Source organism: Seriola dumerili, unplaced genomic scaffold, assembly GCF_002260705.1.
Source record: "Seriola dumerili isolate Sdu_G_001 unplaced genomic scaffold, Sdu_1.0 BDQW01000153.1, whole genome shotgun sequence".
Taxonomy (NCBI): Eukaryota; Metazoa; Chordata; class Actinopteri; order Carangiformes; family Carangidae; genus Seriola; species Seriola dumerili.
In genome coordinates, this window is record NW_019174408.1 from 915991 (window position 1) to 1060169 (window position 144179).

Below are 144179 nucleotides of genomic sequence, written 5' to 3' on the forward strand. Positions count from 1 at the left end.
TATCAAAGATTAGCCCAAACCTAAGCCATAATCTGTGCCTAACCTTAGCCATACATACCTGCTGTATGTGTAGATATTGTAGAAAATGAGAATTTGAAAAACCATTTCATTTGTGGATTAGCTGGGAGTTAGGGGGCAGAGTCAGACACTGCCAAGATGACGACGGTAGAGCAGCTCACTCTGAGCTTCAGAAAACTGGGTGACGTCAAAGAGGCAACATCCATCCTTATTTACAGTCTATGTTTTTTGTTTTTAAATAGTAAAAATAAATATATACATCTAATAAATACCCCACTCTCTCCAGTGTTCTGTCAACAAATCACAGATCGTTCCTTTTAACATAACTTTTGGGTTTTAACGTGAAATGAAATCTAATGTTCTGCATCGAGATCAAATAAGATTCAGCTTATTACAGACTAGATGAAAGCTTCGTTAGGAGTACAGTCATGGAAACAATAACCTGAAGATCTATGGAGACAGAGAACAAATCTTCAAACAACCTCAGTGCCATTTCTCAGACGCCACGCTCTCCATTGCTGCACTCGTTTCTGGTTTGTATGACATGTGATTTATAAATTATAAAAACCACTACACGGTGCTGTCTGATAGAATCCAAAAGAAGCACTTAACAGCAGAGCATCCACTTGAGAACAAATCAGTAAACACTGAAATTAAAAGTCAAGGTGAGGCAAATTTTTTGAGAGGAATGTGGAGACAGCGGGACGAGCACATCGGCAACACGGGGCACCGCTTCCTCTCGCACAGCGCTCTTATTAGATCATGAGTTATGCTGATGGCTCGGTCCTGGTTCATGTCAGCACCTCTTTCTCTATCTCTGTCTCAGCTGTTGATGCAGTTCAAGGGAGGCTCTTCGTGGAGAGCTACCACTCAAATCAACAAATCATCAGGCAGCTATCTTGAAATGCTGAGCTATAACTTGCCTGATAATAGCGATCAGACATTCATTTAGCTGTCAGGGCACGGTTTCGCTCGGCGACGTTATTCTCTGACCTGATTTGCTGAAAGGGCCAAAGCAGCTACAAATCTCCCTCAACTACAAATCATGAACACTCTTCCTTTGCTGAGCATTTTCAAATAAACGCTGCACAGTTTTTGATGTTCACTGCAGTCACATGGCAGAAAAACCCATCGTCAAGCCTCTTGAAACCCGTCCAGGTTGTGTAATCCATCGCAGTAAACATCGAGTCTGCGTTCGCTTTTGTCAGATTTATTGTTAAATTTCAAGATAATACATTCACAGAAACAAATGGATACCAGTGGCTGCCTGGAATACCAGACAGAGTTCATCCAAGAATCTAAAACACACAAACTGGTTAGCTGTAACAGAAAACTATGTGATTTGCAGTAAATAGGATAAAACGTGCAAAAAACCACTGGTATGGAAACCCCTGTCTGCTGGAAATTATGTTCATATACTGCTAAGACAGCGAGGGGAAATATAACTTCTGCCTGGATTATCTTCACTCGCATTTTTTCTACGTTGACTCTCATACCGCACATAAGTCAAAGGGAGATGGTCAGGGTGGATGGTGCGTGTACAAAGTGCAGGAATTTAATACCGGAGACCGGGGTTCGCATCCCGAGTCTCGCATGTGGGTCGGTGCAGGAACAAGAATGCTCTGGTGAGGGAAGGACTGTGGTTTTGGTTAAATGTTAATAAGTGATACACATCCTGTGTCTCACGCTGCAAATGTTTTTTTTATGTTAATTTAAGTGGAATTATATTTCTCTTACAGTGTGTTTGCTGTAGCATATTTGCGGTATATAAACATAAATTCTAGGGCATGGATCACTCAAATGAAACATTCTGTGTTAATGAATATAACATGACTAACTATGTGTACAATTACAAAATAAACTTAAGGTTCACATAATTCATTTATTTGGACTTTAACAAGCACTGACAACTTCACACAAAGGTCATATTTTAAAAGTAGCTTTTACATATTATAAATATAGTGGGAGCAGAAATAAAATTCATACACAGGCCTGTTTAAGCTTCAGCTTTTACATGGATGACAGAGCACAGGTGGACCAGTCATATCTGTTCAAAACACAAAACAGTTTGTTACTACCTAAAACTGTGATTCCCAACCTGTGGGTCGGGGCCCACTGGTGGGTCGTGAAGGTGTTCAAAGTGGGCTGACAAATCAAGATGTAATTATGAAAAAAAAATATAAATCATTTTAAAGATGAAATGATCTTTTTAAAAACATTAAAAATGTTCATGTTTTTTCATTGTCTAATGAGAGGAACTTTATGTTGTTACCACCGGACCACATCATGTACTTGTTTGTTATCTCAGGCTGATCGTGCGCTAAAAAATGACATCCATGGCATGTATAGCTGGTTAGCAACATAAGGGATTAAAAGGAAAGAGAGTCAAGAGACAGACAAGCAAACTAAAAAGAAAGACTGAGCTTTCCCTGCTTTCAATTCAGTCCTGAATGTTTGATCATTATAATTAAAATAAAATGTGTATTGTTATGGGGTTGGATGTGGGCCATCAGCATTTTCAAGTGTGCCATGAGTTGGAAAAGGTTGGGAACCACCGACCTAAAAGATTGATGATATAGGTATTAAAACACATCAAACTGTGCCTTTATATGACATAGTAATTTTCCGATGTTAAAATGTTCTATCCAAAACAACAACTACAGTTTAAAAGTCAGATACTTGGACATTAAAGGCAAAGAAAGACAAGTTTACACCAGAGATCCCTGACTTCAGTTTAATAGTCCAGTTTTTTGGTCAAAGCATTAATAGTACTTTAAAAGGGCAGGGCAGGCATATTGAAATTTATGTTATCTAACTTTCCACATAAAACTCCAGTCACTCTCATTATAAAGAAGCCAACTTTAAGCCCCTTATGGAGCACAAGTTAACCAAGTGTCTCCAGTGAGAGAACTCGGGCTCACAGTCCATCTGGAAGTCATTGAGGGGGAGATCTGGCCATTCCTCTCTCCCCTGCATCGCACTGCCCTTCCTTACTGTCGTCCCATAATCCCATCTAACAGCCGCCCGGGCTTGGCTGGCCCATTCCGACACACTGAGGGGCTTAACTTGGCCATCTTGTAAAAAAGAAAAAGGCCTGCTTTTTCGGCAAGCCGCTCCAAAAAGACACTTTAAATATCTGAGGGGGATTTAATATCAAGTCCATTAGGGCTTTTCTCGAGCCCTGTAAATAGTCAATTAGCGGATAATTCTGATTTGATCCACATGCAGAGAGATCTGCCACGGAAAGGACAAGGGGGGGGGGTTACCATCCATGTGCCACAAGTACAGGGTGACACAGAGGAAAATGCACAAGCTAAGGTGTTTCAAGTCTTGATTGATTGTGTACAGGAGCCCAGAGGAACACAACACAGCTCAGGGGAGGCGGATGCCTGAGGACGGGGCCAGAGGGACATACGGTCTGGGTTCAAAGCTCTGGTGGAGGGACATTAAACTGTGTTTGTGTCCTCTGATCAAACATGCAGCTGGTTGGCAGCAGAATAAACCAGAGCTAAATCTTGTTGTATAAAACAGGATTCCTGCTTTTCAAAGTGGCTTCGGATAAAAGCATCTGTAAAAACTAATAATCATTACAATAAATTCCTGGATTAGACATTTAGAGAAGGAAACAAAAGGGGGGGGGGGGGATTATTTACTTTTTACACTGGACAAAAACATTTCACATCAGAAAAACTCACATTCCTCTGTGGTGATGTAGAAAGTCAGAGCAGCAGAGGCACAAACATCCAGTAAAGAGTATTGTCTCTGGACTTCAATGTTTAAAACCCAAACTTTTATCAAAATCTATACCAAACTAAGCATGATGATACTGTGCACTACTGTGGAGAAACACAGCAACAAACATACACTGCAAAACACCCTGCATCAACTGAGCTGGGTCATAAATTAGCAGCAGCTTTGGAGACAAAATATTCTCAATTGGTTCATAAAACGATTGTGAAATCAAAAATAAAAAGGAAATTTCTCTTCCTGTCTCTTTCTTGCATTTCACTTTACCTGCCAATAATAGTCAAGCTTGGCTGTGAGCATCTGCCACAGCATTTTATGACTGAGCTGTTGTTAGAAAACTGAGGGATGTGCAGTGTATTTATGAGGCTCATTCACATCTGTAATGACATCTACAAAAACCTGTATTTATGAGGCTCATTCACATCTGTAGGGTGAGAATCATAAAACTAACAAATTAAATCATTATGACAAAAGAAGCTGGGAGGATTCAGCTGCTCTCTACAGCGATATTTCTTTGTACGTCTGACAAGCTCTTCGCAAGGTTTTTCCTGCATAGAGAATTGGAAGGTGTGCCGCCTCCGCCTACCGACAAAAGGCCTACTTGTTTTCTCGGTACTCGGTGGATTTGACATTTGTAACTGCAATTGCAGCTGTACGCCACTACGGCAATGTAGTGGCGCTCTATCGTAATCCGTGCATCAGGCAGAGCCATCCGAATTTGCCAAAGAAGAAGAATATGAACGCGCTGGATTTTCTGCCTGTGGAAGGAGGCGGCGACCTGATTTTGCGGCTCTTCAAACAGGTGAATAGGGTTGCCAACCGTCCAATATAATACGGGATCGTCCTGTATTTGAAAATAAAATGATTCTAGTACTTGTTTTCTCTGGAGTCGGTGGATTTGAATCAATACAGGACGCAATTTGTCTCGTATATTCGTTCATGTTATGTCCTCAAAGTGCTGTGAATAATGTAATGTCAAGTAAAACCAAACCAGTTGCCACCTTTTTTCACATAAAAGGTGGCAACCCTCCAGATGAAAATTATCCCTTTTACATCCAAGCACACCCATATAATTCCCCTGTTTACATTTTATTAAGGACTAAAGTTATGGAGAATTGAAGGCGTGGCCACTTTGAGCGACAGGTGGGTAAGCGTATGCTTGCCACAAACCAGCATGCACCGAAGTCTCAACTCCACACACTCTGTTTATTTTTGGATTAGCTGGAGGTTAGGGGCGGAGTCAGGCACTGCCAAGATGGCAACAGTGGAGCAGCTCACCCTGAGCTTCAAAAACCGCTCTTCAGAAACTTGCAGGTGACATAACAGAGGCTACGTCGAGGCTTACAGTCCTTGATTCCTACTAAACAAAAGTCTGACCTTTGACCCAAGTTGGTCCAGATTATATTCAGTCTAATCTGATCCAGGTCAGGTCCCAGGTGTTTCAGTGTGTTTGTTACTAAAGTGGATCCAAGCAGGCTCACCATTAGCTCTCATCATTTGTTGTGAAATAATCATCACTCGACACAATGAATTTAATAAAAAAAAAAAATACAGAAAAATATATTTGTATTCATCATAATTCATAATTTATCTGATCTAACTTTCTTTAAAAGGAACAGTTTGATATTTCGGGGAATGCACTTCAGAAGAGATGGTTGAGATGAGATAAGGTGTTATTTGGCTTTGTGTGACTGTAGAGTCATGTAAACATGTAAATAAATATGTGTAATAAAATATATGCAGATTGAGACAAATCTGTCTGTCACACTGATGACTCATAATTAATTATAGTGCCTCCTCTGCTTGTGTTATAGATGTAACAGCACCTTTGACCGTGACCTACTTGTGGAGTAATCGTTGAAGCTACTGATCCATGCACTGGAAACACCAGTGAAATAGTTACGGGTAAAATCCCTTAACATAGTGTTTCCCCTTAAGTAGCTTTAATGATGTTAAAATAAATTATTTTCACACTGTACAGATCAGCTTGTTCAAACTCTTCAATGAAGATACATGGTATTGGAAATATTCAAGTTTTCTGTGGCTGCGCTATTCATTAAAATATACATTTTAGACATATCTTACACATCATTTTATACACTATACGATAAAATTGTGAGAAACTGGAATGATGTTTGGCTGCGAAGAGTTGTAACAGCATGCTAAGTGGTGCATCAGTCATTATCTAAAGTATCTTTGTAACCAGTAACTGTTGTCACCAGTTTAACAGCTGTTCAACACATAAAACTGAACAACTAAGTTCGAGACCTGTCTACTATCTGGCTGAGCTTCTTCTTTGGCTGCTCTTTTTATGTACTTGAGGAAACATAGTTAACTTAACAGATCCTGTTATTTACTGTTTGGCCTGTTACAGGCTGTTACTTCTCTTGTGCAATCAACAGCTCCTTTGGAGGTCAAAGAGCAATAAAAGAGTAAATGCCTCACAACAATGATGCTTTCCTCTTGTATTATCTGTAATAAAAAGGTAACCGTTCTAAAAACAGCCTCATGAATGACTGTTCTATTAAACAAATAGTCCTCCAAGTTCCATTATCGCACCATCGTCTAATGCTGTAGCTATGAGTTTATAAAAAAGCAGTGACAAATGAAGCTGTAGTCTACACACTGAGTTTTCCTTTTAGCTTGTCCATAACATTATTAGCTTAACGTTAGCTCGCTGCACTAGTGTAAAACAACCCGCGGTGGGTGGAGAAGTTGAAAATGTGTCTTTTCGGGGCGTCGAGTGGCGCGGTGGGTTGAGCAGGCGCCCCATATGTGGGGGCTGGGGTCCTCACTGCAGTCGGCCCCGGTTCGGGTCCCGCATCAGACGGCCCTTTGCTGCATGTCATTCCCCCTCTCTCTGCCTCCCCGTTTCCTGTCTCTCTGTACTGTGCTATCAATAAAGGCATAAAAAGCCCCCCAAAAAATATACAAAAAACAAAAAAAAAAAAGAAAATGTGTCTTTTCTACATGTTTCAATTTTGTTGGACAGGTTAATTTGGCTCAGGTGCTGCACCTTGAAAACCCTGTAACTGCATGGTGGCGTGTGTAAATAAATTTACCTTTTCTAATTCATCATGTTTCAGTCAGTCTTTTGTGTTGTTTTGTGTGATGTTTAGTGTACATGTTCATATCATGATGATGATGAAAATACAATTTATTGGTCAGCACTTATTATGTGACTTGTTAAGTTACACTCTGCTATTTTCAAATAACAGGCTTGAATAGAAAACCTGTATCAGAAAATAAAGAATGCATTTCTTCTACAGCAGCTATTACTTTTGTATTGTATTGGCTGGTTTCTTTAATGTCATGTTTTTTTAAACGACAGCTGAAAACCTTTTTATTTAACGTGACTTTTAATTAATTCTCTCATTTATATTTTATCACCTACCATCTTTGTATTGTGTATTTTCATTGTCCTTCAATCTGCCCTCTTTTTATTGTACTATTTGTTTTTTTACTGTAAAGCACTTTGAGCTACATCTCTTGTACGAAAAGTGCTCTATAAATAAAGTTTATTATCAATATTATTATGATCATTATCATCATATAGTAATTCATGATTTGGAGCTCTTGTTGGCTAAGCATACTCTGATACAGTCAACAAGACTTAAATTAGCCAACTGACGGACTCTGCTTCCTTCTGGTCTGCCTTCATGCTACAAGCTAATGATGGAAATCTTCAACAAAACAAAAAAACACTTCACTTGTGATGAGGCAGATAATTAGCCATGAGAAAAATGTTTCTCAATAACACGCCTGCCTCGTCATCAGCTGAGCCAGCTCTGAGACGCACCCTTTGGATCCCTAATTATTTCCTTTAACCAGCTCAGCCCTTTTCACCTCTGGCTGGAGACTATTTGATGTCTGGCTTTCTAGGCAAGCACCATGAGACAAAGACCCAGCCCCCCTCCACCCCCCACCTCCACCAGATTCATCGCGGCTTAGTGGGTTTATACAAAGTGCATGCCTCTAGTTAACAACTCCCTCAGACTCACACGAGTCCTGAAAGATTTCTAAATTTGCTTTTGAAGATCTTGTGTTGTCACAGTTACAAGTAGGAGATGGTTCTTTAACCTGCAGCCTCACACCAGCTGATGAACAGAGGGTGAAAAAAATGGACTGGTGTACAGAGTGTGGCAGTGACTCACGCTGTGCTCCTGGGAAGAAGAAGCATGACATCAGTGCAGACACTGTACAAACAGGCAGTGGAGACGTGGAATAAGAAGCTATTGGTATACAATGAGACAATGAGGCCTGGAAGCAGGAGAAGATCCTGTTGGAGCACCTACGCCCTCTACTGGATGAAATGTGTAACATCAAAGAGGGATGAGCTTCAGTCCTCTCAAATATCAGAGGAGGAGCATCTGCATTTGTCTTAGTGTGTCAGAATTCTCAATGTGCATCTTTATAAAACATCATTTACAAAACAACCTGCTTTTTTGTGCAACCTGTTAATATGTGGGCTGCATTGCCTTAAAATGCATGGCTAAATAAATAAATAATAATAAATAATCTAAAAAAAAATTAGCAACATATAAAGCTCACAGATCATTTTCCATTAATTTAAGGGGTCAGTTTACTCACAAACCTTTATTTTATTTGATTACTCAGTATTCACACTAGTTGTATCTGTCCGTGTATGTATTTGGTTTTATTTGATCTATTTCGTATTAAATACTGCACTCAGTAGACCACACACCAAAGACTGACAATTCACCATATGCAATAATTTAACTCACCATCTGTACAATATTACTTATCTGCTGTTATTTTATTTAAGTACTTGATTGTACATATTATATTATTATATTATTTATCTTTTTAAATATTTTTATCGTCATATTGCAGTTTTCTTTCTTTGTACTGTCACTTTGCTGCTGTAGTACTGCAAATTTCCCCACTGTGGGACTAATAAAGGAATATCTCATCTTATCTTATTTATGTCTCAGAGATTTCTGACATCAACTCATTACAATTAAGGAATAAATAAGCCATTATTATACTAATGAAAAGCTTCATTTTAATATTCTTTTCTCTGTCTTTTGAGAAAAATATTTTAAACACATCTATCCCAGCTTTTCCCGGAAAGAAGAGCTTAGGAAGAGGCAGTTTGGCCACTGATCTGTCAGGCCAAGTAAAGGTGGGCTTCACAGAGCAGGGTGGTCACATATATCCCCTTAAGATGTTTGTCCTCCACTAAGTCTGTAATCACTGGCTCCTTAGAGCTTCATCTTTAGCTGTCGGCCTGGTCCGGATCAAGTATTTAGTTTGATAAGTACGGTTTACCAGGGATCACATGCTGCTGACGGGCAGGTTAGCCGAAGGAGGAACAATCCTCCTGAAGGTGATTAAGTACCTAAAGAAAGGCTGGGTGAGAGGCACAAGACAGCTAAGTTTGTCATTTTGCACGCTCGCAGGTAGAGCCCATGATTGGATCAAACAAAACACAACAAGGCACCTCATTGACTCCTGAGATCCTACGAAGTACAGTACATCACCTACACATGTCCACAGTCATAACCTTGATCTGGTTCTAGAATTAGGTCTGCTTATTCAAAGTCTTCATATTAGTGGCATTACTTTATCAGGTCACTGGCCCAGTGTCTTTACACCCATACTCCCCTGGCCTACTCCTGAACTGTCTCTGCCCACCACATCACTCCCTCCACCTCCAAGCTGCTCAGTGCTCACTGGTTTCACAAAGACAGACTTTGACTGTGGCTTAATTGAATCTGAATTCATCTGTTGCACATAGCACATTAGTTCTTGACTATCTTAATGAATTCTGGGTAAATTAAGACTTTAAAAAAAAAAAAGCACATCCAATCGCTCAGCTCTGTTGACCCTCAGCAGAAAATGTTTGTCTACTGGAAGAATTCAACAGTTACAAGGACGTTTTGCTTAAAGAGTGACACAAAAAAATCTGAAGTGGTCTCTAAAAACGCTTACCCTTCTCATTGCTCAAATTATGCACCATGTGTCATTGATTGTTACCATGGTAACATTGGTCTTAGGCTTAAGTTAGACTGGGGGTAAGGTGTCTGATTTTTTTTTTTTGGGGGCGGGGGGTTAAAATTAGTCAGTCTTGTCACCCTGATTAAGAATGTAATATAAAGTAAATAAAATGTTGAAGCTTCCCCCTCCACAAACACACAATCAAGGTTTTCAGCTGAGGCTACTAACTGTTGGAAACACCTGTAGCTTCTACAGGATTTACCCTGACAGGATACAGCCTATTATCACAACCTGAAGGACAGTAACACCTGTAGATATAGTCTATCATACAGGATTTACACTACGTGATAGCAGCAATACTGTCCTGAGCCAGCAGCAACAACATCTACACATTAGCCTACACACACAACCACATACTGCCCCACCTCCACCAATACACACACACAGCGATCGACAAATACTACTCTTTGTAGATAAACCTATATATAAATAATAATATATATATAACCTGTATCATACAGGATTTCCACTATATCACACATCCTCTCACATAGACAATGATACAACAAGGTATTGTACAAAAACAACCACCATCAGTGTCTCACTGCATTAACACAATACCCTGGAGACAAGAGTGTAAATGAGGACAGTCCTACCTCATATAACGGTCTTCTTCCTGGCTTTTCTCCTGGAAAACTTCACCACATCATTAATGTGCAGGTTTCCGACGAAATTCCGACTCTATTGCCACTGCTGATGAAGAGTTCAGCCGTTGTTGACTAGTCCTTGTTCTCGGTGAATTTTTTATTCACCCGTTTGCAGGTGTTCACCAGCAAACATCCTCAAGGCTACACACACGTTACTGAAGGTCAAGTTCCAACACGGTGTCCAGTATCTTTGATGGCGACTTGTCTTGATCCCAGATGTAGGATCTGAGCGGTAGAAGCTAGCTAGTTAACGGTAGAAGCTAGCTAGTTAGCAAACGACGATACGTTAGCATCGTCCTCTCCCGACTCTTCGCTAATGCTAGCGAGCCGACATTTTGAAAACAGTCGACATAGTTTGTTTTTCCGAAGTTAAAGTTTCTCTGATGTGATTTTGTATTCCCGCCTTTCGTTTTTGCTACTCCAACATCTGTTTGTTTTTACAATGTTTTCGGAAGCTCCTTCCTCAAACAACCGGTCAACTTTGCCGCTGAATTCCCACACGGTCACCTGACCTGACCTCCTGACCTGATACGTCATCACACGATACAGACGTAGCCAAACAGAACCAATCAGAATATTTTTCTTATTTCAAAATAAAATAACTCTGCATTTATCGGTTCGTATTTCAAAACAGACACTCAATTGATTTTTTTTATTTCATAAAAACAAAACAAAAAAAAACCCGGATGAGGCCACAGTTGGTGGGAGTTTGGAGACCCCCTAGCGGCGGGAGGCCCAAATGGGCAAAATCCGTGCTCGATTAGGCTTAAGCTTAAAACCGACAAATGATGCATTGCTTTACAATTTTTAGCTGTATAAAATTCCATTAAATAACCATTGCATTATTTAATCGAATTTAAACATCTGCCTGTCTTGTTTTATAATGATAATAATAATAATAATAATAATAATAATAATAATAATAATAATAATAATAATAATAATGTTTCTCGTGCTTCACACAAGGCACCAACTTCAAAACAAGTAGATGATAAAAATATTTCAGACTAATAAGAAAATATAACAAATAATAGTAATAACAGTGCTACAAGCAGAAGAACATTGGACAAAAAATAAATATGCAATAAATAAAGGACAAATTATTAAAAAAAATCAATCAATACAAATCAAGTAAAAGCAGGTCAGTTTAAGAATAGATTTAACAGAGATGTTAACCTGATTTCTTCACGCAGCTTTTAATTCATGACCCGTTTTTTGTGTTTTTAAATGTGCTCTATAAAAATTTGACTTGACTTGATGACCACACTTTCTCCAACCTGTTTCTTCCGTTCTCACAGTGCACAGGCATAACACTGGTACATGCAGAATATAGTCAGTCAAATAAAATGTAAATACATTCCCAGTGAGACTGAATTTATGTCTTCTGTTTCTTTTTAATTTAATGTAGCTGTTCCCAGAGCAGCCAGTCGAAGGAAAAAATAAAGCAGACAACAAGACAGTGAACAGGCCAGACTGTATTCTGATGAAATAACTGACAAATAACTACTGATTCCTACTGGTACATCCTACTCTGCTGGGTCTACTGTGGTCTTAATAAACTCAATACACAACAATAAATGTTAGTGTGGAAGAAGAGGTAATGACTGCCTCACTACAGCTCGTGTTAATTAATGTTAATTGATCAAGACGTTTTAGTGCTGGATTTTGTGCCTGAATGAAAGACCACGAAAAATGAATAATAATGGAAAATTCAACTAAACTTTGCAGCAATATTGTCCAAGTAAAATCTTTTTGAAAGATAAGAATTGAAATATTAGCTTGGCCTCTCAAAATATCTTGTACAGTAAATTGTCACCAGAAGCTCCAGAAAGAGGTGTTCCCTCTCCTTGAGTCCAGAATCAGCTCAGAGTGGATCAGATATGGTTGATGCGCGTCGTAGGGGTTGTGTTGTGTATTGTGAGTCTCGTTGTGAGTATGAACGATATGGATGTGTATTGATGTATCTGTTGTTATTGAAGTATTGTTTATGAATTTAAGGGGACCCCAGGAAGAGGAGCCATTGTTATAACACAATGGCTGATGGGGATCTAACTAAATAAATTCCAAATATACAGAATACCAAGTTGCCACATCTTCACCTGGACCATGAAATTGTGAATGATGATACCTGCCAATATAAGACAAATATCTTAATTTCCTAATGATGAATAACAATTAAAAACCTCTGCTCTCAGGTCATGTAGCTGAGGTGTAAAAGCAGGTCTTACATCTAATGTCAGTTAATCTGGACACCAGGTGTCCTTACAGCAGGTGTTGGATTACCAGCTGGCCTTTCCAGGACACAGTCCTGGAAAGGCCGGCTGCCCTGCAAAGTGAGCATACAGTAAGAGGACTAAGCACAGGTAAGAAAAGGTAAACTTGGGGATTTAGGACCTTAGCTCCGACTCCAAAGAGTCTTAGCAGGTGATTTGTGGCTCATCCCCTCTGGGCTTAGGCTGTGACGATCTGTTGAAGCTCCACTATCAAATCAGGTGTCTACTTAACGCAGTGCGGCCAGGTTGATCAGGGAGATGGCTGAAGAACAGGTCACACATCCTGTTAGTGTAGCTGTTTGAAAGGGTATTTAAAGGGTGATCCCATTACACTGGATTGAAAACTGCATAATGTGTTCCAAAACAGGTCCAGGAAGGATTCTGACAGCAGCTTTTGGCAGGAAACAATTAGAGGACATATGCTAACATGTGTCAGGCTTGTTTGTGTCATGCAGGAGGGAGCGAGCTGCAGTTGTGTCGGTCTGATTAACAGATGTCACTGAAGCTAACAGCAGACTGCAGGACTCCCCAGGCTGCTGACCTGAGGATGCACAAACAAGTCATGTGATCTCAAACGAGGTGTACAGGTTACAAGATTATTCCACGTCTGGAGCAAAGGATCATGGTACACAACAAAAAAAAGACTTTGTTGTTGTTTGTCCAGCTTCGTAGTAATGAGGTATGACAGAGGAAGACTGTTTGTAATTTTGGCGGGTCACTGCCTCCGTCCTCGCCCAGTTGCCTGGTGTCCGTTCATCGGATTCTGTTCATCTCCGGTCTCAAACCAAATTACACTCTCCTCGTCCACGAGGGCACAAGGATCCACATGACCTGTACTGCTTCATCCGCCCATGTCCACAAAGGTCTGAGCAGGTCGTCAGTGTGCAGCCCAAAAAACACTGACCATGAAGACCATGTATGAACACGTCCATGTACACGTCTGGACGACATCAGACCCTTCAGATTCAAAGTCCCAGGATCCTTCAAATGAGGTCGTATCACATGTTGTCCAAACACGACTTTACTTGAGTATTACTACACTGATAGACCAAGACTCACAGCCGACTCCTCCACTGTCGGCCATGTTTGAACTGTCAGCGTCCTAACGATGGTGACGTTAGATAAAGATGAGGCAGAAGATTCCTCACAGGTCTGATCTGAGGTCTGTGTTTGAAGGTTAGGGTTAGACCCTTAGGGAAACCCTTAGAAATAAAGAAAGATTCATTTAGTTTGAAATATTTGCTGAGTTTACCACGACCCAACTTCATCACTGAAGGAAATATGAAAACGACAATGACTCCTGTTGTTGATTCAATCGTGTTTTTACATCTGTGTCTTCAGTCTTTGTACCATATCCTACAGTCTTTTAATTCTCCAGGTTCTACAGTCAGTCAGTCAGTCAGTCAGTCAGTCAGTCAGTTGTTTCAGAGTCATTAGGTTCTGTAAATGTGGAACAATACAACAATGAATTGAGATAGAAAATGAACGTTTGAGAACTTCAGAGTTTTTAAAATCAAGTCTTCCAACCCTCTGAGGTCTGAGGCCATGTTCTCCATCTCTACATTATTTCTTAAATTCACCTTTTAAAGGGAACCTGCATATAAGATAATACTCAGGTATTTTATATCACAATGTTGAGAGCAATCTCAGCTCTTTGTTCAATGAGGCTCCTCACTGTGCAAAATGATCATTTTGCACAGTGAGGAGCTGAAAAACTGAATGTTTTTGAAATCCTTCAAATCTCTTGTGAAAACAAACCTTTCCTGATGTGGATGAATTGTTTTGGTGCTTGAAGTGTGTTCACCAAAGTCTCTAGGTTCATAGAAATAGTGCAATACATGAGTAAAATAGAAGATCAGAGGGTTAACTCAAGTAAAAATCTGACTGAACAACTTTCCCTTGTGTTGGAGGATCAGGAGGATCTTCACTGTGACTCCACATCTGGCTCTTCCACATGTAAGTCCATCTTGTTTTTGGCTCAACCATGTTTGAAATCTGTCGTAACATTCGTGACAGTTCATAACGAGGTCAAGACACGACACTTCTGTGCTGAGTCGAGGCTTCTTGTCTCTTTTGACTGGGACAGGAAAAAGAACTGGACTCCGTGAACATCTCTGCGGTAGAAACCCTACGCTGCAGATTAAACAGGATTATTTGTGTGTTGTATGATTGCCAGAAAAATTAAATGAAGAGAGGATTCAGGGTCCTGCAGGAAAAAGCATCAAGTCTCCAGTGTATCAGTGTTTTTAGAGCATGACTAGTCTCACTTGTGTAAACGGGCCGTCTGTCCTTTATCACCTCAAGTGTTTGTTTAGTGTCTTGTCATGTAGCTCTTGGCTCCTATCATGAGGCAGCAAAGGCAAAACAAGCTGAGTGATTATCATCACCAGGGGCAGGAAGGGTGGGCAGCGGCAGCACAGCTTATCTCATCTATCTTCCCCCTTTTTTTTTTCGCTGCGACCTAAACTCATTTGCACCTCCTCTCCTCCTCATGTCTCATGTGAGAGGACGACACCTCCCCTTCTATCGCCTTCTTCCTACGGGGCCCACTCTTCGTCAAATGAACTCTAAACAAGCACAATTACAGCTAATGGGCTGGATAGGATCTCTGCTCCTCTGTCTGCCCTGGAAAAACATCCGCTCAGCCTGCGAACACACCTTCTCCTGAGGTTTGTGCAAAGATGTAAGAGATCCTTTAACTCTTCGGACTCCCAGCGACGTCTCGGTCATTCAGAACACGGAGCTGGATGAAAGGGCGTGTTGTGTGAGGAAGTCAAAGTGTAGGAACTGCTCTCTGTCCGATGGCTCAGATAGCACAAGCATGGAGCCGGGGTTCGCTATCTGTGGCACTCATCTGACAGAAACACAGACAGCCCAAACAATGACTCGCAACATCTCTGATAGCGCAAACAACATCCTGATATAATTACACAATCAGGAAATTAACAAGACAGTGTGTCTGCAGCAGGCACATGTGCCCTGCACTGGATGTGAGAGAGGGAGGAAGACAGAGCGAGGGCTGATGGGAGAGGGAGGGGTTAAATCATGGAAGACGGTCTGAGCAGCAGTTCAGTCCAGACCTGGATTTTCCACAACAACTTCTTATATTGCTGTGAAATCTTGTCCCAAGAGGAAGTTTCCTTATATTCTAGGTGACCACATGACCAGGCTGAGACTTACACTCGTACACAAGATGCATGAAACTGGATTTTTCAGGCTGATTCTGATCTGATATCAATATTCGAGAGTTTTAGATAAATTATATTGGCCGATATTGATTCTTTTAGATAAACATCTTTGATAACAAACCCTTAAATTCGTTTTTGTTTTAAAGAATAGTGAAGAATAATCTGGTCAGGACTTTCTGGTTTACAAACTCCTTCTTATGAACATCATCAAACACACAGTTCATCAGTCAGATCTGGATTATCAGCCGACCCGAACGCCATGGGGCTGATGGATGTCTCTTTCCACCACATGAACTTTCCTCTTGTTTCATCTTGTGCCACCATCAGACTAAAATATCATGTTATCATCTATGAAGCAGATTATCATGGAATTTAACGAACACGTTCATGATCTCAAGGGAATAAACTGTTATAATTGAGTGTCTTTTAACAACTTTCTCACATTTATTGTCACCAGGAAACTCCGTTTAGAAAATACTGTGAAAGAAACAACCTCAGAATTATCTTTTATTTTGTTTCCTACTAAAAATATTCCTGCACACATGAAGTCGTTAATTCATTCTGCAAACTCTTTTATTGAACTCTGCATCATCTGTCATTTTTCTGGCTGATATATGTTGTAAACGTGCAGCTACAGCGCCCTCTGGTGGCTGTAGTTAGTGTAATGGGAAAAAGGAGACAGTCAGGTGATGTAATAAAGGAAGTTCTGAGTGGGGAGGAAGTCCGGGTGAATGGATGGCTCAACAAAATAAAAGATATTAAAGGAGCTATTTGTAAGTTTTGCTATTGCTACATAGCCAAGGTTAGCATTAGCAGCTGTTTACAATAACCAAGTCATTGTGGTTATAACAAGTCCTCTGAGCAGCTTCTTCCTCAGGGCAGACTGGACGCGCAGTGACTCGGTATCGGAAAGTGTCGAGACGGGCTGACCAAGGCTGGAGCTAGCATGTTAGCATGCTAACTTCAGTAGTAGAAAAGAAGAGATAGAAATAGAAGCAAAACATTGGTGTTGCTTTCCACTACTGGAGACAATGGTTTGATGCTGCTAAGCAAACAACTGCTAATGCTAATGTTAGCTATGTAGCAATAGCTAAACTTCCCAATTAACTCAAACAACAGTCGTTGTTTTCTTTAACACCAAGTAGACAATCATTCCCAAACTGTAACCATATGTTTATTATTGTAACCATGACAACAAAGGCCCCTAACGTTAACATAGCATTCATTTTAACCCAAACATGATATTTCTCCAAACTGAAGTGAGTCGTTTTCTGGTCTTAACCTTAATCAACCACTAACCACAACTTTATAACATGATAAAACAGATTTATTCTTCTACTGTGATTTGTAAAAGTTCATTCTGCCAATAAAGGCATCAGATTAGCTTCTGTGTGTTGCTATAAATTATGTATAAATGATCAGTTTGGAGGACTTATTGATTTGGAGCTGTATTACAAAGAAGTGAAAACATAGGGATTCATAATGATTGAACATTATCAAACTCCACTGTAACAACTCAGATGAATTAGTGTCTCGTTTAAGTCTTCATTAATCTCTGTTACATTTATGTGAAGTTAAGTATTGACAGTCAGTGAATGCAAAGAACCTGACTGCTAATTAATGTGTTGTGTCAGATTTTAACGCCCATTTTTCCATCAGCACTCGGGCTAATACTGAACGAGGCTTTAGCTGAGAGACGGCTGTCAAACAGACTAAGAGAGCAAACATCACACTTTTATCCAGACCAGTGCAAACACACACACAGACACACACACACACAGACACACACACACACACACACACACACAGCTCTAAAGGTGAGAGGTAGAGCCCTCGCTGGCGCCCACAGAGCAGTTTGAAAGGTTGGCGCTCCACTCCCTTGTTTTCTCTGCACGTGTTTGCGTCGGAGTGTGAACTCACCAGGTGAGAGTGAGCCAGGTTGTTTTTGTTCGGTGACAGGAGTGTGTTGGTTTTGGCTGAATCCCTGTGTTTGGTTTGTGTGTGTCAGGAGTTGACACCCTCAGTGACATTAACAGTCACAAGCGCCGCGTCAATCAAAACTCAACGTGTTCGACTGGGAGCGTGAACCAGTTTGTTTTTGATTCATGTTCAGAGTGTTAATGAGTCATTAATGGATCCTGACTTCAGAGGCGCACCATCAGGAGGGGCAAATCTGCCAAATGCTCGGGGCCCCCAAGGGCAAAGGGGCCCCCGATGGCCCCTCATAATGGCATGTTTTGCAGTGACAATTACAAACCTCCTTAAACCTCCCATAAAGACACTACACAGTTCACCGCTGTTGCACTACAACCCCTAAGTGGGTACAGTATTCACATGAATGGACGATACACCGTAAGAGTTGATGCCTGTTTCTTTAACAGATGTTTTTTTTGCAGTTGCACGTCTTTGTAGTTCGGACCCAGTGACTCACACTAATGGGGATCATGGTGCACAAAGGCTTCGAAGGTGGTGCACTCAGACGTACCAGCAAAAAGTGACAGAAAGAGTTTTGTGAAAAATGGAAAACAGCTTAGGAGAGAAGTTCAAACTCTTAAATAACTTGATGCATAAAGTGGCTGTAGAGGTCTCTTTAGTAAAGTTACAACAATGATCGAACGCAACCTCCTCAGATAGATAGATAGATAGATAGATAGATAGATAGATAGATAGATAGATAGATAGATGAATAGATAGATAGATTCTAGATTTTATTCATATATTATAGCATAAGTACATATTTATATATTTCATGATTGTATTTTATCATTATCTTTTTAATCTACGTCTTATTCTCTTTTCTTTTCTGAGGGACGTAAATGTAAACCTTGTTTCCCCCTGGGATCAATAAAGGTCCTGATTCAGCTTCAGCAGAGTAATGAAGAGAACACAGCCGGCACATTAAATATCCTGGTCATTCAGAGGCGATAGTTTTCTGTCTGTAACAGCTTCAACAAACGAAGACGCTGGCGACTCAGTGAATATAAAACAGATAAATTACATACATTGTCAAACTGTGTGTGGCTGTGAGTCCTCACCCAGGCCTTTCGTCAGCTGAGCAAACAGCCGCGAGGCCCGGAGCCTGGAAATCAAAGCCGAGCAAGCGCGACCCGGGAGTCCGGAGGAGCTGCGGTGATGTCACCTCTGTTAGCATTTTTCAGAATAAATGACTCAGGGCTTCTCCTCTCTCTCGGTGGCACCGTGAACAAAACACACTCGTCTGGGCCACAGTCCGTCTCCGAATGTTTACGTGGCGCACTGAAGCGATGCCATAATAGTAAATGGTTTCAGAAGGAGCCCAGGCTCAGCCGGAGCAGAGGTTTAACTGCTGCTGTCACTGGTTCGTCCGCAGGGTGCTTCAGCCTCCACTCGTGTCCTTATATTGAATTTCTATACATGAAATATATGTACCTATACAATTACAAAACATATATGTAAAAATCACAGACAGACACTGGAACAATTTCATATATCGACATATATATCTAGCCTATATAAATATATACATTTAAGTATGTATGTTTATATCGTACGTTACATAAATACATATCCATCAAAGCCTGTTAGAATATGTTGATATAATAAACAGTAGAGTCCGAAATGTCTGAGACACTTTCCCAGACATGTTTAAGATTAATGAGAAATTAATAAGAAAACATATAAACATACAGAATTGTTATATGTTTGATGTTTTAATAAACCTGAGCCTAAATTAAACATATATTGTTAACCCCCTGGAGTCCATTTTAATGAAGGAACCCAAGATATATAAAATATATAACAGGCACCTGAAAACGTTCATAGCTTTAGTCATAATCAATCAATAATATTATTATAGAAAAGCTCGAAGTTGTTTTTAGGCATTTATCTACTATTTCACTCATGTATTGCACTGTTGTTCTGAACCTCTGGACTTTGATAAACACATTTCAAGCACCAAAACAAATTCATCCACATCAGGAAAGGTTTGAAGCATCATTATAAACACTTGAGTATGATGTTATATACAAGTTCCCTTTAAAAGCTGAATTTCAGAAATCATGTAGAGATGGAGGAAATGCCCTCAGACCTCAGAGGATTCATCTCAGTCACAGTAAATCTGTTTGGACAGATTGGCAAAACAAAAGTGACACGATGAAGTGAGGGACGGGGGAGCCTCGTTGTCTCCGGGTCTAAGCCGGGCACTTTGCCGCAAATGAGCAGAATTAGCTTCAGAAACAGATGTCTCTTTATTGCTGCTGACACAACAGACACGAGGGTAAACACCCAGCAAACACTCCGCACACTGCCGGACTCAGAGAAGGGAAACAGTGCCCCGGTCTGTCCGCGGCGAGGAAGACAAACGACTCTCTGCAGGGCAGCGTGTCAAGGGTAACAAGGCTTAAAGACTCACGCAGGAGGTGGGCGAAGGCAAAGACAGCACGTCTGCAACACCTTCATGTCACAGAACCGGGATTATTAGGTTACCCCGTGATCAGTGTACAAAGATGCACGCACACAAAAATACAGACTGCCCTATTAACTGGAGACAGAGCTATTACAAGCACAACAGGGGTCCGAGGGTCTTTACCTCCCTCCCCCCAAAAAAAAGAAAAACTGGGTCATCACTGAAAACCACAAAAGAGAGAATAAAGGAAACTGCAAACACATTGGTGCTGGGGGGTGGGTCCTGTCACCTGCCCACCCTCTTCACACACGGCTGTGTTTGGCTGAAGTTTCACACAGCTGGGATGAGACTCCCTTAAACCTCCCTTTGTGTTTCTGTCAATAATGCTGTTTGCTCTCTCCTGAGCCCGTGGCTTTAGCTCTGCTCAGATATTTGCTGCTGCGCCTCCACCACCTACACCACTGACTGGGACACGGGGATTACAGTTAGCAGTTTCTGACATGTTTTCTTTTCATCGCCGCCTTTTCATCTGCTCGCTCTCTCCAACCTCCCAGTTCTGCAGCGAGTGAGCAAACAGCGAGAAACAGGATAACACAAAAACAATGTGAAGGGGAAATGATAAAAAAGAAAATGCTTGGAAGTTCAGGTTAGGATAAATACTGACAACATGAAAACTTCTGACTGCAAATGTCAGTATTTATCACTTAGACCTAAGATCTGATTTCCATGTGTGTATAGATGTGTGTACTTGTACTACAATAAATATGGTATTACTATACTGTCACTCACTCACATGTACGCACTGTGTGGTTGGGGCTATAAAGTCAAAAAGTTTCATTGACATTAACTGACAAAATAAAGTATAAAAATAAAAATAAAAAGATCCGTTTTCCATCTCATCTTTATTTTCTATATTTGTTTTTCACATTATAAATTAACATTTTAATATCAGAACATTTCTGTCTCATACAGGAGAATTACAGATGTTTATGTTCGCTGTAGTTCACAGAAACATCTACGGTATCGTATCTGTGGGCAACAGAACGTGATGCTGCAGTTCGATTTCTGATCTCTATTTAAAGATCAATAACAATCTGATTTTGGTCATTAATACACCGAGGACACCTGGTTTGGTGGCTAACATTATATTGTTGATGTGGATGTTATTAGCAGCTCAGGTGTCAGCGCTGTCGTAAGGTAAGGTAAAGGTAAAGTGGAGAGAGGTTTCACTGTGACTGTGAATCGTCATGGTTACAGTCAGATATGTTGAACTCCTACAGGCAGGAGTGAGATGAAATAGAATAATGTCTCGAACAGTCTGTCGTGTTTCTGTCAAGTTATTGCAAAATATTAAATAATAATAGTATTTTTAAATGTTTTAAATGAAATGATCTTTAAAAACATTATGTGAAATGTTGAAAAACTCCTTTCACTGTGATAAGACAGTGACAGGAACCTTTATTTGCCACCAGACTGACCACATCGTGCTAATCAAGGCTAGCTGGTTAGCAACAGGAAGTTAAAAAGAAGGAGTCAAACAAGAAAGAGAAACGGAGCTTCGTCTGTTTTCAGTTCAGTCCTGAATTTGATCTTTATCATTAAAATAAAAAGCTCTGAGACATTACTTGGCCTCCGTATCGTTACAGGGTCGGACGTGAGCCGCCAACAGTTTTGAGATTTTTTAAGTGGGTCACGAGTTGGAAAATGTTGGGAGCCACTGATCTATTTCATCCGTGTAACACTTTGTGTTTTTATCTTGCACCAAAAATATATTTTTACACTTTCAGTCTTTGTACAAAATACAAAATACACCACGTCTACAGCCTCCTGGCAGCGACCTCTTGTGGTCGTGGGAAGAAGTGACTGTCTCCTTTTATTTCATTATCATCATTATTATTTTATTTATTAAATACATTTATTTATTCATTTCTTTTCTTTTTATTGTATACGTATGTACATGTGTGTATGTATTTGTATATGGGCACTGACACAATAAAATCGTGACATCAGTGGTTCTCTGACCTTTAACCTTCTCCTTCACTCTAAGTTGAATTTGCCTGAACTCCAGTGTAACCTCCACTAAGCAGATTTCAGGAAGCGTCTGATTGGTCCGTTGGGATGCAGAGAAAACAGATTTTCCATTTAGTTGTGAAAGTTTGTTTTGTTGTGACACGCAACAAATGTCCTGGACTGAATTCAGATCGTGATATTTTCAATCGCTGTCTCAGCCTGTCAGGACTGGTGTCCACGGCAACACCCACCAAATACTTCAAATACCTAAACTGAAGTCAGAATGTGAAAGTCTTTAGCTCTGCTGAGATATATGAAACACGACAACAGCAACGTTCACGGTTTGATTCCTCCAGGAGACCTTCGTTCATCATTCCCCCTCTCTTGCTGCCCCCACCCAGGTAACACAATCAAACCTCTGGCCCAACATGTACCCGGGTCCTCGGCCCAAGTCTGGCCCATATACCTCCACATGTGGGCAGCAGAAATGGAATATATTATTATATTTCTCTATATCAAGAGTGACATATACCGACAGGCTTTGGGATGGATATATATATATTCATGTCACATATGACCACAATATAAACTAAAAGAACTTAAAGCAGCAGTTGCTAATAAATATGTTTAAATTTGTGTTCCCTCTACTGAGCTTCTACTTTTATTATTAGTATTAATGTTATTTTTATTGCTGATTAAACTGATACATGGACTGATGCGACAGATGTTTTGGACCATGCAGTTTTTATTCTTTTAGGGTTTCAGGTGTTTTGTGGCTGAAATTATATTTTGTACCTGCAGTAACTCGACTTATTGAGGTGTCCTGTTTTCACCCAATACTTTTATTATGTTTGTTCACTTGTATTCTACTTTTTATTTCTGATTTGTGTGAAATAAAATGAACGGATGAATGAATACGTTTCTATTAGCTAGACATATATGTAAATATATGAAGTATATGATGTTTTTACTTCATATGTACATATATTTCACATATTCCATACATGTATGTACAAACACTTCCTCCTGTACTGGCCAGAAGAACTGGTCCAGTTGTGTTAGTAGCATCTGATAATCATGCCGTATATGGGCCAGATTCGGGCCGTGGAACCGGGCGTTTACTGGGCCAGAAGAAAACAAGCATGTGGCCCGAGTATGGGCCGGATTAATTTTGCTTTCTGGGAACTTCCTGTCACTTCCATCTTAAATATATAAAAAAGGATCTAACTGTCATCGTGTCGTATTTTATTTGTAATCCTAGAAAGAATGAATTGTATTTACAGGGTTTAGATGTGTAGGAACTTCAGCTATCGGGTGAGTGATCACATATGATCCAGAATCGGTTTAAAAAGGTTTTATAGATGGACGGAGTTTGAGGCCAGCGTCGGGATTATACAGCAGATCTAATGAAGGTTACATCATACCATTCATGACCCCACACCCAAGGTCACGGGAGGCAGCGCAGGGTCAGATGATGGGTTTAGGGGACGACACCCCCATATGTACGTATTATTTCCATTTACCTTATTTCCACCATATGAATCAAAATCAATTATTCTTCACGAGCTTGAAAAGATTAAGGAGAAGAAAGAGTCTGGTTACTGATTACAGCTGACCTCAGCTTGAACCTCTGTGGAACCTCACATCGACCCTGACTTCAACTACCGGACTTTGTCTTAAGACTTTAACTGAAGAGCCTGTTAAACTTTAATATTCAGACTGACTGACACCTTAGAGTGAAGCCTCCTATCACACAGGACATGAGTCACTACCAGCTGACCAATATAATGGGACGTACAATCGTTTTTGAGAACAATATCTGGGTTAGATAATCAATAAAAAAAAAGAGGAGTCAATGCAGACCAGTGCAGCACCAGGCTGATTGATTATTGACTCCCACTGAGTCACAAGTTAAAACGTAGAAAACTGAACCAGGAACTTCAATAAAATAAAGCAGAATTTTACAGCTTCAGAAAGTTTTCACGGCAGCATTTCACTGTTGATGCAGTTGGATCGGAGACAACACACACACACACACACACACACACACACACACACACACACACACACACACTTGCTAAGCCGCGCTTTCACTGCACCACAGGAAATAAAAGGCCGCTCAGGTTTGTTGAGCACATTTAGAGAAAGTCAGGAGGACAAACGTAAAGAGAGACGAGCTTTGGAACTGAAGACACAATGAATCAGAGGAGCAACTTTGAGCGGCACCTGTTGTGGAGCGGGAGGACCGGGGTGGAGGACGGGCCGGGACAAAGGCCCGCCATTATGCAGCTGCTGTAAAGAGCAGGCGGGCCTGTTTGCTTTAGAGGTGTTGTCCTGGCTGCCCCAGCGGCTGTGTACTGCGGGGACGCCCGTGGCTTTTGTTTTCTGACACGAACAGCGGGTGATGAGAGCGAGCTGCGAACACTGATGCGTGACTGAATCCCTACTAGACCTGGGAGAAGGGGGACGTCCTCTGGAGGACACCTGTCCTCAGGTCTCTGCCTCATCAGCTCCAGATCACTCACACACCTGCAGCAACTGTAAGAGTTAAAGGAGTAAAGGTGTTTGAATATTTCATATTCTACCTGTAATTCACAAGAACTGGAGGGTACGGTCTCACCTTCGTACCTGAAATCAATGAACTCACAGCTCCAGGTTATTAACTTTGGCAAAAGTCAAGTTAGTGGCTGTCACTTAAATACAGAAAGAAAGGTTTTGAATAAACCACCAGGTGAGTCAAATCTATCTGACTAACCTTTATTTGCTTAAACTGTCGGTTGTGAACCTCCTTCACGGTCCCACTTCCTCTTTCCTCGGCAGCGAGGGACTGTTACGGTCATGTCAGGTGAGCTCACCTTCAGATTACCCTCCCAACAGAGTGGTTAAGATGATCTGGATAAAGTGTCGGCTTAAGAACAAACCGTCTTTCTGACTCTGATGAGGCCGATGTGGGAACGGCGCCATGTTTACACATTCAATGCTATTACTACAAAATAAAAACCATGGTCAAAACTACAAAATAAGACTTTTCAGAATCTTCTATATGTACATATATTGAATTTCCAAATATGAAATATATGTACATATAAAATAAGAACACAGGTGTAAAAATTACATTAGAAATTGGGATAATTTCATATATTCACATATACAGAACATACAAGTCTGTATGTTTATGTATGTGTGTTTATATTGCAGACATATATATATATATCTGTTACATAAATATATATCCATCCACAGCCTGTCAGTATATGTTGATATCATAAACACTAGAGTCTAAAAGCCTAAAAGTCCCAGAATGTGAAGAGACATGTTTAAAATTAATGAGAAATTAATAAGAAAAACATATGTAAAGATATAGGCTTTTTTTTTTATATGTAAGTTGTTTTTAATAAACTTGCATTTATAAATTTAATATCCATCATTAAAATATTTGGCTGCTTCCTGTTTTACCAAATAAAAAGAAATTTAAATTTTATCTTTCATGTATGTTATAAACATATATCTTCATACATCCAGAGGATGTATATATGTGGTAATAATATATCCCTTTACAGGTGACATATATGACTTTTGATATCGGGACATTTATGTCATATATCATATTTCTGTCTGAGTCCAAACACAGGTCCTAGATCCTGAACATGTAATGAGTTCCTAACAAGTTTGTATGAATTTGTATTGAATCTCAGCAGCTACTGAATTTATGACAGAAGAGGTTTAAAGACTTTATTGTCTGTTTCATAACGTCACAACCTGCAGGAGGCATGAACGTAACTTTACAGGTGTGACGCTGAGATGAGAGTGAAGGTTGAAGAGATCATTAAAGATACTGAGATGAGAGGAGATCTCTACCTGACCACAGACACGCTCCACATCTGGAGCAGAGGCCGAAACATTTCATTTTCATCACGGAAAAGTTGACGAATCGTCAACGAGTCGGAGAGAAAACGTTTAAAAAGAACTCAACACACACTAAATGAAAACCTCCCTGAAATAGAATGAATATTCAAATATTTCCACTGTTATTTTGTTGTGTGTGTGTGTGTGTGTGTGTGTTGTTCTGTCAATGTTGTGAAAAATCAATTAGAATTGAAAAGTGTGAAAAAAAAGAAAAGAAAATGAAGGTCGAGTCGATCGTCCGTCGATCATCTCGTTTTATTCTCTTCTGAAAAAATCCTCGTGTTGGAGAAGAAACCAGAAGACGATCGATTTAAACAGATAATCAATCGTTTCAGTATCTACTTTATCATTTCCATATATGTGTTGTCACATGTGAAGAGTCAAGCCCAGAGGATTCATCAGGTTCAGTCAACCTCCAAGATGGCCGCTGGTCAGCACAGGTGAGGAGCCACGCCCACTGGGGATGAGGAAGACCTGCCTGAAAAAGAGAGGGAAAAACAAACAACCATGTAGCCCCCCCCCCCCCATCTACCCCCAGGAAACACAGGACAATAAATAAATAAACACCTAAAACCTTATTTGTTTATTTCCTGTATATTTTTTAATTTTTATTCCTCCGCGCCGGTGAGTCAGAGCCGCCATTTTGTTTTCATGTTGTCTGTCCGTCCGTCTCGTGGACTCGACATCTCAGAAACACCTCGACAGAACTTCTCCAGATTTGTCTCAAACATTCACTCGGACTCAAGGATGAACTGATTTGACTTTGGGGGTCAAAGGTCACAAACTAGTCTGAGTGGCGGAGGGATACAACCACGAGGAAGTGATTCTAGTTCTTTCTCTATTTCATATGTCTAAATAATCTATAATGATGTTTTATTATCACTTTATCTTGCTTCACCAATTAATTAATTAATTAATTAGTTAATACCTAAAACTTTATTTATTTCCTATATTTTTTTCTCTTTCTTTTCTCCCTCTCAATAAATCAAAATATATGATATATATTATATTATAATGTCATGTTATAGCATCACTTTCTATCTCTTAGAAAACCCAGAGTTTTATTGTTGTGTGTGTGTCCACACCTCTGTGTCGACCTGCCAGCCCGTCCACAATAACACGCCATTAATTCATACTTCAAACGCGGGGGGGTGGGGGGGTGGGAGGGGTGTGTTTGTGTGCACACTTTAGGACTCGTATTCAACACTTACGAGGCCTTTTTGAAGTGGGAGCTGTTTGTGCACTCAGCCGGCGCTCCATTATCAGACAGAGGAGCTGCTGAATGCTCCACGCAGAGAAAGTGGAATTAACCTGTTCAAACAGAGATGGGCTGAGAAGTGTCATTCCCACGGCGAGGTGTGCCGGCGAGCTTTGAAACGCGCGATGAGTCAGGACAGGCTCTCGGCTCTGTTGCCACACAGTCGAACACCGACAGTGTCCTGTTTGATTTTAAGAGCTGCTCTTCTTAAATCGTCTCATCTGTCATCGCCAACAGATTCCACTAAGAGGCCAAGACAAAGAACTTTCCTGTCATTACTCCGTCGGGGATTTTCCTCAATTATTGGAATGATTGTGTGCGGTGAGAATAGGTGTGAGGTTATAATGTGTTGGAGGAAACGCAGCGACACAGGGACGATCTCTGCGTCCAGGCCGCGTCCCCCAGGAGCCTCAGTTTGCACCAACAACCCACAAGTTGCACTTTTCAGCGGGTTTTGCTTTCACAAGCAAATCTCCCGAAGCTGAGGCGTTCAGGGCCCCAACACTTACAGTGTTTACACAGGTCCGGACCACCAACAGCTCAGAGCCCTCCCTCCTCCCAGTCCTCGACACGTTAGCTCGCATGTCTGTCAAGTCCCGAACTCTTAACTCAGCTATTAATACCTCGACCTTTCACCCGCACTCTGTCAAAAGAGAAGGAGAAGCCATCCATCAGCTGCAGGAGAGAAAAGCAGGAGATGAGTGAGACGTTTCAGGTTTGATCTGCTCACATATTTGTGTACGGATTCCCAAACGTAGGTGTTTAATATCTGAGGGAGTTTCCACACGTCAGCCCGACAGACGAGAAAACTCCACCTGGAGTCAACAAACATTTCGTTTATTGGACTGAAGTCGAATTGAAACCAAATCCCAGAGAGAACAGTGATATGAGATGATCCTGGGTTATTTCACATTTTTTACAATTAATGCTTAAACATTTCCATCCGTCCCATTCTCACGGAGACGATATCTCAGTAACACCTTGACGGAACTTGGACTCAAGGATGAACTGATTAGATTTTGGGGGTCAGAGGTCAAAGATTAAAGGTCAAGGTCACGTGACCTCATAAAATGCGGTTTTGACCTTGTGAATGCAACATCTCAGTGATGCCTCGACTCTTTTACTCCTCGGACGTACTTCTCTGTGGAATCGTTCAGTATGAACAGACTCCCAGACGAAGCTGTTGATAATTAATATAATTCAGTGTTTTCCATCACAAAGCCACACGCTGAGACGTCTCCACCCACTCTCCCCTCAGCATCTCTGGATGTTCACGACTTCCTGTCTCACAGTTCTGAACCAACAACAGTAGTTTTATCTCCTGACTCAGCGATGACGAACAAACAGTGTGAAACAAAAAGCTGAACGTTCTCCAGTTTTTGCTGCAACACAAAACGACGTCCTCCGTCGCCCCTCGCTGTGTCGGCCAATCAAAAACACGAAGCTCACACTCCTGGTAGATTACTTACCGTGACCTCTGTACCTCTGTTGTTTGCTTTGGTTGAATTGTGATGATGAAAGATAAAACTGCTGCTGCGTTCTACCCGTCAGGACTGCGGCGATCTTCGCAGCCGAGCGAGACCTTCAGACACCTGGTAATTTACCATCTAATGGCGAGTGGAAGATGCCTGTGAAGTGTTCTCAGTGATCTCAACGTCCTCTGTCCTCATCGTGAGACAGCTCAGGAAGAGTACGCAGATCATAACTCAGGACGTCCTCTGAGGAGACGGCTCACTTTCTGTTTCCTGTAGCGCGGCGAGCTAACGGGGGAGAGCGGCTTCAAACCACAGAGGTCATCGTCCCCGGACAGAAACCTCGAGTCGAACCAAAGTGCTGCTCCCAAATGAGAAGCAAATGTTTCCCGGGACAGATTTACGAGACGCCATCATTCAGGACAAAGCAAAATATGCAGCTCGGTGGAACATGTGGCGGCTAAGAGCAGGTAGACGGTCTGATGGGACGGCCCACTCATCAAGCTGTCAGGCTGCAGTGCTGTCCATGATGGGACGACTTTACTGTGAGGATCTAATGGACCCGCAGACAATATATGATTTCAGTTTTTCTAGAGGTCACATTAACCAGCGGCTCAGATCCTTAAATATCAGCTCCCTCAGGTTTCAGTCACAACAGATTCAACTCATTAACTTTAACCCAAAGAGCAAGAACAACTATTTATTTAGTTAAAATAATGCTGATATTTGTATTTATAACTTTTATTCTAATCCTCACAAAACATGTTTCATCAAAAACAATGAAACAGACAGAATTATTTGTGCTGCCGACTTTTATTTTTAAATCATTTTCATTCATATTCACATTCACAGCTGATGTTCAGAGAGGCGTCTGCAAACAACAGGGTTTAAATGTTTCTGTTCAACGAGGGAAACCTGATTTTTATAAAGAAGGTACATATGTACGCCGCTCTCGATACAGTCATGACATGTTTATTATTGTAACCATGACAACCAAGGTCCGGTACACCTGCCGCCGTAAGGACGCTATTCGAGGAGACACTGACGTGGGTTGAATCAGAGGTTTAGATCAACAATGTCAACCTGCCGGAGGCTTCAGGATTTATCCTCTGAGGAGCATGAATGAAATAAATCTCTTGACAATCCATCAGATAGTTGTTGAGATATTTCCGATCAGACCAAAGAGGCCGACCGACCGACCGACCGACCGACCAGAACGCGTCTGAGGAAAGTGCCGGATCATAATCGGGTCTGAATGAACTGATGTGACTCTGACTCGCTGTCCACAGCGGATCAATCAAAGCTATCGACTGGTTTCTGTGTCACAGCGAAGCTTCCTGTTGCACAATAAAAGAAGTTCAACGATATTGATTGAGGAATAAAAAGGATGAGAAGAACTCACAGAAACTCACTCGCTCTCTGAAATTAACCTTAAAACCCGGACGAATGTGACGAGACGATATCACACAAAGACGTTAAGTAGTTTAATGGATCAGAGTTTCTTATCTCCATCAGTGTTCCACCATTAACGAGGTAACGTTGCATAAATGGATAATTGCCTGTCTTTAAAGCTCTCCTGCTGCGACCCCACCACAATAAACACAACGACAAAAAAAAAGGCCTCAGGCTTTTTTTTTTTGTTCGTTGACAAATGGCTGCCACAATCACACTTATAGCATTAACCAGCTTATGGTGTAAGCACACTAAGATGAGCCCAAACAATGGATGTCTATATCAAGATTAGTCAACTTATAAAACCACGTAGGCAGATTAGGTGTCTAATTCCACTGGCCCTCTGAAATAAATCGGGGGTTTATTATCTGGGGGGCTCCAAACCTCTGACTCAAGCCAAGTTCTAACAGCTGCTCCGGCAGACAGATTGCTTAAGACCCTCCACCAGCAGATGATCCGGTCGAGCAATCCTCGTCAGGCTCCATACGCTTAAAGAAATCAATTTCATCAGCGACTCACTTAAAGCAGCACGGCGACCAAAGCTGCTTGTTTCCTCCCGTAAGGACACGTGAACGCAGACGACTCTCGGCACGTTTATCTGGGAGGAAATAATGTTGATGTTTCATCACAGAACATGTCTCATTAAAAATAACGAAACTGACTGAATTATTACTTTTATTTTCATATTCACAGCTGATGTTCAGAGAGGCCAAATTACAGGGTTTAAATGTTTCTGCTCAAGGAGGGAAATCTGATTTTTATAAGTAATATTTGTTACCACTTCACAATAAGAGTCCCCTTATAAAGGATTTATAATGGGTTTATAATTAGGTTATTCATTTGGTTGTCAACACTCGTCATAAATAAACAATTATAAACAAGCTATAACGCAGTTTTCATACATTAAGTCAAGTTAATGCTTCCTACTCATTAATCTGACTAATGAGTTACTAACGTTTATAAGTGGTAACAGGAGCCTTATTGTGAAGTGTAAAACCATCATCATTTATTAATATGCCAAACTTTTCAACCATTAAGATGCTGATGGTGGTTAATTACTAGTAACTTAACAAATATAATTTATGATGATTTAAAGTGTGAAGAAGCTGATTAATAAACTGGTTATAAACTATTTATAAATCCTTTATAAGGGGACTCTTATTGTGAAGTGGTAATCCACTTTAAATATCACATTATTTACACAAAAACACATGTACATGTTAATGTTGTCATTTTATCATGTTATTTCTGTACAGAAGCAAATAGTGTTTTAGATATAATTTGTATTTTTAAAATCATATATATTTTGAAATGATATTTCTATACGCATATGTTTTATTTAAATGTATATGTTTGTATTTCATGTATTTGTCAGTGAAATATAATCTATATAATAAATAATAAAAAGAGAGCGAGACAGTTTAACAGGTGATAGACGATCATTTTCTTAATTTAATTAATTCAGAAAAGAGAGAAACAATAAAAATAAAAATCTGATTCAGTCTCTAAAAACTCTCTCCACAACAACGTCATCAAACCACAAACTACGAGCCATTTCCTGTTTCATGTTGTTGGGCGCTGCTGGTCAGCGCAGGTGTCATCATTCGTTACCATGGTAACGTTGGTCTTAGACCTGAGTTAGTCTGGGGTCAGGGTGTCTAATGTTGTAGTCAGTCTTTATTTTATTGGAACAGACCAACATGAGACTACAGACCAGTCTGAGATATCTCATCATTTCATTTAGAAGACACGGTGTGTTCGCCACAGTTTCCATGGTAACAAATTAATTAGATAGAAAAATAAGTAATCTGCCACCAAACCTCTTCTGAGGAAAAAACAATTTAAAAGTTAAATTTCAGATTAAAAGCAGAGCTACTTCCTGTGTGTTTGAATGAAACGACAGAGCAGAATTCATTATGTGGGACAATTAAAATCACTCAGATGAAACTAATTGTCTTTGATATCCAGCGAGGCGTGAGGAGGTTATTAAAGGTCACGGTATCAGAGCTCACGGTCTCTGCTCGACCTCCCGTTTCTCAACCATTAATATGTGGGGATGATGATTAAAGACTCGAGGGCAGGTGTTATAGGGAAGTGATGATGATGATGGGGGGGGGGGTTGCTTATGACATCGATGACAAATTGAGATTAACAGGCCAAAATGACAGTAAAGTTGTTGTGGGTGTGTCAGAGGAGTTTGGGCGTCTGGTCTCCGCTCCCAGACAGACTCCACAGCTTTACAGCCAATATGGCGTCTGTCAAATACGCAGCTGATCAGAAACCACACAGCGAACCCCGGTGGAGGACCACAGCGAGGACCACAGCGAGGCCTAAAGCCCCGGCAGCAGAGGGGGCCGGTGGGCTTACTGAGAGTCACACTGTGATCCAGATGGTCCAGATCCACCGGCCGGATCACAAACATCAACATGTCCAGCATCAAAACCTGGAGCTGCACAAGACCAGCAGAGTCCTGCTGCCGCTGCTCCATGAAGACCTCACAAAACACCTTCAGTTCAGACTTTCCTTAAAGTCTGAGTGAAGGTTTCCTTAAGATAAAAACTAACTCTTCTCCTTAAGGTTTCTTTCAAATGTCACTTAAGTATTTAAGTTTTTCTCCTTCTCTTCGTCTGATACTAAAGGAATCACTTAGTCAGTTCAACCGCTGCACAAAAGACCTTAGTGAACGAACTAAAGGGAAAAAACTTAAGATACCTTAAGGTGTTTTGTGCAGCCGGCCCCAGGTCTCAGCAGTGTTTTATTATTTCACACATTTATCGTCAAAGAAAAAATTATAAATGTGCATAAATAATGATGAAGAACGATGCGTCTGAGGAACCGACCAGACACGAGCGCCACGATGATTCAGACTGAAAACTGAAAACTATAAATCTTCACACTTGTGTATGACACTACTTTTAGCAGCTGTGGTATTTAAACCCATCCCCTCAACCCAACAGGAAGTCAGCCATTTTGAATTGACTCTGTTTTTGAAATTTAAGGGCGTCGTACTTTAGCTCCTCCTACAGAGTTCATCAGATCCTCCTCATGTTTTCTCAGTATAATCTTCACATTAGTGTATAATAAAACTTTTCTTCAGCGGTGTAGTGTCTAAACCTTCAGGTGGAAAGCGTCATGGAAAAGTTTGTTTTGTGGAGATCGTTCTGAGACGACCGGGATCTGAAAGTATCAGAGTTTGGAAAGTTCCAGTTCAACATGAATCTATGAGTCAATCAGGGTTAATCTTTTTAATCTGACAGGTCACAGTGATAATCACAGCAGAGCCGCACAGTCACTGCTGCTCGCTCCCCTTTTAAACAGATTAATCCAATCATGAACTTCGAGAAAATCTATTTTCTAACATTAAAGTGAATATTTTTATTCTACAAAATAACAAGAAATCAAAATCCACATCAGCATCTATAATGTTTTAGGTTTAAAGTCAAAATGAACTGAAAGATTTTCACCATAAATCTTTAAATTAAATTCTGGTTTATAATACATTACATTTATAAACTAAACGGCAAAACAGCTCGATATGTCAAACTTTACGTTTCCTAATCATTTCAGAACTAACACTAAAGGATCTTTCTGTTTTTTGCACATAAAAGTTTTTATAAATAAAATGACTTTATTTTCATCCAGTCGTTTCATACCAACAGGAACCGGAGCACATGCCTTTAAAAGCAGGAAGAGGCTTCTCCTTGTCTGTGAACTGAACCGTTCACAAAGCAGCTTAAGGATTTCCAGATCAATACGAGGCTGTGATACTCTGCTCTCTTACCAGTCAGGGAGATTATGGCGGGAACGAGTGGGTATTGATTATTGAAACTCGCCTCCTGCCACAGCACGAGACAAACAAGTGAGGAAACCTGAACAGTCGCTGTGGTGACCAACTGAGGCCCGCAGAGTCAGAGCAGCTCTCTGTAACTGTAACTGACTCATGATGCTAACTGATGCTAACTGATGCTAACTGATGCTAACTGATGCTAGCTGATGCTAACTGATGCTAACTGATGCTAACCTCAATCTGCTTTTTTAAATGTTACAGTAGCAGCATGAGATTCTTGGCGATGACGGGTTCCCCCCCGACAGGAAGTGTCACGCCCAACGACACGCTGATGACGTCCTTGGAGGAAGGAAATATCGTTACACTCACTTCCTGTTCTCTCACTCTAGAAATACAAGTGGGTGGTATTTGTAGAGTTCCTGATGCTGTGGTTGATAAAATAAGACAAAAAAAAGAACCATGAAGGACTTTTTTCATTTCTGCTGAGTGACGATGAAATCTTGAAACGTAAACTCTGAACATCCCTCTTCAGCCTGGCTTTGAATTAAAGATAGTTTTAGTCGTTTTAAGTCATTAATCACTTTATTTTATTAATTTATTCTATTGTATCTATGTTGTAAATTACTTTTAATTCTATTTTATCTCGTATTTTATTATTAATAAGTTTTGTTTGCTAATGTTATTGTAGCTTTTTTAATGTTTCATTGAATCGTCTGTGAAGCTCTTTAAACCTGTGTGAAAAGTGCTGAACAAATAAAGTTTGATTGATTGATTGATTGATTGATAATGTTGTTTATAAGAGGTTAAAATAATATAGTTTCAAGGATTCAGTATAATAAACTAACCTGGTTCAAGCAAATCTTTCATCCTTACTGGTACAAAAATAAATGTCTGTTAGACTCAGTGTGATTTTAATTTGTTATGAATCTAATCAGGATGAACTGATTAGATTTTGTTGGTCAAAGGTCAAAGGTCAAAGGTCAAAGTCATGGTGACCTCACAAAACATGATTTTGGACTTGTGAACACAATATCTCTGTGACGCTTTGAGGGAACTTCTTCTAATTTGCTACAAACATTCACTAGGTCTCAAGGACAAACTCATTAGACTTTAGTGGCTAAAGGTCAAAGGTTAAATATAATAATACAAATATATATAAATATAATATTCTATATTATATTATATTTTATAATATAATAATATAAAGGTCAATATCTCCATAACGCCTTGACAGAACTTCTTTAAATTTTGCATAATTATACATTTGGACTCAAGGACGAACTGATTACACTTTGGTAGTTAAAGGTCAAAGGTCAAGATCAGTGTGACCTCAGAAAACACTTTTTAGCACGCAGAAATTATGACAAAATTTCACACAAATGGTTGATATTTTCTCTGACTCTGGATGAACAGGATGTAACCTGGAACTAGTCCGTGTGGCGGAGGGATACGACCACGAGGAGCTGGTTCTAGCTTGAAGTTCCTTTCTTATTCTTCTGCATCTTTAGAGGAAACGTGACAGAAGTTGAAAGAGAAATGAAAAGTGTTTTTTTCAGTCAGTAGAAGTGTCGGATCTGTGTTGTGTTTCCTCTGCTCCCTTTGATTACACAGGATGTGAATGTGACGATATGACTCATCACCATCCACTCAGTGTGTGTGTGTGTGTGTGTGTGCGTGTGCGTGTGCAGACATAACACGGATCTGTGTCAACATTCCCTGCTTGTTCTCATCCTGTCAGACATGCTGCGCTCTAATGGTGAAAGTCATTATATGACTCAGTGAGATTCTGGCTGGTCTGGTTCCTGGTTCTCCTCCTGAGTCCAGACCGTGAGCCAGACCGGCAGGATCACCGGGAACAAGCAACTACGACTTCAAGACCTGAACAGTCCCGTCCATAACCCTGGAGTTCCTAGGTCTTCTACCAGGACGTGCATTTGCATGTATGTGATTGGCTGACACAGTGTCACGTGACGCTGGTGAGACAGGTTTTCTCCAAACGACTAAATCCATCTGTGAGTTTGAAGATTCATCAAACAGGAGTGCTGCCATGGCAACAGTCAGGTCACCGTCCGTCTCCACGACTTCAGGATAAACGGTTAAAATGTTAAAATTAAAGTTTCATACAAGAAGATCAGAGTTCAGGCTTCGTCTCTGTGTGTTTGTATTTACACCAATTACACTTACAGCAACAGACACTCAGTGTTTCATCTGTTTATTCATCGTGTTTCATCTCCTCTGCTCCGACTCCAGCTTTCACACTCTCTTTATAAAAACACACGTCCATGTTTGTTCGAAAACATATATGAATGTTTACTTCAATCGTATTTCTGCCTATTATATAGTATAAGGTATAATATAATACTATAATAATAATATAATATATATTTTTTGCTTTATTTTTTTTTTTCCTGATGAAATAAATAAATCAAACGCTCACAGATTCCCAGCTGCTGCAGGTTGCGTTCAGGTGCAGTTTACTGAAGGACAGACTCACAGATGTGTAATCCTCCTCCTGTGTTTTCATAGATGGATTTGAGAGAGTCTGGGTTATTATTATTATTATTATCATTATTATTATTATTATTTTGTATGTTTTCTTGGTGAAGCTTTAATGATGGGAGGCAGGAGGAGAAAAGGCTGAATTAGTCTAATGGGGAAAACGCAGCCATTTCTGAGTCTCTGAGTAACGTGGGCTCCCTATTAAGTGCTTTTAACACACATTCGCCGGCCTCTCCACGCTCTGTGTTTTGATGATGTTAACGAGTAGTCACGCATGATTACATATACGCGGGTCTTGGGAGTGTGTGTGTGTGTGTGTGTGTGTGTGTGTGTGTGGGGGGGGCAGCTGATGAGCAAAGAAAGGCTTTAAAAGGAACACTTGTCTCCTCGGCTCGTCTGCACAAATCACACACTGGTGAAGTTTTCCAGCGTAATGAGACGAATCACGTCACTGTAATCATGTTTAATCTCATTTCTCTCTCTGTCTCCCTTCAGCTCAGCTCGTTTGATGATTCTGCATTTAGCATCGGCTTGATTAGATCACCTCACTCCTTACACTCAAACAGCCACATATGCCCATTAAAGTGCTGATTACACGAACGCACCGCGCCGCTCACAGATCATCGGTTTTCCCTCCGAAGAAGAAGCTTAAGATAAATGTCAGAGGATTAGACAGCGATATAAAATCTACGGATGAAACTATACATCACTTTACGTATTTAAATAGTCGAGAGAAATGTTGATTTTTAAATCAAGTTCATTTATAAAGATCATTTAAAACAAGCAGAGTGTTGCTGTCTGTGATGTTTGAGCTGTCCCACAGTGGCAGACAGACGGGGAACAGTTTGAAATAAAAACACAAGAGATAAAAGTGAAAGATAAAAACCTCAGAGACACTGAAGGAGAAAACGTGGGTTTTAAGTTTAAAGTTTCTTCTGTCTGTCCAGGTCGTCACGGTGGAGACGAGGTCGTGAGGCTCAGCTCCTGGAAGCTGCTCGACGTCCTCAAGGACCAAATGATTATATGATTATAAATGTTTATGATCTATAATGTTGTCCCCACATCTACTTCCTGTCTGTCCTGGGGGAGGGGTCTCCCCTCAGGTCTGATTCAGGGTCAGAGGCCGGTTCAGGTCGGAAAGATCATTTATGATATCGGTCCTTATATAATTATATTTCAGTATTTGTTTAAATTCTTCATATTTTATTTATTGTGCAAGAAATATGAAAAATTAGTAAAGTTCATTTACTGATGCAAAAATTAGCTGCTTATATTTACTTACTATTTTATATTATATATTTAGATACTTACTTCATGTTCCTCTGATTCATTCCTGTGGGAAATATTGAGTTTATTAACAGCTGCAGGTAGAAGATACTGTCCAGATGTAATTTTACATATAAATTTTAAATTAAATTAAAATACTCAACAGTTAAAATTAGCTTTAAATCAACCAGGTACATTAATTACCTCTTAAATGCAAATGGTTCAGTAACAATGAACCAATAATATAATACAACACTCACCATGTGTAATTATATCTGCTGCTATTTGTGTTGTATTTAATATTTAATTGTACATATTGTTTTATTACCTATTATTTAATGCGAATCACCCCAGTGTGGGATTAATAAATATCATCTGATTTTATTTAATCTTATTTTTGACACTTTTAAGAAGATTTTGTTGTTTATATTTTTATTTTAATAAGATTTCAAAGGCAGAACTTTCTCCTGTGACACATTATTTTCATCATGTGGTAAAAGATTTGAATTCTGGGCCGTAAAGAAACACGAGGGTGAAGGAGAAAATCACTGCAAGAAAAAGAAAACTTCAATGAAAGTGGAACATTTAATTTTATAGAAACAGATTTTACAGAAACTTGTAGTGAAGGTAAAACATGTCATCATCATCATCATCATCATCCTCATCATCCCACCTGAGTTCACAGCACATAATTACTACAAAATAAAGGTCCGTGTTTGAGGATGATGAAGTAAATGAAGATCCTCGGTGTGAACGGAGATCAGACCTTAACGACCTTCATGTAACGTCGTGTCACGCCACATGAGCAGCTGATTGGAGACGGGGGCTGGCTGGGTCATGTGGTGACAGTGGGTATGTGTGTGTGTGTGTGTGGGGGGGGCAGTTGCCTGAGGCAGGTGTAACTGCTATGAGATGAAGTGTGACAGTGTTTTGGAGACAGATGTGAAAGGAAAGCAGCATCTTACATTTTACAGTCGTGTTTATAGAAACATCAGCCGCCATGTTGTTGTTTATTCTATTTCATGTTTCCTCGTGTCCAGGTTGTTAGTTACCTGTTGGTTTGTGTCTGGACCTCGACAGCCTGTTCACCACCTTCCTCCTCGGCTTGTTCACCTGCTCTGCCTCCTCACCTGACTTCTGTCCGCAGGTTTCTTCTTCACGTCCCTGTGACAGCTCTGCGCTCTCCTTCCTGACTGACAGAGCACTCTGTCCCTGATCGCCAGAGGTTTGCCCCTGGGCCTGCTCGCAGATAAGGAGTTCCTCTGACAGCAGAGGAGAGCTCTCTGCCCCCAAAACTGCCCTGGGAGGTGACTCTGACTTTGTCTCTGTCTCTGGGCCTCCTTCGTCTCCTTCGTCTCCTTCGTCTCCTTCGTCTCCTTCGTCCCCTTCGTCCCCTTCGTCTCCATCGTTTCCTTTGCCACCTTCCTCTCCTGCATCTTCTTCGTCTTCTTCGCCCTCGAAAAGTTCTGGAGTATAAAAGACAGTCTGGTCCTCCTCTTCCTCCTTGTCTGGTTTCTCTTCCTGTTCGCAGATGGGAGGGGTCGTTACCGTAGACGGCGTGTCGCGTGGCTCCGCTTTGATTTCACCGGACGTGTCTGCGGCGCCGTCTTGAAGACACGCGAGCGCCTCGGCGTTCGTCTTCTTCTGGCGCTCAGACTGAGTCGGAGCTTCTTCCAGGTGCTTCCCTGCATCAGCGGGTGTCTTTCCTCTGAAGACGGCCTTCTTGAAGCAGCTGCTGACGGGGGTGGAGGTGAAGATGTGGTAGAGAGGCCGAGCCGGTCTCTGCTGATGCGAGGGCGACTCTGCTGGCGAGCTGCTCTTCAACCAATCTGCATCAAGGAAAGAAAATTCAGTGATTCTGACATTAAAATCTTTTCATTTATTTAAACATTCATAATAAAAACAAGGAAAAACTAGAACCACCTCCTCGCGGTCGTATCCCTCCGCCACTCAGACTAGTTCCAGGTCACTTCCTGTTTAACCAGAGTCTTCAATAATGTCTAAAAAAGTGTTTTGTGAGGTCACCGTGACCTTTGACCTTTGACTCCCAAAATCTAATCAGTTCATCCTCGAGTCCCAGCAAACGTTTGTGCCACGAACTGAAACAAAATGGCTGAACGGGATGGGGGCTTTGGGGTGTGTGTGTGTGTGTGTGTGTGTGTGTGTGTGTGTGTGTGTGTGTGTGTGTGTGTGTGTGTGCGATCAGGGACAAGGACACTGGGCCTGAGGTCCAGAGTCCAGCACCATCATCCCTCAAACGCCCCAGGGCAGAGTGGGCAGAGCAAAGCTATGTGCCGCTAACATCTTAGCTCATGAGCAACGACATCTGTAACAACACAAATCCACATCATCAACATTAACAACTTTACATTTAAACAAAGCTGAAACAACAAAAACCCTCTGACACGTGCGACTCAATGAAACGGCAGCGATCTGATGAGAGTTTACAGAGAAAACTTCTGAACCTTAAACTCGTATAAAACTGACAAAGACACCAGAGTAAACGTTCTGTAAATGCGGCCTTACGCTCAATATAACCCAAACAAAGGTCAAGGGGATTTAATTAAAAGCAACAGTCCAACATCTGCTCATCAGCTCGCTCCAACGCCACTCAGGCATGCAAAAGACCTTACAGTAATGAGGCAAGCCACTCAACTGATCCCATGGCTCCCACCCCCAACCATGAGGGAGGGGGGGAGGGGCGGGTCCTACCACACTTATCCACCACACCGAATTCAACTGAGCAAACGGCTCAACCTTGTCGTGACCCCCGCAGACAATGGGCGCTCACCAAGACGATGTGCAAACACGTCATCTCGCCACATCTTCCTCTGGCGGTGATGTCATCCTCGGGACAAAAACAACACGCACCTTCCGACCGCCGCCGCCGTTTTTTAAAAAAAGCTGCGGCGTTTTAAAAATGTTATAATTCGTCATTAAGAGGAAAAAAAAAGAAAAAGGAATTTGACTCAGTCGGCAGCAGCAGAGTGAAGCTAATGGATCAAACGCTTTGTATTCATCACTGGGTCAGTTCCTAAAGACGAACACGACATTTTATTATCTTCATTATTAAACTGAACAAAAACTGACATAATGAAGTTGTTTTTCTTTCCTTGGTAACGTACCTGAGCTACAGATCTCATATACAGTAAATATATATAGAAACACATAGAGGATACATGCAGGTTTTTTGAATTGTTGATATAAGAAAAGATCCTGTTTTTCTTTGATATAAAACCTTCACAAATGTTTTTCCAACAGAGCGCAGGAACACAAGGTTACTGATGTTTCTAGAGCTTCACATTAAAAGCTCTGGTAGTTTGATGGGTGCAGACCAGTTTCCAGGAACCAAAATATAAAAGTCTCTGTTTCTGGGGGACTGTAAAACACTCGAGACATTTCAACCTTGCAGCTCTGAAACTCTGTTTTTCTCACCCGCTTTTCCATTTTGTTCAGTTTTCATGTGCAGATGAGAAACGCGTCGGGTGGGGGAGGGGCTCGTGTGCTGCTGGGGTTCAGGCGCTTTGACAGGAGGTGTCTGAGGGTGCGAGGCCGGACCCCGTCCCTCCGCCGTTACAGGCAGGTCACCGTTCGGAGAGGAGGCCGTGGAGTCGGGAGTCTGGCGTTCTGCAGCCGCCGCCGCCGCCGCTTTCTGCTGCACCTGAGTGAACGCCACCAGGGACTGCATGGCGTTGTTGAAGGTGTCGTGATGCTGGACGAGCTGGCGAACCCATTTAGACAAACCTGAGGTCATACACACACACACACACACACACACACACACACACACACACACACACACACACACACCACTCAGAGACAGACACTGCTGCAGGTCTTCTAGTGGATAACTACTGCCATCTAGTGTTGGTGCTGAGCGGCTGCGCAGTGACTCCTACCTGTGATGTACTTGTTGGGGTTGTTCCTGTAACGGTCGTCCACCAGAATCAGAGCCCCCCAGTCGTTCCTGTGGCGGATACACCTGTAGAGTGGAGCGTGAGGGTTCAAGTACGGAGTGAGAGCACAGGTGTGAATCCTCAGCGACTCAGACTCACCTCCCCAGCGCCTGGTTCAGAGCTCTGTAGGCCTGGATCTCGTACCAGCGGTTGCCCGGGAGGAGACCTCTGGACCTGCAGTGCTGGTCGTTGTACTTCATCTTCAGCTCCACCTGAAACCACGGAGCCAAAGTTCAAAGATATTTCAGAGAGTTATGGAACATTTACAACAGATTCTTTATGCATCAATAACAAAGCAAATGTAAAGAAAAACTCTCACTCTTGTCTGCGACAGATAGAACTGATGAGTATCGTTCTGATCAATGAAGCTCTGATTATTATAATTAACTGACGACTCATTTTGTCAAAGATATTGAAAAATGCTCATCACAAGTTCCCGGACCAGAAGCTCCAGCAGCTTCTTTCATCTGTTGCTCCAAAACACAGAGATTTGATTTAATTTAATTTACGACGATATAAAACAGAGAAAAGCAGGAAATCTTCACACTGGAGCTTTAAACATTTTTAAACTCATTCATTCTTAAATTATTACAATAAATCATCAAATTCAGCTCTTTCTTGCACCAAATGTAATTTGATGATAAACTCATCCTTCTGTTTCCTGTTCATCTATCAGGCTCAGAGACAACGTGAGAACAGCAGCTCAAATCAGGGAGCCACACCGGGATCATCGGGTCGGGACGCAGATGGAAAGAGGTTTATTCTCAAATAATCGTCTCAGACACGAAGGAGAGAAAACACACACACGTTCTTGCTGCTTCTGAACGACACTAATAAAGATTAAAGATTAAATCCAACACAACAAACCAAAGTCGTCTCATTATGTGCGTCTTAAAGAAACAAGGATGAAGAAAGTTCCCAGAGACAAATTATAAGAAGTGAAGTGTAAAAAACGACTCTGACCAACTCCAACCGCCTCCTCTCCTCGTGGTCGTATCCCTCCTCCACTCGGACTACTTCCCGAGAAAATATGAACCACCTGTGTGAGGTCTTGAGTAATGGCTAACAAATGTTTTGTGAGGTCACAGTGACCTTTGACCTTTGACTGTTCAGTTTCTTCCTTGAGCCAAAGTGACATCAGACATCAAGTGTCACTGAGACAAGCTGAAAACAAAATGGCTGCTGCTCTGACCGTCGCCGGGCGGAGGAATAAAAACTGCCGCTCCACGTGAACTGTCCAGGTGAACTCCATCAGGTAAACGAGAGGCGGGAAGAGTGAAAACAAGAGCCAATCAGTGACAAGGAAAGGAAGTGAGGAAGGTGAAGAAAGGAAATGAAAGACAACAGGATGTTCACTACATCGTGCTTAAGAATGATTCACTATCAGGAAGAAGGAGGAAACTGTCCGACTTCCTCTGTCCTGTAACCAAAGTCAAAAAGCTCAGAAACGACAGGAAACACATTTTCAAAAAAAGTTGCTACCGACCACAAAACATCAAAACAAGCGTCTGTGAAAAACCTCCAGCGCTGTGTGGCATCACATGCGGGGGGAGGGCTTCGTGCATGGAGAACTAATTGGATTAATATGGGATATGAAGGGGCACACGGAGCGGGTGAGGGATCCAGGGCACACCAAACAAATAGGACTCAGGGCCTGAAGTGGTGAAGTATTACCTAGATGTGTTCTGAAGGGGGAACAAAGGGGCTAAAGAGAGGCCATGACAGAGTGGAGGTGGGGGTGGGGGGGCAGACCAGGTGGTCTATGCGACATGAGGCATCCCTGCACAAAAATGCCAGGAAAGCATCCATCCATTTGCATCCGTCATTGCTGATTTTAGCGCTAACCTTTCAGAATTGACAAGTGAAAAGTTCAGCTGGCGTCTGACGGGATGCCATGCAGAGCGGGCTGCCGGACGGCGCTCTAACTGCTTTTGACAGGTACCGTGTGTTCGCCCTGAGCCACCAAACACGGGGGCCGTGGCAGGTACAGCCTGTTCCCTCACGCGCATCACGCAATGCCGCTGTGGCCCGTCTGGACCCGTGTACGTAAACAAACAAGCAGACTCACAGGAAAGCCTAAATGTCGCCTCAAACTTTGGACGATGACTAATCACACCTCACCGACGCAGCGGCCCGCAAACAGCCGAGCAACACCTCAACGCCGACCCGGGAACAGGCCTATGGTTTGTATAATGTGGAGACGCCACGTCACGGCAGCTCTCGTAAATGCTGCCGGATTCGTGGTGAGATGTTTGCCAACGCATGAGACACCGGAGCAGTTAAAGAATCCACTTCTAAACCCACAGCAGGGACAGAAAGGCCAGTAGCCTTAAGTCAGCGGTGTCATCTAAATCCAATCACAGTCCGTTTCAGCGTTTGAGCCGCCACGTCCCCGGCCTGCACCATGTCACCGTCCAATCTGACTTGACAGGTTGCATATGTGAAAAAGCCAATTCTGGCTGCTAGCAAATCTCGCAAATGTGCAAGAAACCACAAGCTAGAAGGGATTAGTTAAAATGTCAAGAGATCACTCGCCTGCTTTGGCCTCGTCCTCCACCGCTACCTGTTCATCCCTAAAAACATATATTTGACCAGGAGCCATGATTCGCAGCTGAGCGAATCTGTTCGAGCTACATTTTACACAGGCCATGTGTGTGTGTGTGTGTGTGTGTGTGTGTGTGTGTGTGCATCAGTGTCAGTGTGCACGCCCCTGGCAGTCCGGGACATCTTGTGTCTGTCACTGAGATTGCTGAGCGCCTCATCTGCCACATGGGGCTGAGGTGACAGCTGAGTGGCTCGTCTTCAAGACAGTGTCCCTGTGTGTGTGTGTGTGTGTGTGTGTGTGTGTGTGTGTGTGTGTGTGTGTGTGTTTGTGTGTGTCTGCATACACACTCACAAGGGCATGAGACTATCACACTCCTTTCCAACATGGTCATGGATTAGAAACACACTGATTCTTTAATAGTTGCTGCAGAAGCAGAAACATGTATTTTGCTTCTGCTGTTTAATATTTGTTTATTTTGTGTGTGTGTGTGTGTGTGTGTGTGTGTGTTGTTTCACATTATTTACACATCCCTCCTCCACTCCGATCGTTCCAGGTCACATCCCTGTTTATCCAGAGTCATAGAAAATTTGAACCATTTGTGTGAAATCTCGTCATAATTTCTTTGTGAAGTTTTGACTAATGGCTAAAAAGTGTTTTGTGACGTCACCGTGACCTTTGACCTTTAGCCACCAAATTCTAATCAGTGCATCCTTGAGTCCAGGGCAAATGTTTGTGCCACATTTGAAGAAGTTCTGTCGAGGCGTTACGGAGATATCGTGTCCACGGGAACGAGACGGAGCGACGGATGGTAAAAATGAATTTCCTGGTAAATAAAGGGCTGAACCAGCATCAGCGAAGAGGAAGGTCGACTCCGATGTTTCTCTGAAGCCCGTGGTGCTGACGGGGACGGTGCAGGTGGCGATCAGCTATTACAGCATTCCTTCAGTGGCGGATGATGTGTACAGTGTCTCCAGTGAGCGCCTGGAGCATCCATCATCCCGTCTTCCTGATGATCTCCATGAACTCTCCAGCATTCCTCCAGAATCCCCTTCACATGCTGACGGACCTCAGAATTAAAACGCTTCAATAAAGGGCAGCAGCATGAGGCTCCTGAGCCCGTCATTAAACTCGGAAAGATGCCTTATCAGTTGTAAGTGTCTTTTTATTGCCTGTTAAAGCCACTTATTGTCGGACTCACTCACGCAAGGCACGACTGCTCACTGTAAAACATGCCGATGGAAAAACTCCGACGTAAACGTAATACCACCTTTGGCAGGAGGACTTTTCAAGTTCAAACTTTGATCTCGGTCACAATAACACAACAGGCCAGTAAAACGCCGTTCAGGCTGAGGCGGTTAAGAGTTATGCGTGTCTGGGAATGCGGGCCGCGCAGGTATCTCCAGCGCTGGGCCAGTTTAAATAAGAAGGAGCCGGGTTTACGCCTCCCGTCCTCGCAGTGGGGCGCCGCCCTGTGAGTGTGGCACAGACTGAATGAGATAATGTGTCTGGGTCCATGTGTGCCGTGTTAGGAGAATGTGAACACGTTAGCACAGCTGCATGGGAGTGAACATGTGAGAACACGTCACGCATTGGAGCACGTGTGTCCGTGTGGAAACCGTTAGCACGAGACACATGGTGTAAATATGATGAGGCGTTAACACGAAGAATTAACGCAGGTGAAAATGTGTTTAAAGAGAAATAAAACCGACACTGTTAAAATAAGAAGCAACTCTAATGCAACACCTGAAATTTAGACTCCTCCCACTGAAGTCTGAAGAAATGATTACACTTTTATGAAACATAACATCAACCCACAGGGAAAAGAGCAGAGTGGAGCATCAGTGTAAAGGTTTAGATGTTAATTCAAGCTGTTAATAATAATAACTAATAATATATTTACAGTGTTTATATGGTTAATTATTCATTTTATTATTTATGTTCAGTTAACTATTTACATTTTTATGTTTATACAATTATCATTTGCATATTTACAAGTTTAAATATTTACATGTGCATCTTTAAAAACAGTTTTTACATTTTACTAATTTAGCAGATGCTTTTATCGACCAAGTGAAGGTCACCAGCTAAAGTGCAGAGAAAACTTCTGTTGTCATTCGTCATTATATAAAATAAAAACTGACTTGACCTTTGACCCTTGACCACAAAAATCTAATCAGTTCATCATCGAGACCAAACGAACGTTTGTGCCACATTTGAAGAAGTTCCATCGAGGTTTTACTGTGGAGGAATGAGAAAACAGACGGCAACAAGCTGTTTCCATAATGACGTGACAGCGTCGGTCCGCAGGCTGCAGGAGCAGAAACACTTTCCTGGTACAGATCACCAAGACCTCCTGCATCACTACTCAGAAACTAAGAGGGAATTCTTCTTCCTGTGTAACTGACCGTCACATGACCATCCAGCAGTGACCACTACATGTGCCAGTGTCTGAGCGTGTGCATGTGAGCGTGCGCGTGTGAGCGTGCGCATGTGAGCGTGCGCGTGTCCTTGAAGAGCCTGATATCTCTCTGACAGAGTGCTGCAGCAGCATCTGTGCTAGTCTGACATGCTACGAGGGCTAGCCGCATGGCTTTGACAGCCATTAGTATCAGTGTCCCCATTCTCTCAGTGGTGTAATGGGGTTAGCTCAAAGAACTTTACAGGCCCCCGGGGCTTCTCTGGGGCCGAGACCGCCTCAGCCACTGTAAGAGGAGATAAGGAGAGGAAGAGCAGGAGACAACTGGAGAGGAGGAAAAGAAACACTGAGGATTAAGAAGAAGAAAAAAGGAAAATCAAGAAAACGCCGACTAGAATCTCAGATGTTAAAAGATCTGAGTACGTTGAACTCAACAACATAAACTCAAAACTAATCAAATCCAACACACCAGGCCAGAGTAAACGGTAACTGTGGGAGGATTAAACCGGTAGAAACACGGAATAAAGAAGTTTTTAATGGACAAACACAAAACGTGTCGGAGAGGTCTGAGCCGAGCTGTCGCTAACGTTTGCTCGGCTTGTGTCTCTGGTAACTTAAGATCCAGGTGTTGAAGAGGTTTTTACCTGCAGCTGTATTATCTACAGAGGTGTCCTCCTCTCCACAACAAACAGACCAGGGGATTAAAACCAGCAGAAACAGCCAATAAGGAAATTTCACTTTAAAAGTAAGTGGTGAAGGAGCACTACGGTTTGTTTTGTTGTTGAGCTCAAATATCAACAGTCTTTCTCCAAAATCACTGACCAATTAATACATTTTATAAATTAATAAATGAGTTTTTACCAACTGTATCTACATTTAAGTACCAACAGGAAACTTATTTTGTACAAAAACTAATTAAAATCATAGTTGGTGAAATGTCCACAGTATTAGAAGATGTTGTTAAAGATTTCTAAAGAGTTCTATAAAGAAACTTTGGGTTTAGATGAAAATAAATCAGGATATTCAGGGTTAATATCGTTTCATCCTCCAGTGACACAGATTTACTTTGGTTCAGGTATAAGTTAAAGTGTCAGCCGTCACCTACATCACCCTCACCCACCTGATCCTATAGCAGTCACAATTATGACAAGATGTGGGTGGAGATGAACTCCAAGCAAATAAACAACGGCTGTTGATTTGAGCACATAATGTGCGTCTTCATGCTTGGTCAGCTCCACCTCGGCCATAACTAGCTTTGGCTTCCTCATCCCTCCCCCTGTCGCTCTCTTTGTTTATCGGCTTTTAATAGAAGAGCTCTTTTTATCTCTCACGGTGAAACCAAACACGGCAGGAACTCTAACACGACCATCCACCTGTACCTGAACAGCAGCGCTCACACAAACCAGGAAATTAAAAAAATAAATGGGGTAAAACAGAAGAAGCAATGCCCTGGAAGCTGACAGAGGTGAAGCTGACAGCTTTGGCTACACTGACACTGACAGAACAGGTTAGTGAAAGCTTCATCGTGCTCTGACAGGAGGATGTGGAGGAGTAAAGGGGAAGAGAGGTGGGAGGCGGAGGAGGGGAGGGAAGACTCAAACTTAAAGGTCAACTTTATCTGCTAAGGACGGAGCAGACGCAGCAACATCGCTTTGGGATTTTTTTTCACGGATCACCAAAAAGGGATGCTCTTATTTGGTGTGTGTGTGTGTGTGTGTGTGTGTGTGTGTGTGTGTGTGTGTGTGTGTGTGTGTATGTGTGTGTCGATGTCTGTGAGTTATATTATTTGTCTTCACGGTATCCAAAATGTTGGAACTGGGTCAAAATCAATGAAGTAATGGACATCTTACAGGCACTATTACGACATGCAGCTGTGAAATTATGACTTTGGTGACGATGTTATTTTCCCAGTAATATCTTTTATCTGCTAACAGGGAGATGCTGTGGTTTCTTTACCAACTTCTGCTGATGTGTTTGTTTGTTCTTAAAGATTAAATGTTCTTTAACCAACGTAAACAGAGGGGGAGATAATGCGAAGCCCTTAGAGCAGCTGGTGAGTTCCACTGGTTAAGATGCCAAACACAACTGATCTGGGACAGTAAATGATGCATTAGGTAACTCTCCTTTTCCAACAGGAACCACTTCCTGTTTTGGCTTTGATTTTGCAAATTACTTCAATTTAAAATTTCAACAGTCATAAACAAGAAGGAGAAGAAATGCTGAGGATTAAGATGAAGAAGAACGTTCCCTAAACGCCTCACAAGCAGACCATTGGTAGATACCACAATATAAAGTAACGATGTTCCCTCAATGCCTCACATGCAGGCTATCGGCAGTTACTACAAATAAACTATGTTCCCTAAACGCCTCATTAGCAGAGCATTGGTAGAGGTTACAATTTAACAATGTTCCCTAAACGCCTCACATTCAGGTAGACTCTAGCTAGGCGGCTGCGCACAGAGAAGCCAATAATAATAATTGATTTTTTCTGCAAAATCAAACTGTTTCCTCTCAACCCAGAAGCAAATGTTCCATGCCTTCGAATCTTAGCAGTTGCGTACCTGTTTATTCTACTTACCTGGAGGTCTTTGATGTTTGGGAAGGGAATTCCAATGGTGACCACTGCCCTGGCGTTGTCATCTGTGAAGTCTAGTCCTTCACTCACTTTTCCCCTGCACACAGCAATCAGCAGCGCACCGTCTACAACGAAGGAATCACGACGCAGTGAATGACGAGTAACACAGCAGAAATCAGAACAAGATGATGTCGGCTTTGGGGCAGTTAGTTCAGATGCAGTAACACCACTTACATTTCTAGTTACAAATCAGTTAATTTATTAGACTCATGTGACCACTAGACGATCAAATTGACGCATTTCAGCAGAACCAGTAGCTTGGTCCTAAAATCAGAGATGTTGTTTACCGGTCTTACCTCTTTCCTCGCAGTATTTGATGGCGTCGTAATAAGTCTGAAGCAGTTCGTCAAAATCCCCCTTGCCACCACCGCGGGGCTCTGTGATCACGGTCTTCTGTTGTTCCAGCTTCTCCCACAGACCAGTGTTGATCCATCGATCCCGCAGCTTGTCCAGCATCTGATCAAATCACAAGAGGTTTCATGTTGTAAATGCAGATGCTTTCCTCGCTTTTGAAACTGTGGTTGAGAAAGCAGACTGACTGACTGAGGTTATCCTCCCACTGTTCATCTAGCTCTACAATGAGCTTGACATCTTTTGTACTTTAGTGAAATGTCTCAACAGATGGATTGCCATGACGTTTTAGTACCGATCACCTTGGCGCTTGGTAAGACCCAAAACCAGAAAGGCCAGGTTTCAGCTGACAAAACCAGACAAAGAGAAACCAGGAAGTTATTTGGACTAAACCTCTACCGAATGATGGAAGTATCAAGAAAGAAGAAGGAACAGGTCATGATTGAACGCCACCACCTCATCTGTCAAACATGGCGCTGGTTCTGTTATGGTTTGGTGGGCTGCCAGTGGAAGTGTCACACCGGCATTTATTGACGATTTCACTGCTGTTGGAAGCAGCAGGATGAATGTAGAGGTCTACTGGAGCATACTGTGCTCAGATTCAGCCAAACGCATCAAACCATCAAACCTCATTGGGCGACATTTCATCATTCAGCAGGACATCGACCCTAAACATACGGCCAAAGCAGCCAAAGAGCTTTTCAGGGTGAAGAGGTGGAATGTTTTTGACTGGCTGAGTCAGTCACCTGATCTCAACCCAATTGAGCTGCATTCCACTTTCTGAAGAGCGGAGTAAAAGGCAGAGACTCCACAACACGCAAGAACTGAGAGTGGCTGCAGGGAAAGACCTGGGAGAGCATCACCGGGGAAGATACAGAGCGTTTGCTATGGGTCAAAGACTTCAGGCAGTCATTGACTACAAAAGGAATTGCTTTTGAATCTACAAACTTTGGATGGGATGTGTTAAAAAAGGACTATATCTTCCACCACTCACATTAAAGCTGAGAGTTGGTACTGTAATGTAGCATCCACCATTTTAATTTCAAATTAAATGTGTTGAATCGCAGAGTGTGAAAGACCAAAAAGTATTCAACGGTGCAAATCCTCCTGGTCCTGGACTGTACTTCCTGTCACGCAACACTGTAGGTCAAGTAGGCAACTGTAAGACGTGGCACTGTAACACATTACAGACACTTTTACAAGTCTGAAACAAAAAGCTTGCAGGAAGCATTTAGCCAACCATGTTTGCTCCTGTGTCCTCAAACAGCACGGATTTCTGTTCTTTACTTGCACTTAGAGAGCTGATGTGTTTAAACCCCCTCTGTAATAAAATCACTGTTGCTGTGCTATTGTTAGTACAAAAAGTCAGTGGCTCTCAGGGGAGGCACATTGATCTAAAAGCCCTCATTCTAACATAGCCCCACTCATGTCTGTGCTGTGCAGATTATATCCTTGAATAAGCATGGCCTCGAAATCAAAGAGCAGCTTCACTGGCTTGGAAATGTGTTAGAAGGGTCAAGTAGAAGTTCTTCTTGTAGTCAACAGAAAACTTCTCAACGGGGTAACAGTGTCAAGCTGTAAAGTCTGAACCAGATGCAGATGGGGCCATAAAATAAATGGCAGGAAGGTCGGGAATATTCACTGGTACCTTGTCTCACCTGCACGAAAAGCCAACAGCTCAAGTGTTTCTCAAAACACCGGTCAAAGCTGAACAGAAACAGCAAAGTCAGACGAGGAGACGAGACAGTAAGAGAGTGTTGATAGTTTCTTGCATGCCAGTGTGATGGCATCATAGTGGTGAAATGAAGCATGGGAAAGATTTAATCAGGTTGGTGCGTCCTAAAGCAAGTGGGGCCAGGACACTTGCATCAATAAAACATAGCACATTCACTAAATATGCAGTGTTACATCGACAAGGACCCCCTCGAATTCAGCAAACTGTTTGTCCTGCAATTGCTTTTCAGTGCAATCTTGAGCAGGAGATGAATAATTCATGTTATGTACTTAAGGCAGATCTACCACTAAACAAAACAGCCATTATCTGCCAGGCTGCACTTGGAGAGGAGCCGATTCCACGAGGAGAAGAGCACTGAGGAAAAGTGCTCTCACAGATAAAACTGACGCAGAGTCAGTAAAGACAGAACCACGGGTTGTGTCTCTAATCTTGTCTGAAGAACCTTAATCGACAGTACTAGAGGTATCTAATGTTGTTAATCACTGGCAGAAAATGTTACTACATGTATATTTATCATTTAATAAGAGGAAAAACCTTTTTTAAAGCTGAGGTGAATCGAGTGAGGACTGAACACGTTCGACAAATGCAGTCATAAAGAAAAATCTGGGATTATTAAAGACCAAATGTTATTTGTGAAAATTGTTGTGATGATCAGAGATGTGACTATCATTTTCCAGTAATTTATGATGACTGACAGCTCGTGCACAAGACCAAGACCATCCTTAGGGGGCAGCAGTCTGCCAACATACAACGTAAACATGATATCCACTCTTGGATGTCAATATCTACCGTTATCTTCCTGTCTGGAACGCTGCATGTTGGGGGTTTACTGAGTCCGTACAGCAGCATTCTCTTCACCTGAAGTCACCACGAATGCAAAGTCTTCCCCTCCCTCCACCCAAGTGTCCAGGACGTCGTTGCTCTTTGGCTTAAGGTGCTTTGGGACAAACAAAGTGGACAGTCTATGACTAGCACAGATATAGAATACAAGGCATCACTTGGGTTCAGATCTGACAGGCCGCTGCTCCCCATCACATCAGGTTTGTTTTTTTTGGCATAAGTCCTGCTGCAGGACATTGAGTACTCAGTGGTGCCCTCTCCTGCACCACATCCAGAGACCCCAGGTAGGCCAGATACTCAGCAAACTGTCAATGCATCAGCACAAAGACCCATCTGAACCTTCCTACCCGTGACACACAGTTGAATAGGACTCGGCAACCTCAGCCTCTCAGTTATTCCACCATCAAGGCGGCCGTTTGCCACAGATGCAGTTCTAAAGGAGTCTTTGAAGCACTCTTAGTCTGATCCTGCACCAGTTCACCTCAGGACACCTCAGCAAGAGACGTGGTTCACGACAACTCTGCTTCAAAGCCCAGGTGGAGACACAAACTCCTCCACCATAAACTGGAAAATCTCAAAGGTAATCCCTCCACCTTTAAGATGCAAAAAATATTCTCCGTTCATCCAACCAGGAAGCTGCTTCCCACTTCTCCACGTCTGATGCTGCTGTGCTGCCGTAGTCCACTGAAGACAAAGTGTGACTGAAGTGGTTCATGAGAGATGACGTTCTGTACAACATTGAATTATCTGGTGATGATCATGTGCTCGATTGTCACCAGTCTCTCTTTCACTGCACACCTGCCAAATTAACCTCTCATATCAAATCAACATTAATACCAATCTCCTACAGGAGATGTATGAACAGTGTAGAAGCTGGTTCAAACCGGTTTTGACCCACTCATATTGGACTATGTTGGGAGGAAGGTTGCAGACTCAGGTCGGCCCAACCATCAACAAAGGATTAAACTCAGTGTCTGAGAAGAGAATGACGGAGTCTAGAAACACTGGTTTCAAACGTGAAGATGGGGGAACAGTGCACAATGTAAAGCAACGCAAAGTCAACACACTAAATAATACGTATTTTTATATCTGGTTTAGTATTAGTAGTAATTTTGGTGGTTGGTGATTTTGCCTCACTTTCCAGGTGTTTGTGCTTCATGCCACGTACATCACGGGACTGGTGCGATAAATGAAACTGGGTGGATGTAGGTGTGTAGCGGAGCGTGTGACTGTGCAGTCAAACGGATCTTTAGCACCTTCAGCAAAGGCTTTCAACCATGTGAGTGTTAGACGCTCAACAAAGAAATTACAGACAGAAAAATTACAGACACAAGCAGCTTCGTGAATAATTTAAGGACAACATCTGATAGAGAGTTTAGCTGCCAGACTGAGCTGAGCTATAAAATGTCAATCTACAGCCTCAACCACACACCTCAATAAAACAGCAAAGGCATGAAAACAGACGACAGCAAATATTTAAAGAGAAACAACATGAAAACAAGTATGGCAGCTTCTGCACCCTATTAATTACATTCCACAGCATGTTAGATATGTGCATGCAAAATAAATAAGTTTTATCATAAAGTTCCAATTATGTTCATTAAAAAAGAATAAATTACGCTTTGCTTTATGGCCATTGTATTCTGTAGGATACGTGTCTGAGACTGATGAACGTCACTAACACTTCATTCACTTATCTTTCTGTTTATTTATATATTCTAAGGTGCTTCGCTGATATGTCCTTTTATTCTATGATTATTTTCTTTTAATAAACTCTGGTTATTTACTTTATTTCTTTTATTTCTACTTTTACTCGATAATATCAATATCCAATCTTTCATTTATGGTTTTACTCACTTTAATAAAACCCATCTGTTTTAGTATTTTATTATTTTATCTCTGTCTTTATCTTTGCTCCAGTCTTCAGTGTTTCCTCACTTCCTGTTATTGTTGTCTTATTTTTATAGTTTTTATTTCTTGGAGCTCTGTGTGTAAATGGGTTTGACTGTGTGTCACACTGTTTGTATGAAAGTGCTATACAAATACAGTCTAACTGATTAATTGATTGATCTCTGAAGATATCATTCTACTCGTCTTCAATCAGAAGTGAATCTCTTTGTTTCCCACCACTGTCAGTCTTTAACAAGAGATCCATTATATAGATCTCATATTAATGGGAATGAGCAGGGTTTAGCACATCGCAGGGCACAACAAAGTGTGAATAATTTATTGTCCTTTCTAGGCACGGTGGGTACAATGCTCAGCCTCTGCTGGTGACACGGTAAAGTGGGCCAGATCTCTCTGCCAATTGGGACAGGGTGGTGAAACAACCAGATCGAGGCAGTGAACTGTAGTCTTTCTCGCACTTTTACACTTTCCCTTTCTTCCACCCACTTACTATCTCCCCATCTTTCACCTCCTCTGCATCCGGCCTCCCTCTCTCTCTCCTTCCCCGTGTCCCCGGTGTCAGTGAGCTGTGTGGCGACACGCTGCAGCTCCTCTAGTGCCTGCTGAATTATGGAAGCGGTTTGGAGGCGACGGCATTAATGAAACATGGAGCCAGGAGCCACATTTCGCGGTGGCGAGGGGAGACGTGTTGTTGCGGTGTAAATTATTCAGTCCCAAAATATCACAGCAACCATCACGCCAAGACTGGTGGCAAGAAGCCACCTGCCACCTCCGGCCTGCCACTCTGCCCCCGTCCTCCGCTCTACACATCGCTGCCATACTGCCGGTGACAACGCCACGTGGCGGGAACACTACCTGCTGCCCAGAGAGGAAGACAATCACCGACGTGACTTCATTTACTTCTCCCCGAAGACGTGTGTGTCCTTCTAAACTGAGCCGAATATAAACATTACTGTTAATTCAATATAAACATCCATATAAGGATTTTACATTATGCAGATTAATTATTAAATTAAAACTGTCTCTTTTACAGTCAGTTGTGAAGCTGTGATAACTGTCAGATTGTCATTGTGATGTTAGTATTGGTTTTAAAATACAGGGGTTTATTATTTTTACCGAGAAAAACTTCTGTAAAGATTAAATAATCTAAAGAGATAACGCTGGAGATATTCTATATTGTTGTTAAGTGTTTGTTCCAAAGCATTATTTTAATAAAAATAATAATAAACCTGTTTAAATTTGTTTCACACCTTTTATAAGAGAAATGGTGCTTTAAAACAAAAAACATAAAAACAACAGGTTAAAAAAAATTTATGTAAAATGAGATATAATAATAATAATAATAATAATAATAATAATAATAATAATAATAATAATAAAATAGTAACTTAGGAAAGAAAAAAAACTGTTTAAATATGAGGGCGAGTCAGTAGCTGAATGGTTAGAGCCAATATAAAGTGGGTGCATAAGCTCTGAGCAGGCGAGTCCACAATAATAATAATGTGATTATTTTTGGATGTTGCGAAATGAGTCAGATTTTCAGTTGGAACGATCGTTTTTTCATTTAAGTTTCACTGAAAACTAAAAATTTTTGTTGAGTCTTTATCAATCAAACATGTTTCCTTCGCGTCTGGAGAATATAATCTTTAGGTCGGGGCGTCTCTGTAGCACCACAACACTTATGGTGCTAACAATGCTAATGCTAACAATGTGACACATGAATTTTCCCTAGGGGATAAATAAAGTATCTCTCTACATTTTACCTTTATCAAAAAAATTGGAGCTTCTTCTTATTGTGGTTTTAACTATATTTTGATTAATCGTGCAGCTCTAGTTTTCAGGTAACGAAGGAATGTGTCACCCAGTGCAACTGAGCGGAGTCACTGATCTGTCTCTGGAAACACTGGAGCTCTACGGCTCAGAGGAATGAGATATGTCAGGTGTTGGACATGCACACGCACACGCGCACACACACACACACAGTTAGCAGGATCAATTCAATAGTAGTTTTAGTCTTTTTTCTGACTGTTGGTCGAATGAAAGAAGAAATTTAAAGATAAAATCCTGCAAATTTTTTCACTGTTTTCTGAGAATTCTTTTTTTAAATTAAACGATTTAGTGATTAATAACCCACAGATGAATCACTGCAGCTCTGCAGACAGAAGTGTGGTTGAAGGAGGAGGTATCCAAAGTCTGAAAATGTGAGGCAGCTCAGTCGAACAGCAGTAACCCTCAAGTTTCCACTGTAAAAACTCATATAAAACATCACCTCGGCTCTGAGAAAGAATCAGGAAGTATATGCCACACTGAGCAAATTGACCCATGAATCTAATATGCTCCCAGACGCAGACAGAAACAGTCTCGCTCTGAGATAACAGTACTTGAGGAGCTGTGTGATTGGTGCTTCGATAGCCCTGAGCTGCTGAGGACGGTGCGTGCTGGTGGGTGTTCACCCCGCGGTCCGCTTTGACTTTGATTTGACACGCGCTCGGCAGAGACCAGGCGCCAGCGCTGGGTGCGTCTTCACACAGACAGCGAGGCGACATCACCTAATGGCCCTTATCTCAATCTCCTTTAAAAGCATCTTGTAGTCCCTGCCATTTTTTTGCTGCCACTTCTGCTTTTTTTTTTTTTTTTTTTTTTAATAAACCATCAGTCCCCCTCTCTCCTGTGGAGCACCGGTCCGTTCCTCTGGCGGCTGGGACCAGACGGCAGGGCCCGCTGTGGTTTTAATGGGCATTAACTGGGGGGATGTTGAGGCTAAAGTGCTACAAAACCACAGCACTGGTGCAGGAGTGTGTGTGTGTGTGTGTGTGTGTGTGAGCATACTTTGTGTGTCCATGTGTCTTAAAAAAGAAATGTATTGAGCTGTGCGCTAATGCCCAACACTCTCCTGAGTTTTCTTTGCATTTATTTGACTGTAGTTGCCTGGAAATGAAAACCACAGCTACAGAAACTTAAATACTGAAAAGACTGTGGCTCCCAGGAAGCGACTCATTCTCACATGTTTCGGTTCAAAAGTAAATACTTTTTGGAGTAACATTTATTCCCATGTAGTGATCATATTTGGGACAAACACGTCATTTAACTGGGACGAACTCGACATCTACAAGCATTAAAACACAATATTTATTTGAAGAATGAAGTGTAGCTGCTACAAAAAGCAATCACATAGAAACAGTTTGAGCCGGACGCCCCGTCTATAGAGGACCGGTCGATCACTCATGAAGTGATGGAAATGTAATGTCCTCCAATGTGAGGACGTCTGGAAGGACGTACATTTCCCTGAAACACCTTTCTTTTGTTTAAGCTTGTCGATTTAATTTTTTTTTTTGTCTATTTATTATTATTATTTTATTAATATTTTTTTTTTTATCTCAACGCTCTGTTTTCCTGTTCTCTTTATTTTCATAATTGCATTGTGAAACAAACAAACTGAGAAGATGGATCACTCTGTAAACGGAGTTAACAAAGAAGACCGATTCCAAATAAAGGAAAAAATAAAAGACTCTGATGGAGCTGGAAAGAGAGACGGAGCTTCCTGCTGTGTATTTCTGACTTTGTGTATTTGTGTTTGTGTGTGAGAGCAGTGAGCAGAGCTTTAAGAGACACCTCTCTGACCCCGCACGCCTGCTCTCCTCACCGCTCCCTCCTCCGTTGTGTACGAGGGGCTGATAGCCATCACCTAGACACACTGAACAGGGACGTCTGGAGATGACCTATCCTCTCGGTGTAGCCCGCACACACACAAACACACAGATCACAGAGCAGACGGGACTCAGCGGCACCAACGAGGCCTCCACGGGCTCCAATTAATACCCCAGCCCTTCATATCCCCTCATCTCCTCATCTTTAAGAGCTGGCTGCAGATTAAATATTTATGCATCAGCAGAGAGAGAGACAGAAGACTCCTACACGGCTATCATTAATAAAAAAACATCCCTCAGCTCGTCGTCGCTGCTCGGCTGGCATCGCAGGCCGACAGAAAGGAAGGTAAAACGAGAAAACAACCAGGCCCCGGGTCTTCTTAGCTTTCCCTCACAGTTTGGATGACGGCGGCGTCATCAGCTGCTTCGAGAGGGCAACTGGATAGCGAGCCAACACGGGCTGCGGAGGAACCAAACCGCCGATCACAGCGTGTGACATCATGAAACACAAGTCAAACACGGACTGCGCTCGCACGCCAAAGGCAAAAACTAAATTTGCCGAGGGCAAAACACAACTGTAAAGGTTTCAGCGTTTGACGTGTCCAATGAAAATGACACTGACTCATCAGAGCACAGCAGTGGATCAGTGTCTGGCTTCCATGATAACATGTCTCCGCAGCTGATGCAGGATGTGAGTGTGGAACAATACAGCAGGTGATAGCTCATATATAACAACCGTGAGCTTCAAACACTCACACTTGGCTGCTGAGACACAACGACAGAGAGCAGGAGACAAGCTTTCACTGCTCTAACATTTATCACAATGTACAACTGAAGATTTTACATGATAAAAAGGGGTGTAAGATATATTTCTGGAGAAGCTGTGGATGATTCAAGGCTAGAAAATGATTGAAATGTATTTCTATGAATTGAATATTATTTACATATATAGTATTTTTGCTGGTGTGAAGGAGCTCAGAAACAACGAGTAAGAACTCAGGGATTTGAAGATATTATTTATGTAACAAGAAGCAGAGAATTCTTCACCATGTCTCTGCTTTTATTGTTTAATGGATATAAATTATAACAGCGTTTTATATATATATATATATATATATATATATATATATATATATATGTTCCAAACATGTATATATATATATATAGAAAAACATTAAAAAAAGAACATATGCTATTCAACTATTTCCTTCTTTACTGTAAATTACTATTTTTACCTCTAAAAACTATTCAAATAAAAAGAAGAGGAAATAAATGAATCAGTTAAACTGGTGATAATCGATGCACAAACATCACAACCAGTGATAAAAGTGGAGAAAGCTTCATTTTTAAAGGGCTGGAAGTCAAAAACAGAAGCGCTGCGTTATAATATAAAGATCTGGCTCAGAAACAACGAGCAGAGTGAGACTTCAGGGATTTAAAACATATTATTTATGTAACAAGAAGCAGAGAATTCTTCACCATGAAAGTAAAAATGGTTAAAAGTCTCTGCTTTTATTGTTTAATGGGTTTAACCACTCATTATGTGAGTGGTTTCCAACATGGCGGCACAGTCCCCCAAAGACAATCTGACATCATTAAAAAACAACATGTGCCACCTGAACCCTAACCCTGATTTAATTTTCTCTTCTCTTTCCTTTTAAAAAACATTTTAATTACTATTCAAATAAAAACAGGGTTATAACGGGATGAAGATAAACGTAGAAAACACTTCACGTTAAATAAAAAACAGAGAACCGCTGCATTATGATAATATAAAGATTTTAAGTGATTTATTTTCATACTGACTTTAAACTCTCACTCTGGAGTTTCCCACTGTCAGTGTGTTAATTAACCAAATTGCTGAACTGAGCGAAGTCACATGTAACATGTGCAGTGTGGACAAACGCACAATGATAAATGAAATCCACTTTCCCCCGCTGTGAGCTGATGTGACAAGTGAGCTGCAGCGCACGTAAATTATTCATCAACAAAAACGCACAACAAACAAAGGGGGACAAAGTGTCTACGAGTGTGCTCTCATTAACTGAAAGAGGATCCACTTCTGCGAGGATGACGGCACTTAACAAGAACCTGACAACCGCCTGTATTGATCAGCGGTGATCTATTGAGACACACGACACCAGCGGAGGCCGAGCTCGTCACACTGGGATCTGCTGGGATCCAGCGGAGGCTTTGAAAACTGAAGTTAATACAAATACCTTCAAACAACAAAAGCACTGGACGGTTCTCCAGTTTGCGGTCTCCAGCGCCCCCCAGTGGTGACACGTGGAAGTGCACGGTCCAACAGCACCACTTCAATACAATGGCATTAATACTGAGTGTCAATGACAATAAGATCAAGGAGAAAGTAAAGATGTTCTAAGACGATGTGATCACCACTCCTCTCATGATGTAGACTCAGTGAGCACTTTATTAGGAACACTATATTCACACTAGTTAAAGCCTCTATTTACTCTGAAAACAGAGAAGGAATCTGAGTCTGATTAATGAAACTTGTTTTGCACATTTCACTTAAAACAGATTAAAAAAAGATCAAATCAAACATTTGATTCAACAAATTAAAGGTTAAAACAACAAACTGATTGTTGCACTGGCTAAAAACTGCAGACACTTTCCTGCTGTGGACAACCTACATTACTACTGTACTTGTACTTGTAAACACACAAATTGTAAATACATTTCCTTTTTATCTCTATTTATTTTATTAGTGTAGTAATATTATGATTATTATTAGTATATTTTATCTTATTTTCTTACTTCTATTAGCATCTGTTCATCTTGAGTGGTAAGCTGCATCCAGAGTTTTCCACCCTCAGAAAAACCACATGAATTTCCCATGTTTTCCACATGTTTTCCACATGTGTTTCCTACATTTGATCACGTGTCACATGGTACCATATGTGGAAAACATGTTACCGCATGTTGTAACGTGTCACAAATACTGCAGATTTTTAAAGTTAAAGTTTCACCGTAACGTTTTGAAGGAGTGCAGTAATGTGAGAGCTGACGAACAACATACTGTGTACATGGGTTTATACATGTAATCCCATCGGCTTCACACGTTACACCACAGAAATGTTCCGAAACCTCACACGCTCACATTTCACGTGTGATTTTAACATGTTTTCACATTAATTTCACATGTGCAAAAAAGTGTTTTATACACATTTATTTTGTAGGAGTTTGAATTGTTAATTGTTTTGTTGTATGATGTGATTTGTAAACCTGGACTCTTCTGTACCGCACACCACAAATACCTGACCCTGTGATGAAGAACATGTGACAGATGTGTGACTGTTTCCTGTCTCAGCGGAGTGTGTTTTAGTCGTGTATTTACCTTGTAGGACGGCAAGAAGCAGAGCACACCTTTGGCCACGACCTGGCAGATGTGGAGCAGCAGGGCCCCCACCTCGTCCTGGAAGGTGTAGGTTTCAGTGTGCTGGAAGGTGGCGCAGAGTTTTCTGCCTTGCGGTCCTGCACCAATGGTTCCCACCCAAACCTGAAGAGAAGGTTGAAATCACCAATATACTTTCATATCATAAATATTCTCATGCACACAACCTGAGCGGTGACCAAGACCAAACATGTCTAAGTCCAACAAACCAGTTGTTATGTGACATAATCTGCAACGTATTTAATGTCACCTCTAGCATTAGTCACTGGAGTGATGTAAATGTGGTGATTATTGATTAAACCCCTGAACAGCTCCATTAGACCAGGCCTGCAGATGAGTTTAATTTCTCTCCAGTAGTTAGACTGTGACATCTGCTGGACAAAAGTGGCACCTATACAGATGTGGAACAAACCACTGGCCACAGTTTCAGATTGGTTTCTACACCCTCAGATTTAATGTCTGGGTTCAACCTGCTGAAACAATCAGGGCTCACAGACATTTCTACTCTAGTTGAACTTTTAAAGACCTGGACCAGGGATCCTGCACCATTTTACACATCTAAATCGATGCTTTTTAAGACCTCGATAAATCTAAATTCTTTTATTCTTTTGTTTCTTGTTCTCCTGTAAACGATGTTTTAAAATAGAGGCAGAGGAGAATCTCAGGAGGAGAATATCAAAAGAACCACACCATTCGTTTTGCATGTTGGTAGAAATAACTATCAACTCCTATTACTGCTAAACATTTTCTAAATCCCACAACAGAATTTCATATTAATCTTTAGATGATCAGAAGGAAAACAACATATTTTTAGTGTTTTATGTCAAACTATTAGGTTAGCGCCACCTAGTGTGTCGGCACAACCACGTCTTAAAAATAAATTTGTGTCTGTTAACAAAGCAACAGCAGTGTGGAAGAAGTGACATGAAACCGCAACCGCCATAATTATTCTTGGCTTTGGTTTTTTCTTAAACACGCCATCTGCAAATTTAATACCTACAACAACTTTACAGTAAATAAGAGACATTCTCAGACCTTATTTTCCCTTATTTAAATTTTGAAGACTTTTTAATGACTCTCTGGAAACCTGCCGGACCTCGTGTTGACGAAGACAACTATACAACTCTTTCTCAGATGCAGGTTTCAGGAAGATTTCAATGAGTCCCGAGGAGAACGGAGGGAGGTTTTAACATCAAATCACAATTAAGAGTCACATCATCTAATTGGGATTATAACCTGGAATCAAGCGTTCGGTGTTCCCTGAGGCTCGACGACACGAGATACCGACCTGGGACTTGTTGATGACGTGATTGGCCTCCAGCTGGATGGAGAACTTCACCCCGAGTTCAGAGGAGAAGGAGCCCATGGGTGACAGGGTTCCAGATGTGAGCACGATGCTGTGCACCGACCCGCTCAGGTCAGAGAAAGCCTGGGAGACACAGACACAGACAGAATGAAGCGTCAATAAAAATACTGTATATAACATAAAGCACGGTGGCTCAGTGGAGGCTGAAGAACCTGGAAATTACATATTTCCTATTCAGAGCCATCACTGTGGCCTGCATGGTGGAGTCTGCCACATCTAACCTCTTACCACAGCCGGGTTGAGGCACCAGAAGCTGAGCGTCAGGACTTCAGTCTTCACTCGGGCGCTCTGGCGCTGTCTGTATCGAGGCCGCACCAAAAAGCCCTGAGCGTCGGGGGCATCAGGTGGGAGCTGGTTCGACCAGGCGTAGGTCCTCTGCAGAGCTACACGGTAGTCCTCGGCAAACCTGCAGAGACACGCAGCGCAACAAAGCAACCGCTCAATTCTATAAACCACATGACGGTTTATCTGAAGCACCAGCATGACTCCGAGTCGTCTCTGACCTGCAGTTGTCCCTGAAGAGGAAATCCAGAACCATGAAGAGGTTTTTGAGGACAGTGGAGGAAGCGGAGCTGATGACTGGGACCTGCACCATGTCCTCTTTACCATTAACCAAACCAACACGCTCCTCCTTCTCCAGCACTGCCGCCAGGTTTTGCTGTCACACAGAAACACGACAGACGACACGGGAGAACAAAACAGAACGTCTGACAACAAATAACAACACGCGACAAATCACAAATATCACATAAATAAATGAGACCCAGCTGCTTCTTTTTCCTTTTCCCATCAATGACAAAGTGATTTTACTGAAAACGATGAAAGTGAAAAAGCTGGGGGAGGACTTGTTTGTAGTTATGGCAGTGACCTTTGACCTCCAAATTCTAATCAGTAAACGTGAACGTTTGTGCCAAATTATGCCAAAAAAGAGATTTTCTCTCGGTGCTCCTGAGATATCACAATCAAGGAGCCAAACCCATGTTTTGTAACATCACTGTGGCCTTGACCTTTGACCTTTGACCACCAAAATCTTATCAGTTCTTCCTTGAGTCCAAAAGAACGTTTGTATGAAATCTGAAGAAACTCCCTCAAGGTGTTACTGAGATATCTTGCTCGTGAGAATGAGACAGGCGGACGAACAACCTGAAAGCATAGAACCTCTGGACACAGCTGTCGCCACCGCGGAGCTTTAAAACCATCACGTTAGCCAGAGGGAGCAGCTCTATATGTACTTGTTTGTCTTGTGATGTGTGATGATAATTTCCAAATATGTAGATTTGTGCCAAAAGTCAGATTTTACTTACTAACAGGAAACAAGCTACAGATTTCAGTAAACTGCCCTCGAGGACTCACACTCATCAGACAGGTGAGGGTTGGACTGGACATTTGAACTACGCTCATTCTACAGTGAAGCGGAGCTGCTAACTGCTAACTGCTAAAAATAATGCAATTCACAACATGCATCAGATCAACTGAAGCTAATGAAGTCATGCTAGAATGTGTATGGGTGTGGTAAACATGAATAGTCTACACGTAGAGCAGAGACATTTGGAGGGTGTTACCTTCAGAAGATTAAAGGTGCCTGCAGTGATGCCCAGCTCGTGAAAGATTCCCAGGATGTCCTTCCCATTCCAGACTTTACTCGCCGTCTCGTATCCTCTCTCACTCAGCAGGCCCTGGCTCTCCTGGATCCAGCTGCACCAAGAGACACGATGAGTAAATATCTACTGGAATCATGAACCACAGATGTGCACAAGGAGGAATGGGTAAAGACTTTAACTTTTACTTATCGATCCGGTGCTTTAACGGTTCTCTTATCGGTGCTTTTTGTCATTTTGTAGGAGAAAAAAACAAAACAAACAAAGAACAGAATTAACATTGCTTATATTCTCATGTTCTCGATTAACATTAAAACACACCTGACGCAGCGACGGGTAAAATACGAGCTAGTCCGTTGAAAACTGTGTGTGACGGACTTTCTCTTGGACGTTTCCAGAGATCGCTCGTGTTTCCGCTCTAACGTGTAAAAGACTGAACCACACTTCAAAACGTTCAGCTCTCTCCGCCGTGGACTCTAAGAGAAACCCTCAGATCTCTGTGTGTCTGAGAGAAGTTTCTCCTCTGGATTAGGAACGGTGAAAATGCATCATTCATAGACGAAAGTCTTCAACAGAATCAGTTGGTTTTATGTCACAAAAACAAACGGGAAATCGATTTTCTTAATTTCTCAAGTACCGAGAGCAGAACCGATAAAGTTGGATCGATACTCCGGCCTTTAAAAATGTATCCCTGGAGCTGGTTTAATTCTGGGTTTTGGTGCCCATCCCTATGCACAAGTGAGGTATTGAATCTCTAAGTGACTGACTTGATCAGGCTGTAGCAGAAGTTTCTGAGCGGTTCGTGTTTGGAAGCTCTGATTTTGTTCTTGATCATGCTGTCCAGCTCATCCTTGCACGTCAGCAGGTTGTTGCGGTCTAACGTGTAGCTGGCGCTCTCCCTCGCACAGTCCTCGATGTTGTGGGCTTCGTCCAGCACCAGGATCTGACCCGCCAGGTCGATCTCCATCTGAGGGAGATGGAGAAAGAAAAGAAGGAAGAGGATTTAATCCCTACACGCCGTATAAACTGTGACTGTATCTCTGAACACTGAAGTGTCCTCACACTCTCTCTGATCATCGGGTCCAGCAGGTAGTTGTACGGGCAGAAGATGATGGCGGCGCTCTGCATCAGTTCACGAGCAGCGTAGTACGAGCACGAGCGGAGCCGTTTGCCCAGAGACACCAGGTCCTCGATGTCCCAGGCTTCACGCAGTCCACTGGCCCGGAGACTTTGGTGGTCCCGCATCCTCTGCACCCCATGGTAAAACCGGCACGACCTGCCCTGTAATACACATTTATAGAGAGGAGAGAATTAGATCAAAGTATAATAATAATAATAATACACTTCATCTATTAAGCACCTTTTGAAACCATGTTAAAGTGCTTTACAGAGGAAACCAAAGATTCAAACAAAACCACATCACACTTTAAAAAGAGAAACCAGAAAAACTGAATTGGATGAAATGCCCCAAATATGAGTAAAAATTAATTAGAACAAAGTTTACAAATAATGTGCAGCTAGGAAACTAAAACTATAATAAAATAAATCCTCAGATCTTGAATCAGGGAGTTCCCGCCATATATTTGCAAGTATACAAGGAGCCTCTCACATACACTGAGTTTACAACCATCAGTGACTAATAATAGTAAATATTCACATGTGAGAACCTTAAAGTGACAACTAAAAGACTCATAACGATTAAGTGAATAAAATTGTCGTCTGACTCAGTGACAGGTTTGATGGACAGCGGCCAAGAATAATATAAAGGGAAACACTGAAGGCTTTTACATTTTTAGAAATTATCAACTAATAGCAACTTTGATTTAAAATAAAAAACATTATTAGTATAGTGAAATCTTCAGACTCCATCTTCCTTTTTATTTGTCAGTTTAAAATATGTGACATTAGACTTTCTTCCCCCAGTTACCAGAGTTGACACAGTACTTTAGAGACCTGCCTGTGATCAGGTGTTGCAGGTATTGTCGTGGTTCTCATGTCCTGACACTCACACAGTGAATGAAAAAGACGTGTAAAGAAGCAGCAGCTCATGTACCGAGCCCCAATTACTCTGTCAGCTGAGGTGCCCGCTTCAGACGTCCCACCCTGCTCTTTATGAGTCCAACAGCTTGAGGTGACACTGTCACACAAACACTGTACACCGGTGGACTCTGCGACCTCCAGACACAATAATAACCTCTGAATGAGGTGGTCTGCTTCTCACAATGGCGCGCTGAACTCGGACGCTGCGCCGACACTGAGTCCCGTCTGCTCGGTGAAAGGGGAGTTGGGGGATTAACGAGCAGCGCGGTTAGTTTAAGAAAGTCAGGCGTTAAAACGGAGGGAGGGCAGGTGTTTTGACTGAAGCCTCCATTAGCTTATCAATGTGTATGAATCACTTTGTGTCTGTACAGCACGGTAACCCGACACGGACTAGACTAGACCCCGAGGTGACGACGACACAGAGCATCACTGACATCTCACTCCGGCGAGGGGTTAGAACCAGGCCAGTTATTTCATACGACTAAGTTAGACAACACCTCCACTGACAGCTTAATTGTCCTCATTACAGTAGGCGCCTCAACTTTAGGACAGTATGAGGGGTTACAAGTGTCTCATGTTTCTAAAAAAGAAAATGGTCCTTGACATTTCAGTGTGTTCGAAAGACTCTGCTGCAACAATTGTGGATATTGTAGCAGGATAATTGCTGCTCTCAGGCGACATTATTGAAGGAAATTTGTCTGGTAGCAGTTACCTTACAGTCTGTGTTACAGGGTGACAGAAAATCCCTGTAGTAAAGGTCGTTTCACAGTACGTGATGGTGTGTGGTCAAGTTATACCCCGTTTACACCAAAATTAGTGAGTATAAGCAAGTTTTTTTTAAACGTAGGTAAACTTGCTGAAAAGACGGTTGACTCCTTTTACACTGCCGGCCAAGTTTGCCGGAGACAACACACACGATGTCACCACATGCAGTTACAGAGCCCGTACGCACGTACGCACGCACGCACGCACGCACGCACGCACGCACGCACGCACGCACACAAACGCCGTGCAAACTGGTAAAATGGACGCTTCGATCGATGGCTGTGTTTTTAAAACCTATTTCAGGGCTGCAACTCACTCTTTCATCACCAAGCTCAGTGTACTCAGCACCGTGCTGGACAGGTGACAGGTGTGTTTGTGGTCTGAACGACATCACAGCTCAGAAAAGGGTTGAAAATTAACGTCTTCACCCAGGTGTTGTGTTTACATCAATGCTGATCGGAGCCGATAAATACCTGCGTCTACTGCACTTATTGATCCAGACATCCACCTTTAAAACCTACAGGATGTGACTCTTTGATTTCAATTATTTATGTGAATAATAATGATGTGTGTGTGTTTGTCAGTGTTCATCCTCACATCCTTGCCCTCCAGCAGGTCCTTGCAGCGTTCGTTGCGGTTGGAATGAGGCGCCACTTCCGGGTTGATGCAGGTGTGATCTCTGCTTGACAAGATGGTCATCGGCACGCTGGAGTACACGGTGCGTTTCAGCTCGTGGGCGATCTGGGTGATCTGTTTATGAGTGCGGGTTCCGAAGAAGATCTTAGGCATCTTCTTTTTGCCGTCTTTGTCTTTGTCCTTGTCCTTGTCCTTGACGCTCTCTTTGGCTGAAGCACACGGGCACCAGGAGCAGGGCTCCAGGGGCTGGACAGAGAAGAAGAAACAAATGTTGAAAGTTAGATTTCAGAACCAGAACTAGTCTGAGGAGCAAGGAGGACAGCAGCCCACCAGGCTGATTGATATCAGAAATTTACTGAACAAGAAAGAAATCTGCATTGTTCTTATTTATTGCTCCTCTGATTTCATTTCTTCATCCAACCCAGTGGGTGGGGGAATAGGCCTTCAGAGAAACTGGCAGACTCACAGTCAGACAGGGAAGTCAGCAACAGCTGTACAGTCAACATTTGCCTGCTTATAAAGATCTTCAGCCTGAAAGCTCTGCTCCATCCATCTTTGGAGCGAAGTCGCTAGAACAACTGATCAGCTGCCGTCACACCCTCGTTACTGGGGCAACTGTTGTGTCTCAGGGAGCGCCCCTCATTGGAGAGCGGCAAGTGGTTGGACACCAACTTAACTTCAGGTCCAACAGAAAGGATTCAGCTTTGAGACGACACAAAGATCTGACTTCTGCTGTCTGTTATAAGAACTGATGTCATTCTCTGATAACTCTTTTTTTATATTATTATTATAACTATTGCCACTCTAAGTTTGTTGACATTAGCAGGCTGCATTGAGCTTTGACCACAAAGCTTGCACACATCTACATGGCATTCATAGCCTCTCAGTGTTTTAGGATTCAAAGCATTACCAACTCATCACCATTACCTATTGTCTCAATACACTTTCTGAAAGACTTGTCCTGTTTGTCTCTTTTAGAAAACACACAGTGAAGTATAAAGAACGGGTGTCCATAGATCAGGCGTGCGGTCTCTCTGCAGCAGATGACCTTTTCTCCGTATGAAAGTTGATAGGCGAAACCATTGTGGTGGCTGGGAAAACGTAGCTGCTTCATAATTAGCCGTCCAGTGACGTGGTGGAGTCTTTTTTCCTCCCGCTCACAGGTTAAGTGTAGCCGGCACCATTTATGAAACTGATCCTGCTTATGTGTTGAGCTCTTTTAAGTGGTGTACTCTTTGACTGTTCAGTGGCTCACATGCATCATCCAATCACTGGCTCCTCCAATCCAGAACTGGAAGTATAATATTATTGAAGATCTTTAAGTCTAAAATAAATCAATATCAATAGTAGAAGCAGCAGCAGAATTAATATTGATAATTTACACTGGTTTCACTAGTTTAGCCATTTAACTTAAGCTTATATCTTTTTCTTCAGTTTTCATTTCCTGCACAATGTTTGTTACAAAAGACCCTAATTTAGAGGAAATAACAGTAATCAGTACATTTTTGTAAAAAGAAAAAATTAATTACATAGACATTCTGTTCTAAAAATCCAAGTATTTTCAGTGGCCGACAGGTAGGATCAAGTTCCTGATCAGTAAAACATCTGGATTCTTTAAGCTCCAACGCTAAAGAATCCAAATTTTTATCTCTGTTTTGTGTTTATTTTGACAAATTTATTTAGTGAAAACATGTCGGACATCATAAAAAGGCATCTCAGTTATTGTTGATCCATCTGATCGCAATCAATCAATCAATATCTTCTGCTGCTCAGCTCATTTTCACATCTTAATTTATTTTAATGATTAATTTACTAGCTACCACTAACAACTGTAGTATTTCTGGCTTCTTGCCCAACAACAGACGTGAACTGAATCTTGATGTAGTGATTCATAACTGTCAGAGTCGAGTTTAATGAGATAAGTCTCGTTTGTTTTCATTTATATTCATAAAAAGGTGCCAATAATTGTGTCTGACTGTATATTTTATTTCACTACATGAAAACATGTTATTTGTTGTTGTTTTATAAGTAATATTTTATCAAATATCCTGGTTATATAAAATTGGTTCATTTGCATGTATTTCAGAAGATATTCTTAAAATTCAGTGGTGCCAATAATTTTGACAATGACTGAAGGTAAAGATGATAAAGGAGAAGACTGTCCACTAATTACTGTCTTTTAATTGGAGTAACAACAGGTTGGTGACCTCCAGTGAAAGGAACCAGACCAAAAGGTCAGCACTGATATGTGCACCTTGTCCACGGTATTATCTTTAGACTTTTGTGAAAAGTGTCTTTCCTCTTTCTTTAGAGATGATCATATTTTTGTCAATAATCAATAAACATTATTCACAAGCTTGGAAAAAAATGTTTATCCCTAAATTCCCTGCAAATTACCTGAATGATTCCAGGTAAGAATGAATGGTATGTGCTGTCACGCATCGCAACTTACAATGGGGATCAGAAGGTAGCACTTGTGACGACAGACGAGTGGCTCAGGTTACCCACCAGCTCAGATTTTCCAAGCATGTTTGCCCATCAAATATTACAATGTGTGATGGAGTACAGGCCAGAGAGGGCCCTTAGAGAGCCATCTCTCAGAGTTAAGAGGGATAACGAGCCCTGAGCCCATGTGAAAAATAAACAGAGGTGCTGCAGGGCCCCAACACCAGTTCAAGTTACCTTTCTCCTCTGGAACAGTTACGCTTCACAGCCTGGGCCCTGGGCCCGATCACCTTACCTGCTGCTGCCACATTAAATAGAGCCATCCAAATATCCTGCCCCAAGATGGCCAATAATTACTTATTCATTGGCAGGAGGGGGGAGGAGGGGTGGGCTGGGGCAGAGTAGAAGGGCTTGCTGATGAATAGAGGCCCTTGTCAAAAGCTGCAGCAGGAAACAGCTGACACAAGAGTATCCTTTTACGCGCCTGCCTCCCGAGATGCCAGGACAACAAGCTTTCAAGCTTGGCCCCACAGCCCAGAGCAGACACCCCCTGGAAAGGAATGCAGATAACTGGCAAAAGGGGCAAACGGGACACCAGCTCCTCTCGCAACAAGAACATACTGGTTCTTTCAGCGCAGAACAATTTCACTGGTGCTGCTCCTTGGGTGCCGTCAGCAATGACAATGCCCTCGCTTTGTCCGTCAGACAACACGTAACGTGAGGGAAGGCATGTGTCGGTTCACTGTAGGGTAAAGGTTTACTAAGTTCCTTTAGGTTTATAAGTATACCATGTTGACTTAGTACAGGTATACTAAGGGTGTTTTCACACCTGTTTTTTTGAGTCCGTTTAAACCGAACCCTGGTTCGTTTTCCCCCTTGGTACAATTCGTTTGTGCAGGTGTGAAAACAGTAATCACACTTGGGTCCGGACCGAAACAATCGCACCAAGACCCTTTTGAGGAGGTGGTCTCGGTCCAGTCCCAAACAAACTCTGGAGTGGTTTGGTTTTGGTGTGAAAGAGTTCTGAACTCGATCCGACTCCACTAGAACTAGAACTTTCCTGCTCCAGACAATCTGATCAGTAAGAGGGGTGAACGTTCTCACCTGGTTTGTAATGATGCATTTTGGTTCACTTGATTTTTCTGTGTGAAAGCAAACCAAACCTACAAGTTTACAAACTCATCAACTGAGTTGGACCAGATCAAACCAACTTTAGGTGTGAAAATGCCCTTTAGGTTTACAAGTACACTATATTGACTTAGTACAGGTATACTCAGTTCCTTTAGGTTTACAGGTATACCATGTTGACTTAGTACAAGTATACCAAGTTTCTTTAGGTTTCCTAGGTTCACTCAGGTATGATAAGTTTCTTGGGATACCGACACTGCCAGGTGTGAGTGTACGCAGTGGCTAAAGCCCTCTTGAATTGACAGAACAGAGGTCAGTGGTGTTACTGAACACCTCCGAATATTCACAGGTAGGCTTCTGTTGCTTTACTCCCTGCCAACACCTGATAGATGGAAATCTCACACTCCAGGGGGCCAGTCAGAGGGCACCGAGGGGCCGCAGGCAGCGGATCGCTTAGGTATCACTGGCGCCTCTCGCTGGATGCCAATTTGCTCCTCATTCCACAGCTTTCAGGGGCTAGGAATTCGTTCCAATAAGGGTGGGCTTCAATAGCCAGTACCTCAGAAGACATGACACCGAACACCCCCTCCTCCCGATATGACCGCACTGTGCAGGGAGGGACCGTGGCAAATATCTGCCCTCCAAAGCACCTGTTTATCCCTCGGGCGCAGTAACCAGCGGGTGAACCCCATTCAATATTTATCCCCGTGGCTTTCACAGATCAGCGGGCCGGGCGAGGCAAACCCTCTTAATTAAAACTGGAGCTTGCTTCAAAGGGCCCCATTCAGGCCGTCAGTCAGCACTCCCAGGACAAAAGAGCCCGGGTCATGTAGCTGCAGGGAAACCAGAGACGGATGCGCTTTTTCGACTTCACTTTCCCTCCTCCTCTTTTTCCACCTCCCCGTCATCCACAGCTCTAAATCCAAGCCACACACCTGGCAGGTTTAGACGCAGTTGCGAGAGTTCAGCCATTCTTGTGAGCTTTGCGACAGCGTTTTATTTGTTGAGCATGTGTAATGATTATGGGTAACCTGTTGGTCTTTGGGACCTGCAGAGAACTCAGGAACATGGATAATTCACCAGAAACCGCATCGTGATACCTTTAAGAACACGGTGTTACTTGATGCACCTGCTTTGGTTGCTTCTTAATGCTCCAATGGGTTGATACGAGATCCTACACCTAAACTTTCAACTTACAGCAGAAAACATTTCATTATTATATGTGATTATATATGATGGTAAACTTACTAAGTGCTAAACTAAGATAAAGCAAGAAATTTGAGAAAATATAACTGGATTTTTTAAATTTCTGACAATTTTAGACAAAAAGAGGAATTGTAAACGATCAAACTGCAACCATAAAAAATCTGACCTTTATGAAGGTTATATACGGTACTGTGCAAATGTTTTAAGCACTTTAAATGCTTAGATTTTTATCCATCACAAACTTTTGCTCCGTCCTGTTTGTTTTGGTTTTGATCCAGTTTTATGATCACATTAGAGACTACAGTTTGTGATGCTGTTAAATTGAGGTATTTTTTTATATTGTCTCTACACTCATTAAAATAAATGGGGTATTTGTATTAATGTGACTGTGGACTGGTGCTTTTGAGTCTGAAGGAAATTAAACTATCACTGCAGAACCTGTAAACTACTGTAATAACTATGTGGTGTAATAATTTTTTATCTTACTATTTTGCGTTAAATCTTTCCATAACGGGGAAAAAGAAGTCAGTCTTGAAAAGACTCTTCATCAATAATTTACAGATCATTTGACTTCATACAAAAGACATGAAAATGATCACATGAATAAATACAACAAACAGTTCAAGTCACATATAATTGTAAAACCTGTGTGGATATACACAGACCCCTGTTTACACAAATATTCCTGTTTCTTAAGGTGATATAGTGTAATATACTGTTTGTCTTAAACTATCATTTATATACTTTGTTTTCTAAAACGAACATGTTTTTACAAACACACATTAACTACATGTTTTAAACTTTAACCACAGCCATGGTCAATTAGGTGGAGTATACCGCCACCTGGTGGTGATGATGAATATTGATTCTGAACCTACTGCTGACATGGTGAAACCATAAAATAAGAACAAGTCCATTAATAGCTGTAATCCAGTCTGTGTTTCTGTTTAAAGACACTGAACGGGTTCAACAGACTTTTCCCACAGCAGATATTTTAACATCTTACAGCAGGACGAGCTATAGCAGCTAATAACAGCTAATGATGCTTCTGTTCTATTTAATGTCTCAGTAGTGGACAAAGAGGATCTTTTCATTTTGACATGTCACTACAGGAAAAGCACAGGTGTAATTAATAACATTAATGATGGCTGTGGTTCATTAAGGTGTCCAGGTTACACATTAGTGCCTTGCTACAGAACTGAGACACATAACACAACATCATTAACCAGATTAGATACACCTGAGCTTTTGTCTGGTAAAAATGACTCCTGTGAAAAGGTTTAATCAGTACTTTGATTTGTTAATAATATTTTGTATTAAAGATGCTGATAATGAATATTTTCCATTAATATTTAACATTTTTAAAATAACGTTTTTTGGTTTCCAGTATAAATAAACTGGGAACCAGTTTTCTTGCTGGAGTGAGTGGATGATGATACAGGTGGACCATGCCTAAATATTCTATCCTGTCCATATTAAAGTAATCAATTAAACTATATCACTACAGCCACATCAAAGATGGTGTCAGTAGAACCAGATGAATAGTGTCACTCTGCCTCTCCCTCTGTGATGTACTCACACTGTATGATGAGAACAAACCAGCTGCAGGGTTGTTTGTCTCTGTCGACACACTTTGATCCGGAGGCTCATTTTCCAGCTCCAGATCATCATCGATGAAAATCACTCCCTTCTCCAGACGCTGCCTTTTCCGACCCTGAGGAACAAACACAAACTTTACTTCAACATTTCTGTATGAGAACCGTCACTAACCACTGCAGGTATTACTATTCTATATTTTTATGCGATGAGGTCAAGAATTTATACATCAAGCCTCTAAATTCAAGTCATAAATGCATATACAAAGCATCTATGACTACCTTGTGCTCCGCAGTGCGGATGCGTTTCCTGTCTGGCTGGAAGTTGTCGTCTTTGTTGGCAGCAGACTGGAACTTCTCAGACAGACGAGAGGCTATTGACTGTTTCCTGGGCTGAGACTCGTCTTGTAACGGCGCTAAGCAACACAAAACAAAAATGTTTGGATTAGAAACAGAAAACAGAAATGAAGTGTGTAAATGGCTTAGTGCCTCTTATCTGTATCCTACAATCTCTTCTCTTAATTACAATTAGACAATGCAAAAACAACATTAGCGTACTGTTCCTGTACACACCTATACAAACCTTGTTTGTTTGTTTATTAAGATCCCCATTAGCTTTTGCACTGCAGCAGCTGTTCTTCTTGGGGTTTATACAGGTTTGATGTTGACAATACAACCATACATATTCAGTGCTCATCACAACACAATAATACACATAAAACAATACATGACACATAATAACAAGTGAGTCAACAAACACAAAGAAAATAAACAAGCTCATCATTATCTAATAGATAATTATCATCCTACAAAATTGCATGCCCACAAATCTACACACAGAATTATACTAAGCAGTAATCCAAAAGCAAGAAATATTAGTGATGGATATTACTCACTTTGTCCAGGAGCTGGAGGCTGCAGCTGTGTCGTCTCTTTACATGGTGACTCAGTGAGGTCCACAACATCGGGATCAACTGCTGCTGCTGCTGCTGCTGTAGCTGGTGTAGCTGGTGTAGCTGGTGTAGCTGGTGTAGCTGGTGTAGCTGAGGGCCTGCAGGCTTTGTTGTGGCACACACACTGACAGACGGAGGTGACGTCTGACTTATTACAGTCTTCAGCATATTTATCTGACTGGCTCTTGTCGTCCCCTGTGCCTCCTCCTTCTTGTAGTTTAGCTGTCACCACACATGGAAACACAGATATGACAGGGACACTGACTCTCAGTCTGCATATGGGGTCAGGATGGGAATTGATAAAATTTTACTGATATCAATGGCATTTTCAATTTTGCTTTGTCGGTCTGATTCTTTATCAATTCCCTTAATGATTCCTGATCAATTTCAGTAGGAATAATAGTAAGCCTACACAGATTTTCAGCGTCAACACGACCCAGTAGGAAAAACATGTGCATGTTAATCTGGTGTGCAAAAGCTTCACATTTCTTTCTGTCTTAGCCAATGAAAATATCTTCTAAGCGTCCTGCAGCTTTCTTCCTCTCCACCATGACTCCTTCTTATTGTAAGTTTCCAGCAGCATCGACACAAGTTTGACGTCAGAAAAACACGCCAGGATTGATAAGGAAATTGATAAGCTCTGAGACATCTGACTCTGATTCGTTCAGACAATTCCCCTCCGGAATATGGGGTAGGTCATATTACACAAGATCAAAATATATTTTCAAACAAGAAAATGGCAAGAAAGAAAAATATGTTGGTCTTAGTGAGACCAGGCTTACCCAGCTGAGCCCGCTGCCAGCCCAGAGCAGAGCAGAGCAAGGCCAAGCTCTTTCCACTTCCTGTGGGACTCTCCAGCAAACAGTGCTGCCCATAGTTCAGCCCGCGTACAATCTGTAGACAAGGCAAACACAAGAGTATAAGACAATGGTTCTCAAAGTGGGGTTGCGAGACCCCAAGGGGTCTTTGAGGGGGTTCTTTGACTATAATTCCATCCATAAGTAATACAATGACAGAATGTATGACTATTTTGTCATGGGTTTCAAACACTTTCTGTAATAAAACATTTAAAAGCACAAATCTTTTCATCCGGGGGTCCGTGGTTCTCGGTGTGAAACAGCTTGAGAACCACTGGCATAAAAGATACTTGACCAAAGTTACAGAGGCACAAACATGGGAGAAATGTAACTTTATAAAAATGGGAATATAAGGCTTGTAGTTGTCACTTTTGTGTGGGAGCGCATAGGAACCAATTCTCCAGTTAGAGCTTTCAATTAAGCTCTAACTTAATTGGTCAAAGTTGCATGAAGACCGAGTCCAGCACAGACCAAGACTCACCTAAAATAGCAGTACCAAGGCCAAAGTGACTCATGGGTGTAACAGTCTATTTTAAAAGGGCTAAAATGACAACTAATGGGCCAATCACACATACTGCAAATATTGTCATATAACTTCCTAACTTCATAATTCAGTTTTAGATTTTGATTTACAAATGTATTAATATTACATTACTACTTATACTACTGATTTCTATAAATAACACCAGGACCAGACTGTAAGTTTCTGTTGTGTTGACAGTTTACTCACTGAATTCATCATGGCCAGCTGGGATGGGTAAGCCTTGCAGGGGAAGTGGATCTTCACCCCTCCGATGGTGTATTCCACTCGGGATGTAGCCATGATCCTCGGCTCCACAGAGTTATCCCTGTGCCTGTCCCTGCTTCACAGAAATATGTCTAAAAAAAACAAAAAAACAGGACGTCTGATAAACCTGATATGACCACATATTGGTGTAACGTTAGCCCCAGTTAACGTTAAACACTGCACTTGATTATCTCACAAGCTAACATGGTTAACACCGACTTAACTAACACAATTTAGAAGAATTTCACAGTTTAACCAACGTTATTTTGACCTGTTTGTATCACTGTGTCTACATGACACTTGACAGTTACTTGTTAGCTAGCTTAGTTATTGTTGACCACCTAGCTTGAACAAACGCCAATGCTAAGTTTTCCACCGTTACTTTGATTTGTCACTGGTATCCAGGTCCCAGTTTAAACTGGTAACACTGGACAAAAGAAAATGTTCTTACAGTATTTAAAACGACTCTGAAGACGAACCCAGGCTGTTTCCATTAACTTTCCTCTCCCTATGATTCTTCCCGCTCTCAAAAATCACATCTGCGCAATAAACAGGAAGCCACAGGGCTTCCTGAAACCGCCTTCAAAATAAAATCCTAACTGTGAAACATCGCGGAATACGGAGTACATCAATGTATTTTCTCTGAAATTTTTTTTGGGTGACTATAGACTTCACTCGACAACATTTTACTGGTGTATAATGTCACCAATACTTGTGGTAAGTAGCAATTTTTTACGCCCATATTTTGTCAAAAACACAACGGAAGTGACGTTAGTAAACATCCGCATGGTCCCGTTCAGGTCAAGTGGCAAACTGCCGTGACATCACTCACTCCGTGGGAGGAGTGAGGGGTGGCTATGACCTGTGTCCCCGAGGACACCAAGTACGCCCACCCGCATCATGCATAATGTGAAATCTTGCTTTGTTGATGGTTTTTATGGAGTGTGTCTGGTATGAATTTTAACAGTAGCAGCAGCACAGTATACAAATCACAACACATTGAAGTTTTACTGAATTTGTAATTAATCCCAAGACTTTCTATGTTGCTTTAATCAACAACAAACATGATAGAAATGTTTAAATGTGTCAGTCCTTCAACAGTGTCAATACAGGATCTAGAGATAGATACTAGAGTTTGTGCTTTTCTAATTTGTTTTATGTATTTATCAATGTTAATAACAATGAAAACACAAATTCTCCAAAGTGACCTGTTAGATTCATCATGAGGCAGATGGTAAATATGAAAAAAACATACTCAGTATAATTTAACCACAGATGGTTTATCTATTAAAAATCCTTCCCAATGACAACAATTAAGTTATGAATAAAACGAATGTACATGAGCTGTACTACACTGACAACTGCTTCACAATCTCAACTCAATGTTCAGTTCACACTAAAGAGTGTAAGGTGAATACATCTGTCTCTGAGGTCACATCATCACATCTATGAAGAGTCTGGTGTCCCTCAGGAAGCCTTTTGAAACTGTCACGACTGGCCAAAATAACCTCACACTGATGGGTTTCAAACCTAAATTTGTCCCCACAATCACAGCAAGACATGTATACACACATGTACATGCCCTTACAGAGGTTGATCTGCAATAAAGCTATACCACTACATCCCCATATAGACGATAGCTTCTAAGATCGAACTTTTATGACCTACCTTACCTGTTAATTTCTTAGACTCTTATTTTGAAAGTGTCAGTGCTTCTGTGTTTGGCAGTATAAATTGCATAAGGTTTTGTACAACAGAGCCAAAAATTCCCTCTTACCATGTTGAGACTTTTATTGTGAAGGTTAATTCATATCATAGAGATGGTGTTTGTGTGTTTCTGTCAATAAGTGTGTGTGTGTTGAAGTAGAGGGCTGGGTTTGGTCGTTTTGAAGACGTCTCCTCATTCATTCTCTTTGGGAATTTTTTCACCTTTCATCAGCATTTACATTGCCATGGTTAATCGAATCGCTAAGAATATATAACTAGAAAATTCCTGAAGAAATTTTGCTCTTCTTCAGCTCAGGAGACAAAACTCTGATTCTCATTTCAGCTTCACTTTAGTTTCTATTTTGTTTAAAATGCTGTTTCTCATATTTTTCTCCTGAAATTCACAAGGAGAAATAGGTGAGACACAACAACTCAAGACATATGGAGATACCCTGCTGAACTCTATTCAGTGTTTTTAACGGCTCCTTTTATTCTCCTTTTTAAATGAAACAAAGATACTAGAGCTGCTATGGAGCAACATGTGAGGCTACATGGGAAAGTGGTCTCAGACTTTTGGACACCACTGTATAAAAACTAACCCTATACTGAGAGGTGTTCCTAATATTTTGACCATCCCATTTATAGGAATTAGATTTGACAAAATATTAGGAACACTTCCCAGTATATCCCAGTACACTTAAACATTACCACAATTACAGCCTCCACAATGACCATTAAAATAAACCAACACTTCTCAAACAGATTCAGTAAATACTGAACATTATAATCCTCATGAAGGATTTACTGCAGGCCTGTTCCATTATACTGCATAAGTTTCATCCAGGTTCACCTGATACATACTGTTTATATGAATTAAAACTAAAAATCAAGGACACTTACAAATGCTAAAACAAATCAGCCCTTTATTTAAAGTTTACCCAATATACAGCAACGCTTAATAAAATGCATTCCTTTGAACAGAATGGTAATGGGGTTAATGGGGCAGAAATAAGTGACTGCAGATTGCCTTAAAAAGGTCAACTGTGTAACTGCTGCTAGAAGTCCTGAACTGTCCGTCTCATCTTGTAACACCACTTTGTTCCTCAAGAGGCGACAGTGAGTCACTGCAGCGCCATAAACTTATCATATAACTTACTAATAGAAGTTTAGGTTCCGGTGAAGCTGATGATCTCTCTCCAGGGCTCCTCACCCTGTGACAGTGAGTCATGTGATGACCTTAGTTTCCTTAACCAATGCCCATCCATCCACTGCACCACAGCACATGATGTGAGCCGCGAGAATAAAAGAAAGCACACATTACAAATGAATCTTTACATACAGTAACAGCATTGTGCCCAATGGAAACTATTTACAACATTTTTACCAGGGAAACAGTCAGTGTCCAGTCTTTGCACTGCGCTCATTTTAACTTTCTATCTTGGTGTTAGAGTTTTTCAGACCTTCTTACGGCCATCCCAATGGAAACTATTTACAACATTTTTACCAGGGAAACAGTCAGTGTCCAGTCTTTGCACTGCGCTCATTTTAACTTTCCATCTTGGTGTTAGAGTTTTTCAGACCTTCTTACGGCCATGGTGAACGCAATTTAAGAGTACAATTAAAAGAAAAGAAAAAAGAACAGTTCAGTAAAAGTCTTTGTCATCTTTGAATATATAAACTTCTTGGGTCGTAGCCGCTGTCCACGACCTCCTCAGCAGCAAACAGCAGACACACGGTCCGAGAGCAGCTGCTGAACATAGTGGAGCATTAAGAAGCTAAAGAGACAGATTTCCCTCAAGAGCTGGTGGAGACCAAACACAGAGCTAAAAGAGAGGGAACACTGGACTGAGATCATCATGAGACATCAGCTGACACAAACACCACTCCAACTGCAACTAATCAAATAATTACAAATAATGTCAGTTAAAAGTTATAAATGAAGATAGAAGAAGTTGTCCTCCTGTCTTCTCTTCATCTCTTCCCTCCACAGTCTTTCCACCAACAGTCACAGTGTGACACACCTGCAATGTGAGTGAGGTCAGTGTCAATCCTTCTGGGTTGGCCACACTTGCTGCAGATGTATGATGTTGGCAGCCGGAGGGGTTTTTCCTCCAGGAAGCGGCCCCCGCTCTGCCACAGCAGCTTCAGGTCACCTTCCTCTTCCTGTAGGCTCTGGTCCTGGGTACAGGTAGTCCAGGCAGAGGAGGTGGATGAACAGAGGAGGGGAGTGGTGCTGGAGCGAGGGGAGGACCAACAGCACTGGATGAGGGGCCATGCTGTTCATCGTCTGGAGGAGGAGGAGGGGGCAGACCCCTGCTGGAGGGCCCAGGCTGTTCCTCCAGGACATTGAAGTTAAAGGGTCTGTCCTTGTCCCACCTGGACCAAGGACAGACCCTTTGCTGTTGGGAGAGTCTGGCCAGCACCTGAACACACAGACAAACACAGACTGTTTTAGGATTTTCAGCTTTCATTAAAAGATAAATCACAGAACAGATTACAACACACCAACAGCTTTATGACAAACTCTTACCACTGAGTCCTCAATTCAATTCAAAGAGCTGGATGTTGGTCTGAGCCATCAACCTGGGGCCGGCCAGCACTGCCTCTCTGATGCCACATGATCCTTGAGAATGAATGACCACCGAGTCCTCACGGCCCTCTGGACCACGTGGCTACTGGGTGAAGACGGCAGAGCTGGTTGCAAACGGCTTCCACCAGGCGGCTAACACTGGCCCGTTTGCACACCTGCAGGGTCCTGAATGCAGCTGGTGGCTCCTCTGTGTCTCCATATGTCCTGGATGCAGAGAGAATCCAGCAAAGGGACGTCCAGGGTGACGTGGAGATCCTGAATGAGGAGGGCCGTCTCCTCTGCCCCATGTGTCCTCCTCCAACAGTGGAGCCTCCACTCCTCCCAGGAGATCCTCTGGATCACCTTGGCAACAGTTATTATTATATATCATTGTTAGCTTTATACTTGTTATCAATGTCATCTTTTTTTTTTTTTTATTACAATTATTCTGTGTGGTTGTCACTAATATAGAAAAAAAATGCTAACGCTAGCTGCTAATGCTAGCTAGCCCTCGCACTTGTTTAGCAATCTTATAAAATTGTTAAATACATGCATCAATGAAAAATGCCAACAAGCTAGCTGCTAATGCTAGCAAGCTAGCCCCCCCCCCCGGTTCTGTTTGACCAATAAAGATTAAAAAAAAAAAAAATGCTAATGCTAACGAAAACGGCGGCTAGCTCCAGTGTGTGACACTGACAAGTACAAAGTTTGATCCTTGTAACTTCAGTGTCACTGTGGGAACTTTTGACCAGAGTTTTCTGCTCTGTATCATGACACATGTTGACAAATCCATTTCTTATTTTACAGCCAAGGTCTGGATCTTTGGGGACACCTACAACCTCTTGCAGCAATGATGGAGGCCCTGCACCACCTCCACCTGCAGTGTCCACACATGAAGATCTTCTCTTCCCAAACATAGACACAGTGTCTTATATGATAATATAGTATTTTTTAATGTTACTCTTGTGGCCATAACATTGTTCAGTCTGATCAGCTATGCTCTTCCTTGTTCCCTTCACCCTCACTGTCGTATTACACTCTCTGCCCCACGTCAGACATACAATCACATGACTTTTGGACTCCACTGTAGCTGTAACACATTGTCAATAGTTTAAAACATTAGATTCATATTTCATAGTCCTCAGCCATTATAGTTAATATCAGTGTGCTGTTCCAACAGCATCACTTATTTAGAGGGAGATTGTTACTGGAGCAAATTAATATTAACTGTCTCACACATTAGGACTCATGATGAATAATGATTATACTTGTTACTAAAGATTCTGTTGCTGTTGATTCAACTACTTCTTTTTATCAAACAAACTTACATATGACAGAGAAATTCAGCTTTAACTTCATCCACAACTATTTTTTGATTTTAAATAGTTAGTTGATTGTAAATTGTACACTATAGTATTTAATTAATCCATTTATTATTCTTTTACATGTTTCCAGTGATGTAAATTGTTTAAATTCATGTAGTTTATAATGTCCAATAAAGTTATTTCTGAAGCTCTTGCTTTAACTCTGTTGATGGTTTTTATAGAACACATCTGGTATGAATTTTCACAATAGTAACACGTACAGCATTGTGTGACTATTTCTATGTTAGCTTTAATCAACAACATAAATACTAGAAATATTTAAATGTTGTCTGACAACACTGACAATGAAGGATCAAAAAACATGCTGATGTTAATTGGTAAATACTTTCACCTGTGGAGGTGGTGACAGTGCTAGAGATGATCCGTCACTTAATCACAGTTTAATATTTATAAATTCTGATCTTAAAAGTGTTGCTACCATCACCTGTCAACAACAGCAGCAGAATGAAGTTGCAGGTAAGAAACTGAACCTGTGAATACTGAAGACAGATTAATAAACTAACTCATCAGCAGTTAGTCTGTCATTTCATCAGAGGAAGCTGAACTGGGAGAGGTTTTCTACCATCATCATCATCACAGCACATTAGAGAACTAAGGATGTCCATGCAGTCTCCCTTCTCCACAACCAGATGAATGGAAACAAATGGGCTGCTCTGTACATGAGGTCCTCCTTCTGTTGGCACAGATCACTCAGTTTTCACAGTGTGGAAACCTTTCAAATGACAATAAAACACAAACACTTGAGTTAAGATGCGGTGGATCACAGTTAATCACAAATATCGATCAGCTGTCAGGATAGGTGCATGAATGTCTGCTTCAGTTGAGGACTGGTTTGAGTATTAAATGAACAATCTTCTACATGACAAATATTTGTCTAAACATTTTGTATACGTCACGTTATCTTAACTTGAACTATCACGACGTCTTGATGGACAATGTATTAACCAACATTAACGCTGCGCATTACACTAACGCAGATCACTTAAACTGGGTCACATGTGGAGAAACACAAACCAAACGTCGTTAGATTAACGTCGATTAAATTCACCTTTTTATTGGGCTTTGACTGAACACCTCCACGGGCTAACCCAGGTTGACACAGGTTATCAGCCCAGCGGGGCCAGGTACCGTTAGCATAGCAATCGCTAAGTTATCAGCTAACGCTAGCACTAGCTGGCTAGCTTGGTTAGCAAGGTGCATCTTCACCTGAACTGTGACATTAACAGGGATGCTAATTTTGGCTAGCAAAGAAATAGGCTTGTACTTACCGGGAAAAAACTGAACCGCCGACTCCTCTGAGTGTCTTATAGAACAACTGGAAGCCGAACAAGACATTTTCAGGCAAACAACATATTGGAGCTAACTTTGATGAACTGAAAACACAATGACAAATCAAATGTCCGACACATTGCTCTGACCTCATATCCGGATTATCAGGCAGGTCCCCCTGTGTGTCAATCAGGCAGTAGTCACGCCTTAAAGCCACTCTGCTTTAACATCTATTTTCTTTTAAATAGGACCATAATTTAAAAAAAATAACATCATTTTGTATTGAAGAAAACTTCAAACTAGAGATTCAGACCATAAACACATAACGAAAACCTTTACTGAGGTAACAAATCAAGTGACCAGTAGGGTCATTTTCCCATAGACTTCAATACATAGACTTCTTTTTGCAACCAGTGGAGTCGCCCCCTGATGGTCGATCAATAGAATGCATGTTTAAGGCACTTACGCATTGGCTTCATTTTCCAGACCCAGCGTTGACGTCCATTTTTATATACTTATTGATATATATATTGTGTGGTTTTTTCAAAGTGCCAAAATGTCGATACGGAAGATGAATAAGTCGAATAAGTATGCAGGATAGTAATATATGCCTTCAATGCTATTGCATTACAGGCACATAATAAAAATAAATAAAATATGAAAAATTGATAAAACAAATATTGATGTTATGAAAAAACTTGAGTATTCAAATCAAACTAAGTGATGTCCTCAGCTTAAGACAATTGTGAGCTATTATTCTATAATTTAATCAGTTAACAAGCAGAAGGTGTTAAGAATTAGAAACTATCCTCTTGCAAAGCACAGTAACTTCAACTTTTTATTTAAATATGTTTATTTCCAGGTAAGTGTTTTTCACATTTGCACTGTACACATGCACTTGTCTGCTGTCAGTACAGCCATCTAAATCAGGTATGTCATTATTCAACAGAGTAAATGAATATTCTCAAAAATAGTATATAAAAATCATACAGGGATCCAAAGTAAGAGACTGTATTTGCAGAGAGAACATGTCACACATGAGCATTATCGTTCCTCCAACACTGTCAATCAATATTGTACAATATTTTTTAACCAATTCATAATGCTACAAATTCCTATTAGAAATTGCACTTAGCTCAATGAAAATACATCATAATGTAACAAGGTTTTACAAAGATTAAGACGTGTGTCGTATCTGTGTCATGGTCAATATTCTCTCGCAGTGAATATTTATCATTTGAATCATACACTGTCTGTTATGTAAGAAAAACATCAGAGGTAAAAGAGGGCAGAGCCATGTTCTGAAAATTACTCAGATTAATAAGGATTCCCTTCTTTTTGTTTAAATTAAAATAATCTGATTATTTGTCCTGAAACTTTTCGTTTTAGACTCCGATCATCTCTTCCAATTTTCACTACATCATTTTCAAAGGAAAAAAGAAAACATTTCTTCCTCAAAGATTATAGTCACCGTAATAGTGCAAAAATATTCTCTTAGAAAGTCCATGCAGAGTGTATTTACTCACAAATGAGCCTTGTGCATACATCAGTAACGATACAACTGCAGGTGCAGCGTGGAGGGACAATGGCTTGTATAAGAAAATGTTCTGGAAACCTCTCGACCTGCCTCAACGAAACAGAACCAACAGCTGTTATCTGAATAAGGTGGCAGGATAGACTGGTGGTGTGAGACAGTCCTTGTCTGTCGGGACCAACATGTTTGTGATGGAGCATTTCTCTTATTGCCGTACATGTGTGGCTGACAGACAAGGTGACATCACTAATACCTCCAGTGGAGTCACAATGGAAGTCTGGCAGCACTAAATAATCAGAAACATAAACTCCGAACCACAGGAAATGTTTGTTTTTCGAGCCCCCTTGACGTTCAGTAAATGCATCATAATAGAGACAGACATACACACTCCTGCAAAAGCTTCAGGCTGCTGAAAGGCATTCTCAGAAACAGAAAAAAAAATCATACCTGATGTATGAGTGTGTGGAGCAGGCTCACAGGAAGCGATTACAAATCACAACAATGTAAAATGACTGAGGGAGAGGATTAATCCCTTCAGATTAATTGTGCAATTAAAATTTAACAACAACTTCCTTGATTGGAAACCTCACAGGGGCAGATGTGCTCTGTCAAACATGTACTCGCAAAGAAAAAAAACATGCTACCCACACTTATTACATATATTTAACTATAAATATACACAATGTAGTAGCTTACTGGTTTGTGACTGTAGCAGCACCTTCATATTCAAGACAAATCTCCAGTGATTAAATATGATGATAATAATAAAAATACAGAAATATGCTTAAACACAGGGTGTGCACACAATGGTATCTGGGAAGAGTGAGGAGATGAAAGCTCATCTAAAAGACATTTTCATGTTTTATTATTAGACACTAAAATAATATATAAAAAATATATATTTGTTTTAAATGAACAGTTTGACTTAGTTCTCAATACTCAACTATAAAATGCATAATATTTACGCCAGCATCATTACGTACTTCTTACAACTGTTACCAGAAAGAGGTGAAGTCAGTATTTCATAGAGGAAACAAAGACACAGGAAGTCTTATGAAAATGAGCACTCGTCCAAAAAACAACAACAAAAAAACAAAAAAAACAAACTTAAGTTTAAGTATTTTACTGGTGCTGAGTAAGTAGACAAATCTCTCCATAACCTGTAGAGCACAGTTAGTGAGGAGAGTCGCAAACATAAGGAACAGGAATGCCACTGGAGACGAGGAAAACAGTGGGAGGCAGCAGGCTGATGTATGTATGTATGTATGTATGTATATGTGTGTGTGTGTGTGTGTGTGTGTGTGTGTGTGTGTGTGTTTCAGTACACACATACTGTGGTCTTGTTATGCTGCTGAAGAATCGGGGACACATTGCTGGACTCCTTCTGTTTCTTCTCTGCGTTGTGTTGGACCAGGGGCGGCCTGTCGGCAGTCCTGCGCCGGGCTTTCTTAGCCGAATGGCCGGATGATGGTGACGACGATGAAGACGATGATGGCGATGATCCATCAATAGTTCTTTTGCTGTTGGGCGTCCTGCTGCCAGCTGTTCTGTCAGAGGGGCTGGACTGACTGGGCAGCTCAGCACTGCTGTTCGGACACAGCGGAGTCAGAGTAAACGGGTCAGACAGATTCATGTGGTACAGGCTGCTGCCTCCTGATAGTCCGTCCCGTCGCTCCAGGGTAGGGAGGAGCTCGCACACGGCAGAGGGAGAGTCTTCCTCTGGAGGTCGCTGCAGGAGAGGAAGAAGAGAAGAAACAGGGATGACAAACTTCACTTATACATGAGGATAATTCACCTTTAACCTTCAGTTTTTACAATACAACATAAAAACAATTGGAACTGGAATAGAGGGAACGGCAGCTTAAAGGGCTGTCAATGAAATCACAATGACCTTTAGAATTTGGTCAAATAAGGTTTTTAAACACTAGTGTTTAAAAGATTTATCAAGGAACAGCTGTGGGAATGGAAACTTTCTAAATGAGCTCATTTGCCCTAATTCATACTGCAGGCGGAGCTGGCGTCCTCTGATTGGCAGCGTTTTTCAAATTTATTTGTATAGCACATCGTCATACACAGAGGTCATTCAATGTGCTTAACAGAAATAAAAGAAACATAAAAACAGAAGTGAAAGCACAATAAGAAAACTGTATAAAACTGTATAATTATAAAAAAGACAATAACTCATTAAAGTGCCATATTAAAGATTACATGAAGGCAGAGGAGAACAGAGCAGTTTTAGCTTCTTTTTAAAGCCAGTTATGGTTCGGGCAGATCTGATCTGATCTCCATTGGCAGCTGGTTCCAGCAGTGGGCAGCATAATGGCTGAGACGGTGGACAGACAGTTGAGTTTAAAACAATAACCGTTTCTCGTCACCCTGCCCTCACCTGGAGGAGAGGAGTGTCAGCACGAGATATGGAGGCGGGGGGACACTGGGACACCTTGGCGAGGTCGAGAAGCACCTCCTCGTGGTGCAGGGTGTCCTGGGAGGTCCCGGGCTCCTGCAGAGCGATGACAATGGCACTGGTGTTATCGGCACGCAACATCCGCTGGCGCCACCGCAGCAGAGCGTGGCTGACGAGCTGCCGGGCACTCGACACTCCACATGGTGCCTGAAACACAGAAGCCTGTTTTGACGCTGACGCCGTCTGAGGCGAGTATTAATCTACAACAGACCACAGTCCAGGCGGGTCGGACAGGAGGTCGTTCACCTATAATGACAGAAACAAGTCTCACTCACCATCACCTCGTCGTTGTTCTGACACATGGAAATGGCCTCTTGAGGTGGAACCATGTTCCACAGGCCATCGCTGCCCAGGATGATGTAGCGGTGTTTTCTGGGGTCAAGGGTCACGACGCTGGTGTCTGGCTCAGGAGAAACCACAAACTCCCCGCTGTAGAAGTCGTAGCTCCACAGGTCACCTGGTGCAGAGAAGTTTATTAGAAATCAAACTTGTGAACACGAGAACACTGAGGTGTTTTCATGTTGCTCGTCTTTCTGTCTTCATGTAGTGCAGCTTTGTTTGTATTCATTTCCACTCCTGTCGTCCAGTCCTCCAATCTTCTATGCTTTTATGTTTGTGCTGTTTTTACTCTTGCAGGCCCAGAGACAACAGATGAAAACCTGCCTCTCGGGCTAACTCTGGCATATTGTCAGAAATGTTATTAATATGCATTGTCCCTGTCAAATAAAATAAAAGATAAAAAAGAAACGTAGTTGAAGTGTTTGACATTTTCTTCCCTTCCTATCTTTCACTTGTTTCAAAATTCTGTACAATCCTGAACCCCCAACGATACAGGAGTGGATATATATATATATATATATATAAACTGTGCAAAGCCCTTAAATTTTAAAAAACTGTGGAAGGCAAAGGAAAGTAAAGCTTCTTTTCCTGATGTCTGTTTTGTCATATAAACTGCAGTCTGCAGAGTTTGATCAAAGAAAACAAAAGCATTTGATCAACCAGATGACAGTTTTTATAAATGCAAATAAATCAAAGATCAATAATATAAAGTGGCTGTTTTTTTCTGATTCTAGTGTTTTCTGAATGGATGAGTCCGTAGAATTAGACTGAAGACCAAGAGTCATCGACTAAAAACTGAACTCTCTGATCTCTGATGATAAGCTACAACTCCTAAACATGCTTTTACTAAATTCAGAGTTTTCATGTTTAATAATTTTTTGTGTAAATTTATCATGGTCAGGAAAAAATAACAACATTATTCCACACATTTATTAGTGCTGCCTTGTTAACAGGTTATTCACTGTGATTACTGCTGTTCTTACCTAGAGCTCGGGCTACTGCCAAGAACGGTATCTGGTCGATGACCGTGCTGCGGCGGATCGGACCGTTGTGACTCAGCCGCGGTCTCTTCCAGACGACCCGGTTCACTCCAGACTTCTTGATCACGCTGTCAGCAGAGACGGGAGGAGAGAGGACAGAAAAACGGGTGATCACTTCCGGCAAAGAACCCACAAATTACAGAGAGATAGTTTTAGACATTATGGATGTGCTGCAACAACGATTACACTCAGCTGCCAGTTTATTAGGCACATCCAGCTAAAACTAAAGCAGACTGCTACATCTTATTGATAAATGCTGCTTTTGTTGAAAATGTGTTTATTCTGGAGGCTTTTTCCACTGACCCCTTTGAAGAAGATAAACTTTTACAGAAAGGTTTAATTTATAGTTAGTTATAGTTTAGTTAAAAACTGGGTTAAAATCAAGGTGACTTAATCCTGCTTTAAAATTATTCCTGGCTGCTGCAACTCAACTCAAGTCACTCTTTATACTCAGTATAATGTCATTTCACTGATACACGAAAGGAAAACACACTACTACCACTTTGATGCGTTTTAATTCATTTAATGCAGGAAACTGGAAGTCAGAGCAGAAATATACATATTAAAACTGACATAATATCTCTGTGTTGTCTCCGATATCTCATAGAAATATGTTTTTTTGCATGATATCTGAGTTTCTTGTGACATTGCTACTGACTGAGGAAAAGAAAATAAAGACATATCCCCTCCTCATAGCCGTAGCTAGTTGTTGCAATTAATATGGTCCCAAAAATAATACAAACATCTGGCAGAGTGACAGCTGTTAATCTTTTTCCCCAAAACATAATGAGACACACTATTATAAATCACATTATCTGTCCCATAATAATATCCAGACAGTTAAAAAACTCTCTTATGCTCCATTTCGATTTGTTTTTTTCCTCCTGTCACTACCTGCAAAACTACACTGACAAATCAATGAGTGTTACTTCTGTAGAAGATGCAGCAAATAGTTTATGGATTCATTACAGAAAATATATTCCAAGTCTTCAGCTTTTCTGCTCGTACACGTGTCACAGGGAGCGTTGACATGTAGAGTAGAAGTAGAAAGAGTTCACTTTACTTCCCACATGTTTATAATCACAAGACTGATATCTGATTCAGTGACCCTACTGCTCAGACTTCATATGATTTTAAAGCAATACTTCTCGATCGCTGACATTCCCAACAACATGACTAAATCAAATGCACCGTCTTTATATTTTCTTATGCAGTAAAGCTGAATTCAGCAATGCCATCACCACTTATTGTACAACTGTAAAGCCTTAAAGCTATGGAGTTCACCCTGTTGTGTAAGCATAAAAGTCTGGTTGTTGTCAAGCCACCCAGAGGCCCATCACTCTGACATCTTATCAGTAGACATGTCACAGACAGCAGAAAGAAGAGTATCCTTTGATGCAGATAACATTTGATTTACTATTGTTAAAAACAGATGCTTCTTGGTTACAATCAATTCTTTGTGGTGGTGGTGGTGGTGGTGGGGGTGGGGGGCGAGTCATGAGAATGAATATGCTGTTACTAGACCAACGTTTTTTTTGTTCCGAGAAATATCCCGTTATTTACTCTGAATTGTCCAACATCAGACAGACAGTTTGATTCAATGTGGGCCTCTGTGGCAGAGAAATCATAACACATTTTGACAAGTAGGCTACATCAGAGAACACAGCTAACATTAATATTGTATTGTATTTAAATAAAATGCAGAGGGAAGGTGTCTTGTGCATTAAGCCTTACCTCCCCCCAAGACCTTCAATACGCTCCCTCTCTCTGGGTAGTTCGGGTTTATGGTCTTGCGTGACTTCCACAGCTCTGATGAATGGGACTGTGGGGTCGTCCTGGATCCCTAGAACCACTGCAGAATCCCCAACATGGGCCACGTACATGCGATTTCCTCGGATAACCACTACGCTGGCTGTGGTGCCCGATGTGCTAGGAAGGCCTGTGAGTGTCTTTGGCCATTCAGCTGAGAAAATGAAAGACAGAAAATGAATATTTTTACTGATCTATAACCATTTACTGCTTAGTTTATACGCCCCTTATACACTGAACAACACATTTAACAGCACAGCAAAATGTTGGGTCAGTTCACTGGACTCTGTCTGTGCTGGAGCTGGTCTCTACAGTGTTATCCAAGTCAGACATGCGCCTTATAGACACCGTGTGTAGACAACAGCTGTAAAGCAGCTGACGTGCCCGGGCATATCCACCTGAACACACTGGTGTCTGTGTCACATATCACACACACTAGCTACTACACTATATAGTAAGTTTAGTAATGAGTAATAACGAAATATGTGAAAACACACACACAGTGGGTCAAAAACAATAAGTACAATATTACAGACAATAACTTGAGGACATACTTTAATGTAAACTGATGACTGGTTGTCTGTGTTACGCTTTGTTTTGATTGAACCGGCGGCTAGTGCTAACTTTGTTAGCTTTGTTGCTATTGTTTGCTAAAACTGTTAGCCCCATAAATCATTTAGTATTTACATAGCAGCAGAAATAAATACTAAATATGACAATTTATAAAGCTACTAAGCTCAATGAGAATGACTCAGCTGACTGAGTTCACAGTATATGATGGTGAATTCGGCTTTTAATGTTAGCTAGCAGTGCTTGTTGTTCATGAACAAGTGAAAACTTTAGGGTGTAGGCCACAGACTGTCTGGTTTTGGTGTCTGGAGCGGGGTTCACACTCCGAGCTAAAACGTCCCGGTTGGTAACATAATGTCATAACTTCGTATGGTGTACGGAAACTTACGTAGCTTTTTCCACATAGCGTGGTGACAGGCTACAAATCCTTTCCGTATAGCAGCGCAGACTTCCCGGTCGCAGTCGGACCAGAACCCCCGCTGCTTCTTCATGAACTCCCACAAATAGTCTCGTGCAAACTGCGCAGCCTCGCGACCCCCGTGACCGTCGAACACGGCGAAGAACGCCACGGAACGGCGGGAACGGCTTGCCGTTGTCTGCTGCTGAGCTCGGCTGGCTGGGCTCTGACCTCCCGGTGAAGATGTTTCCGCGGATGAGCTTTGGTCTTCCGTTCGCACAGGTTCAAATGTTTCATCTGGAACCTCCGGGGACGCCGCGGTTTCTTCAGTCCGGTGCAGAGGCGTGAGCACCGCCGGAGAGTTGACCGTACAGTCTCCCCCCTCACCGCTTTCCTCTGGCTCACCCGACGTCGGCTCGTCTTCTCCCGGCTCGGGCTCCACTATGATCTCGGTCACATCTTCCATGTATTTCCTGCCTCCCTGGTCGGTAAACACACTCACTCGCATCAGTAATGCATTTTCCATTGCTCCAGGAATAAGTCGCTCCCCAATTTGTAGGTATTGTTAGCATATAAAATGACAGAAGAGTACAGTTTATACCAGCGCTGCGTACTGCCTTTGTTTATGTTCGAGCGTAGTAGGCATGCTCCAACGCACTGACGTCACAGCTTGTCTTCTTCTAGCACGTGCATGTGTCACGTCTATGCAGCTGTTGCCCCCTAGAGGAGAAAAATGTCTTTACGATATTAACTGGTTCAACTATTCATTAAAAAAAGGCATTATATTATTATATATATATATTTTTTAAATAAGAATGATATTGAATGTAAAAACATATTTTCTCTATTTACTTATGGAAAATGCTACATCCATCAATGCAAATGGACTAAAAAGAAACCGCATATACAACAATTCAAAATAATAATTGGGCACAATGTTGATTCATTACAGGGACTAAAGAACAGTAAAGCAATACAAACACTAGAAAATTGTAAGGCCTTAAATAATTTCCTTTAAAATCTTTTTTTTTCTTTCATGGTACCTCTCTAGTTTAGTTTGTCTTTTTGAAATACTTTTTATTATTTTGGTTTAATGATCCTGATTTATTATGTTGCATTTTTTTCCTTTTTATTGTATTTATTTTGTTTCCATGTATTGTTCATATTTTAATATGTATCTCATAACTTTCAGAAGTTATGATTGTTTCCTCCATTTTCAATGTTAAATTGTTTTAATAAGATGAGATGGAAATATTTTGCATAATAAAGCATAAATAACATACACATATTTTCGACAATGTCATATTTTCATTATTTTATTTCTATTTTCCAGCACTTTTTAATTTGAAATGAAACTATTTGAATGAATTGATGAATCATGTTACATTCAAGGTTTTTATTTTATTTTATGTATTGATTAACAAAATAACAGAACAAATACTAAAACTTAAACACTAAAATTCCTTTTTATTAAAGTGTCAGTATATATAAGTGTAATACATTTTCATTTTGTCTGCTTTTGGTTTACCCCTCTCATGATACATTATTCAACTCTTCTAAAGTGTGAGTATTTGGACTGTGATATTTTGTCATTTGTGACAATGAATAACTTTCAGCTGTAATTTGAATATGTTTGCGTCCACATCAGAAAAACCATCTTGGGACCATCTTTACACACAAACTCCCAATTTTAGGACACCAGGACCAAAGTCCTGTTAAACTACAGAAGAAAACGTCTACTATGTATGAATGCCTTTTTTCCTTTCCCCTATGTATGTTTTACATATTGAAGAGACGTTGACCAGAATTTCTGTTTTCTTCATGTTTTGAATGGACATAGTCTGTGCATATCATTATTCTTATGTAAAATGACAACCCTTTAAGAAACACCAGAGGTAGAGAATAAACACAATAACAATAGTATTTATTTTAGTTTTTATTTATTTTTTTGCATCGACTGCACAATTACGTCACTGCGTCAGCCAGTGAATGTCTGCGTCGGGACGGGGGCACGGAACTGCTGTAGGGTCGACGAATAACCGGAGATGGAGGAGAAAGATGGACGTTAAACAGTGGTTTTAGAGTTGTAGCGGTGACTTACTGATAGTACGGATATTTGTGTCCTCGCCTCAGAGTGAATGTTGTATGAGGACTCGCGGAGGACGCGCTTTATTCGCAGTAAGGTAGCTAATGTAGGCAGAGTTGGGGAGGGCTGTAGCTGCTGGGGTTTTTTTGGAGAGGGAAAACAACATGGCTGCGGTGGAGCTCGAATGGATCCCAGAAACACTGTACAACACGGCTATCTCGGCTGTGGTGGACAACTACAGCCGATCCAGAAGGGACATACGTTCGCTCCCGGAAAACATACAGTTCGATGTCTATTATAAGGTAAGACGTGTCAGTCAACAGGCTGTGTTTGTATCTTAACAGCCACCAGACTGTACGAGTTCGTGTCAGCTGCTAACGTTAACAGTTAGCTGAATATCGATAACGTTACGCTAGCTGTGGAGGACTAAAAACTGCTTTTTACGGTCTAGCTAACTAACGCTAACAGTTAGACAGCCCGGTCAATATTTTCTAAATCCAAACACAGCCATTATGTGTATCTATATAATGAACGTATGTTGAATTGTTTCATTGATCCCGTGGCTAATTACATCTGTGACCGTGAAAATGAATTGTGTCTCTGTTGTCATGTAAGCTGACTGTTTTTGTGTTGTTCTTGTTGTCAATGATTGTTTGACCCAGTTTATTAATAGTAACCATTCTTTAGGGAAACGCACTTGTTACAACACATCTGAGCTTTTTCGAGCAGTCAGCTGTCAAAGCCCCACAGACGGCGAGCACAAAACTGCAGTTATCACATCGAAAATAAGATTTAATTTGGTTAATTACCACATTGAAATGAGAGGACAAAACAATGCTACTTCTGAGCCACAGTCTGGGCCGTAGCCAGGGATTGAGAAATACTGAGATCATGAGCACAGCTTGCTTTTCAGATGTAGCATCTGTTTCTTCAGCCACAGGAAAACCGAACCTGTCAATAAAAGGTCATGTACAATGGTGTGCACAGGCGGTAAAAAAAAAAAAGCTAAATTATCATGTTCACTGACATTTGTGGTTGGATCACAGACACCAAAAACATACTTATTTTATTGTTTTCACATTTTCATTATTTACAAACAAAGTAAAATTTCTGTAAATTGTATTGTTAATGTATTGTTAATGTGTAATTGTTTTCCTCAGGGCTCCAGATCAGTATTATTAAGAATGACATTATTGTGCTCAAAGTCTCAAAAACACTACATTTCATAAGAATAATAAGCTATTAATTTGTCTGATAAAGATTTGGGACCTGTTCAAAAGATGTGATTATGTGACTCGCAGAAACCCAGGTGACATCAAACAGGCTTCATGAACCTACTGGTTTACTGTGATGGTACGATTCACCAACACTGTATTTTGGCGGCAAAAATCAGAATCAAAACAAAAACAGATCTTTTCCAACCGTTGATTGAATCAATTATTTCACTTCTCAGACAGCTGGAGGGCAGCTTTACACTTTCCCTCCTCTCCACACATATTTTCTAAGGTGAAGGAGAGATTTATCCATGATTGTAAGTGAGGCAGGACCTGTCAAAGCACTGATGATGATCTACTGTAAACGAATGAAAATAGAAACTGTAAACTTCAAAGTGATAAAATGCTCAAATTCCCAGAAAGAAAACAGAGGACATGAACTTTGTCTCCTCAGTCTTAGGTATGTTTCTGGTCTTTAGCGGCTCCAAACATGTTTAAAGAAGCCACTAATAATAGTAAGTAATTCCTTAAAAAGACTGTAGGTTTTACATTCCCATGACTGGATGTCAGTGTTAAATAAAACTCCTCCAACTAAATTCTAAATATTCATTAATTACTGGAAAAAGTTTTGTCCTGTCAAAACCTGGAGAAATCATGATTTAACAAGCACTATATAAATTCTTAAATATGGTGCCAGAGTTTGTTGCTATCTTGTCAGGACTCACTGACAGATGGATAGTACTGACAACCCTAAATCACCTGCACTGCCAACAATTCATGGTTTCCACATCCGCATGCCCGCGAGGGTCCGTGTGACGTAAATTATATCACCTGTCCTAGTCCACAAGGGTCTGCCTGGACCTCTGTGCAGATATTGACCTTTGTACAGCCCAAAATTTGAGACCACGCGGTCTGTCCACACTACAACACACCGACTGCAGCAGAGAAATAAACTGGACGCATGTTTAATGTAAAGATTGTGACCTAGCTTCAGCTAAATGCCAAAATACTGACGGTGGATCCATCGGCTGTGACTTCTTTCCTCTGTGTGCAACACCTTTATGAGCACAGTTAGACAGAGAGGCTGAGCGGAGTGGTAATACTATATATCACTGCAGTGCTTGGGCTTGTGTTATTCAGTAATCATAAACCACGACAGAGGGACTGTATTAAATGAGATGTACTACTACCTGAGAAACCTTTGTTCTGTATGTGTGAGCCTGCTGCCATAGTTTCTGGTTTTCATTGTTCACAGAGAAATGAAAGTACAACTGTAGCTCCAGACATCTCACACACACAGTTACATACAAGGACATCACAAAAATGAAAAACCAAATTTTCTCTAAGATTCTGTAATTCTCACTTTCTCTTTCTCACCATTATACTCTCACTCTCTCTATCCCTCTTTATCTTGTACTTTTTGTCAGTGTTTTAAAAATTAGGTGGGTAATCAGACACAAGGTGTAATGTAAACATCAATAACACTCAATAGAATTACCACTTACGATAGGAGCTGTTGTTGGCTGAAGCCAGGTGTAGCCCCACATGTGTTCTGCCCTGGTCAAGGTTCGATATCGTGTGCTCATCCATAGACCTTTATGGTGAAAGTAAATTTGATTCGAATCATTTTGAGAGTCTTTACAAATATTATGAAAGAAGGACTTCATATTTTTTTGGCCAGTATTGGCTTTAAAGAATGTTATCAATGAGGTAAGACTAAGTTAAAACATAAATTACATAAACAAACGACATTTGAATCGGTCATCAAGTCGACATTTAATTAAACCACTTTCCTAATGAGATTCTTGAGGCATTCATTTCTGTTTTCCTTTTTAGTAAAGATGCATTTTTCTGTTGTAATGTGATCACTAACCAAAAGTTATTAGGTGTGAAAATGTTCAGTGCCACAGTTGAACTTCTGCTGCACACCAGGTGCCTTCAGGTGTCACAGCACAGTGTCAGGCTGCCTCTGTCTCTTTACCTGTGAACACTGACTTCAGCATTTCCAGCTTTTCCAACAGAACTCATGTTGTAAGCTTTAATTACACTCTGCTTTGAATCATTTTGATTAGAGGAGACCATGATTTGATCATAGCATTTCAACACATTATTATCCAGTTCAAAAGAAGCAGTAACTTACAAAACATCCACTAGAAAATAGATCAACTATTGATTAATTAGTCTCAACTTAACAGCAACAAAAAACAGCTGGTACGCCCTCACAGTTATGCTTATCGTTGGCAGGTAAAATAAAGTGGTTGGCGACACCATTAGTTAATATTATAAAGTAGCATGTGTCTGTCTGTAGCTGTGCCCAGGTCAGTGGCAGGGTTAGCAGTCTGCAGTGCTTTAAGCTAAATGCTAACATGCTCACAATGACAGTTCTAACATGCTAATATTTACCACGTATAATGTTTCTTAGTGTCGAAGGTTAGCATGCTAATGTTTGCTAATCAGCACTGAACACAAAGCACTGTAAATGTCATTCTTATTATCATTATTAAGTATTATTATAAGTATTGAACAGATATTTTTTTGAGTAGTTGGGCTAATACGGTAATTAAAAACCTATACAAATGACGACATATTGTAAATTATCCTTAGACACGTCTTTGAGTTGTGATTTTAGCAATAGTAGAATAAATTATTGTTGTTAATAGCTGCTTGTGAATGACTGTAACTTGAGTTTATAAGGAACTGTAGGAACCGTAACCGAATAAAAACATGTCAGCGGTCAACCCTTCATCTGTGGTCGGGATGAAAGGAACCGATCTCTGACAGAATCTCACATCACTCTCACATTAAGGGAGACTTAACCCGATAACTGCAGCTGAGAGACAGAGCTGAGACTGGCATTGTCCCCTATAGACCCGCCATAGAGAGCCACTGAATATAACAACTTCCAGCTCAGCGCATTTTGATGACAGGCTAGACATCAGCAAATTTTTTTGTTTAAACTCCTGAACAGCAGACGGCATTTTCAAAAGCATCACTTAAAACAGACGTAATAGAAACTAGGATGAAAAATAGGACAAATCCACCATTGTAGTTACAGATAGGACGCCCTGTCCCCACCTTACTGTCCTTAATCAGATCAGTTGTTACCTATAGACTCAACATTGTGCCACTAATGGCAGAGCTGACATCTGTATTATCATCGGCTAATCTTTCCCTCCATCTCTGTGTCTTTTCAGCTTTACCAGCAGGGCCGGCTCTGCCAGCTCGGAGGAGAGTTCTGTGAGCTGGAGGTGTTTGCTAAAGTCCTGCGGGCTTCAGACAAAAGGTAAAAACATAATGGGACCAAAATGAGCCAGAAACCTGACACCGCCCACGATGACCCATCAGCTGTCTGAACACATGGTCCTGGAGACTGTGCTCCTTTTAAACAGATGGTTAACAAAGTAGTCCAGGGTATAAACTGCTTTAATTTAACAGTGGATATGGTTGGATATGGTTTATTTCCTAAATGGACCTTACCAGAGCTTCACCACTGTCAAACCTATCCAACCCTGATACTAGTATTTTAATGACCTTCTTTTTACAATATAAACACATAGACACTGAAGTTATTTGCCCAAACAGTTCTCTTCTGATTGCTTTTGGTTCTGTCCGGTCCATATCTCACTCACTTTTTTGACCCACTCTAAAGAAGCTGTTTTTATTCAACCTCTCCTGTGACTGATGTACATGGCTTTCTTTTGATTCCCCCTTTTCCTGCTTCGACCTGTTGAGACACAGTTTCTACGTCCACACCGCTACGTTTTCATTTTAAAACGACGCTTTCAAACGAAAACAGTCACTGTCCACACCAACACACCTGAAAACACATAGATACATGACCATTCACGCAGACTGGGCATGTGGGAGCCAGTGTAAACAGGAAGCAGATTGTCGACTCTGCAGCTCATTAGTTGCAAAAAATACTACAAACGAGCAACAGCAGAGACAGTTGTTGTGTAGAAATACAGAATTTAACTGAACAACAACTGCTAGCAAAGACAACAAGGTCAGTAACACTGTAATGTGTTATCCATGTTGATCAGACCCAATCAGGAGAGACCATGGGTGTCTACGTCATAGTTTCCAAAGGTCTCAGTTTCTGTCTGTCCAGACTACAACGCAACCTCAGAGTTTTCAAAATAAAGCGGGATGGGCAGCGTTTCCAAAAGTCTCTGTTTTCAGAGCTGGAAAGCTCTGGAGGCATGTGGACGGGAAGAGGAAACGTAGCAAAAAACAGGATTTGGTTTCTCTGAGTGTTTTACCTGAAATCTGCTTTATTTTTATTGGATCACTCAGAAAACAGTCAGCCAATCAGAAGAGAGGCTCAGAGCCTCCTCTCTTCTGATTGGCTCACCGACCTGTTGTTACTAGAGCTGCAGAGAGAAGCCTGAGAGAGGAGATGTGAAACTACACTGAGATGGTTTTTATATCTTCTGATGGATCAACACTTCAAATAAAACACAGAAGAAGAAAATATGGAGCAGATGTGACCTTGATAGAAGCTCTGTGAACGTTAAAGCTCCGTCCAGGTTAAGGTACATTATTGATGTACTCTCTGTAATGTTATCTGTGAGCTGTATGTTCAGGCAGCGACAGGTTTAATGTGAATGAATGATGTCAGGCAGATAAGCAGCAGCCGCAGTCATCAGGATTGTAATTCATTGATTGGCCAGATGTTCAGACGACTGATAGCTGTCTTTTTATGGAGGCCTAAATGTAAACAACCTATTAAAGAATGTATTGATCAGTACCTAATAATTATCATCCCTTAAACTGACGTGATCCACGTGTCTGTGCTCGGCCTGCAGACACCTCCTGCACCACTGTTTCCAGGCCCTGATGGACCACGGTGTGAAAGTTGCCTCAGTCCTGGCGAACTCCTTCAGCCGCCGCTGCTCCTACATCGCAGAGTCTGACGCCCACGTCAAAGAGAAGGCCATCCAGTTCGGCTTCGTGCTGGGTAAGTGAGGGGGGTGGGGGCTTTCACACAGACGGTTTGAGATAGTGATTGAGATACAGCTACAGAGAAACAATGAGTGAATAAATGGAGGCCATTCATTCGTCCCAGTGATGTTATCATGGGGTTAGCTGATAGAAAAAATCCTCTGGCACTGATTCAGCATGAGTTCATAACAACTGTAATGATTTAATAATGCTGCCTTTAGAATTCAAAACAGGCAAATGAGTTATCAATGAGTTGCATTGGAGAGACTATCAGTGTTTACACTGGGTTGACTGCTTTATTTTTTCTTTTTGATAATGTAAATAAACTTTTTATTTTATTTCTTTATACCATACAGTGTAGTTAGAATAGAGTAGAATAGAAAGCCTTTGTTGTCCCTCTACAGAACATAGTGGGGCCGTCTTCCACTAATCAGGCGGTTGGTGGTTCAATTCCCGGCTTCTCTAGTCCGTGTGTCGGAGGGAAAGATGCTGAATGCCAAACTGCCTGTTGTGGAATGTATTGTGAATCACTTTGAGTGGTCTCTAAGGCTGTAAATGTGTATGTGTATGTGTAATGTCTTATCCGTCAAACTGTGAGTCACATCATCACAACATCTGTACTGACGCCAGATGTAACTGAGGATAATAATCTAAATATGATCAGTTATCATATGTGATCTGCTGAACAGTTCACATCTGAAAACATAATAACAAGCTCGATCACCATCTTTAGGTCGATCGCTCTTCCTTTTCCTCTTGGTTGGAGCAGGAACATGGCCGACTGGAAACTTATAGCAGTCGCTGTTTCTGTAAATGAAGGAGACTGTGGCTCATATTAAACCTGTATTATCATCTTTTTGTGATTTCATCATACTTTCCTCTCCCTGTAACAAACACCTGTCAGGTTAGATATTGTAAAATGTGAGCTTTGTTTATAGAGCAGCAGCAGTTGGTGCTGAGCCTCTGACCTGGAGACAGGTGCAGTAACCTGATGCGTTCTGGTTTCAGGTGGATTCTTGTCTGACGCCGGCTGGTATGGAGATGCAGAGAAAGTGTTTCTGTCGTGCCTGCAGCTGTGTACGCTCCACAGTGAGGTCCTCCATTGCTACCGGGCTGTGGAGTGCTGCGTCAGGTCAGTCATTCAGTGTGTGGCGACTCCTTTATAAGACCCTGAGACAGGAACACAGAGAACGCACCTCACAACAGGTGGTTCAGCTTCACCTGTGACCAGACATGACGCCTACCACTGAAACTATATTTATATGTGACACTTTAGTGCATTATTGAGTTATAGTAGTGGAATAAAGCTAATAGTCTGGATAAACAGCTGCTTTAAACCTGATCAGAGTTATAACCATCAAATCAGCGTTCTTGATTTTTTTAATCCTCCGCACCGGTGAAAGTCAGAGCAGCAGCCATATTGTTTTCTCTCATGGACACGATATCTCAGTAACACCTTGACTGAAATTCTTCAAATTTTGCATGAAGACTCATTAGGACTCAAGGACGAACTGATTACATTTTGGTGGTCAAAGGTCAAAGGTCAAGGTCACAGTGACCTCACAAAACGTGGTTATGGCCTTGTGAACGTAACAGCACGAGAACTCCTCCAGGGAATCGCTTCAGATTTGGCACAAATGTCCACTTGGACTTAAGGGTGGACTAATTAGATTTTAGTGGCCAAAGGTCAAAGGTCAAGTGACCTTTGAAAAACACAAAATTTCACACAAGTGGTTAAGATTGTATATGAGTCTGGATAAACAGGGATGTAACCTGGAACTAGTGGCGGAGGCAGACAACCATGAGGAGGAGATTCTAGTTTTTTTAAGGCTGCAGTAAATGGAAATATTTTAGCGGGTTAACCTGACCTGCTCATCTTCAAAGCTGTGTCATCAGCAGCCTCAATACAGGAGCATCTGCTCCAGTTCTCTGTCTTCACTGACCTCTTTAGAGTTTCTCCAGTCTAATGGATCTCAGCAAATTTCACATTCTCTATACAGGGGCTGTAACTGAGATCAATAAAGTGTCACGCTGCACATTTTTCCTTCCACTTCCACTTCCTGTGTGAAAACAGTTCACTAGCAGCCATAATGAAGATGAATGCACCAGCCTTTGTTTACATTGAACCATTCTGTTCTTGTGTTTTCCACTTTGGTTGGTAAGAGTCAGGGCTGATCTCTCCAACTGTTCTCACTGCACATGTTGTTCTCCTGTTGTTCTGCACACACTCTGGATCCTCCTTTTGAGTAGTGTGTGTCAAGCTGTCAGAAAATAACACCGGAGGCTCCAACGTTTTACTAATCTTTGGAAAAGAAAAACATGTTGTTTCATGTTTATACAAACAAAAACAGCTGAAGATGGAAGAAATAAAGCTCTGAAGTTACAGTCTGTTCATTAGAAATCTAACTGAAAACATGAATCAATGTTATAAACTCACTATTTTAAAACTTTCTTTTAATGAAGGCTGTGTATTAAATCATGTTTGAAACCCCCACATCAGCATTTTCAGCTGTTTTCCTCAGCTTGTCTCTACATGACCATATAAATAAAGTTATGCTCATGTAAATACAACATGTTCATAGTATTTCCCAATGAACAGACTGACTCCAGAGGGTTAAATTAAGGCACTGTTAATATGACACTATATTAAAGGGAGAGTTCAGGTTATTTGATGTGCGGTTGTGTGAGGTGTTTATCTACAGTCAGTGTATTAGCTGCTGTAGATTCGGGTCAGTGTGCTTTAGAGAAGCAGCAGGAGAACTGATACAGAAGCTGAGTGATGAGCTGATGTGGACGGGACCTAAAAACATGCCCACCTAAAAAACGTACGTTTGTGTACGATTTATTTTGAATATTTCCACTGATTTATCTTGCCGCCAAAGATCCCTTTACGACTCAAACAGCTGATGTAGTTCATGGAGTAAGTCTGTTTATGTGTAGGAATAAGGAAGTTCAATGGTTGAGAAAATGTAGAGCCAAAGGAAAGAACTGACTCTAGATATATAACCTGAACGATCCCTTTAATGTGACAATGAATACGTGACGTCTTGTCTACACAGGCTGCTTCATGTCCGCAATGGTAACTGTAAGTACCACCTGGGGGAGGAGACCTTCAAGCTTGCTCAGTCTTACATGGACAAACTAGCCAAACATGGCCACCAGGCCAACAAGGCAGCGCTGTACGGCGAGCTCTGTGCCTTGCTCTTCGCCAAAAGCCACTATGACGAAGTACGTTTATCTTTAAGGTCTTTTATTTATGATCATTTTAATGGTTGAGTTGAGAAATGTGTAACTCACTGTTTCATCTAACAGGCGTACAAGTGGTGTATAGAGGCTATGAAGGAAATAACTCCAGGGCTTCCTGTCAAAGTCGTGGTTGATGTCCTTCGGCAAGCCTCCAAGGTAACATCCAGACTGATGGGTGTTTATTTATATTAAAAATGCTGTAAAGTCACTGTGTGTGTCCAGATTGTGTCTACACTTCCATACATCAGCATTTAGGAAATCAGGAAATCCTTTGCGCTGCAGTCCGAGCTGATTGTTAAAGTCTGACCTTGTCTCTGTGTCGCAGGCCTGCGTGGTGAAGAGGGAGTTCAGAAAAGCAGAGCAGCTGATCAAACATGCAGTGTTTCTAGCAAGGTAACCTGCTGAGCCTCACGAGTCTCCACATTATTCCTGTTCCTCTGTTTGTCTCTGATGCCGAACGTGTCTGTTGTGTGTCTTTACAGAGAACATTTTGGACACAAGCATCCCAAGTACTCCGACACGCTGCTAGATTATGGATTTTACTTATTAAATGTAGACAACATATGCCAATCAGTGGCTATTTACCAGGTAAGATCATTATTCTTCATACTTTGTTTTCATTAAAAACCTTTTGCAGATTCATGTTACATGCTGCAGAGGAAAGCTATGAGAATCATCATCAATCTGATCATAATAATGATAATAATAATTATAATAACTTCATCTAAATAGACAAGAAAAAAGTACAAGCAGGTAAAAGAAAAATCCAAATTGAGCGTCATAAAAAGAGTCGAAAGGCATCATAAAAAACATCTTCAATCAACATTATGCAAAAAGATCTGACAGTAAGTGAAAAGAGGCAATAAAATATGTAAGAACTATAATAAGGGATAAAAAAATCTAAATAAAACACATCAGTTAATGAGTTACAGCGTCTGATTTCAGAGTGATGGGGCTCTAATACCCAACACCCGGTTAACTTTGACCTTGGGGGGTCCAGCAGTCCTCCATCTGCAGATCTCAGTTCTGGGTTCAGGTGTCACCTTGTCAATAAGGTTATCGGAGGTGTGATTGTTGGCAGAGACATTTAAGACTTTCAAAGTCAGTAATAAAATTTTAAAACCAATCTGAAATCTTACAGGGAGTCACACGGAAACAACCTGGTGAAGGAAATGAAATTATAGGCATCCAACAACAGAGAAACATAACCAATCCAAATTACTAAGACAAAAAATAAATAAAATAATAATTAAATAAAAAAGTTGGGGTGTACCTGCCTGATACTCATAAGAGAACCTTTGGGGTTCTCTTATGGATCCTGTACTTTAACAGAACAGATTTAGTAACCGACATGACCATAACATATGATGGTGGTTTGCCGCGGAGAACCCACACTCTCTCCAGCAGCTGGAAGATTTGCTGTAATGACTCTGTTGAGCTGGAGCGTTTTATTTCTCTGTGTATTCACCACTGTATAAATATTAACAAGGAGGGAAATAAAACTGAGCTGAACTGAATTGCAGACGGCGCTGGACATCCGACAGTCGGTGTTCGGGGGGAAGAACATCCACGTGGCCACGGCCCATGAAGACCTGGCCTACTCCTCGTATGTGCACCAGTACAGCTCTGGGAAGTTTGACAACGCTCTGTGAGTACAGTGAATCTTACAAACTCAGTGCGGCTCCTTGACCGGCCGGTTAATTACATTAGACATGAGCTCCTTTGTAGAGGAAGCACATGACGATGAGTCACACTGTGATGGTCTGTTCAGTCACTCAGTGTACTGGTGTTAATGTTATGGGGCTGCATGCTGAGGGTGCGAGCCTCATATATTACACACTGAGATGGATTTAAAGATGACCAGGAGCCCAGTGGAAGATGTTTTTGCATTTTTAAAATAATCTCCTCTGTAGACAAAGGCCCTCATTCAAAATTGGGTAACGCTCCGACCTCTGAGACCCTGATTCACTTTTGCAATGTATGAGCTTCAAAACAACTTTGTTCATGGGAAGCACTTGGCTTTCTCAGAAGTGTTTGTCCTGAACAGAATGCAGTCATTAGCCAAGCGCTGAGTTGTGTGCCATGTTTGGCTCAGTCGCTGTGTTTGTCCCTCAGATTCCACGCAGAACGTGCCATAGACATCATAACTCACATTCTGCCTGAGGACCATCTGCTGCTGGCCTCCTCCAAAAGAGTCAAAGGTAAGGCTGCTTTTCGTGGAGGCGCTGGGCTGCTGCCCACTGTGTGAATGGGGCAGTGACAGGCCCTCCAACTTCTACGGTCCTTGTGCCTCATAGATAAACTTTTTACACCGACATTATCAGGTAGAAGCAGGTTTTTAACTCCGGCTGATAAAAGCTAATAAAAGCTAATGGACTCTGTTTCCACTGCCAGTCGAGTTTGCTTTCTGTTCAGACTGAGCACACACACACCCGCAGGGAGTGACGTCATCACACGCACTTACAGAGTGCAAACACACACACACACACACACACACACACACACACACACACACACACACACACACACACACACACAGTAGAGAGAGAGAGTGAGCTGTTAGCCGCCATGCTAACTGGTAAAACAGATCTGTCACGTCTCATCCTCAGGTTGGAGCTTGGATCTAGGATCTGATTTTTATAGACCTAGTATTGATAAGCTCCGACGTTATCGGTTCTGCTCTTGGAACTAGAGAAATTAAGAAAATAGATTTCCTATGTGTCGTCCATTGTTGCGTCAGGTGTGTTTGCTAAAAGTCTAGTGTGTGTCTGTGTGTGTGTGTGTGTGTGTGTGTGGGGGGGGGGGATCATAAAAGTAGTAGTTGAAGTCTGAACGACACTGCGCAGTGGGTTACGCAGGCGCCCCATATATAGAGACCACAGTCCTCGCTGCAGCTGGCCCCTGGCTCGACTCCTGCATCAGACGGCCCTCTCCTGTGTGTCATTCCCGCTCTCTCTGCCTCCCCATCTCCTGTCTCTCGGCTGTCCTGTCTCTCTACTGTCCTGTCCATTAAAGGCACAAAAAGCCCAAAAAAATAATTTGAAAAAAAAAAAAAGAAGTTATTTGAGAGCGGCAGCTTCACTCTCAGAGGAAGGTGTTTCTGGTGACAGGTGTGTTCAGTGTCTCTGAAACGTCACGGCGGGAAAATGGGTGAAAATTTGCTCAGGTGTTGTGTTCACATCACTGCAGATAAATACCTGTGACTACTGCAGAGTCATGTGACCCAGGTGTGAATGCTGATTGAACCCGACAAAAGCCAGATGTTGGCGGGTTTTTTGAGCTTTTCAGTGGGGTCCAACCCTCTGAGACCCCCTGACCCTCCGTGTGTGAAGCTGTGGCTACTGAGCGGTTTGTTCACACAAACCACAAAGCAGCTTTACTGCTGGAAAAGTTCAGGTTCAAGTCAACAGTTATTACTCTGTGAAGCGGCCATTAGTCAGCCACTGAATACGTTTCTTTGCTGACTGTATGCAGACACTTGTTTTAATGCTTTCCAGGGACGGTAACACACTTTAATTTAGTTCCACACTTTGCTTTAACAGTAATACAATAATAAAATAAATGTGTGTTGAGTAAAGGTTTGTTGTAGTGACAGATGTGTCAGTAGTGATGCAGTGTCTTTTAAACAGGTGAAGAACAGTTAATACGTCATCCTTTGTTTCTTCCAGCTCTGATCCTGGAGGAAATCGCCATCGACTGCCACAACAAAGAGACAGAAGAGCGCCTCCTGCAGGAGGCTCATGACCTGCACCTCTCCTCCCTGCAGCTGGCCAAGAAAGCCTTCGGAGAGTTCAACGTCCAGACGGCCAAACACTACGGCAACTTAGGACGACTCTACCAGTCCATGAGGAAGTTCAAGGTGCAGAGAGACCTGTGTGTGTGTGTGTGCGTGTGTGTGTGTGTGTGTGTGTGTGTGTGTGTGTGTGTGTGTGTGTGTGTGTGTGTTTGTGTGTGTGTGTGTTGAAGATGTATCAGGAGGGTTTGCACTTCTAGTTTTATCTGTTAACTTAATCCACACTACAATATTTTTTAACATATTGATTATTATGTTAATAAGTATTATAAAATGGGATGACCACACACTGCTGTGACTGCTGTGTAACTTGCCAGGTCTAACTTTAATCCAGAGCAGCTGTAATATTAAGTTACTGTGACGGGACTGAAAGCCGTAAATATCTGGAGATGTTTTATTGCCACCAGAATCTGAAACTGTTCACAGAGAAGAATTGAAAATATTATTTTCTCTTCCTGGGAAAACGATCGATGAAGATTAAAGATTAGAGGATAATGAGTGAGGTGCTTCAGACCTACATAGATCCATGTTTTAAGTTAGATTTGGTTCTCACCAAATAAGAAGAAGACAGAGTGGAATTTAAAGGTAAATTTCTGTAATATGATTCTGATTTAACATTCAGAAAACATTATTTATATTTAAAATTTTTAGAATTACATCTTTTCACCAAAATTGTGCTGTTTTGCAAATGATTTATCGGCCCACTTCTAATACTCACAGGTTGGGAACCACTGCTCTGTAGGATTGTAAATGCATTGGGAAGCGATTTGTTAAACTCTTCTCACCAGCTGTGTTTCTGTCTGTCTGGTTCTTACCGGTGACCGTTTCACCAGGAGGCGGAGGAGATGCACATAAAAGCCATCCAGATCAAGGAGCAGCTGCTGGGCCACGAGGACTACGAGGTGGCTCTGTCCGTGGGTCACCTGGCGTCGCTCTACAACTACGACATGAACCAGTATGAAGACGCAGAGAGGCTCTACCTGCGCTCCATCGCTATAGGTCAGACATGGTTGCGGGGGGGGGGGGGGTCACTCAGGCTGGGTATCACCTGTAAATGTAGTGATTTTTGTCCCTGTCAGGCTCCTGTACTGGAGAAAAGATGACTTGGTATTTCCAGTGAGTGCTCAGTAGACGGAGCAGTCACATGTCCTGATCCAGTTTAATAATGCTAAATTCATAGGTTACCATGGTGATTTACACTGATTATAAGTGAGCCAGCTCCTTGATAATTAGCTGGCTAGCCCTCTTGTCTCACTCTAGTCAACTTCAAGTCGAGTCAATTTTATTTCTAGAGCACATTTAAAAACAGCTGGAGCTGACACCAAAGGACTAAAAGGTCAGTGAATAAAAATGTGTCTTTAGCTCAGATTTAAAAATGCAGATGGAGGGAGCTCTCTTCTCCAAAAATTATTATTATTGAACAAAAACACGACAAAAATAACCAGAAGACAAAAACACAGATCAAACTAAACTAAACACACTAAGTCACACTGAACAAACCAAATAATGAACACAGACACAACATCACAATATCAATCAGGCTTGAAAACCTAAATAAGATATTAAAGGGTAAAATAAATAATAAGAAAACAAAACAAAGGCAAAATAATTCAGATTCTGCATTTTAAATTTATTTTTATTTTTGTTGTTTTTCTGTTTTTGTTTTTTTTGCTTGACACAAAGTCACATCCATGTTATTTTCAGGCAACTTTGTGAAAGAGATTTCTGATATAAAACAGGAGCTATATGTAAGTGTTGCTAATGCTACATTACTAACATTAGCATTAACAGCTGTTGACTTACCAGTCTAGAAGAAACATTGTGAGTTTAGCATCAAACTTTATTCCTTTCCTCACCTCCAGAGGTGGAAAGTAACAACAGTGTTAACTCTTGTTTTGTGTCTATTTTTATCACCTCTTGTACTGCAGTTAGCATGCTAACAGCTAGCTCCAGCCTGGCCGCACTGTGGTCACTTTCTGATACCGAGTCAGTGTAGCGTCCAGTCTGTCCTGAAGAAGCAGCTGCTCAGAGGACGTGTTATAACATCGTGTTGTAAATACGTTGGCTGAAGCTCCCACGTTTGGCAGCAGAGAAAACTTGCATATAGCCCCTTTACGTTAGCCATTAGCAGCCTAATTAGCTTGTAAGTAATGAAACGATTAGAGTATGTGATGTTTGCTGTGTGCTCACAGGTAAGAAGCTGTTTGGAGAGGGCTACAGCGGGCTGGAGTACGACTACAGAGGCCTCATCAAACTCTACAACTCAGTGGGAAACTACGAGAAGGTGTTTGAGTATCACAACGTCCTGTCCAACTGGAACCGGCTGAGGGACCGACAGTTCGCCGTGGCCGACGCCCTGGAGGACGTCAACACTACACCCCAGCAGACCCAGGAAGTGGTGCAAGCTTTCCTATTGGCTCAGAGCTTGGGTCCCACCCGCCCCTGTCTCGGCTGATTTTTTTTTTTTTTTTTTTTTTTATGAGGGATGAGAGGAAAAAAAAAAAAAGACGTGTGGGGCTTCAGCCTGGTGAGGACACGAAACGAGCCCAGACGAGACGCTTCAGTTGCACACGATGAATTTAGTAACACACAGTAAATTCAAGCATCATTGGCAGGTTGCTGCCAGTGTACACACACACACACACACACACACACACACACACACACACACACACACACACACACACACACACACACATTTAGTCATGGAATAAAAAAGTAGAGAAGACACCGTTATCAAACCTCATCGACACCCACACAAACCACCGAGATGCAACTTGAGACTGACGCAGCTTCACCCACAGAGCAGACGGATGCCTTTCTCCAAGAGAAAGAGAGAGAACACGTGACGGAGGGGGAGAAATAAAAATTGAAAAGAAAAAAAGAAAACCTCAGACATCCTGTGAGGATGACAGATGACCTCTCCTCCTCTCTGGTCTCGCTCGCCTTTTTCTTTTCAGTTTAGAATCAGGACGTTTTTTTTGTTTGTTTTGCTTTTTGTATTTGAGCCAGTGTCGCTCTGAAACTCGCCACGAGACTCGTCACAGATCGACACCGTGTTCTTCTCCGGGACTGACGGACATCACAGCATCTGTGACAAAACATCCAGCAGCAGCAGCATCATCATCGTCGTCGTCGCTCGGCGGATCACAGACAGAAGCTGTGGAATATTTTTGACACTTGTACAGTAAAATAATTCAAAAGATTGTACACTTAAGTTTCAGTTGAAGGCTTCTCTGCGTTGACATGAACATGAAGACAGACTTCCTGTTTCTAAACAGTGGGATGTGTTGAACCAGTGGGTATGTTGTTACACACATGACTTCACAGGTCTTGTTTTCAGATTATTTTCTTTTGTTTTGTTTTTTTTCCAGCCTAGTCCTGACATAGCATCATTAAAATGCCAATAACTTATATGCAGAGGTTGTATGTTAATGTAGCTCTTTGTTTATGAACAGCTCGACACCGTGACTTTAACAACAAGGGACACGAACGGGAGTGAAAAGAGGAAGATGCGACATGTACAGAGGCTCGTTAGCCTCGTTAATCTGTGTGTGTGTGTGTGTGTGTGTGTGTGTGTGTGTGTGTGTGTGTGTGTGTGTGTGTGTGTGTGTGTGTGTGTGTGTGTGTGTGTGTGTAGTATCCACAGATAGGACTCTGGGTGCCCAAGTGCTCCACTGATGACTACCAGCCTTACACCAGCTTGCAGTTATCTGTCTGTAGACGGACCCATACTTTTAAGTGCTAAATAAACTACTATACCCTTAAGGGCACTACAGTGGGGACCAATATTGTGTGTGTGTGCATGTGTGTGCGTGTGTGTGTGTGTGTTGCCAGCCTGTCTACCTGAGCATCTGGCCTTTCCTCTCCACTCCGTCCTGTCAGATTTCCCATTAATGAAAAGTTTTTTTAATTTTTTTTTATTACTGGACCTTGTTTTTCCATCAGCCTCCGTCAGTCTCTCCGAGGCGGGAAACTCATTAGTGTTTCATTTCAGAGCTGAACTGTCTTGGTGCTCATGTCCAATCAAAACGGACCAAGAGGAAACACAAGCCTGAAAACAACAACAACCAATGAAGTGACATGATTTTAACGTTTGTAATTCCTCGTCAGTGGAAACGATCTGAAGCCAAATCTTCTCCCAGCCGTCTGATGAACATTTAAAGGACCAGTTCACTCAAATCACACAAGAGGAGGGCTCTCTCACTTACCTGTGGTGCAGTGGTTCCCAAACCTTCACCTGATGAATGTTTACATCTGAGAATGTTAATCTGCTGATTTTCATAAACAGAAATGTGCAATATTCACCAAACATCAGGATCCTTTCACCTGGTTCATGTAAATTTAAAATCCAGATGCACGTCACTCACACCGGGTGTTTTACAGTGTGAAAATAAACTCACCAGCGCCCCCTGGTGGACAAACCACGTAACAGCAGCCCCTGTGTCTAAATGACCTCTAACGTATCTTTAGCATTTCATTTCTCTGCTGACATTTCCTCTGTAATATAATCAGCTAATATCAGACGGTGATTGTTTCCCTTTAATACAAAGCTTAATGTGATGTGAGTGTTTCTGAGCGTTTGTGTAAGTTGTGCGAAGTTCAGGTGTAGAGTGATTTTACCTTCAGGCTGCCGAAGAGTTCAGAGGCCTGAACAGGAAAAACCGGAGTTTTTCAAAAGATAAATAGAATTCAATGTAGTAGGACTGTGTGTTTTTTTACTTAACTCTTGTCACAGGAATCATCTACAGAAGAGGATTAGCACCACGTGAAAAAACTTAATTTAAAGAGTTTAAGTCGAAATTTTTTTGAGAAGAAACTCAGAATTAAGAAAAAGGTAAAAAAAATTGGACTTTAAACTTAGAAATCAGAGAAAATTTCTAAGTTTAACGTCCAAATTTTTCTCTGATTTCTTAGTTTAGTCTGAATTTTTCCATAAATTCTGAGTTTAAAGTCAGAATTGAGAAAAAAGTCAGAAAAATTTGGACTTTAAACTTAAAACTCAGAATTCAGAGAAAATTTGTGACTTTTCATTTTTCTCTGAATTCTGAGTTTAAAGTCAGAATTCTAAAAGAAATAAAATAAATTTAAATATTCACTTGGTCCTAATCCTCTTCTGTAATCATGTGTGGGTTGAGACCCCCGTGAGGGTCTCTACCCGCAGGTTGGGAACCACTGTTTCAGATCATTTTGGTTGGTTTTCAGTGGAACTGAAAAAACTGTTTGTATGAAAACTGGAAGGAAACTTAAAAGGAAATGTTGCTGTTGCCTCTTTTTTTTAATGAAGTCTTTGAATATTACAGATCCCAGTCACTTTCAGTGGCAGAGGCAGAAATGTCCGATTTTCATTTCAGAACCTGAACTAACTGCATGTGATGAGGATTTGGATGAACTGGCCCTTTAAAGTAGCGCAGGATGGGAAGTGGTGCACGAGTTGAAGCCTGACGTGAATAACTGAGGAGCTGATGGAAACAGAGTCGAGCTGGAAAACGAATTCAGGCATTAATGAATATCAGTTACTGAGAATGTGATGCCTTCAATAAGAACCCGCTGTTTTTAATGAATGAAGAAAAGAAGCTTTGCCTTGCTGTTGCTTCAGTGCTGCCGGACGTCTCCCTCTCTAGCAGTGATGTGAGTGAGTGGCTCCAGCTGAGGAGGTCCAGCCTTAGCCCCCCAGCCCCCCCACCCTCCCCTAAAAGGACGCTCAGCTACACATTTGGCGCTTCGGCTTCAAACCCCCCCCCCCCCCTCCAGGTGACAGAAAACATTTGTCCAGTGTTTATTACAAAGGTCAACACATATCTTCTTGTCCTAAAAAAAAAATAATTAATAGTTGCAAAAATATAATGGCAATATCCATCACCTTTAACCCCGCCCCCTGCTGTACTGACTGCTTTTGATCTGAGGTCATTTTCTGGACGTGTTGCAATGCATTCTGGTCTATTAGTGCTGCTGTTTTAGTGGGATTTTTTTCTCTGTACCTCCACCTGTGAAAGTTCACTGATGAAGTATTTTCTGTCCAACTGGAGCTGAAGTGTCAGTTTCTCGCCATGATGTCACAGTTTCTGTTCGGCCAATGGGGAAAAAAGAAAAAGAAAAATACATTTAAAAACATTTTGACTCAGAAATGTGATTTATTTTTAATTTTTAAGTGTTTTATTAACGAACCAGAGAAACCAGATGATGGAATGTAGGAGACGACATCATCATTGTGATCTGATATAAGGGAACGACGTGGTCACAGAGCCGGGGGGGGTGGGGGGGGGCTGAGAGACTTGGACAAATGCTCATTAAAGCTGTGATGTCTCCTTCTGTCTCTGATGTGACGAGGGGACGTTTCACTGTCGGCTTGTTACTGCTTCACTGTTTAGCTGCAAAAACATTAAATCTTGTATCATTGATCACAAACACCAACATGCAGTTTTCTCTTGTGTTCACACTTTAAACTGAGGCAGACCTGGCACATGTTTGTGTGCCCCCCTCCCCAAGGGTAAAGGGGCACATTTCACAATGACACCAATAAACCTCCAATAGAGACACGACACAGTGAACTGCTGCTGTGCTAAACCCATTAAAAAGGAGCTGAGGATGAGTGCTGGTTGTCTGCATGTGAGGCATTCAGGGAACATCTGTAAATTGTACCATCTACTGATAAGTCTTCCTATGAGATGTTTAGGGTACATTTGTAAATCGAACAGTCTACAGATGGTCCTCATGTGAGATGTTTAGGGGGCATCTGTAAATTGTAGTGTCGCCCAGTAGAGTGCATGTGAGGTGTTCGGGGGACATCTGCAAATTGTAGCATTTACTAACAGTCTGCATATGAGATGTTTAGAGGAGGTGTAAGTTGTAGCAACTACAGACAGTCTGAATGTGAGGTGTTTAAGAAACATATGTTAATCGTAGCACTTACTGATAGTCTGCATGTGAGGTGTTCAGGGGACATCTGTAAATTGTGGGTGGTTCTTTAAGGACCACACTTCCTACAACTGTGTTTTAGCACTTTATTGCACGGCACCAGTAATAACCTTCCTGCAGTGATAGATGAATAAAACATTGACCAAAGACAGACACAGCTCTTACAAAACAGAAACCCAAAATACAAAATACATTCCTTCTGTAAAATATTACAACAAAGAAATATCCAGCAAATCTACAGCTGCAGAGAAACAAAACATTTACATCATCAACAGTGACACTGAACAGGTCTCGACAGCTGACCCTGGTGAACAAGCACAAAGCTGCTGGAGGTCCGTGAAGAAATAATAATATAAATAATATTATATATTTATAATAATATAAATTAACTGGATGTTATGAGTTTTCCATGGTAAAAACTAATATACAGCTACGATGATCATCTCTCCTGTGACTGTTTAACACTCATTCTTCTTCTGTCCTGCTGCAGGTGTAAAACACACAGGAAGTAAGTCGTGCTGAAACAGGAAACTACAGCTTCACAACAGTGTTACACTAAACTGAGTCCCCTACATTGACTTCCTGTTCAGTCCTGGAGTGATCTCTGTCCACACTGAGCTTCTCCCTTTGGTTCATAAATAAACAGACGTTACAGATTATCTTTTGTCTAATCACCAACACAAAGTTGTTGTGTTGTTTAATGTTGAAGTATTTTCATACTTTAAACTGACCTGATGAGATTCAGGAAACAGAACGAACCTTCTCATCTCTCTGATTGAAGAGAAACTGAACTCCACTGAGTTTCACATCAACAACAAATTATAATATCTGTATTCCCTTTGACATGTATCTGAATGTCCAGATCAATCATGTTCACTGATTTAAATGAGGCGTTCACTGACGTTCCTCTACCTGTAAAACAGCCTCATATTCTGACATGAATGTCACGTGTGGTGGGTCATTTTCATCACAACACAATCAAATGTGAGAGAGTGAAAAACTAGACAGAAGGTTGTATCCCTCCCCACATCCCTGTTTATCCAGAGTCAAATAAAATATGATCCGTTTGTGTCAAATTTTGTCAAAAGTTATGTTAAGTCTTGAGTAATAGTTATAAGGGGTTTTGTGAGGTCACACTGACCTTTGACCTTTGATCACCAAAGTCTAATCAGTTCATCCTTGAGTCTCGGTGAAGGTTTTTACCAAATGTGAAAGGATTCCCTTGAGGAGTTCTGAAGATGTTGTGTTCACACAGCCAAACCCATGTTTTGTGACATTACCATGACCTTGACCTTTGACCTTTAGCCACCAAAAATCACTCAGTCTGTCCTTGAGTCCTAATGAATGTTTGTGCCAAATTTGAATAAATTCCCTCAAGGTGTTACGGAGATATCGCGTTCACAAGGCTAAAACCATGTTTTTTGAGGTCACCGTGACCTTGACCTTTGACCTTTAACTACCAAAATCTAATCAGTTCATCCTTGAGTCCTAGTGAATGTTTGTGCCAAATTTGAAGAAGTTCTATCAAGGCGTTACTGAGATATCGTGTACAAGAAAGACACAGACGTACAGACAACCTGAAAACAAAATGGCGGCTCCAACTGTCGCCAGCAGAGGAATAAAAACAAAACGTGACCCGACATCATTGTTCATACAGAAGCTGGAATAACAGCAGAGCAGGTGGAGAGGACAGCATCAGCTGACTCTGTCTTTCAGTTCTTTCTCTCCTCCGGCTCGTCACTGGTGAGGTATTCAACGTGAGTCCATAAACACCACATCTACAGAGAGGAGGATGGATCGCATGTTCACGTTCACAACTATTCCATCATGTTTATGGTTACCACGGGTTACTGAGTGTTTGAGGGCGAGCTCCTACCTCCGCTGACAGAGCCAGCAGGCGGCCTGTGACCAGCAGCGTCGTCCCCAGAGCCTGGACCCAGACAGGCAGAGACAGTAAATCCCTCTGGAGCCCGTACAGCCACAGAGGGAGGCAGTGCAGCCCGCTCACCACCCACGTGCCCAGCGGCGTCCGAAACCCTGAAGGCAGCACAAAGTTTAAATTAACTCTGTCATTCATCTTCATCATCATCATCATCATCATCATCTTATTCACAGACACACACTCGTTACCGTTTGTCATGATGGCCTGAATGAGTCGGGGGCTGCAGGTGAAGCTGCTCTTCCAGTGTTCCCCTCTGGTGCTGTGGTTACACACAAATACACACCACTCCAATGCAGACACCAGCCAACCCCACTGCAACACACACACACACACACACACACACACACACGAAACCATTAACAACATTATACACATCACAGTGCAGGAGCTGGTTTCACAGAGACAGACTTTGACTCAGATTGTCAGAGTCTGAATTCATCTGTTGCACAAAGTTTAGTTTTCTTGACTATCTTAAGCCAGACTGTGGTGCAATGGATTCTGGGTAAATTAAGGCTTTTCTTCACAATCTAAAAAAAATGGCTGACAGGGGAACAACATCCACCCGCTCAGCTCCTTTTACCTTCAGCAGAACATGTTTGTCTTTTGGAAGAAATCGACAGTTACAACAGTTTTACTTGGAGAGTGAAACAATAAAAAAACAAAATGGCCAACGTCTCTAAAAACTCTTTCCCTTTCTTTCCATAACAATGTCAACAAACCACAAATTATGAGCCATGTTTTCCTGTTTTATTGTTTTTGGGTGCTGCTGGTCAGTGCAGGTGTCATTGATTGTTACCATGGTAACACTGGTCTTAGTAAGGTGTCTAATGTTTTTGGCTTAAAATGAGTCAGTCTTTATTTTAGTGAAACAGTCTGACCGACATTAGACCGGACCAACGCACAGCACTGCCACCGCACCTCAAACAGCTGGCCCCACAGCATGCCTCTGCCCAGGTTGTCCACCACTACGTCCAGCCAGGCCCCAAACCTGGAGCTCTGGCCCAGCCTCCTCGCCAGCCACCCGTCCACTCCTGCACAAAACACATCATTATATCACTTTTACTATTATTATTACTATTATCCAACGTCTCACCTTGCTGCGCTGCAGAACAGAGAGGTTCAGGAGATCCTTTGTCTCCACTGCCATCAGGCTGTATAACACCACAGCCAAAGGAAGTAGCTTGAGAACTGGACTAATTTACCTATTATGTCTATTGTTAACTATTATTATTATTATTACTACCATTATCATAATTTTTATTATTACTGCACTGCAGAACAGAGAGGTTCAGGAGATCCTTGTCTCCACTGCCATCCAGCTATATAACACCTCAGCCAAAGGAAGTGGCTTGAGAACTGGACTAACTTAATTATTATAGGGTTAAAGTATCTATCTATCTATCTATCTAACTATCTATCTATCTATCATAAATAAGTTATAATATATCTATTATAACTTATTTATTCAATATCATTCATTTCATCCATAATACGTATAATTTATAATCAGGTTCCTCATTTGGTGAAGTGCATCTTTTATATAACATGACAGGACGCAGGTCAAACAAGATAAAAAGATGCCACATTACCATCCAGTGCTATGGAGACAGAGTATAGAGGGACAAATACAGCTGGTGTCTCAAAGGCGCGCCATGCCGCAAACACAAGGCCGATCCTAATGTATCCTGAAACACAAATACACACATTAATTATGTGACTTAAACTGTTCCTTAAAGTCCAACCATGTGTTTCTCACCAATAATATTCGGCCAGTACAGCAGCACATTGAGGGCCATCTCCCGTCAGTAGTTAGTGATGCAATGTAATTCCTGGAAGAAGACGATTAAAACCGACCCCACTAACTATGAAAACAAGCGCGCGGCACATGTCGTAACTCATCCATCGACATGTTAACACTCGGATCCTCTTAACGAGTTTTTAAAGTGACGTGCTGCGGGTGTTCTTCATGTTCGTCACACCACCTGGCGACGTGTAACTCTGGAGCGTGCGCAGAAGCATCACGCCAAACTCAAGTCAAAAATTTGGAGATTTACTGGCACCACATCAGCATAGTTTTTGACGGTTAACGCCCCTACTTGTCTGTGCGGTACATTTTAGTGCAAAGGAATTAGTTAACCGATCTTGCCAAAGTCATTAAAATCCCCACACAAAACCAAAGATGTATTAAGTGATGTTCTACGTAAAGGATACCTCGCGTATGAGTCAGCTAAGATTAAACTGGTACATTTTTAAATAGAGTTCGGCGTGATGCCTCGTTGTAAACATGGGAACTGGAACGAGCTACCGTTAGCCTAATATATGGTTGCTAAGTGCATCTGAATTAAATTAAACTGAATAAGTGTGCTAACTTTTTATAGCTGACAACACGGCGTGCCTCTTCCCTTTTATCACCTCAGCTAGCTTCCGCTGAGTAACGTTAATATCTGTGTCGCTGTGGTGAATGTTAGCCAGTGTTATTTAGCAGAGTGCCCACAAGATGGCGCCACTCAATCCTCTTTACAACCTGTGCTCCACTCACTTACACAGGCATACACATTAACAGCTCGGTATGACTGCGCATAATGAGTCAAAACCTATTTTATAGTTTGTAAACAAAAAACAGAGGAAAACACTTTATGGAGAAACTGACGTTGAAATCAAACGCCTCTGTTTGTAACTTCGGTTGTGTTTACAGGCATTTGAAGGAGCTGATCAACTGACCTGTAGAGTCAGATCATGTGACAGAATGGAGGCGTCGCTGAAAACATTCACCCGTTCACCACATACACACACCACCAGGAACCTGGTTCACAATAAATGGATACGGCGAGAAACACTTCTGCTCAACTCGGCTCGTAACGTTCATTTCCTCACATTGCAATGAAATGAGGGGAGCATGGGGGCCAAAGAGTCGAGGATAGGATTCCTGTCGTATGACGAAGCCGTCAAGAGAGGTAAGCCGAAAAAGCAAGTGACTAAATCCACCTCAGTTTGCGCTAGCTTAGCCGAGTGTCTGCTATCAGGCTAGCCCGGTACATATGAGGAGGACGTCCTGACCACACGCTGCAATCTGGTGATTTAAGTGGCCTTGGTTACTGTACACGGTAGACACTTGTCCAAAAAAACAACACACGGCCTCTACGGCACTGCTAGCATCCATAACTGAATTCGGCATAGAAACATTTAGGAAAACTGCCCGGATTTTAATTAGATGTTAAGGTGTACATTAGCTAAACCTGTATTTTCATCTGTCGCCTTCCCCCCCAAAACACACTCCGTTTGGCTGCAGTGAGAAGCGTTTCGTAGTAATTACATCTTAATTAAATTGTAGTTAAAAGTACGTATATGGATTTTTGCCATCCCGAATTTAGGTATTCTTTATAGTTATATCGAAATAGCGCTGACTTGTGTTTTATGAGGCGCGTATCTTCGCTTATCAGCAATGTCACGTTAAATTGACGGATTTTTGGACGGAGCTTGGTGTGACGTTCTCTCCATGTCTGCGAAAGCGGCACTTGTGTAGCTAAGGGTGTTCTGGCTTGACAGTATTCAATCAAAACAGTTGTGCAGATAGATTTGAATGTGTGCTAACTTTTTTTGGCTGACAACACGGTGTGTGTCTTCTCTTTTATCACCTTAGCTAGCTACCGCTGAGTAACGTTAATATCTGTGCTGCTGCTAGCTTACTTGTCAAAGCTAGACAGTTAGCTGGCTCGCTACAAGCTAAGTTACCCCAGAGGGAAATGCCTCCAGACTGTTTGTTTTATTTTACTTATTTATTTATTTTTTGCTTGGATCGGCTAACGTTGATCATCAGTGTGTGTACTGGTGGTGTGTCGGGTTGTTTCTGCTAATCTGCACACACATGAGCTAGCCGTGCAGTCAGGGCGTTTGGCGGAACAACAAACAGATGTGTTTTGCTCTCGCTGCACTCAGACGCTTCAAAATTAGCTTGTGGACATTTTTTGTAAACTGAGGGAGCCATTGCTTCATCTCTAACATTAAGCAGGAACTCATTAACCCGTATCCACTATGCATTTCAGCTCATATAGACTCAGGTGCACCTACACAAGTGTTTTGCTGTCATGTGAGGTTACAGTTACAGTCTAGATGGCTGAGGTAAAGCTGTGTTGTAATTTATGCACAGCCTGAGTGTTGGTGCACTTATGTAAGATGTGGGTGAGCATTTATCAGGAAGCACACAGGAGATCTTATCCATGATGGCCTTCTTGTTGCACTTTACTCCCTGGGTTGGCAGCAGCTGACCTTTGTCAGTCTGGACTGCAGGCTGTGAGAGGCTGTTACACATTCATCCAGGACAGCGTGAGACCGGTCTGTCCTATTACAGTCACATTTAGCTAAATAATTATGGCCTTATAGTCAAAAATCTTTAAGATTATTGTTTCCACACAAAAACAGTTGCATATATAAATAAACCTTAACCTATTCTGTTGTTTTTTTCTTATTACCTACATGCCATATTTTCAGTGTCGCCTCCTTGTGCATTGGTTTTTGAACATTCCTCAAGCCAATCGCCATTCCAACTCGCATGATCACATGTGACCACACACACAGCACACTTACACACAGGGGGTGGTGGAATTATCCAGCCATCCAGCCTTATCTGACCAGTCACATGGCAGCATTCCTAATTCCCACAGCAGGGCCGGAGTGTAGCAATTACTGGGTCAGTTTTCACGGAGGCTCGCTCCAGTAAGGATGATGATGGTCAGGGAAGGTAGCATCCTGTTGGAAAGGCTTTGATGTGTTCCTGTTGTAAAACTCAGGATCAGTCAGAGTTCCTTCAAACCTGATTTTGTGAAGTTGAACATGTCCTGTCTGTTCACTTTTACAGATTCTAATTGCTGGAATATATCTACAGTAAAACTAGTATTTTTGCAGTTTGAGAGATGTTCAAATTCACATATTCCTATTAGATGAGCATATTTTTAAAGACAACAACCTTGGATCAGTGCTGTCATACGTGCGATGACATTTGACATCACAGTAAAGATTTACAGTTGCCATTTACAGCAAAGATTCAGGACACAGTTGATGTGATGTTTGTTCCTGATTCACTGACAAAGTCTTGAAATCCTTAACTGTTTCATTACATTAGCCTGAGCAGATGAATATGCTTATTATGTCGGAGAAACATGATTTGTCATGAATGAAGGTGACGCATTCGTGTGGTATTGTGAAATTATCCAGAAGGCGAGTGTTTGATTCATGTGTTGAGTAACATGAAGGTTAATGTTTAAGATATTCTCCTTCTTAAATGGCAATTTACAACAGAGACGTAATTCCCCAGAAGTAGCAGCTGACGTTTCATCTGTGCAGCAGATCTTTCCTGATAGTGTTCAATTACCAGAATCTGTCTGGACCTTGCCTGAAGTGTTGACCAACCTCTGTGGTAATTTGTGGAGCTTGTTTCATTGCCTTATTTTGTAACACTCTGCCACATGCTCATTGTTGTGAGTCAGACTCATTAAAAAGTATGTATCTGCTTGAATGGGCAGGCTATATATATATTTATGTGTGTGTGTGTGTGTGTGTGTGTGTGTGTGTGTGTGTGTGTGTGTGTGTGTGTGTGTTCATAGTAGGTTTTAGTTCTTATCAATTAAGCTGCCCACCAAAAAGAAAAGAATGTTGTTGTTCACACTCTCTGTAATATCTCTGTAAATCATTATTTTGAAAACCAAAAAGCAAATTACACATTTTTAAATTTATATTATAGTTGTTCCATAATTAAACCCCAACAATAGAAACTCATCTTTTATTTTTTCATCTTTTTCTACAGTAAACTTACAAACTCCTCTCAGACCATATTAGTCTCCAGTCTGACTTTGATTTAGCTCTGGACATTATTTGCATTATTTTATAATAAACTAAATCATCAAATTTCATAGCATGAGAATTTATTAATGTATAATAATATATTAATGGATTTGTGCCTCATTAATAATACCCATGGCTCGTAAAAACTATTGAATTTATACTGGTTTTAAAGTCGACCCTACACACTACCGCACAATAACTTTATATAGGGAACTATCAGTGAGCAGCGAATTAAATACAAGGTCTTGTGATTTAATATATCACTAGATTTATACAGGATTGCTATTGACTTTGATATTTCTTCTTTGATATAATCGATTAATTTTTTTTTAATTTAGTCTCAAAAACTTTCAATTTCAACGTCTCAGGTTTTTAGTTCAGTTTTTTTTCGATTTCCAAAAATCATAAACTTAGTTTTCTTAATATTAAGTGTCAATTTATTGACTTCAAACCAAGTTTTGAGAACTTCCCGCTCCCTTTCAACCTCCTGCAGAACTTCTTATGAATCAGGTTCTGCTTTGTAGTTTTTTCCCTGGAATACCCTCACAGGTTATCTGACCCTCTGTGGTTGACCACACTGTAGTTCAGTAACACAACCACCACCGCGGTCACCGCTCTGACACAGGTCACCTGTAACAGTCACCTGAGAACTGCAGCCTTGTGTTTGTGCTGGACGTCAGCAGGTCTTATCAGCCGGGCTGATACACCTCTGCTTTGCATTCTCACCTCCCGCTCCTGGATGTGGATTTGTCCACAGCCGCCACAGAGGCTTCCAGTGTGACGTCTGCTATGGCACTTTGCATGTTAGTGTATCACAGTGGGACATTTTTAGGTTGGCTGTAGCTCGTGTGGTTATCTGGGATATAGTGTAGCACTGTGTGCGACGTGCAGGATGTTGTGTATATGACGTTTGACTGACATCAGCGTTTCCCGCCGCTGCTAAAATTTCATACGATCATCAACCCTCTGAGGTCTGAGTATTTTCGCGATTTCTACATCGTTTCTTAAATTCACCTTTTAAAGGGTTGCATATAACTTTATGCCCAAGTGTTGTATGTCACAATTATCTGAAGTATCTCGGCTCTTTCTATAATGACACTCCTGTTTGACCCTCTCTGCACTGTGCGAAGAGAAATAAATTAATAGAAATAAAATAAAAAATAAAAGTGCAATATTTGAGTGTAATAGTAGATGAATGTTTAATAAATGCCTAAAATGAGATTTTGTGATATCATTGAGTCGAAGCGTTGTCTGTCACTCTGCTTAAAGCAAATTTTAGAGGTCTGTTTCGAGGCCTTCACAGATTATAGCAACATTTAAATCATATTTCTACACTGTGTTATCACAAAGATATTAACCGAAACATCTGTCGACCTCAAAAGGATTAATTAATAAATTCTGCAGCTTCTCAAGACCAAGAAAAGTCGTATGTTGTTTCCTCAACTGCTGGAAAAGTGCAAGCAAACATCTGTCCAAGAAAGGCTAACGCTAATGGTACTTTTGTTTGCTGCTATGTAACGTTAGCTACATTCACAGGAAGTCATGCTAATTAGCTGCTTGTCATTACTGCTGTGAGTAATTTTCCGTGTTCTGGCATTTCACTTTTTGATACTAATTTCTACAGTTAAATGTCAAAAGCTGTAAATTAAGACACAGAAGACAAACACGAATCGTCCCATCTATAACAACTATATTTCATTTGAAGCTGTTCTGACTCCGCTGCTGAAATAAACTCCATGGGAAACTCTGCCGACATATTCAAATACTGCACGGTGAGTGTTGTCATAAATACGTGTGATTTTAAAAAATAAATAAATAAAAAAACTTTTTAGATTCCCTTCATCAGTGATTTCAACGTGAAATCGTCAGTTTGACAGTTTGTTGAAGGAGATCTTTCATCTGAGAGTTGCTCAATCATGTCGGTCCCAGACTTCCTGCTGCTGCTATAAATCAATAACACACAGTCTTAAGCCATTAGTATTAGTAAAGCTGCACAGCGAGGGTGTGTGTTGTTTCTCCTCCGTTTCACTCAGTGCACTGAGCTTCACAGATCAGTGAAATACTGTTTTATACTAGAGACTGATGACGGCAGCCGGGACATGTTGACGCTCTGTAGTCATAGGTCGGACCACACCTATCTTTAACTTTCATTTTGATCTCACCTACACACCTGTAAAGTCTTGTGACTGCGTCTTGAACGGTTGTGACGCTGTTGTGTTTTTTTAAAGTCACTTTTTATTTATTTTCCAAACAAAAGAAAACTAGAGTCACCTCCTCGTGGACGTATCCCTCCGCCACTCAGACTAGTTTTGGGTTACATCCCTGTTTATCCACAGTCAGATAAAATATTAACCAATTGTGTTTTTTCTGAGGTCACTGTGACCATGACCTTTGACCTTTGACCTTTAGCCACCAAAATCTAATCAGTTCATCCCTGAGTCCAAGTAAATGCTTGCGCCAAATATGAAGAAGCACCGTTAAAGCGTTACATAGATATCATGTCCATGAGGATGGGAGGGACGGAGCTGCTGCTCTGACTGTGTGAAGGAATTAAAAATAACAATAACATTACACAGAAAAACATAAACAAAAGAAGCAACAATAATAATAAAAACAATCAAACTAAGAACAGCAAAGACAAAGAAAGAAAGAAAAAAAAATGTACACAGGTTAAACTTCGGCATCGCCTGGTTAGCCACTGAATATTGTATTCATGTAGTGGCCCTATGTTTTCCTAAATACTTCCTGTTAGTTGTTCATTTTAAAAATGAATTGTTCAGTTGCTTATTTGATCTACTTTGGTCATTTCTCTCGACCACACGTTGATATTTCTTGTTTTCCGGAGCCTGAGCACAATCCCACAGTGACGCTGTTGTTAGCTAGCTCTGTGTTAGTTCCCTCTACAGTAGGTGTGTTTTTCTGTGATACACACACACACACACACACACACACACACACACACACACACACACACACACACACACACACACACACACAGATTCTTGAGGGAAAGAAAACAATACCAGCTGGTAAATGTTAAATTCTCATTAAAAGTCCTTTGTACGTGTTCTGATAAGACAGAGTCCTGTGTAGCACTTGTGTTTGCCCAGATAACAGAGCAGAGTTTTTGTGAGTCAGTTCCAGTTCAGGTACAAAAGCTGAACCACATGCAGAAGAAATCACATTGTGGTTAATTTTTACAGATATTGTGATAAGAGGTTTATGAGTGGGAAATGATGATGATGTGATTTTTGTTGAGGTCGGTGCTAAACAGTCATGTTCCCTCACATCTGGAGAACATGATTTATAGGTCGAGACGTCTCTGTAGCAACTCAATGCTTCATTTATAATAGTATGTTGTGAGACATTTGACCTTTTTATCAAACAAAAAGCAGCTTCTGCGATTGGCTATAGTGCAATGACTGGCTATCTTCTCTGTTAATAAACATGTAAGTTCTTTTGAACAACAGACACTTTGACTTGTCATAGTGGGAGTACAACATTAAGGATGGCTCTGTTGAGTTCCAGTAAGTCATGACCGAAAAAATGAAGCATCAGCAGTGAAGAACCAGAAGCTGCAGTTCCTCTAACGACCACTAGAGTCTGGCTCCAACAGTGAGTCAGTCCCCATAGACTCCCATGTTAAAGTGTCCAACTTTACAGCTGAAATAAACATGTTGCCTGGTACAGAAACAGTTTTGGTCTCTAGAGATAATTTCCTCCTTCATGACACCTGTTTATATAACTCACCTGTTTACATTTTATTAAGGACTAAAGTTATGGAGGATTGAGGGCGTGGCCACCGAAGTCTCAGCTCCACACAGGCCCCGCTTCTTTGTCTATTTTTGGATTAGCTGGGAGTCGTGGTGCGAAGTCAGACACTGCCAAGATGGCGACAGTGGAGCAGCTCACTCTGAGCTTTAGAAACCGACAATCTTTATTTGCAGTCTGTGGTCATGACAGTGAGCTGACATGAATGTCACCAGAACCCTGAAACCATCATTGGTCTTATTATCTACATATTGTGTTTTTCCTGCCGTCACACGTCAGACTGTGACGGAGGAAGTTCACCAACACACAGGTTAGCCACAGCACAGAGAGCACAGTTTCATTATGAGGATTCTGTAAATACAAATATAAAGATGTTGTTGTCCCAGCAGCCTCGTGGTGAATGTTTGGTGAATGTTTGGTGAATGTTTGGTGAATGTTTGGTGTGGTGGTCACAGGTGAATGGAGCTTTTCAGGAACAGGGCTGCTGTATCTCTGCCTGCAGGTGTTTCTGTTGACAGTTCAGCCTGACTGAAAGGTCACGGGGGCTCATGTGAGTTCAGTATTTGCATGCTGCTCCAGAAGCCTCTGCGCTCGCTGCCGGGCCGGGCCAGGGGGGTGGGGGTGAGGTGGGGGTGTTTCCAGTCTTGCTGATAGCAGCGATAGCAGCTCGGCTCATTTCATACGACAGCAAATATGGAGTCACAGCGGAGGGCTGTGCCGCTCGCTGCTCTGCTGCCATGTTGATTTAGTGAGATGGTGTTACACCGAAAACCTGCTGGGAATGTGTGTGTGTGTGTGTGTGTGTGTGTGTGTGTTTGTTTACAGTATTAGAGAGAGGGATGCATGTTTGCAATAACTACAGTATGTTTTGCTCCCAGGCGATGTCTGAAGACTGTGTGTGTGTGTGTGTGTGTGTGTGTGTGTTGGGGGGGGTCTACAGAAATCAGACCCATTGTGTTCTGAGAGTTGAATGGTAACCAGTGCAGTTAATGCAGCCCAGTGTCCACCCATTGTATCACAGCATCACAATACACAAAGAGTTCTCCGTGGTCTGGACCGCTTTGTGTTCCTCCTCCATCTTTGCTGTTCTCCCTCAGTGCTGGGGTGTCATCAGCGGGGCTCAGTAGTATAGTAGAACACTTCTCTCTAATTCACAAGCCACACATGTTCTTTATTTACTGTCTGGGATTGTAGAGGTCGAGCTGTGACACAAAGTTTTCTACATGAGTATGACAGTTAATGTTTAATTAAATAAGGAGAAAAGTTAAGTCATTTGCAGCAGTGAAAGAGATTTTACGGAGGTGAAATTCCTCTGTTTCCAGATTGTTTGTTGTTGTTTGTTCTTTCGTTTGTTTAGAGATGGACACAATACCTGTGGTTAATAGATGAATAGACGGCTTGTGTTGTGAATCTGAGAGATGAAGATTTTCCTACAGACAGTGAAGGAGCATCAGGCTGCTGGTTCCAGTCGTTGTCCAGTGACAGTTTTTTTGTTTTTTAACTTAATGCGGATGTCATTTCCATAAGGATAAGGATGTTTCATGTGTTTCCATATTTTATTGTTTGTACAGCACGTTGTGTAAAACGAGTTGAGTCGCGTCTGACTGACTGTGAACGCATGATTTACTGTCTTGAAGTTGAAGATCTGTCTGTTCGTCCTGCAGGACTGAAAAAGACTCTGATTCTGTGTCTGGTCATTTGATTTCAATCAGAACTGAGATCATGATTTTCTCCCATGATCCTTTTGAAGAAAAGATTTATTGATCGTCAAAACAATGAATTGTTCAGCCCTGATATCTGCTCAGTTTGGTTTCCCACATCCTGTCTTGTGACCGGACTAGGTTCTGGTTTGAAGCAGATTTTTAGTGGAGTAATTGATGCGTCTGCTGATCCTTCTTTCATCTTTTTACCCTGTGAGAGTTTGAAACGTAAGTGCAGAATGATTTGCATGAAACGTGGACCGTCTCTGTTATTTCTAGGACTTCAGTTCAAATGGAAAATCTGAAAACAACAGCAACAGCAGCAGCAGCACAGACATGATCCACTTGCAGAACGTTGCTAAAATGGAGACTGTGTTTTTCACACTGATGCTCAGTGTCACACTGTGTGCCGTTATCATTAATTGCAACTGCTGCTTTTTATTTGTGCTGTTCCAAAATTCAGTTACTCACAACTTTTTTTTTTTGTGATCAATAATTTATGCCTAAAGAAAAAGAAGTAACAACACAAAATTGAATATTACTGGATCCCTCCCAGCTCCGTCCACAGTTAGGCAAAGAAGAAGAATTACAGGTCAGAAATAATTATAAGAATATCAGGAAAAAAGACAATAAACAATAAACGAATCACAGACTTTAGATAAAGATGGACGTCGCCTCTGTGACGTCGCCCACGGGTTCCTGAAGCTCAGAGTGAGCTGCTCCACTGTCGCCATCTTGGCAGTGTCTGACTCTGCCCCATAACTCCGGCCTAATCCAAAAATGGACAAAGAGGCGGGGCGTGTGTTGAGCTGAGACTATGTAGCAGACATACGCTGACCCACCTGTCACTCAATGAGGCCACGCCCTCAATCCTCCATAACTGTAGTCCTTAATAAAATGTAAACAGGTGAGTTATATAAACAGGTGTCATGAAGGAGGAAATTAGCTCTAGAGACCAAAACAGTTTTTGCACCAGGCTGTAAACAAGTTTATTTCTGTTGTAAAGTTGGATACTTTAACATGGGAGTCTATGGGGACTGACTCACTGTTGAAGCCAGACTCTAGTGGCCATTAGAGGAACTGCAGCTTCTGGTTCTTCACTGTTGATGCTTCATGTTTCAGCCTCGGAGGTTCATGCTTGGGTATTTGACAGCTGCTGTACCTGGACATAGGTCAAATTTATATCGCTGATATCTTCCATTAAGAATAATGTATTCCATCCTGATTATCTCAGGAAATCCCAAGATGATGTGTGATGTATTTTTCAATCCTCTGCTGTATGAAGGAATAATGATCCCAGAAACACCCCCTCTCCTCCTCAGGACTAAGCTGGTCTGCCGCAGTTTAAACTCTCCGTTGACTTTGACTCTGACCTTTTTCTAATTTGTTTTTTATGAGCTCTCTTTTTCTCCCGTCGTCCTCAGACACGACGCTCATTCCCTCTCCGCTCAGTGTGCTCTGTGCAGCTCTGTACATCAGCTACAGACGCTCTCGTTTATTCAAGGGTTTAATGAGACATCAATGTTCTCATCCGTCGTCATGGAGAACGCAACAGAATCATGATTGTTAAGAAAACTGTTTTTATTACCGACCTCCTGAGTAGAGCTGGGCGATTAATCTAATTTTATTTTCGATTGTGATTTTGTCTCCAATGATTATGAAAACAAGATAACTGAGATAAAACGAATATCATGCTGCATTTACAGTCTCACATAAACATAGATTTATTATATTGTATATATTAAGATATTTATTATTCCGTTTATCTAATTTTTTATTTGTTTTTCCGCTGAAAATAAATGGTAGTAAGTCATTAGTCAGATTAATTAGTAAGCATTAACTTGATCTTGCCAAATAGTGAACCTGCACCAATCTATTTGTGTTAAGTGTTCACAACTGAATTAATAAACCATTTATAAATCCTTTATAAGGGCAGTCTTATTGTGAAGTGGAACCCTCTTTTATTTGAATGTTAATGTGCAGAAATGTATTTATTTATATGCAGGACTCTTTCTTCCCAGTGTTTTTGTCACCAGTGGAAACTCTCGTCCTGCAGGAAGTCACTGAAATAGTTCTGCACATTAACCCCGTAAAACCACAAACGTGGCAGTTTTTACTCCTTCTTCTGCTGCTGCTTCCTGGAAATACGAGCATTTGCCAAAATCAGTGATTTTCGTTAAATTTCATTAAATTTGAAAACATCGAATAGTTAATGCGACTATCGTGTTGATTTAAAATCCTGTAACACAGAACACAACTACCGAACTAAATCAGTGCTGCCGGGACAAGCGCCCCCCTCTCCACATCGATCCCCACCACTGGTGGGAAACCAACAAAAACAAGTATCCCCGACTTGCAAAATTAGCAACGGCATACTTGTGTGTGCTCACAGACGAACTGTGAAGAATAATCCAGTAGTTTGACGTGAATTTCGAATTGTATTTTTGTATTATCCCCTGGCAACATGTTGAATTATTCCTTTAATGTGGTTGCACCTGTGGCCCTGCAGCGCTTTAACAGTCGTTATTGACACGTTGAATCTGCTCTTCAGGTTTTCTAAACCTCCAGCTGCACGTTGAAGAGCGAGAGGGGATGAGGAGAATGTGTTATTTAGGTAATAAGTCAGATGAAGGGGCAGTAACACCCGGACCACCAGCTGATCCGACTCATTTTAACGGCTCTATTTACCTCAACTCCCCAAGGATCTTCCACCTCCTTGTCAGTAACATCCATCCATCCATCCTCCTCCTCCTGCTGCTCCTCCTCCTCCTCCTGCTCCTGCTGCTCCTCCTCCTCCTCCTGCTGCTCCTCCTCCTCCTCCTCCTCCTCCTCCTGCTCCTGCTGCTGCTGCATGTTGTTGCTCTGTGTTTTGTACAGTAGGAAACACAGAGGGGGAGGATGACACCACTGCAGTACGACGTTAGAGTGTGTGTGTGTGTGTGTGTGTGTGTGTGTGGTGTGTGTGTGTGTGTGTGTGTGTGTGTGTTTAACCCTGTCACCACAGTCATATGGGCTCTGTGAGATAAAGCTGTTTTAGTCTTAGTTGGTTACAGAGGTCATTTCATTTTCTGTCTCTGTTCTTTATCATCCTGCTCTGTTCAGCTCACTCCACTTCACTTCAGTTTTATTTGTGAAGGAATCATCGTGTATATCAGCTCAAGGCTCAAGGGTGAAGACATCACTGTATTATAGAGAGACACACAGAGAGAGACACACACACACACACACACACACACACACATATATATATATATAGAGAGAGAGACACACACACACACACACACATACACACATATATATATATATAGAGAGAGAGAGACACACACACACACACACACACACACACACACACACACACACACATACACACATATATATATATATATAGGGAGAGAGAGAGACAGCGATAGAGAGAGACTCACCTGAGCCTGAGCTCTAACTATATTTGCAGAGAGACAGTTTCAGTTTCCACTGAGTGACATGAACACACCATGTTTGTTCACCTCAGTGTCTGGGATTCTTCTTCTTCTTCTTCTTCTTCTTTTGAAGTCAGATCATCTGCTCTTTGTTTCACCATGTTTGGTCTGTGGAGTTTTTGCTTTGTGTTTGAGCACAATTAACCCTTTACAACACGATGACCGTCCATTAAAACCCCGGAAAGGAAAGAGTCTCTTTTTTTTGTTCAGCATCTGGATGAGAAATTAATACAGTTATGATAAAAGTGGATTTTAGAATATAGAGAATATACCTGTTCCTATATACCTGTATAAACTGAACGTGTAAATACATTTACACTGTTGAGGAGAATTAAAGTGGAAGATATTATCATGTATTTATTTTGTTTTATTAGTCGTCTATATATAAATCATAAAAGAGAAAGAGAGTGTGTGTGTGTGTGTGTGTGTGTGTGTGTGTGTGTGTGTGTGTGTGTGTGTGTGTGTGTGTGTGTGTGTGTGTGTGTGTGTGTGTCAGTCAGGTGTGTTTAAACCTGGAGCCACATGGACTCTACTGCCCTCTACAGGCCGGTGTCAGAACAGTTTATTAGTTTATTACCAGATGTTACTAAGCTGATCATTAACATGAGTGTTCATACAGACATTTAATAAGTGGTTTATAACACATAATAATGTGGTTATGAGCAGCTTTAACCACATAATCTGTTTATACAGCAGCTTCCACTGACAGGTGTCAACAGGGGATGTTGACAAATACAATAATAAACACTGAAATCTGCTTATAACAACATTTTAATGTGTTATAAACATGTTTTTATACTGAATAGAATCTACGTGGAGAGTTTAGACTGCGTTTGCATGAACAGACACAGGTGAGACGACCGTCAGCTTCCTGTCATGTGACCTGGTTGTTGATGCAGAGTTGTGGTTGCTCGGGTGAAATTAGTGTAAAAACAGAAGTGGTGGTGACGTCACATCACTGCAGTACGGTGGTGATGTTGGAATCTGCTGATGCAAAGCTTCTTTATATGTTGTGTTGTAGCGTGCATCTTTTATTATAAACCTTTACTGCTGTAAACAGCCTGTTTTTACAGGTGTGCTCTCTCTGAATCCACCTCTAATGTCATAAATCTATTATATGAGGTCATCCTCCTGTTTCCATTTTGTATCAATTCATTTAATTATTTTAGACAGTTTTATTTCATTTTTACTAAACAATTAGTTTATGTTGTGGATCCTTTAAACTGATTCTGGATCAGTTTTTTAATCATTCATTTTTATTGTTTGTCCTCAATTTCATCTTGTCTTTTAAAGCACTTTGTCACTGTGTTTTGAAAGATGCTACAAAGATGAAGCTTATTATTAATATTGTTATTGTCTTTATCATTTAAGCTGTAAAATGTAAAAACAAATAATATTTTGCCAGTTTTGACTGAAATCGCTGGTTTTGTCTCATCAGTCCAAAATCCAAAATCCTATTTATACTTCTTGGAATCAGAGCAGAGTAATTCAGTAAATCTTTGGTGTGTTTTAATTAAGGAATTAGTTCAATTAATAATTTCAGAATCAGAACGTAAAGTAGGTTTTCACATACGAGGAATCTATAGAATCTGGACTGTCGTGCACAAAGCTTCAAAAATCACATTTGAAAACATTTTAACTGAATATTGTTGTTTCATGTTTCAGATTTAGAAAAAGAAAGATGGATTATAAATGATGATTCTTCTTTATTTTTCATTAATTCACAGAGAAACAAAGACACACTGTGATATCACACATTTAGACACCAACCCACAGACTCTATAAACAGCTGCTGAACAAACTTTAAATGTATTATCTCTCCTCTGTCATCTGCTCTGTGCAGTCACTGATGTGGAACTGAAACGGCTGAAGGATGCCTTCAAGAGGACCAGCGGCCTCTCCTATTACATGACCCAGCAGTGCTTCTACAGGGAGGTGCTGGGCGATGGAGTTCCCCCTAAAGTGGCAGAGGTAAGACGCACCAACCACAGTCTGTGTGACATGACTCTGAGGGAGACGCGACACTTTACCGTTACAGCCACGACTTCCTGGCAGAGGATGATGCAGCGCCGGGGCTGAAACCTGGAGTCTGTGTCGTTCTCCTTTAATTAAATGCCAATCATCAAGGAGAGATCCAGATCAGGTCCCGGAGCTTGATCCTTAATAACCCCAGAGTCTGACCCAGCTCAGAGTCCAGGGGCCAGATGCTTGAATGATGTGTCCGCACTTAATGAACACTTCACTCATTCCTGTGACCATGTGATCACACGGTTTCCATAGAGATCCAAGTTACAGAGAAAATACAAAATAAAACGAGACGCGTAATTTAACATAAAATAAATCAACCAACTTCACGGTGCTTCGTTCATTATCCTCATTATAAGTTCATGAACTGAATTAATTGTGTTTGTGTTTAATATCTGATTATTGATTGTGAGTCGTGTAAATGTTTGATTCTATTTTAATATTGACTGATCTCAGTGTCGGAGCCTCTGGAGCCTCGTTAACACTCTGTAAATGAAGCTCAGAGTGACACAGATTCTACAGTAACTGAGGATGTTTTTACCTCAGTTTGCTTCTTCTCTGGGTCTGATCACTTGTTTTTATTCAAACTGATTGATTAAGGGAGAGTCTTTATGAGAGAATAGTGGGAGTGGAAATGAGGCTCGTTCACGTGTGAGTGAGATTTATAAAGAGGAACCATGTGAACAGACTTTATAACTCTGATGAAAAGAAAGTGGATGAACATTTCAGGTTTAGTGCGTCACATAGTTTTAGTCATGAATCTTATGGATGTGGCTGAATGAGGACTTACAGGTCCATCATGTGAAGGCATCACGACTTCCTTAATGTTCCTAATGTGTTTCCTGTTGAAAGAGCGAGATGGGGCCGGACGTCAGACGGCCAGGGATCGATCCTGATGGGCCGTCAGTCAGAGTGGTAGTAAGAATAGCCAACGATGCTTTGGACTGAATCCAGGTCCTTCAACCTCTTATTGTGAAAATACTAACAGGAACAAATATCTGAAAATGCTGCTTTGAATAAATTAATTTCTGCCAGTGATGAAGCTCTAAATGAAAGCAAATGATTTCAACTTGGAGCAGAGGATGTTGTCTAAAACAATACGACAAAATATAACGCCTAAATTCCCATCATGCACATCTCTGGCCGACATCCAGAATCCAGCGCCTCACGTTCCCCTCACACAGCTGATGGAGGCTGACTCAGCTGTTCACCCACAGTCGATGTCAGGTTGGACACGTGTGGTCGTTTCTCTGGCTGTTTGTTGACAGACTCAGAAACGTTGAGGAGGAGGTCGGACTGTGTGAGCGCTGTGATTTAGGGAGAAGCAGAAAGAGAGTATGAAAACTTAATTTAAAACATGTGGCCCTCATCAGGGTCGTCCTATGATGCTGAAATGTGTCGGTCTAATAATAGAGTTCTCCTGTATCCTGCGAGTGTTGCTGGAGGTTTGACCTCTTCAGACTTTTTCCTCCCTCTGTGCACCTTAGATGTAGGTGAGGTTGTGCCAGAAACTTCTACTTTAATAACTTAATTTTCCATGAAATGTTTCAGTAGTTTCAGACTCTGCTGTGAATAATAATTTGTGTCTGATATAGTTTGTCAAGGAACATTAATTTACCTTTACGAAAAGTTCTTGAAATCAAACCTGCTCCTTCTCCCTCACTGGAAACCCTTGATCGCTGTAAATGAATATATAGTTATATATGAATATTTGCTTAGTTTTTCCTTAGATTTAATACAGAACTAGTGAGGTCTCGGACACTCTTATCATTTCTTATCTTTTCTTATCTTTTCTTTTCTTTTCTTATCTTATCAGACAGATCTTAGTTACAGTGTAAACATGAGGGTTTGCTGTGATTCAGCACCTCGACCTCTATTTTGTAAAAGTAGAATAATGCACTGTGACTTCTGTGGAGGCGGCTGGATTTCATGTGAGGCAGAGCACGGTTAGACTGTGGGAGAGTCTGCATATTTATCCTGAGTTCAGGGTTTGTGCAGACCGTGGTGAAACCAGGACTTGGACTCAGAGCAGTGTTGCTCATCCTGTCCTTCCTCCATCTGCTGCCAGAATCCTTAAACACTGAGCTGGCTTCATTCAGCACCACTCACACGTCTTCCCTCCTCTTTTCTCTCAGCGTCTTTCTCTTTCCTCTTCTTCTTCTCCTTTGTCGCCATGGCAGCGGTTACTGCGGTGACAGATATCCAGATGTGAGGTTACTGCCGGCTGCTGCGCATTCGGTTAGTTCAAAGACAGTGTGTTCAATCAGTCAAGACTCAGATCTCTGCAGCACTTAAACAAAAACTACATCCATCTTGTGTTTGACTACGTTCTTCTTCTTCTTGTGATTATTTGTGTTGGATAAAAATAGAATCAGAGTTTCAAACAGGAAACTGCTGCGTCTCTAAACAGCTGGATTTACTGATCTTTCTTTAGCAGGATGCTGGAGCGTTAATTTAAAGTAGATTTACAAGGAGTGGCTGCCTGAAAAGTTGCTGCATCAGTTGCAAACGCAATGAAATGTGAAGAGGACATTCGTTGATCAAACAGGAAGTAGATCCCCGTCAGCACTTTCTCACGAAGACTCAATGTGTTATTGACTGAACAGCATCACAAATCAACACACGCTCCACAAAACTGAACGTGTCCAGCTTCTCCAGAGTCACACAGACGCCACTGAGGGAAATCACACATTACACAACATCATCAGAAACCTAAAGAGATCGAGACGGCGTCATGTCAAAGACAGTCATGATTTACACCAACAAAATATGGAGAAGATTCACTGTAATAATGGTGAAGAATGTGTGTTATCTGATCTACATATGAAGATCTACAGAGATTTGTGGGTAAACGTTCACGATCCAAACAGTTTGAACAAATGTAAAATAAAGTGTCTAAATAAATGCATCACAACGTGAATAAATATGATCTATAATACTGTTTACAGATTGACACGTGGACTGGGTTTAGTTCATTTATTTATTTAATAGGAACGATGAAATTTAACATAGTTTCAAAACAAAGCATGAAACTAATGTGTCACACAAGTTTTATCTTGATTGGACAAATGGTTAATGGCCTATATTTTAGCTAAGCCCCGTCCTGTGAAGATGTTTTGGTTGATGGCGCAGCATTATAATTTAAATGTGTCTCTCAGTCCCCTAAATACAAATTATGCAAATTAGCAAAGAGAATTCCCAAATGGACTTTTATGGGTTGATTGACTTGCTTGTAGAGCACATTGAGCTGGACTCGTGTCAAATTTCAAGTCAATCAGACCAGCGGTGTGGGGCGTAGTTAATCCTGAAGTACAGCGCCACTATCTGGCCTGTTGAGCTCATATTACTTGGGAAGCTGCTGCACATGATTTCCAGTCGTTCTGCCAAGTTTTGTTTTTCTAGCTCATTCCAGCTCACAGGAATCTGAGCAAATCTGTCAGAATAACAATAATAATAATAATAATAAACCTGAGCAAAAACAATAGATCCTAAATTGATACAATTACCTAGAAGTGGGTACAGCTCTGGTTTGCTTTCAGCAGCACTGAACCTTTGTTATAAAAGGATTTGTTTGTGGAGTTAATGGAGCTGATTGTCCAAATTTAGAGCCGGTTATTTTACAGAGATGCAGTCGGACATTCAGCTTTTCAGCACATAGTCATTCAAAATGTGAACGGTAAAAAGGTATTTTTCCAGAACCTATTATTTCTAAATACATAAAAGTTCCCCAGGATGATGTGAATAACATGCTACGTCCAGACAACACAGCTGAACTCCTGTGACAGCCTTCGGACACACTCTCTCCACCTTTATTATCAAAACTGTTGATCCGTCCTGTTGAGTTTCACACACTTTGACAAGCAGCACTGAGGCTCGACCCCTTACTGAGACACTTAATGTTGGCTTGTCCCTTTATTTCTGTGGGACAGTACATACACAAACTCTTCAGGTGACAGAATAGGTCAAAATGTGTGATTTACGGTTCGGTTTTTCCGCATAAAAAGGAACCGTTCACCTCGTCTCTCTCTGGTAGGTTAACCCAGTGAACAACACTCACTGACCTGTGTGCAGCAGCTTGAAAGTAGATGTGTACTTCCTGAATGCAAATATGATGGAACAGTTAATGCATTAACATTGCTTCATAATTAGATCTGTGTCAGGACAGACGAGCAGCAGTACAGTCTGACTTTGGAGCTCCAGGGGTTTCCCCAGAGTTTCAGGTGGATTCCACATTCAGGTTAAAATTTCAGACTAAAAATATACGCGTGTCAACTCTGAAATGTGTGTAGGAGCATGAATGTAAATAACAAGTGTTACAAAATTCAGCCCACACAGCTGGACCATAACATCTGGGCCAAGCGTATCAACACGACTGACTGAGTGATGAAGTTACAACTTTGGTCGACTGGCTGAGTGCTGGAGTTTCCCCATTGGGAAATGATTTGTAAATGATTTGGTGTGAACAGTTTCTATTACATCATCAGGGGGCGGGTTCAGCCAGTGTTTTACAGACGTTTCAGACCCTTTAGTTAGGTTCTTTTTTTTTTTTTTCTTCTTTTTTTTCCCAAAAAGCACCTAGCAAAAAATGTAACGATGTCTGGGACAAACCTGAGCTGCTTTCTGTAAAAGAGTTAAAGAGAGTGTATGCTGTGAGTGAGAGGTCGGGCTTTCCCTCTATTACCCCACACGGCGCCACCAGCACAAGGAAATGATCAACCTGTGGGAAATACACACGTATAAATAATCACATCATTATTAAATAAACACAGTTTGAAGCAGGAATGTTGAAAAATCAAGTTCACTTTTGGTGTTGAAATAAAATAAAAAATCTAACTTGTAAACTTCTTCTTTTATTAAAGAAAAAAGAACAGTATTTGATAAAGTTTTATTGCGCAGCCGTCACCTGTCTCCTGATACAAATACATTTTGAGTCAGAACATCCCTGTGTTGTGTCTTTGTGACTGAGACTCTGTGACAGAAGAGATGCTGCCATCACCTGGGACGTGAGCGCACTGTCAGACCGTGGGCGAGCGGCTGCTTGAACATGAGAGGTGATCTCTCTGTATAAAGTGTCACGTCTCACACGTTTCACACTGTGTGAGTGTGGTTTGGAAAAATCAAGCAACTAACTAAAGACTGTGCTTCAGAGTCAACAGCTTGTTTGTTTGTTTTGTTGCTCTGGATCGGTTTAAAAAAGGTTCAAATCAAAGAAGCAGAGGTCGGAGTATACATGTAAATGATTTTAGTTGTCAATGAATATTGATCAAACTATTTCATGACTGATTCTGCAGCGACACAGTCGTTCAGCTCTGTGGATAAAACACAATCTTACATGGTTGTCATGTCAGAAATGATCATTATTACTACTATTATTATTATTATCAGTAGTAATGTATTTTCCTGCAACATTTCATACACAATGAGACATCTGAATAAACAGATCACTATATTTTTATTATATTTATTGTTTAGATGTGTTACTTTTATTCTGAAATGTTTAAATGAGGAAGAAGGTGATGCGACAGTGTTTATTTTTAGTTTCATTATTAAAAAACAGTAGTGGATAAACAGCAGCAGGGGAAGTTTGGTAGTGGATTTAGTTTGAATAGTATGACTCACTTCCTGTTTTTTTTTTTTTTTTTAGTTTTGTTTTTAATTACATGTGAATCTCAGCTGTGTGTGACCCATTGCCATGGATACGCTTCACCAGCTCCCTGACTGCACAGTCACCTCTCCACGGTCGACAGGCACATCACACACAATACATGCGTGTACATATGAAAAGTTATGAAGCACTTCCTTAATTTCATATTTTAATAGGCATTAAACACAGGAAAAAGAATTTATAAACAAATAATAATAATCCATCAATAAATATTTAACATTTTTATAAATACATTTTTTAATTCATGAATAAATGAATAATACAATTTGAAAAACTATTTAAAAAGGGGATTTCCTCTTCAATTTCCATTTCCCTTTTTTCCTGCTACTTTTCCTTTTCCTATTAGCTAATAGATTAGCTTAGTGATTTAGCTTCTCCTGTTAGCCTCTCTGTGACACTCTGGTTACTCTCCAGAGCTTTCATTAATAAGTGTATTTATAAATGGTTCATTTAATCAATGTTTTAAGTTGTTTTTCTGAATCCATTTTTAAATCTTTAGTATTCATTGATGGATTAACTGTTCATTTATAAATTCTTGAAAAGGAAATCCAGTTCCCATTTCTTCTCCCATTTCCTCTCTGTTTAAACCTCTCGTCTCTCTCGTCCCTGGTTTCAGTTCCTGTAGGTTGTAAATTGGCTCATGTTTCTTTGTGTGTGGGTCGGGAGGAGAAAGAAAGACAAAAGCAGATTTTACTTTGAACCAAAAACATAATTCTTGAACAAACATATTCTCCAACAACCAGAGTGATCTTGTGATTTGATCGACTGTGCTGTACCTCATCTGTTGCGAGTGTGACGTCTGTCCACGTTTCTTCACTCTGCTCGTTCTGTGTGTTCCAGGTTATTTACACCTCGTTTGGAGGCTCGTCTAAAGGGCTGCACTTCAACAATCTGATCGTGGGTCTGGTGCTTCTGACGCGAGGGCGCGATGAGGAAAAGGCCAAATGTAAGTTGTTAATGAGCGGTCTGTGTTGATGTGCTGTGCTGGTTTCATGCTGTTTCCTCCATATGTCGAGTCTGTCGTCTCCAACTGTCCTTCTAATGTCTTTTTATATTTTTAACCATTTATTTATTGAAATTTCCAACATACAGAGCAGTCGACAAGGGAAAACACAGGAGTAAAATACCAAAGATAACTATTATTTATTTATTTATTTATTTATTTATGATGCCATGTATGAGGAAATGTCTCCACACCACACGGAGACGGGAGGCGGGGTCTTCACTCCTCCATGACCAAGTGATGCGTTTGTTAACTGTCACACGTCTTTAGAAGAAAAGAATCTGCTTTGAACATAATAAAATGAATAAATAGTCAATTTAAGAATGAATCAAATTATTGAAGTCCTGATATAATTTCTCGCCACAGTCACACCTGCAGACTCCAGGTGTTTCCTTCCTGCATCCACTGACATCCACTTCTGTCTGTGTATTGAGACAAAAGAAATCTTTTTTTTTTTTTTTTTACTAATTTCAATTTTGTTTTGCTGTGAAATTATGTTTCTGTTATATCCATGTGGTTCAGTGGATGGCTCTAAATAATACCCATGAGCCTTTGCCTCTGTAGCTACAGGGTAGAAGCCGGTCAGAGACGCGCTGCTGTTGCAGTTGGAAACAAAACGCTTCACTGTTGCTGCTGAATTGTTCCAGAATTGGATTAAAGCTGCTGAGTGTTGTTGTGTTTCAACAGAGAATAATCTCCAGCTCTCACTCACTTTGTTACTGGATGTTTCTCATCATCAAAATGCCTCCTGGGAATCGTAGTTAACTTCCTCATCTTCTGTACTGATGACTCACACCCATCCAAAGCTTGAAGATGCTCCCGCTGTCAATCACCTCACACTGTCAGAGCCCAGAGTGTGTGTGTGTGTGTGTGTGTGTGTGTGTGTGTGTGTGTGTGTGTGTGTGTGTGTGTGTGTGTGTGTGTGTGTGTGACTAATGCTGCATTCAGGTGCTCCTCAGATGTTCCTATTTCCCCAGTTGGGAAGTCGTTCTTGTGACTTTGGTGTGTTCTTGTGCTTTTAAGTCAGAATGTTGAAACAACAGAAAGATGTTGAAACATGTTGATGCTGTTTCCACTTTTTGTGTTTCTTATTATCAGGATGATAAATAACTGAAGGTCAGAAACTGACGGCAGCTAATACAATATTACAAATTAAATGTTAAATTAAGTTAAATTGAAATGCATTATATGAATTTAGAGTTTCTCACCATCAACATTTACTTTCATCCACCGTGTCTCTGTGTAGATGACATCAATAATTTAGCAAGTCGTGCACCAAAACTTTCCGCCGACTCGTGAACTTTCCCAGTGGGAAACTCATTTTTCCTTTTATTCCAACACCACATGAATGAGTGAGACCCAGTGGGAGGAGGGTTAAGGTGGACTTCACTCTGTCACTTATTTTCCTCAGCCATTCAGGATCACTCAGAAAACAGTCAGCCAATCAGAAGACAGGCTCAGAGCCTCCCCTCTTCTGATTGGCTCCACAGAGAAGCCTGAGAGAGGAGATGTAAAATTACACTGAGGTGGTTTTTGGTTCTTAAAACCACAACTATATCCTCTTATGGATCAACACCTCAAATAAAACACAGAAGAAGAAGAAAATATGGAGCTTTAAACTGTTTTTTCTTGTCTTCATTTCTTTCCTCCTCCTCCTCATTCATATTCTGGTTGTTGGTTGACGCAGGAAGTCTAATCCATCAGGACTTTATCGACTCCGTCGCCTCTATTGTCCTCAGTGCTGCTACATGCAGGAGGCCTGCCTTCCTGTGATAAAGCTTTTCTGACTCTGTGTGTGTGTGTGTGTGTGTTTGTGTGTGTGTGTGTGTGTGTGTGTGTGTGTGTGCGCTCTCACAGACCTCTTCAGCCTGTTTGCCAGTGATCTGGGTGGATACGCTGCCAGGGAAGATATCGAGGCGGTTCTGCAGGTCCTGGATGGAGAAGTTCCGACCTCCCTCAAGAAGTGCTTCAGTGAGGTCAGCAAACGCCACATCCTGTCTGTCACCACGTGGACACACATCAGACAACACACACACACACACTAGTGAAAGTCTCTACTAACTGAACCACTGCAGACTGACCACTGGACTGTCTTGAATATCTCCCACGTTTTCCTCTTGGCTCGTATCGCTGAGTTTGTTTTTAGCTTCACAGAGGTGTTTGTCACATGATCATAAAACAGCCATTGTTACGAGCTTCCCACGTGGAGCCGACTCCACAGAGATGATACAAAGTTTGGCTTCACAGCGAGTCATTGTTCTGGTTATTAAAACACAAAAGAGCCTCTCAAATCACGACCCACTGCAAACGAGTGTGGGAAACTCTTTTTCAAAGTGTTACATCATATTTAAAAAAACCAAAACAAAACAGTTTTTCTTCTTTTATTTTTAATGATTGCAGTCTGTTTCCTGTGACTGCTTCATAATAAAAGCTGCCCGTGTTTTGCAAATTCAAAGTCTTTTAATTTGAAGCCACAGCAGCAAATTGTGTTTGGTTCGTATTCCTCCAGCTGTGAAGCTGTAACAGACCCATACTGCCTCAGCTTAAACAGCCTGTCTGTCGACTGTTTGCAGCTTTCACCTTCAGCTGGAGCAAAGTCTGTTTTGCTCTTTGACCTTGTTTTATTCTGAAAGTCCCACCCCAACACTCATTCTGTTTACTTTGAATCAGACTAGATGAACGTATTTAAAAAAAGAAGAAGCCATGTGTTTGTATGAACTGCTGCACATTAAGATTTGTTGTCCTTTATTATTATTTTTAATTACACTTCCTTGTTTTTGTTTTTTTGTTGACGGTTGCACCAGGATCTTTAGTCCCCTGCTTCAGTCTGTGGCTGCAACTAACAAATTATTTTCACTGATTAATCCATCAATTCTTTTTTCAATTAATTCATTTTCATTATGTTAATGAAATCTCAGAATAAATAATAAAATTACAGCATCCCAGAGCAACCAATCAAATGACTTGTTTTTGTGCAACTGAAACGTTAAATTATTCAGATTATAATGAAACTGATTAACCAGTAAATCCTCACATTTAAAAGGCTGGAAGCAAAGAAGCTCGTGCACTCTAACCTGACAAATGACTCAGACAATTGATTGACAAAAGGTGAATTCAATGAATAGTTTTTTAGATCGATCAATAAATCAATTAACTGATCATTTCAGCACAAAATCCACCATCATTTAAAACTCTGTTCAAGCGTCGTGACAGGAAAACACTTGAGAAAATACAGATTCTAATAATAGTGTGTGTGTGTGTGTGTGTGTGTGTGTGTGTGTGTGTGTGTGTGTGTGTGTGTGTGTGTGTGGTGGTGTGTGTGTGTGTGTGTGTGTGTGTGTGTGTGTGTGTGTGTGTGTGTGTGTGTGGTGACAGGGCGACAAGGTGAACTATGAGCGCTTCAGGAACTGGCTTCTGCAGAACAAGGAGGCCTTCACTTTGTCCCGGTGGCTTCTGTCTGGAGGAGTGTGTGTCACGCTCACCGATGACAGCGACACGCCCACTTTCTACCAGACGCTGGCCGGCGTCACGCACTGTGAGTCCATCAACACGCAATCTGTCTGTTTGTCTACGTAGCAAAATGTGTTCATACTCAGTCACAGCCAATCTTCAGAAAAGCTGCAGTTGCTTCAGCTTCGTCGACAAAACACAAAGTCTACCAGGAAATGGAAACGTTTTACACTCCTAAGATTTAATTAGTGACTCATTTACACATTAAAAGCCCTACTAGGAGAAAGATAGATTATGGACTTGGAACTTGTGGCTTTTATTGCAAAACATCTGAACAGGAAGTGCTGATTTTCATTGGCACCAGTCAAAAAAACAGCAAAGTGGAAGTGACTGCAGTTAATGAATGAAAACAGAAACACATGAAACTCACAGCGTGATGTGACTGTTGTACTGATGGAAGGAAATTATGTTGAAGTTACTAAGATTAAAGGTAAACATGGAGGAAATGTTGAGATTGCGAAAACATCAAAGGAGGCGTCTTACAAAAAATATGATACACCTATAAAGACACTATAACTAATATTGAAATACCTGTTATTAATATGCCAGTTTGAAATAAAGGTCCAGTTCTGTCTCTATTTTAGAATAAACAGAAGCTGCAGAGGAGCCGACTGTGGTCTTTAAATATCTCCCTCATCAAAGCTGTTTTAAATTTGTACTTTTATTTTTAAACTTTTGGTCCGAACTCCGAGACCAGGACTTAAAAATCCCTTCAGAGTAGCTTCAGTCCAGATGTGTGTTTCACTCTGATGTGAAGCAGCCCCCCCCCCCCCCCCCCCCCCTGTAAAGTGCAGATGTCTCAAGAAATATCACAAATGGCTGTGATGCATTTTTTATATGCTGCAGTTTTTTTTCTTCCTCCATCAGTGGCAGTGAGTGCTCTGAGGAGTAACTGACAGGCTTCACTGATCACATTCACTCTCCTCCTCTCACTCACTTCTTCTTCTTCTTCATTATCCCAGCGCTCCTTCACTCAGGTTTCTCTTCTTCTTCATTTCCTCTCTCGCTGCACTCAGCGTCACTCAGACTGCTCCGGTTAAATACGACGGTGTCGACTCTGACACGTGTGTTTGAGATGAGTTCATTTTAAGGATGAACGTATGAATGACTAGAAGCAGTGGATGGTGTTCATTCATCTCCAGGTTGTTTTTATTCCTCCTGTCGGCGACAGTCAGAGTGACAGCCATTTTGTTTTCAGGTCGGTATTTCAGGT

The 144179-nt window shown here is 41.3% G+C and overlaps 4 protein-coding genes across 4 annotated transcripts in view; 2 read left to right on the forward strand and 2 right to left on the reverse strand.

Moving 5' to 3' along the window:
* Positions 1 to 38887: 38887 nt before the first annotated feature.
* On the reverse strand, positions 38888 to 76788 carry brip1 (BRCA1 interacting protein C-terminal helicase 1). The gene is made up of 19 exons (XM_022751365.1): positions 76696 to 76788; positions 75882 to 76002; positions 75052 to 75330; positions 74438 to 74571; positions 74140 to 74274; positions 67743 to 68027; positions 65403 to 65621; positions 65108 to 65307; positions 64305 to 64437; positions 63246 to 63400; positions 62971 to 63148; positions 62665 to 62805; positions 61320 to 61481; positions 49777 to 49936; positions 49424 to 49545; positions 41984 to 42096; positions 41828 to 41910; positions 41364 to 41672; positions 38888 to 39757 (listed from the first exon to the last, which is right to left on the reverse strand). The coding sequence occupies exons 1-19, from the start codon at positions 76786 to 76788 to the stop codon at positions 38973 to 38975; spliced, it is 3807 nt and encodes a 1268-aa protein (XP_022607086.1). The 3' UTR covers positions 38888 to 38972.
* Positions 76789 to 84544: 7756 nt separating this feature from the next.
* Positions 84545 to 92492, reverse strand: ppm1d (protein phosphatase, Mg2+/Mn2+ dependent 1D). Its single transcript, XM_022751350.1, has 6 exons — positions 91827 to 92492; positions 90794 to 91022; positions 89003 to 89127; positions 87956 to 88137; positions 87603 to 87827; positions 84545 to 86945 (listed from the first exon to the last, which is right to left on the reverse strand). Exons 1-6 carry the CDS (start codon positions 92359 to 92361, stop codon positions 86535 to 86537), a joined length of 1707 nt encoding a protein of 568 aa, XP_022607071.1. The 5' UTR covers positions 92362 to 92492; the 3' UTR covers positions 84545 to 86534.
* Positions 92493 to 93851: 1359 nt separating this feature from the next.
* appbp2 (amyloid beta precursor protein binding protein 2) lies at positions 93852 to 109587 on the forward strand. The gene is made up of 13 exons (XM_022751357.1): positions 93852 to 94223; positions 98330 to 98418; positions 99944 to 100095; positions 101088 to 101211; positions 103139 to 103307; positions 103392 to 103481; positions 103651 to 103718; positions 103808 to 103913; positions 104849 to 104973; positions 105441 to 105526; positions 106994 to 107184; positions 107952 to 108117; positions 109311 to 109587. Exons 1-13 carry the CDS (start codon positions 94086 to 94088, stop codon positions 109571 to 109573), a joined length of 1767 nt encoding a protein of 588 aa, XP_022607078.1. The 5' UTR covers positions 93852 to 94085; the 3' UTR covers positions 109574 to 109587.
* Positions 109588 to 118786: 9199 nt separating this feature from the next.
* usp32 (ubiquitin specific peptidase 32) overlaps positions 118787 to 144179 on the forward strand; it is a 49419-nt gene continuing 24026 nt past the window's right edge. The window contains exons 1-5 of the mRNA XM_022751356.1: positions 118787 to 118932; positions 132607 to 132734; positions 139294 to 139399; positions 141314 to 141432; positions 142832 to 142991. Of these exons, the coding sequence (XP_022607077.1) occupies positions 118875 to 118932; positions 132607 to 132734; positions 139294 to 139399; positions 141314 to 141432; positions 142832 to 142991 (571 nt within the window). The 5' untranslated portion in view covers positions 118787 to 118874. The remainder of the gene's footprint in view (positions 118933 to 132606; positions 132735 to 139293; positions 139400 to 141313; positions 141433 to 142831; positions 142992 to 144179) is intronic.

Coding starts and splice junctions, on each gene's coding strand:
- ppm1d (XM_022751350.1), bottom strand. CDS start 92,361: ATGGAAAATGCATTACTGATGCGAGTGAGTGTGTTTACCGACCAGGGA. Junction 89,128..90,793: donor ATTGAAGGTCTTGGGGGGAG/GTAAGGCTTAAT, acceptor CTCTGCTGACAG/CGTGATCAAGAAGTCTGGAG. Junction 87,828..87,955: donor AGAACAACGACGAGGTGATG/GTGAGTGAGACT, acceptor TCTGTGTTTCAG/GCACCATGTGGAGTGTCGAG.
- brip1 (XM_022751365.1), bottom strand. CDS start 76,788: ATGGCTACATCCCGAGTGGAATACACCATCGGAGGGGTGAAGATCCAC. Junction 64,438..65,107: donor TTCTGCTACAGCCTGATCAA/GTCAGTCACTTA, acceptor CTCTTGGTGCAG/CTGGATCCAGGAGAGCCAGG. Junction 39,758..41,363: donor TGAACAAAATGGAAAAGCGG/GTGAGAAAAACA, acceptor TCCTTGATGCAG/ATTGGTTGAAGAGCAGCTCG.
- appbp2 (XM_022751357.1), top strand. CDS start 94,086: ATGGCTGCGGTGGAGCTCGAATGGATCCCAGAAACACTGTACAACACG. Junction 103,308..103,391: donor CCAAAAGCCACTATGACGAA/GTACGTTTATCT, acceptor TTCATCTAACAG/GCGTACAAGTGGTGTATAGA. Junction 104,974..105,440: donor GGGAAGTTTGACAACGCTCT/GTGAGTACAGTG, acceptor TTTGTCCCTCAG/ATTCCACGCAGAACGTGCCA.